This window comes from Lutjanus erythropterus, chromosome 18 (assembly GCF_056507025.1).
Source record: "Lutjanus erythropterus isolate fLutEry1 chromosome 18, fLutEry1.hap2, whole genome shotgun sequence".
Classification (NCBI taxonomy): Eukaryota; Metazoa; Chordata; class Actinopteri; order Lutjaniformes; family Lutjanidae; genus Lutjanus; species Lutjanus erythropterus.
Window position 1 is genome coordinate 21,947,257 of NC_139334.1, and position 144,179 is coordinate 22,091,435.

Genomic DNA, 144,179 nt, shown 5'->3' on the forward strand with positions numbered 1-144,179 from the left:
TCTATAGCCTCTGCATTGTCCATAGCCGCGGGAAGCAGGGATGCAGCGCCCTCTGGTGGTCGACTCAATAAGTGAATCAGAGTCCCAACCGAGTCAACCTCTGCAGGACCCTCTCTCCATTTGTTTTAGTATACAGAAAAAAACAAAAACATGATGCTTTATCTGAGTGGAAACCGTGTAAAACTGTACATCTATCTGATCAAAAAAAAAAAGCAAACAAAAACAACATGAGGTCTCGCTAATCGGAGCTCGCTCAGCTCTGCAGGGAGCGAGTCAATTGTAATCTTCCTGTGTGAAATCGTGAGCAATACAGTCACAGGGTGCAAAATTGTTGCCAGAAACATAAGTTCCTTCACTGCTGAATACATTCGTTCCGAATTTATAGCACTCGTTTACAGGCCAGAGCCACAATCCAAGCAGATATTCACCTGTTTTGAGCTGTTTGGTGATTTTGGTACTTTGAGATTGTAATTTTGTTCTATAAACACAATTATTGATATTACATTATTGATGGACACATTAAAGATTAAAGTAGCCCTGCAAGTTTCTGCCTGGTCCAAGTATGAAGTGTGTTTATTTGGCATCAAAGAACAAGTACTTTAAGAGTTTCAGAGATCCACAAAGGAAAAGTCTGTCACTTCAATAGCATCAGCAGTGGAATTAAGGGACCTGCTAAGTCCAAGAAACTGCTGTGAGGAAATGTCTCAATATGAAAATGGCCCCAAAGAATAAACGTCTTGCCACAGAAAGCCGACTGATGACTGAAAAGGGAGCATGGGGTCAAAAAAGTACGCCATAATAGTTACAGATGATGTTGCGACAGAAGATGTTCCCCTGGACAACGACTTGCATAAAACTGCATGTGAAGACACGGCCCGACAGCAGGTAATCGCCAATTTAAATGAATAAAATCGGCAAAATTATGCTATAATTCAAAGTGCAGAGACAAACAGAACAATGTCAACATAATTATGAAGTGTAATTTAGGATTTTCAAACTCAAAGTTGCCTCAAATAAATAAAATACGGTCATTAGTGGAAAAACCTTGGTTTGGATAACAGCAGACTAATTGCACATGACTCCCACGACACGTCTGGGCCACTTTTGTAAATTATGTTTGTACCTGAAAGAAAATTCAGAACATGAGAGAACTGGTGAATGCAACAAGTTCAGCAATCAACTATCTTTCTCCAGTCGCTTCCTCCACCTTTAATTGGTGTTTTTGAAAACATACCAATGTAGTCAAAAGAACCCAATTCCGCCTATGCAGTTTGAACAGACAGAACTATTTAATGAGTCTATATTTGCCTTGGGTCCTAATTTAAAGTATCACTCACTATCAGAGGGGGTAGGAGCGTGGATATGGAAGAAGTTAGCCTTCAGTGCTTTTTGCCAGAAGGCCCTTTCTATCACAAATCTTATTATTTTAACAAAACCATGTTTTTTTCCCCCGTTATACCTGACTGAGGAGGCAGAAAGCCTTGAAGGTTAAGTGTTCTCTGTCAACGGCCCTAATATATTTTCATGTTCCCCAATATGCAAATTAACTTTCCTGAAATAATAATCTTTTTTTTTTTTTCAGATGACATTAATTATATAATGAATGTTTTTAGAAGAAATAAGTAAACATTATGCAATAATTTTGTCTTACAATTTATTCTTAGGGTCCCCAGGGACACCAGTCGGTAGTCCTTGCATGTTAAATATGGTTTTAAAGCAGTACTGCAGATTTAGTATTCATAATAAAAAAGGGAGACTCACAAGAGACACATTGTAAAAAAAAAAAAAAAAAAAGGGAAGGTCAAAACTGAAGCAGCAGAGGCTGAAAGAACCTGACTTTTAGTCTTTAGTATGGGTCTAACACCTTCCCCAATAACATCTTTTTATTAGATGTGCTCAGCTTAATGAGGAGGAGGGTTAACCCAACTTAACTCAACCACCTTCATGCTTAAGAAAAGAGTTCTTAGAAAGTTGTGTAGTCTCCAAATGGTTATTTGTTATCAGGGGTTATTTCTCAGACTCTAAACTCATCTCAGGCATTATACTACTGTTTTTACAGGCTGACTGATATGCTGCTTTCATGTGGTCTCTTGGAAAATCCTGAGAAAATTCTAATGATCGCCCGCTCAAGTCGGAAAAACAACTTGAAAATTCAGGGAAACTTTTGGTACGTGACTTACCAAGTTGTCTGCTGATATATGTGCAGAAACATGGTGGACAAGAGTATTGGTTGATAACTTAAGGAGGCAATAATTCACATATTGCATATCAATTTTTGCTCACATTTAATCTCTAATATGGTATTAGGTTTTAACCAATAGCTGCTGTCCACTTAGAGTGACCTAGATTGGTTAAAAGTTATTTATTAGCATTAAAACTGATTAAAAAGTCAGGTAAACTGATATTTTTAGGGAATGTAGTGGTGCAGCACCCATGCTGTTTTAATCATTATGACTTAAAAACTCATGAACACACCAAAGTCGGACTTCCCAACTCAGGAAATGGGACCATCTGATGAGCAAATGAAGTGTAACGCTGCAGTTGCCATTTAAGAAATATGTGGAAATACATTCTCAATATCAGTGTGGACAAAACAAGTTAAATGGCATTGTGCCTTGAATTAATTAAACCTAGCAAGCATAAAATAGGCTGCAGGTGTGTATTTGGGTCCAAATGGCTGGAATGCATTCAACTGCAGACAGTATATCAAACATGCATGTGAATTTTCCAGGTTTAGCATCCTGCCTTGAATTCATATAATGAGAGGAAAATTACTATCTCAAAGCATCTGGTTGGGAATGGCTCAGTTCACGAGACACCTTTTTAATTTTGACACGTTTTACGAGGGTGGGAATATCCAAATTGCGTTTTTGACATGGTGCTACTAGAGTTGTAAGAATGGCGGGACAATACACACAAAGACACAGGTATCAACACACGAAAGGCTTTTCTAAAATTTCACGGGATCGTTAGGTAGAATTATCTACAGCTGTACCACTCTTCATTTTTTTTATTCAACATTCACATTTTTAGGAAATTATTACTAGAATTACTTAAAATAAGTGAATTTTTTTTTGCATCCTCGTCTCCTGCTGCTCTCTGATAACACGGATGTTGCATGTGCATTTTCAAATACACTCCTAAAAAAATAATCGCAACACTTCTGATTTTGCTCCCACTTTTTTCTATGGACACTAAAGGGTTATTTCTCTCGATTTATTTTCCCAGCTTTGCTAGGATCTGTGGTAGTGAGCACTTCTTTGCCAAGATAATCACTTCACCTGACCTGGCATTTAGAGATGCTGATTTAATAGCATCATTTTTGCCAAGGTGTGTCTTGAACTGATCACAACAAATGTGCATGACCTGCCCTACTCTGCCTCTGATTGGCTTACGCTTACATTCTTACCCCAGTCAATCATTCCTCAAGTCTAAACCTAACCAGCTGAACCAATGAAGGCAATGAGTACTGTAGCCAATCAGAGGCAGAGTCAGGCGGGCCATGACTTTGCCCTCCTGGGGAAAAAACTGGCATCTAATTCATTTCGGTTGTGTTTGTAGCGCCAAATAATAACAAAGTTATCTTAGAGCGCTTCTCATTTGGAGCACGTCTAGACCGTGCTCTTTATGAACCCAACTGTTCCCACCAAGAGCGAGCACTGAGGCGACTGCGGCGAGGAAAAACTTCTGAAGCCCTATATGAAAAAGGCATCGTTCAGCGTTGAATATCTGTCTTTTTGTCAAGATCAAACTGCACATTTTAGAGTGGTCTTCTTTTGTGATCAGTCCAAGGTACAAACGTCATTTAATCAGCATCTCTCTTTGCTGCACCCGTCAGGTGGATGGATTATCTCGGCAAAGGAGAAGTGCTCGCTAACACAGATATTAACAAACAGAAATAACCTTTTGTGTGCATAGAAGAAGTCTTTGATATTTACCTTCAAAGGAAAAAATGGGAGCAAAAACAAAAGTATTCTGTTTATATTTGAGTGTAGTTTTGTTTTTTTTCACATTGGGCTGACTTTGATTTTTCTGTGCTCTTGTCGCTGATGTCCCTATGTGCTTGTAGGCCTCTTCAACTAGCAGGCTGCACTTTTATTCAGCTAATTGTCAGACAGCTGCAGTTGTTGGTTCCTCATGGGAACCGCGGTTCTCCTCGTTTAGCTCAGTGATTGAACGTTGCCAGATGGCCCGATCTGGTTCCTCTGAAAATACATATTGAGTTTTTACTGAGGTTACGTTTCATTCAACAAGATTACGTTGCTTATTTATGATTTTATGGATAATGTCGACATTTTAATAGTTGAATTGCAGTTAAAGGTTTTTAGTTGTAATTTTAAGCGAGTGTGGAAATCATCGAGTGTGAAATTATTAGGTTGCAGTAAGTAATGGTGTGAGTTAACATATACTGTAATTTTTTTTCGGCAAGCATCCTCTAAACTTTACCCACTCCAACAAAGCCATCTTCCCACGGCTATGCAAGCACCACCTGCAGTCCTACACATCAGAAAGACAGTCAAGTCCCGCTGCTTACACTTGATTGGTTGGCTTTTGTCCTCTCCAAAGTGTTCAGAGTGCTCGATAGGTTAGCCTTCTGTCTGTCCAGGCTAGAAGTGTTCCGTGATTGGACAGTTATGTTCCCAGCACCTGGTTGGTTGACTCGACTTCGCTCCAAACTGGTGGAAGTGCGTGATTGGACAGTCCTTTCTCCCGTCAAAGGGTTGACAGGGCGTAATTGGTTGGCTCGCCCTCTGTCCAAACTGTTGACTGTGTTTAACTGGCTGCTCCGCCCATGCTCCAGAGTGGCAGGAGCGCCTGATTGGTTAGCCCTCCCTGTCTGCTGATTGTTCAGGGTTTGCAGTTGGCTTGTCCTGTCTCTGTCAGGGAGTTTGGGCTGAGCGGAGCTGCTTCTGTCTGTGTTAATAGTTTGTATCCTCTGTCTGTCCCGCTCCCGCTCCAGACTGGTATCTCTGCGCACAAGTCCGCTCCGCTCTCTCTCCAGGCTGCTCTGGATCTCCGCTCGCCTGGCCAGAGCCTCTCTCAGCTGGGTACGGAACGTCTCGATCTTCCCCTGCAGGTCCTGGAGCTCCCCCTCCCACATGCTGGTCTGAGCGGCCCTGCTTCCCAGCGGAGAGAGCACCAACCCGGTGGAGGCCAGCGTGGAGACGGGCCCCCCGTTGACGTGGAGGCTAATCTGCGGACGGGTGGTAAAACTCCCCAGGTTGCCCAGCCCCAGACCTCCTAAGCCGAGCCCCGGGCGGCCGACCATCCCGGGCCTGCCGCGCACTGAGGCGGTGTGCGTGCGCAGGCGGTAGCTGTGGAGGGTTTCCAGGTCGAAGTGCACACGTTTCTCCTTGGGCTCGTGGGATGGCGAGGAGCTGCCAGTGTCTCCAGCTGTGGTGGAAGCATTGGGGGAAATGGGAGGAGATGGTGGTGGAGGCTGATGCTGTTTCCTGTGTAGGGTGCAGTTCTCTGAGATACAAGAGGAGGGGCTAGTGAAAGAGAGGAAGATCACAGCAAAGGGCATATATCCAGTGAGATAGACTGCACAGCACAATGCATGGACACATTTTCCTATAAACAAACTGCAAATACATAATTTATAAACTGTGTACATATCAGAATAATTACATTTAAAAGCCATCTTTTTTCACCACTTTACCTTGACAGACAGCCTTTTCTGACTGAGAACCGCCGTTACATAAGTTAAATATCGCTCTCTCCAAAGCCACCAGACTCTGACTGCAAAATCAGTAATTTTACCTCTCAGAACATTGGAGTTGCTTCTCTCGATCTGTTAGTTTGTTTGTGTTATTGTGCGACTTTGGGGTCTTAATGAGTTAGGGTTTAGGTTAACAGGAGTCTGGTTGAGCGACAGAGTGATATTTGGCTTCTTTAAAAGCAGTTTCCTGTCGGAAAAGGCTGTGCAAGGCTAAAGTAAAGCAGTCAAAATATTCAGGTAACAGGTATTTTTTATGTGGGCCTCTTTTTTTAAGCAGCTAAAATCTGTTTTGCTGCTGACCCTGTCCGCAGCATTACACTGCTTAACTTTCTAGGTGGGTGCTCCTGCTGCTTCTCCACCAAATACTGTAGGTAATACACCGACTATGGATAAATACTTCATACAACCAAACTTCAAAATTTCAGACTATCCCTTTAAATCATATTCATGTCACTGGGTTTGTCTTGATTTTTTTTTTTTTTTTTTACAAAATACATGGTTGATGTCTGTTTAAGATCAACAGTAAGGTTACCACTGCAAAAAACAGAAATGTTAACAAGTTGTTTATCACGTCATAAAAGTGTGGTTGGCGTGGCTATTACAACCTGTTTCTGGTACAAATTGCCTCGTTTTAAAGAAACATTTGACATTTTGGGAAATATGCTTATTCGTTTTCATGCAGAGACTTAGATGAGAAAATCGATAACAGTCTGTACCTTAAATATTAAGCAGTCAGCAGCTGCTGAGAACAGATTAAACAAACAAGATATAATGTCTTAATTAGTGAGCTTTGGAGGTGCTGGTCGGCACATTTAGTTTCTTTATGCTGAGCTAAGGGAGCCGCCTGTTGGCTGTAGCTTCACACTTAGAATACAGACATGAGTGATTTCTGACTAAACTTTCAGCAAGACAGCGAGTAATTGTTTCCCAAAATGCCAAACTACTCTTTTAAGAATTGGCAACAGGAAAAAATGGCAATACTTTGTGACCTTATTCCAATTTGCTTTCCCTCAAGAACCAATAAAACTATGAAAAAGTAAACATAAACCTTAGTGAGAGATATATTGAGGTTTGCAGAGTTAAGGAACGAGACTGATGACACTATAAAAATGCCATTATCTGTCTGTTTTCAAATAGAGCCAAAGGCAGGAGTGACTATTAAAATATGTCATAGCTTAAATACCCTGAGCAACTGGGGACTTATGCTCTGCTGAGAAATTAGATTATCTCCACTTGTCATATGTCTCTATTATTGTATCTTAGCTATTTAACCCAAGGTTAGACTGATAGAAAATGCCTAGAACTAGCCTTAGGTGATTTGTAGCTCGTAAATTTTACAGTATAATACGTGTACTTTTTCAAATCTAAACAAAGTGTTGGTAAATATATCTTAATCATTATTTGCTCAGTGTCTGGGTCCCTGTTCTCAAGCTTCAGATAACTTGCACTTGTGTTTTGTTAACCTATTCTAGTTGTTTCAAATGGAAAAACTGTGGCTGCACAAATCAGTTAGTGACTTTATTACTTTTCTCCGAGGCCGGTCAGCTCCTTCCCAACGTCCTCGTACGTGGTGTGGAGGGCTCTGTGAATTTTCTGCAAGTTAAGAGAAGAAAAGAGAAACAAAAAAAAAACATCAGAGGACTATACTGATTAGTGATGCGAAATTTGTTATCAATTCATCAGCTCTGAAATAACTCAGGAGAGAATGAATTTGAATTTATTCCACCCAGTTGTACAGAACATCCGTGGTAACTCTTCCTCACAAATCCTGCTGTGGCGCTGCTTTGAATAATTTAATCAGACGGTTGTAATTCAGTCTTTTCTGCCGAAAACTGTGAGAGAGGTTAAAGTATCATTTGCTGAAGCCGTTTTTTGATTTAGGTACCCAAGCGCTTTGGAAAAAAAGAAAAAAATCCATCTCCAAACCAGCCTCTGAAGTTATAAGGTGACTGTGCTTGGATTTTTCCTGATATACGTCAGAAGCTGCCTGAGGGAAAGGGAGATGTTCACTCTAGATGGGGATTATCTTGGGGGACTAACTGAGATGCCGTCCTCTCAGATAGCTGAGCTGGTTTTGTGATGAATGCTGGAGGCTGCCCGGGAGTGCTTGCCCTTTTAGAGGGCTGTAGCAAACAAAATATGAGCAGTCTTGATATTCACACTGCAAGCTCCATTATTCACCCAACAATATTGCCACAGGCAGCTCATTTGGTAATGGCAAGAGTTTCATAAACAACAAAATATGACCTTTAAATCCCCAATTTGTGGTTCCTTTGGTGTAAAATTCCATAAACACACTAATTCTCCGACCGGCTAATTGCAAAAAAGCCTCCACAGATCTTATTTATTCACTTTCTTTGCTGCCTTATTTACAAAATAACAGATTTCATTTGCATGTTGAAAAAAAAATCTCAAAACTATTTGGCACCGACTGATGAAAAGCAGTAATTTGAATAAAAAGGTGCATTTCAGAATTCAAAATCTGAAAAGAAGACTGTGGAAGTCTTAGATCATGAGCTCGATCTAAAATCGGCACATTGCCCAACTCCTGCAAGCAGGTTTACACATCCGAGGGATTTATAACAATAAAAATAGCTGTCTGTCAATATGAAGCCTGTTACCCTGAAAACAAAAGCACACTGCTCTGAAAATACGCACTCTGGACTTTGAGTTCAATGACTGCTTGTCTCACTGCCTGCCAGACTCCATTAACATATTGCTCAATTTAAGCGTTATGAACATCTACTCCCTCTGAAAGATTATTAATGATTTCTTGTGACTCATAAACAGACTCTTACTCATTTGGCAAACATTCTGCATTAATTTGAACTCTAATTAAGATGAAACGGCCAAACTAAAGTCAGTAACTCATGCCTGAAATAGAAATTACAAACAGGACGCTGCAGCTATTGTGTTGTTTGAGTATTTCAACTCCGTATGTTTCCTTAATTTCTGATGATGTATCATGGTCATCTCATGACTTATTACAGTAAATATGTTACAGATCTCTCCTTTTACAATAAACTTTATTCAAAATTATTTAAAAAAAAAAAAGGTTTTCATATAGTTGCATATTGGACAACTTATATCAGTACCTATGCAGACCAGTGTAGCTGTGATAGGTCAGTATTGGCTTTAAATGAAAGAGCTGTACATTTTTATGCAGGAGTGTGCAAAGTATTGTTTAATGATCTGTGTAAGATGTTTATAAATCAACTGTCTGAGAACATAAAAAGCTAAACAAATGCACAAAGACATCAGTGGTCATGAAGCAAGTATTAAAGGCCTGCCAAAGACAACCATTTAAAAACTTTTTACTTAATTAACTAATTAATTTGAAATGTTTAAGTTAATTCATGGAAGCTAATCAAGGGTACTTAATTAGCATTAATACATTAAGCTTTAATTTAAATCTATTTAATTGAAACCCGTCCCATAAACATGATATAATTCATTTGGAAGGAAAATGTTACTCCTATTCTTGACTGTTGTTGTCAGTTTCCAACAGTAGAGGGCGCAGTTCACCTGCAAAATAAGAGTGAACTCCGGGGGGTAAGGATGTCTCAGCACCCTGACTGTGCTTGTGTGTGTGACTGTTCTCATATGTGTGTGTTTTGTGAGGATTACACTGCATCTTTTCTGTGCGTGTGTGTGTGCTTGAGTGCATGACGGCGTGTGTGAATCCGTCACGCCACCACGCATACCGTATACATTTACTCACCTGGCTGGTGTGCAGCCAGTACTGCAGTGTGTGCGTGCGCCGGAGGCGTGGGATGACCAGGTGATAGAAGGTGTGTTCACCTGCCAAGGTCAGCAAAGCTCCGCCCACCCCCATACAGAGCAGCACAAACAGGCCTGAAAAATGCTGGATCCCCATCTGTAGAGTCTGTGTGGGCGACGACAGGAAGGAAAGAGAGTGGTAGGGGGAGTGACACAGATTAGTTAAGACTTAAGCTGACAGAGAGGAAAATACACAGATTGATGATTTGTGTTTACATAATTACTATTTAGGCCACTTTTTGTGAGTGTGCAATTGATATTCCGCCGCTGTACGCCCAGTTTGGCGGCGTAAGCTCACAAGAATGGAAATGAAGAGGAGAGGGCAACAGCGTAAAAGACATGTTTGGAAAGAAAAGCGTGTGGAGAAGAGGAGAGAACAGGCGTAAAGAGCTGAGAGCAAAACTGAGAGTAATAGAAAGAAACAGCGGTTAGCAGGGAGATGGTAAAAAGAGACGACGGTTAATTGAAGAGCAGTTTGTTCCCATTTGGATCGCCCACATCCCCCCTCCTGACATAATGTCTATCTCTTATGAGGCTTTCATGGGCCTGGAGGAAGTGGGAGACACGGCGGTGGCGAGTTTTTCCATCGCTCTCTAATCATGTTTCCTTCACCCGGCTCATTTCTGCGCTGCCTCTGATGGCAATTAGCCCCATGCTGACTCGGCAAATTCATCAGCGACAACACTGACCTCCTTTTGCTCCCAATCCAGAGGGCACGATCGCACTAACGGCCACATTGTTTGAGAGCGTAGCCCACTCTCGAGGCTCCCAAACGAAATGAATAGTAATAACTTCCTGATGCAGGGTGAAGTTAAGGTTTGCATTTCATTGGAGGAACCTATGACTGTGTAATTGCGTTTGTTGCTATAATATGATTCAACTTTGAAGTGGGATTTAAAAAGGATGGCCAGAGGGAGTTGAGTGGTTTCTCTATTCACAAACAAGAGATATAGATACAGACGGAGCGCTCTGTCTAGAGATTCCCACTTCTTTAAAAAGAATGAAGAGGAAGAGGGAGGGCGAGGACTGAGAGTACTCTGCTGTAGCACACACGAGACACAAATAAGAATCGACACTCAGACAGTACGTGCCTGTAACTCTGGTTAAGGTCGGTAAATAGCTCTGAGTTTATGTGATTGTATGTCTTTGTCTGTGTGTGTGTTTCTCCGTGTGTATCTCTCGCTGTGTGTGCGAATGGTGCGGCCAGTGTGCGCCTCAGTTGGCAGGCAATCCTGTCCGTGTCCCAAAGGGAGACTCATTTATAGGAGAACGGCTACAGAAGGCCTTGCTTTACACACCAAACACGTCCACAATGCATGAACACACTCTTCCTGCCGACGACTTACCTCAGTGACTGCAAAGACCCGCTTCCCGCAGGGAACCACCTTATACCATTTGTCATGTAGCATGTCCATGAAGCCGTCGGACTTGTAGCGACTCACGAACTCTGACACATTACGGGTTAGCGGAGAGCCCTGGGGCAGGCCGATACCGTAGCCTGAAAAGACACAGATGAGACGCACACACATGTAAATACATATGCTACAAAGGTAAGCATATGAATCAGAGGGCAACAGCCATGCCCGAGGAACAGACCAGAAACAGGTGTTGAACTTTGTGTTTTTGTGCAGGAAACCACAGCCAGCTGCTGTTAGCCATGGGGCAGATGCCCCCTGGAAAAAAAAAAAGGAGATTTATAAGTTTACAAGCTTCAGTTGGAGTCAGAAGAAACAGTATTTCTGAAAAGTACAGCAAATACATTGGACTTTTTCTAGTTTAGTATGTGTGCGGTAGTGGTTCTCAAACTGTGGGGCGGGCCCCACTGGTGAAGCACAGAGTGGGGGGTCTGGATGACCAGGGATAAAATATGGAGTGAAACTGTGCTGAATGAATATGATTTATGTGGGAAAAGAAAACAAACAAGTGTTTGCTGGTGTTATCACGCCGACGTAGATCCTTTTGTTTCAGTTGCTTCCCATGATTGATTTAAATATTGTGGAGTGTCAGACATGGAATTTTTTCAGCTTCTGGAAGAGGGAATGCAATACTTGCTAACCCCTCCCGAATTTCCTGGGTTTTTCATGTCCCTCTCCTGGTTTTCTCCTGGGTTCAAAATTCTACTGCATTTCTCTCGATTTCTGATAGAATTCACGCTTATTTCCTTTTTCGTTATGACAACCTGTTTCTGACTCTGTACGGTGTGTATAAGCCCTATCGCTCTGAGTTTACTTTCTCCACCTGGACGACAATACGGCCACGCCAAATGTCTCTCGTCCTCCTCAGTGAGTGAGAGACAAAGTATTTAACATTAAAATGTTATTGCCATTATTCCCATTCTTTAGAAGTCACCAGAATACAGGAAACAAGGTACCTGAAAGTCAATTTTGGGGGGGGGGGGGACCATCAGAACCTCCCGCTTTGGTTTTGAAATGCTCCCTATTGTTTAGTTTTCAATGCTGGCAAGCAGTCTATGGGGCATGCCAGAAAAAGTTTGAGAACCGCTGGTGTAGGGAAACAAGTCATAAAACCACTAAAGCTGGTTGAGGCATGAATACAAAGTACATACAGCGGTGGATCAGATTCTGCCTGACCATCCTCACCATAAAGTCGCAGGCAAATCTAATGCCAAGTTAAGACTACAGGACCTTTATGATTTCAAGTACAGCTGCAACAATTAGTCGATTAATGCTTTGAAAGAAAACTTAATCATTTCAATTATTTTTGCACTTTCATACTGTCTGTAAACACATCAGGTATTAGCCAGTTGTGACACATCCACTTTGAATAGTTCTTATGTTGGTTTATTACTGCTGGGTGCACACTACAGGATTGACAACTGATGACTTTGAAAGTCATGTAGTGTGACCAAGGCGTTAGTCGCAGCAGCCTACCATGTCATTTTCAAGCCATGGCGATACTATGTGATTTTCAGCCCTGATTTCCAACTCACGGAGAGCTCACTTGATGCCTTGTCGACACCCGGACAGATATCAAGCAGGTGTAATATCTGGTCGTGTTGGGTACAACTAGAGGAGCCAATGCGACAGCTTCAGTCAGTGAGAGCAGACAGGGGCTGGGAGAGGAGAGGTGTAGACAGGGAGAGACGGGGAAGGAAAAACACCAGAGCAGCTGCCAGAAAACCTAAATTTAGGAAAAAATGAGCCAAAAGTAATTATAAAGTTGTAGCAGTGGCTTTAAAGTCGTTCAAACAAGCTCCACGTCCAGCAGAACTGATGCAGACAACACGTTCTGCACTCTGATGCTTCAGTTTTAATAATTAGCATGTCTTTTCATGACAAAACGTAGTTTCAATGTTTCCCATATATGCAACAAGGGGAGAAAAGGAAAGGAAAGCAAAGGGCTGAGTTTTATCACTTTAGAAACTAATGTTATTTTGAGCTATGGATGCTTCATATCCCTGTTAATTAGTAAAGTATATAAACGGAAAAGAAAGGGGCCCCGATGTCACTTTGCACTGCACTGTGTACACTTCAAATGAAGGTTATATAGGTCTGACTATGTGTGACAACAACAGTCACATGCTGCACTTGATGCTTCAGTATTAAAAATCTAATGTCACTTCTAGCGCGTGTTTTCGTGACAAAACGCAGTTTATAAAGCAGGCAGACTCTCCTCAGGAGAAAGATCTTGTAATGTGTGACCCCCTGATCTGTCATGTTGCGTGCAAACCACAATGACTCAAAGATTATCAATTGCTGATGACTTTGAAAGGCTACCAGATCAGATTTTAGTGCCCCAGTAATCCCTGGCCTCATGGTAAATAAAAATGATTTCAAGCGGTGAGGTTCACAAATTTTTAAAGCCAGGGAAAAAGAGAGCGCTAGTATCTGATCGGTAGCTTGGGTTGAGGTATTGGAATCGGTATCTAAAGAGAAAAAGACGGATTATTGCATCCCTAAGCCAGAGATAGACTTCAGGGATCAATGTCAAGATCTAATGCATCTGAAGCATCGTGGAGCACGCTGTAGACGCTGTCAAGCTGGTAGTCTTTTTGTCTGAGCCTTGTGAGTTGTCCCACACTTGTAGAAACACTTCACAAGATAAAATGACAAATTGTCGCGCCCAATGCTCATTCCCCATTCCCAGCAGCACCACACGTCTGTCAGATCGGACCAGTTTTTGGGCTGACATCCCGTTCTCTGATCCAGGATTGGAGTCGGATCAAGTTTGACTCAACCTCCCTTCTGTGGGTAAGATTCAAATATGCTCATATTTTACCTGACTGTGCTCCTTACACACAGTTACGTTCCCTTGGGTGCACTCACATGGCTGTGGTCGCCCTGCGGTGATTTATTAGTGTAATATAAATTACTTCTGCGTAAATGAAAACACTCTGTGAGAGGAATTGGTCCAGAACCACCATGTGTTATGAGAGGGGACTCAAAATTTGGGAAAAGAAATGTCATCATGTTTTATGTTTTGCACTTACAACAACCTTTTTTTGGAAATTACGTCCTTAAATTACTCTTTTCTCACCTGTGCAGGATATTTCATCCACCTTAATTAATGTTATTAGGATTTTTCTTTCCTGTGCGCTTTATTATTTATATTTTGTTTGACTTTGACTACATTTCCATTAGAGTGGTCCCCTGAGGGCTGCCTGATGAATACATGATACATCATACTAATCCAGACGTCAGCCTGTGATATACGTTTTACTCTATTTTTGCTGGCAGTTTTATGACAAACAACACATAAATATATTAAATTGTGAATATGCCAAGACAGAATACCATACTTCTCCAGCTGTGGGCTCCGTTTTGTCACCATACACCCAGAACTTCCCACTAACTCACCTATTTCACCTCATCGCCGGAAATGCCAGCTGCAAAACACTCATCGTGGTCTATGACGCAGATCATCCACTCCATGCTCACTTCACTCTCATCCCCTCCGGTTACAAATACAAAGGCCAATTTCGCACAAAGGCCAAACAAAGGCCAGTTCACTCCACTTGCACAGGAGCTTGATAACACGCTGACAACAGAGCTCTTTAGTGGGTCTTTTCCTTTTGGTTCTTCTGTATGTTTTTGTTTAATGTTGAGAGGATGTTGAAGCTAATATACCAAATTCAATAACACATTTGTGCTTATAGTAGTTAGGGTTCCAACCTTAAGGGGTAAAACTGATTGTGTGTGCCGGTTTATTATTATTTGTCTTAAGCTCAAATTGCCTTGAGCTGGATGAGCTAGAAACATGAAACTTGGCCCGATAAGTAAGTAGAAACGATGTGCAAATGCGTCTCCCTTGAAACATAAGTCCAAAAGTGTAATTTTGGAAAGGCCATACTCTCACACCGTAAGGGCTCTATTACACTTCTGAATGGATGCACATGGACGCCAATTAGCTCTGTTTATGCTGCCTTCTGGCGTCTGCTTTGAGGACAAGTTCCTCACATGAGCAGTGCATCGGCACCTGTAGTGGCCGCGACGAGTTCGCACAGTCATGACAGGCTGGGGGTATGTGGATGTTTGCATAGTTCCTACATGTATACCCTTTGAAGAGGACCCTCACACACTTGTGGATGCGTATAATAACATTTTACATCTGACTGACCTGAAACTGGACACATAAGTCCAGCTCTACAAGAAAGCATCTTGGACTGCAAAAGTTCTTTTGCTAATTTGCACAGTGTGAAAAACAGCAAAATATACAGAACTTCAGTCAGACAACTCAGATTTTAAACTGTTTATTAAAACAGTAGAACATAGTTGGAGTTTGGCGTCCAGGCTCCGACCTCATCACACAAGCTATGTTTACATAGAGATATTGAGGAGTGAAGAGCAATTATCTTAAACCCCCTGTTGGCGCCTGTAGGTGGATGCTGGAGTGGTGGTGAGGCTGAAAGAACAAGCAGCGATACTGGTGCAAGGCAGCTGACGGGCACGGGATGTTTTTGCAGTTTAACAGACTGCCAGATTTGGGGGTGTGCGTTTGGTATGTACTATGGAGAGTGAGGCATCTCATGTGTGTACAGAAGTGTGGCTCGAGTTGACTGCCTGAACTAGCTTGCAGGCGTTGCTAAGTTTTCTGGATTTTGACACTTTCAGTACCAAATTGGGTATACAGCCTTGGACTGAGATGCACATTTCTTCTGTAAATGAGCATGATCTGTCCTAAAACATGGTCGCCATCAGTCAAAATATCTACGCAAGGGGTGGGGTTTCACAGGAACTTGGCCAAAACTCATGAACTTTTTGTCCAATCATCATAAAACTCTGCAGATATCTTCAGGGTGTGTTTGGGAAAAGGTCTACCGAAGCAGTAATTTTGAGCCCGACCCATAGCAAGCACCAAAATGCCAAAAACATATTTCTGAAAACACAAAAAATGTCACCAATTTTGATATGCATTCTATGGGGGCAAGTATTAGCCAAAATTGGAGGAGCCATATTGTTTGGCACAAGTGGGCGTGGCCTATCACATATTTGCTCATAACTGAAGAAGTCTATGAGAAGTTAAGAAAAATCATCGCAATTATTTTGACAGATATTGCAATTGCGATATGATTGTCTCATTAAAATCATAAAGATGTGCCATTTGTTGGTCTGTATCAAACAAGCATGTTTTCTTACACCTGGAGAACAATATTTGTAGGCCAGGGAATTTCTGCAGCACTACAGTGCTTCATTATAATGCTGTTTTGTCACACGTTTCCTTTATCAAAAAATTGTAGCTTCATTTGAATATTGCACTTGGCCAATTTCAATAATATTCTGATTAAACGTGCAGCCCTACCTTTGAGCAATCCTTATTAAACTCACCAGAGACGTTCTGTGCTATCTCCTGAATATACAACCCGAGTTTCATTCAAATCCAATAAAGAGGGGACAAATTAGAGGACTGCAACGCTGAGTCCATTCAGGCCAGGCAAGGGCTGGAGTTGGGGTAATGGTGGAACTTGGAGTGTGCAATTATTGAAATTCTGAAGATAGAAGTTAATTATTGGTCTCATTCCTTCTAAAAACAGAATTAAACTAGCTGAAGGAGCTTTGCTTGGTTTTGGGAAGCCTGAAACCCACTTGTTGCTGCTCATGGCTTTAAATTTGGCTGTTTGAGCTGCTTCGTACTGTTGAAAAAAAAAAAAAAAAGGGTTGAACCTACAAATTGCAGCTTGGGGTTATATTTTAGTTAAAATTTATATAGATAACAGACAAGTTTTTGAGGTAAGTGCTATATTTGAATACAAATTCTAAATGCTGTCAAAGTTTCTTTTTGATATCAAAAGGGATGTTCCTGGTGACTGATTTACCTGTTGATTAAATGTAATTCTAATTAAGACTAGGTGACTAGTCTAGCAGTAAGAAAACACTCAGAAAGCAGGTAAAATTGAGCATGATTTATTAATACTGCGTATTAAGAGTAATTTGAGGCTGATAATCACATTCTTCAATTACCAAATCGTGTTATAAATGCCGCTGAAATGCGTGCCAATTCGTGTGATGCACCATGCACATTCCTAGTTATCCTTCAAAACATGACAACATCTCACTAAATGCTTCAACTTTTCAGACTGAGCAGGATAAATGTCTGTGGGCAAACAACCTGCTACAGAGTGTGGATAATGTTAGCAGCGCAGCAGCCTGCTCTGCTTGCAGGTTAATGTCCATGTCTGTACAGAACGTGGTTACGCATCGCTTCAGTCGAGTGGTTATATACCAGTTTATTCTGACACAGCATGCATTCAACAGTTTCATTTTCTACATTACAATACTGGCACATGCTGTATATGAGCTGTCATCTGTCGCTCTCTGCTGATAGCGGTGGGGCGTCGGGGACTGCCTTACAGCTTAGAGGAAACAGTCAGTTTACTGGCGTTGTACATGAATAAAATATTAATAAATACTTGATTTATTATAGTAGTTCAGGTGCTGACTAGCGAGGGTGGCTATGTTAAGTCGACTAATTGCACAAATCCCTACAAAGTATTATACCACTTGCACATGCGACTAACAGCTACAGTTGCTCGTGACTTTGCAGAGTGATGCAAAACTTGCAAAAAAAAACAAACATTTGAGCTGCTAATAAAATATTATGTGTAATTAGAGTTCAAAACTTGCTGCTGTCACAGATATGGATTTAATAACTTCCAAGATATTTTAATTATGCAAATCATTGTTAGAGTACATTAAGTGCTTGATTTGTAGACTTTATTTCATCATCACTTGATTAGTGTTGCCTTAGAGTTCCGTGTTTCCCTCCGGTTAAGGTAAAACAGCAGCAGTGTTTGGAGTAATGAGATCAGACGCGGCAATAAAATATACAGTAGTTACAGCAATAAAATTATATAACTGTAATATTTTTAATTAAGTAGCAGATTTAAGTACTTTTTACCCACTGCTTTAATTTCAAAAGCGCCACATTCATGTATCATTACACAACTTGAAAGCTAGAGAGAAAAATGCGGCTCTGCCGGGCCCAGACGTTTGAAAGTGCATCTGTTTTGCATTGCAGCTCACACTCCTGCAGGTACAAAAAACGAGAGAAATCTGTCCCTCAGCTCTGAATCAAAAGGCCCTCTCGGAGATTTATTGCTATACAAGATCTCCTGGGGTTGTTTGTTTCATTTCATCTGTACCGCAGTCAAAGACACAGTCATGCCAACAGCGCTTTTGTGTGTGTGTGTGTGTATGTGTGTGTGCGTGATTGACTCGGACCTAGCAGCTGTTTGCCAGTGTGCTTATGTGTGTGTGTGTGTGTGTGTGTGTGTGTGTGTGTTGGCTGTCAAGGTGTGTGAGCCTGATGGGGGTTGCGGACAGAAAGAGAGAATAGCTAAGGTTCACGTAACTGTCACACTCTGCTTCCTACATGACAAAGACTGTCTAAGCTCCCCTCCCTCCGCTCTTACCCTCCTTTACCTTGCCTCCCCTTCTCATCCTCTTCCTCCCCTCCTCTCATCCCTCCTCTTTTCCTGTCCGAGGTCATTTCTCTCCCACCATTGCCGCTAGTCTCTTCCTCCGTTAGACCGCTCCTTATCTCTGTCATCCCTTCAATTTCGTTCAATTTCTGCTTCACTCCATTCTTCACTTTATCTTTCTGCTGCTCTCCCGAGTCCGCTGCTTTGTCTCCGTACGTCTCCCTCCTCTTCCTTTTTTTTTTTTTTTTTCCAGCAGACCGACAGCATTTCTCTGTCATCAGCCTATCTCCATCCGCATGTCTTTACAGCGCTCAGTCAAATGGTGAAATACAAGTGGGCAGCCACTTGTCATTTGTTTTGATTCTTTCCCCCAGACATCCACATATTCCATCATAAGCCTCGAGTCCCAAAGCTGTCACTCACATCTCCCACACACCTACTCAGACTCACAGACACACCCGGGCACATCAAGTTTTATTCCAAAACACTTTATATATATCTGTTAGTAAAAATTTTACTACCTTTCTTTTAAAACGTGGAAGGAGAACTCTTTTACAAGCATTCATAACTTTAAAATTATAATCTTTTTTGCTTCGTTTTCTTTTGTGTTTTTGTGCTGCAATTCTCAAAGATTATTTCGTAATCAAACACCGTGGCGAGTATTATTAAGTCTTTTCCTTTGATTTCTCTTAATGAAGTTTGACTTTCTGTATGTAATGTTCCTTTGGTCTTTTATTAATTGCTGCCGAAAATGTAAAACACATAATTTCCTGTGTGCCAGAGGATTTACCCTCCACTTATTGAGTGTTTAAATGTAGAAAACCTCAAGGCTTCTGTGAATTACAATTGTTTGCAGTTATTCAATCAGTTATTAGAGCAGTTTTATGTTGTATGTATTAGGGTTGGAGGATAAAAGATGAATTTTCATATTTACAACTACAAATATAGTTATTGTTTATGTCTATGTGCATTTCTTTCTGATGTTTGTCCTCTTTAACATCAGTATAAACAGTTAAAGATAAAGAGCTGTTGGCTGATTGGTTGGTTGGACTTCTGCTGAGATGTTATTGGCTGCTGTGGCCATCAGTGGCTCTCAGTTTATACAGCAGACATTTATCAGAAATTTCAACATGAGTACATTTAGGTTGGTAAGAGATTAATGGCTGTGATTCAATAAATTATACAGTTACATTAAAGTAATATGGATGAATAATGGCCACAATTTTAGGGCTGCAACTAATGATTATTTTCATTATCAATTAATCTTTGGATTTAGCTTCAGAACCAGACAAATCTGCAAGCTCATGTTTCATTTATTCTGGCAGATACGTCTGGCCACCCTCCTGTTCACACAGTCGTGGCTCTTGTCAGGCCAATCACAACTGTTTATTTAATATGGGATGGATTCGATGAGTGACAGAGGAGCCTCACCGCTCCAGATCTGAAAAGTCACACGTTTTCAGCACAATACACCAGGCTCATGAAACTTGAATAAAACTGTCAAATGTGATCAAATATGAATCAAGATTATTTTAGTGTCTTGCTTCAAGTGTTTTCAGACACACGTTCTAGTGTTCTGTTGAGCTATGATCTGACAATGTTACTGACCAGGCTGCCATTTGATTCCTGCTTGAAAAGCAGACCAAGCATCGCCGCGGCGCTGCGCAGCACCACGGTCCATGTTTCATTGCTTTTATTGGTTGAAAGTCTATCCAACTGTATCCAGAGGTGTTGGTCTGCACCCCTAGGAAATGGAGCATGAACTGAGACTGGCCCGCCTCTACAAGGGTGCAAAAGGATGCACTGCACCCTCACTTTAATATTTTGCATGCTTGAATAATACATGCGCAAGGTGGTAGGTCACACATCTGTGGTGGCTGCAGCTATCTGTTTAGGAATAAATTCAGGGCACACGGGCTGTGCCTCCCCATGCACATGTTCTATTTTGGTCCATGTGTGTGCAGCAGCACAACATGCAAAAAGACTGGATGAAGGTAAACATAGATCAGCGGGTGTGGTGATTATTACACACTTTCTCAGCCACTCACATCACTGGTCTCATAGCTCTGAAACAGCTGTGCCAGTGATAATGAAAGCTTGGCAAATATAGAGAGCTCCAGCTTCAACTCCTGATTTGAAAAGTCACACATTTCAGTGCAACGCTGTAGGCTAACAAAACTCAAATAAAACTACAAAACCAGGCAGTGCCGATCTAATCAAGAATCTGTTCATTATATTGCACTGCATTACCAACCCTCAAATGTTTTCAAAAACATATTTTAGCGTAATGTTTGTCTATAATTTGACAACTGCACTGACCGGGCCGCCATTTATTTCCTGCATTAAGACAGACCAAGCACCACTGCAGTGTGTTGCACAGTGCTACGTCGCACATTTCATTGCTCTTATTGATTGTAGGTCTATTCTATTGTGTCCAGAGGCGATGATGAGAGTGACACTCTTTTAGCAATAATGCTAATATATCTCACCTTGCACTACTTTTGCCATGAGCCCTGGTAACCAGAGATGTTCTTCATACAAAAAGCAAAATTTGGAGCTATAACTAACCAGTCTGTGTGTACTGCTTTGTATGGTTATACTGCAGCAGCCGGGTGTTGTTTTCAGGTGATTTAATGAAGGCAAACACAGTGAGAGAGGCTGTGTGTAACAGCCCTGTGCTCTGGTGCAGCACTTCTCAGAGACTGCACAATTTATCAGCACATCATTGATGCATTTCTGACTCATAAAGCAAACTGCTGCTGGAAAGAAATGACACCTTGTATTCACTTAAGACTGTTTAAACCTTTTTTTTTTTCAAAGCATAATCTGTTCATCAGGGATGAAACTCATGTCTGCAACACCTACATTATTTTTCATTACTGTTGCCTGCTAATTTCAGATGCATCCCCAGTTATTTTGTCTTGGAACCGGGCCTGAACTGAGAGATTAATTCACATTTCTGAATTAGTCTGGTGATGCCTGGCTACTTCTGATTACTTTTTCAATATAAAACTTTCATTTAAGGTGACATCTTCATATATTTTGCTTGTTTGGTCCGACAAGCAATCCCAAACTGAAAGAGATGCAGTTTACTATTTCTTAAGAGAGAAAATGCACCAAATCCCAACAACTGGGAAGCTGAAAGTAGGGAATGTTTGGGATTTTGCTTGAAAATGGCTTTAATGATTAATTGCTTACCAAAATAGTTGCTAATTAAACTTTTTTTGCCAACAGACCGATCGATTCAGCTCAACATAATTTGATTCTGTCAGGCATATCTTTTAAATGGAGGCTGTATTACGTTAAGATTAAACTCTACTCCTATTTACACACACACACACACACACACACACACACACACACACACACACACACACACACACACACACACACACACAAGCACAAGCAGACAATGGCGTCTGTACGTCTCTACTGCGAGACGTGAGCTGCCCGACCAACAGTCTCACTCCGGCAACCAAATCTTCTGCCAGCCTCATTTTGATCTTCTGTCCTGCTTGACTGAGCTTGTGTAGACCACTTATGCACACAGGGACACACACGTACACATGCAGCGCACACACACACACAAACAAGCGAGCGGCTGCGTGTTCGGTGGCAATATTATTAATGGGGTGTGTCTGGGCTGTCGTAAACATCTCCCAACAGCACTCAGTGCAAACGGGCGCGCAGCGACACCCCCGCATCTCTCTCCACTTAAGTAGCCTGAAGATTTGAGCAGAGCACCTTGCCCGCAGCAACTCCACAGTCCCAATTCCTCCGTCTCCTTCGGTATCTCCTGACCACAAACCGCTCTATAAATCCTGCCTGCATCCTCCTATGGACTAAATAGCACTTCCCCTCTTTTTTTTTTCCCTCCATCCTTTTTTTTCTCTCTCTCTCTGTCCTTTCTCCCCCTCCCTCACTCCATCTGCTTGGGGTGAAGGTTTGTCTTGATTAGGGGACTCTGTTGGCTGCCTCTTTTATCACTCGCTGTGCAGAAAGGCGCAAACTGGCAGTGGGCAAATGAAAGCCCTCTATCTCCTTCTTGTGCTCAACTCCCACCTCGCTTTCCACCCCCTCACTGGCCCTCCCTTTCTTTACCTTTGTTGTTTTTTTGCCTTACTTACTTTTTCATCTCATATTCCATCCTCTTTTTTCCCCCCTAAGTCTACTCTCCTCCTCCTCCTGTCTTTTTTTTCCTCTCTCACATTTCCTGTCTGGGCCATTTCCTGCTCTTTCTTCCTCTGCCTCTACCAGACTTATTGAGTTATTCACTCCCATCCCTTTCTTCCTCGCGCAGGCTGTGAAGCGGGGAGTGACTAGCCACCAAAGGCAGTGTGGATTCCTCACCTGCCTTTTCATGTAGACAATGAATCAAGCAGTCATCAAACTGACCCACTCTCCATGCCAGTGAGACCTGCTTTCTCATCCTCACATTCGTGACTAATGCTACTGCAATGTCTCCTGGCTCATTTTATCTTATGCAGCAAAGAAAGCGGCGGTTAATCTCCGGTGAGCAGGAGTTGTACAGTGAGGAGGGAATGTGGGAGTGGGGTCTTTCTGAGGCTGCGCTTTGAATGACAGAGAAACGGTATCAAAGTTAGTGTTTGGACCCATGTGGCACCCTTACAAGTATCTATTTACTGTGTCTGCACCTGTGTGTGCCTGTCTCAGAGACGGGAGGAAAAAAAAGAAAGGGCTGAACTGAAACAAATACACATGGAAGTGCACATAAATGTACATCGGCGCCAGGCATGAGCGCGCACTAATTCTATACCTGTAAAAACACTCTAGTGCCTGAGCCGAGTCCGGGTTAGAGGTTAAATGCTTGATACATCCACTAAATGTGTTCTGCCAGCGGAAATTTCACGTCAAAGTCACCTTCAGCAGGCGTGTATGTGCTGATGACATGTGACTGGAATACAGTAAAACTTGCAATAATGGCTGGAACCTTTATTTACCTCAATGAAAGGCAGCACTAGGCTTTTACTGGAGCTAAGACATAATTTCTTCTGACAGGTTGCCAGCAGGCTTTATTTCTAAAAGTGACACAATTTACTCTTGTTCTGTAGAAAACCCACAGCTCCTATGCATTTATATAGTATGAGTTTATGGCATACATATATCACTTAAGGAAAATACCACTATTACTGTCATTACTGCTGTAACTAGTCATAATAATGTACATCTGGCTATAACAGTGGTGCAAAGCAATTGATCCATTCGCTAAGCCCCTCCTCTGAACAGCAACTGTCCAATCATAGACTAGCAACTGTAACTAAGCATCACAGGTCTGTCAAGGTTTCTCTTCATGTTGAAGGGGCTCTGAGAAGGCTGATACTCAGTGTCTCATGAGTTTAGAGGGTGGCATCTCTTTTGTAGTGTAACATAAAGGAGAAGAGCAAACCTGTGAGGAATAAATTAAAGTGTTAGCATGTCCAGCTACACTCTTAGAAATAAAGGCGCCTACTAGAACCACTATGGGTTCCCCATAACTTCTACCTAGAACCCATAAAGGGTTATACCTACAACCACTGGCGAAAGGTTTCACCCAGAACCCCCTGTTAGAGATTTTACAAAGAACCTTTCTGTGGTGTAATGGTTCCACCCAGAGCCCTGTCTGGGGGTTCTATCAAGAACCTTTCCACACTCTTAGGGTGCTAACAATCATTAGCTATTGGACACAGTGGCGATTAGTTCTGTAACCAAAGTATACACACCTTAAAACAGAATAAGACCTTATTGACTTACTTATTTACTCACTTTTTCACTAACAAGGCAATACTGTAGTGATGCAAGTTGCAGTTTGTTTTGCCTACTTAGTTTAGTAAAGAATTTCACATCAATGCATGCATGATATTATAACTGTACCCAGTACATTTAGGTCAGCATGTTCCACAACTGCTAGCATATTTTGGTAGTATCTTAGAACTTCTTTAATAGGCCAGGCTATTACTAATTTATGAAATTTAGACTTTCTTTCGAATAGTTTTTGTTTGGGTAGGACACGAGTTATAGGTGTAGGAGGAGGAGGATTAAGTGAGGGAAATTCAACGTTGTTAAGCATCACGGCTTGGCTCTATTTTGCTGCCTTTTTTTTCTCTCTCTTGCTTCGCTGTGGGTTCACATGCTGATTTTGAGATAGAAGAAGAAGCGAGGATGTTACAGAAAATGAAAACATGAAGAATGTCCTCCCTCTGAAAGGAAAACAATTTCCTTCAAGAGTAGAACCAGAACACACACACTCACACATTATACACACCACTCTGCACCCAACCATCAGTGCTCTCACTCAGGCACATGATGTGCATAAGTCCGCTCATTCAAAGCAGCAACGTACAAGAGCTTGAATATAATAAACCCCTGTGTGGATTATTAGCAGTTTTTTGACTGGGAGTGGATTTGTCTATATGCTTCATCACTGTGTTGCAGTTAGTTCGACCTGTAAGCGATAAGTCCGAAGTGCTCTGACTGGGCATCGTTGTGAATAATAGATGGTTCAGTACTTTTACCCTGAAGCGTTATAAGTTCATCCAGTGAATCACTGTGTTATTCTGTCAGTCATGGAGCTAACTACAGTATCTGATCTCCTTCCTGAATGTGTGTGTGTGAGTATGTGCATACTATGCTAGTTTATATAAGTGCGTATGTGTGTAGATGTGCATGCTTTAAAGTGTATATAGTGTGTGTGTTTTGTATGAAAGAGAAAGACGGCCTGTGGGTCTGATGCAGTATATGTCATGCAGGGTTTACGTTAGCTGGCATGTGCTGGCAAATTAGAGGAAAAGGGTGTCGGGGGGGATTTAATTCTGGCATGTTAAATTAGGATTTAACCTTTTGTTTTGTTATATATGATCACATCTCCCATGTGTCTGGGCGAAGACAGAACAAAGAAATTAACATCATAGGTTCACTGATGCCGGAGAACACAGAAATGATGCTAGAAAGATACATAATAGATAACAGATGCATCTAAATTAGTAAAAGAGCATTTTTGATCTGATGATCAAAATAAACAAAGTGTATGGCTCTGATCAGATAGAGCACAGTTTTTGCAGTGAGAGGTGTCTTTTTCTTGTTGTTTTCTACAGGCAGAAAGTGTTCTGCACACTGCTATGGTTTCACAATGTTTGCATGATCTCATGTTTGCACAGGCAGCTAACATTAAAGTACACTATTTAAGTGTGCGAGTGCATTCAAAGTGTGACTGTATATGTGTTTGAACTTGGCTTGCGTGTATGTGTGTGCGAGTCATTAATCGCATTATGGGGACGAGTCTTTTATGGGGACTCACCTGCCATCTGGAGACAAAATTAGCTATTACTGTGGTCTCCACAAGGTCACTTTATTTAAGGGTTATGAATACAACTGTTATTAGCTCAGGTTCATGTAAACGTTGGGGTCAGGCATATCGTGTTGAGGAAACCTGATGTATATACAGGGGTGGAAGTATCTAATTAAAACTACTCAAATCAATGTAGCGACGCCTGCGAGCTAGTCAACTCGAGCTGCACAGCTACTCCCATGTGACATGCCTCACTCTTCATAATATAGCTTTTCAATGTGGTGGTCTATGATTAGATTTAAACTGTAAAAACCTCCCATCTCTCCCTCTGTCTGTCAGTGCCATCGCTGCCTCGCATCCACCTGCTCCAACAAGGGGTGTAAGATTCTTCCTCATCACTCCTCAAAATCTCTATCTAAACATAATTTGCAGGGAGTGATGAGATCGGAGCCTAGATGCCAAACTCTATATCCCTATTTTAAAACGTGATTTGTCTGACTGAACTGTAATTAAGTCAATATTTGGGGTACTTGTACTTTTATGTGTAGTTTTTCAAGTCTGTAGTTTTACTTTACTATGTAATCTACGCAGTTATTTTTAAGATCATACAAGTACAATTTGAATTAATATCCAAACTCTCGATCTGCATTTTTGTGGCAAGTAAGACTATCCGATCACAATCACATATGATATATGGGTGAAAACACAAAAGCATAAACAAAAGAAAACGCTGCAGCAGGCACAGGTTCGGAGAGGTGACTGTGACCACTGAGCAGAACAGAGCAGGAGTAATTTAGACTGAAGATTTGGAAAAACAGAAACCCTTTTAGATTGAATGTCTGCTACTGATATTGCATTAAATATCAACGGTTAAAAGGTACCTAATACTCTGCACTTTTACTTAATTTTTTCAGTGAGGTAACAGTACTTGTTCTTGAGTGCAGATTTTCAGAAAAGAGACAGTCTGGACAAAAAAAAAAACAAGGCATAACAGCAGGTGCAAAATGTATCAGCAACAAAAATATGTTGTAAGATCAAGATTCTTTTTACAAAAAATGCCACCAGGCAATCACTGTAAGTCAAAAAAAGGTCCGCACAAGTCATCAAAAGAAGCGTGTCTTTGTGCTCACCTTCAATGGCGAAAGGCTTCCCCACAGTGAGGAGTTTGCAGTCGGCGTCGATGGAGACCTCAAAGTCCAACAGGGCTTTGTCCATGATGAAAGCATCCAGGGCAGGAGGATCTGTCCTTCACCACCGACACACACATCACAAGAGTGAAAGAGAAGCATTAATTGAAGGCGACTGACCTCAAGACTTTTGAAGATCTGTTAATCAGGTGTACCTGTCAAACTTTCTCACACCCTTCCCAGCACCCCACACTCCAGGAAAACCCTTCATTTGCGGACTGTCATCCCACTTTGTCATTTATATAGTGAATGAGATTAACTGCATTCTAATACACTGTGTAAACACATACATCATTACCTGAACCAACAGCCTCTGTGGCGGACTGATAAGGCATTCACTGCCGAAGACTCTCCTACTCCGGGAATATCGATCCAATTGACCATAATTGACCCCTAATTATAGACCGTTCCTGTGTGTGCAGCCTCTGCCGCCGGCAAAGGCTGGCGGGAGATAAATTTCAGGATACGAAGCATAACACACTAATTTGAATAATATACCAACGCACAAACACGCTGATAAAAAAGTAAAGATGCACATTTTCCAGAAACACACACCCAGACATACAAATAAACACACAAACTCGAGATATTTGCAAATACACATATATACACGTATGTCAAATTTGAGTGGCAAACAGACAAACAAGCATAAATTCATCTATTGGAAAAAGCACACACTGCACTACACACGCAGTCTAATGGAAAAAATAGAACAGTCTGATCAAATTACCTGAACCTTCTTGTTATTCAGGATGTTTACTACTAAACTAAAGGTTGACTTTAGAAAGTCTTTGCTGTGCTGGCAAAGCAGAAAAGTCTGTTTTCTCCCTGCGCAGACCTGTCAAACACGAGGCACAGGGAGAAGAGAGAGGATAGAGCCTTCTTTTGGGACTAAAGAGGGTCGGATGTTATCCGAAGCTTGGCCCCGGGAGTGTGTATGTGTGTGAGCGTGCATGTGTGCAGGCATTAAAGTGTGTAGTTATACGGCTGCAAGTTGTAAGCCTGTGTGGAGGTATGTGCTTGCATTATTTACCGTGCAGCCTATACATTTGTGTTCGTGTGCATGCGTAGCCCAGGGGTGTTCTGTCTCTCCAGGAGAAGGCTTGTGAGTTTTTTTTTTTTTTTTCTTCTCTAAGATTTGAGTGCAGTATTGGGGTCAGTAGTTCTGCCAACACAGTATTTTACTGCCTCACTCCGGTTCTCTGCACTGCTGTGACTTCCACTTCTGCTTCGCCTCGCACGCAAACAAACACCGCCTTCATCTTCCCCGTTCTCATCCTCTTTCTCTGAACAAGCGCTTTGTATCTTCCCACTTGTATCACAAAGTCAGCACACGCACTATCTCAGCATCTCTGCTGGTGTTCTCTGGAGCCGGCATTGTGTCTGGAAGGCGTATGTGGTTAGAGCTGTGAAAGTGTTTGCTGTGTGTGGTACATTTTGTCTGTGTGGCCTAATTGAACCTGGCTAAACCAGGTTAAATGTGTTTTTGTCATTCTGGCACGTCGAAATTTCAGTGGAGTTCCAGAAGTACATATTTACATACACACTGTGCTTGTAAATTTGTAAATAACGTATATTTGCTGTTACCATTTCCTATGTTATATATTTTCCCAGTTATATTTCCCTGTTTATATTGCTTGCTGCTATTTATTGTCTCTTTTTGCTGTTGATTTTACTATTTTTGCTATACACTTTGCTGCTGTAACACTGAAAATTTCCCCACTGTCGGACTAATAAAGGAATATATTATCTTTCTTATTTTATTTGAGTGTTATTCTACTCCACTACATTTTAGAGCAAAATAATACGACTTTTACGACTCTACATTTATTTGACAGCTTTGGTTAGTGATTACTTTGCAAAATAAGATTTAAAACATGATGTATTACTAAACTACCTCAGAAATATATTTTAAAAAACTTCATCTTGACCAGCAGTGAAAAGTTACTTACACAAATGAAAAAGTAATTGTTATCCAGTATTATAATGTACAACTAAATAAGATATAACTCAAGAATAATTTTAAAATGCATAATTTCAAGGATCGGTTATGTTTGAATGACAACATCTCATTAGGTAGGTGTTTTTCCACAGTCAGCTATTGTTCTCTTGTGACACAAAAAGGATTTTTGAAATGAAAATTTGATGAGGAACAGGAATGCTGCAGGAACACTGCAGGACTGCAAAACAAGTGCAGCATTGTAACAAGTGATGACAAGTCCTACACTGTAATTTGATCGGCTGTAAAACTGTAAACTAAGCTTGTTAACCTGAAAACAAAAGCCTGTTGCTCCAAAAATACCCACTTCAGTTCAGTTACCGCCTGCCAGATTCCATCAACATATCGCTCAATTTAAACGTTAAAAACATCCACTCCTTCTAAAAGATTGTTAATGATTTCTTACATCTCATAAACAGACACTTAGTCATTTGGCAAACATTCTGCATTAATTTAAACTCTTAATGTGAAATGGACAAACAAAAATACAAGCTACAGGCTGGAAAAGAAATTTCCGAGGAGGACCTGCTGGCTGTAACGTTGTCAGATAAGTGAGTTTCAATTTAGCATGATGATTTAGTTCAGCAGTTCATATATTACGTACTGTATTACTCCTTCATTACATTTTGCATAATACTGATGAGCTGAATACTTCCTCCACCAACACACTGCTAGACTCATGTATTCTGTGTATGCGTGTATCATAAGACCCCCATGTCTATTTAATTGAAGTTATTAAAGCTACAGTTATTGAAGTTAGAACAGAGGATATTAAACACAGTATTTCAATTTAAATGAAAAGGAAATGATAAAAATGAAATTGAAACAACTGCCCAATACTAAATTTTCTTTACCAGCCTGTTGGGAGGTCTGCCTAACCCCCTTTTTTCCTTCTCTGCAAAACCCACAGGGGTATAAGAGGAGCTTTGAGATGCCACCTAGGCCAACATTGAATACTGCATGCATATTCATAAATACACACAAGCATAGATCCAGATGCTGTCTGTGCCTTGCCAGAGTCTTGCAGCCAACACCAAGAAAATTAGCTGTGTTTTACCAGATCAATCTCTCAGGCAGTGGTAAATTTGTCCAGATGTGATATTATATCGTATGAGACCCGCAAGACCAATAGGGCATGTTGGCAGTACTGCAGAAAGGCAAGTTTCCTGGTCTTCAGCTGCATAAAACCGACTTAATAGTTGATGTAAACATCTATAGAGAGAGAGATTAAAAGGCTCTCTCTAGCCTCACACCCACCTTCCCAGAGGATACGAGTGGCAGACAGGATTGAAGCAAGGGCTCAGGTGTAATCATCAAGCAATCTGAAATTTCTCTCAAGGCTACCTGTATCGTTCTCTGTGCACTTTATGCATCTTAATAAACTTTGAAAAAAGAAATTAATAACAAAGTCTCTATTGCTGTTGAGGAGATGGACTTGAAAGCTAATCAAAACAGTTCAAATTAAATGCACGTTCTTCATGTTTGTGCTGTCTGCACCTTTTTTATGGTGCTGTTATTGTAGCAATATATATTGTAGCGCACCATATCATCTCTTCCTCAACTTGAGGTATGTGGCAGTAACTAAGTTAATAAAGTATGATAAAAAAAAAAAAGAAAAAAAGAAAAGTAACAATCCACATGTGCAAGTGAGAATGAAAGTCTGACATCAGTAATGGGAAGGATAAATGGATTATTGCGCTTGTCTTCTTTTACTGGTGATCAGATAAAGAGAATAAATCCAGCAAACCATTAAAGACAGCCACAGACCAAAGTGGATTCATCCTTAACTGCTGATAATAACTCTGTTAATAGAGAAATGAGTTTTACTGGATGTGGAGTTAAGAACATGTCTTTCCCAATGCCCAAAGAGTTGGGACGGTGCGTAAAACGTAAATAAAATCAGAATGCAATGATTTGCAAATCCTTTTTGACTTATATTCGACTGAATATGGTACACAATATGATATATTTAATGTTCAAGCTGATTAACTATATTGTTTTTCATGAATACATGCTAATTCTTAACTTGATGCCTTTGCATTTGGAAACTAAGGACACTAATTGTTGAAGGCTTGAAAGTGAAATTCTTTCCCATTCTTGCTTAATATAGAACTTCAGCTGCTCAACAGTCTGGGGTCTCTGTTGTTGTATTTTGTGCTTCATAATGCACCACACATTTTAAAAGAGAGAGAGAGAGAGAGAGACAGGTCTGGACTGCAGGCGGGTCAGTCTAGTACCTGAACTCTTTAACTACGAAGCCAGGCTGTTGGAACAAATGCAGAATGTGTCTTGCTGAAATAACCAGGGACGTCTCTGAGAAAGGATGGCAGCTTATACAGCTCTAAAACCTTTATAAGCCTTCACATGATGACGCCATGGCACTAACAAACCACCGTACCATCATAGATGCTGGCTTTCGAGGTCAGCGCTAACCACCAGTCAAAACTAAGCATTTAGTTACTATGCTCCACAGAGCGGGAACAGACTTCCAGAAGATATAAGACTTGCCCCAACTTGGCCTACTTTTACAACCAAATTAAAACCTTTAATTTCTCCACTGCCTTTGAATGAACCTTAACCGCTCTCTATCATCCTGAACTACTTGCCTTTTATTTCTGTTTTTATCTTTTTAATTTTGTATTGTTCCTGGTTTCTCTTTTGTTATATCTTGTATTCAGTGTTTTAATGCATTATGTAAAGTACTTTAAACTGCCTTAGTGAATTTAAACGTGTTATATAAATAAACTCGCCTTGCCTTCCTGCTTTCATCTGCTAACAGTCCCCATTCGATTCAACCAGTCATCCTCGGCCTTTATTACATCATTTCGTCCCTGACCCTCATTCATCTCCACATTCGAAACTTTTAATGATCTAAAACATTTTCCTTTAAATGTGGAAGACTTTGTTAATGAAATTTTATGTAATTTCATAGGCTTTCACCACGCTTACACTTTGTGCTGAAATATAACATCTCTGAATGAGGAACAGCTCATGTTAATGCAGGGTGTAAATATAGGCAGCTCACAAAATGATAAGTATTTGATCATATCTCTGACAGGCAAAAGCAAACAGTGTGTTCACTATAATAAGAAAACATCCAAAAATGGGTTAGACACAACATCACCGCAGGTGCAAGGGAATCAAAGGGAAGATCAACCCTTATGCACAACTTGAATCGAGCTATTCCATTGATTTTAGATAGAAAAGTCAGTAGATGCAAACATTAAAAGCAGCCTCACTAAGCTGGAAATCAAAGCATCCACAATTTGAATTGGTGATGTCACTGGGTGTCACATTTCAGGGATGGTACACACAAATCTGCCATGTTTGCTCTTGTTGTCAGTGGACAGGATTGTTATGCACAGTGCGCATGGAAAAATAAGTGCCCAGAATACAGACAACCACAGATAACAGACGCAAACGTGACTGGATTGTTTAGGTCTGGACTGCATTTGGGTGTAAATTGGGTCTATTTGCAAATGCAGAGGAGAGTCGCCACAATTTTTACTTTTATCTCGTTTACTTAAAATTGTTTTTTACTTGCACATGGAATATTTTCAGGCAAACAACCTACCATGTGTTTGCCGGCAGAAACTAAAAGTTTTCCAATAAAGAAAACAAGTTGTGAGGAAGTGGACACTGTCTGATGTCACAACTGAAGCACACGTGAGTCTGAGGGTGAGCTACAGTAACACGGCTAAAAAAAACAGCATTAAACAAACAATCAGTCAACAGTCATTTCAGTCAAGCAACTGTTTTTATGTTGATTTCATACCAAGGATGTGGTCAGATAATCTATAGAATTTATCATTAAAACTTATTGGATGTATCAGTTGATGCATTTGTGTCCCTCCCTGCTGGCAGTACATTGATTACACCTGTATATCAGTGCAGGAAACAGGAAAGCAGAAAGTTGGCTAACGTTCTAAAAGGGGCGGGACTTAGGAAGGGTCAATTGGCTGTGCCCATGCTTTGGCGTTCCTTACAGGAACGTCCAAGTCTTTTAAATTGCATCCATGCATCTCCCACTTGCGTCTTTTCCTTGTGTCTTAGTCCCACTGAGGATTCATGGAGAGACGCAAGGAAACCGTGCGAGGAGAGAGGACACTGCAGCGTCACGTGAAGGGACGTCTGTTTGTTTTGACAGTGCAGCTGATCACAGCTGGATCGGCTGTCAGTCAGCTTTAACAGCTGTACAGATATCTAATGGAGTTCGTGTCTGCACACATGTACACCGTGTTAATACTAATATAGGCTCAGTGTTTTCTCTCTGTATAAACCTCTTACCTTTATCACACACATGAACACCTGCAGTCTGAATTTATACTGTGGACTTTGTCCTGTTCAGAGGCAGAACACGTTTATATTATTTATTAATTATTTTCATCTATGCTTATTAATATTCTCATCATAAATCATTATTGAATAACACAGAATATGATCACAGTGTCTTTTTGAACATTACAAATTTATTAGGCTAAATATTTCAGAGAAAATTGAAATGATGTAACTCGTATCAAACCCGACGCTCAGGAATGATCAGCCTCATGTGACTGAAAGATATGATGGTAAATGATGTAAAAAATGTTTCTCACTGACACTCTCCTACTCTCTGACTGTAACTGTATTCATGACAATAATAATAATAATAATAATAATAATAATAATAATAATAATAATAATAATGATATTAATAATAAGAGAAATAAGTTGTAAAAAGAAAATTGTTCTAAAAAATAAAGAGGGTTGTTTTAGTGGTGAGAAGATTAGCTCTGATTTTATCTGAAGCTACATGTGTGCATAAATTATCCACACACAATGTTTCGCTGTGCGCAGTGTAACGTAACTGCAGCTCTGACGCGCACCACTTCCTTCCTGGTGGAGAGACACTCACCATATCAGCAGATCAACTGAAATATGAGTATGAGTGTATCACACATCTACAATTAACACAGATTTTTGACTGGATGGTGAATCAGGAAACAAATAAAATATGAGACTTTGAAATGATACACTTCAGTTTAATCTGTTATTTGTTTTCACTCCGGTATAAAATGATGCGGTGTCCATTCAATGAATGATGTCCAATAAGGGGGTGTGTCAGCTGCTCACGTGTCCCCTTGATCATCACTCCTCAGAGATCCCTCCTCGCTTCTCCAAGCTGAAATGAGAGACTTATAACAATCTGCAAGATGGCAGACGAGAAGAACTTCCGGTACAAGTGAGAATGGAGGAGCAAGGAGATGACAAATACAGACTTGAGATGTCCCCCTTGGATGCATGATGTTCTAACTGTGCTAACTGACAAATAACAGATAGACGCAGACGACCGTGGGGACTTTAGTTCACACCTTTATATTCAAAACACTTAATTTGTGCTAAACCAATTTTCCAGCTGCCATTCCTTGCAGAGTGGACGCTTGTTACAACTGTAACACGTTACATTTAGGGAGGCTCCCTCCCACATTGTGTGCACATGTGTGTTTGTGTCTTACTTTAACATATGTACGCCTTCTGGGGTGGTGGGCTGGTTGAAGCGTCTCATGTAGTCGTGCATCTCCGGGAAGCTCTTCTTCATGTAATCCTCAGCACTGCTCTCCCTCACCGTCCCAAAACGGAAGCCCATGGAGGGATGATGCAGCTGGGGAAGTGACACAGGAAGACATGGGTGGAGAAATTGTGGTGGAGGTGATAAAGACAAAGGGGAGGGGGGTATCATGATGGGGCTCATATTCAAGCCCTGAACTCCCCACAGGGTTTAGGGACACGGAAAGCGATAATCCTTCACAAATAATTCCGCTCTTTACTCATTAGCTCGTCCTTGTCAAAGATTAGTTTGCGTGTACGTGTGGCTGCGGGTCTGTATGTATGTGTGTGGTGAGCCGACATGCATGCAGCTGCAGTTTTTACGCCCTTGAATGCAGTCTAACCTTGTCGTCATGAATCCCTGAGACCTGCTCGAAGGTCTTCTCCCCGACCATGACTGCAGCGAGGTTGGCGGTGTAGCTGGACAGCACGAGTAAGCAGAAGATGGCCCAAAGGTTCATCAGGAAGCGCCCGGTCCAACACTTAGGAGTCTGCAGAGTGAGATGTGCAGTAATTCAATTAAGTGCATTCAAAACACATATTTAAATACTGTTGAGCATTTTATAGTTTGAATTTAGCAGAGCAGGAAAAAATAAGATGTAATATGTAGCAAAATACTTTTATTTGTGTGAAATTCTTAAAATACATTACTTGATAACATGTTTATCCCCAGATTTAAAGTGTGGAGAAAAACTGCACAACCGTTAACCTGGGATTCGACTGAATTCAAGTGAATCACATGACACCTCCTGTCGCGTCCAGCACTGGCAAATGTACATCCCAATAAAAACCACCCGGCATGCACCCTTCTATTCACAGCTTCTAACCTCCTAGATAATTACAACTCAGGTGATGCACAGAGGCCCAATTTCTTTTTCCTCATAGACCTACATTGTGAAAGAAAGTGGAAGATATATTTTTAAGGGTCACAACCCCCTGTGAAATGACTAATTTCACCATCAGCATTTGATCCATTAGGTCAGATAATATTCGGAAAGTCTGGGAAAACCACACAATTAAATAATGTTATCCCCTCTTAAGTTAGCAGAGGGCTGAACAGGAAGTTAGCCAGCTCGATTAGCATAAGTCTGCCACTGTGGCCCACCTGTATACATCCATGATGTAGGGGAGTGAAGGTCAGACCTACATTGAGGCCACTAAAGTGTGACTATAAGTTTGTATATAAAGTATTTTTGTATTTTCAAATTACAAATTACTTGTATTTTTATAAAATACATTTTCCATAGCAGTATTTGCGCTTTGATACATTTTGTGAGCGAGTACTTATCATTTGTAAGAAGATACAGTTTAATGTCTTTGTGCCCATCTCTGAGTGGAGATGAATTTGTCAGAATATAATTAAACAGACCAAAACAAGAAAAAAATAGATTGTTTTGATGAGTGTTTCTAAAGATATCTCCGCTTAAAACTGAAAAATGTCAGGGTGTCAAGACAAAAATGAAACCGACTGGCAACAAACAACATGGAGGAAAGTGAGATAACAGAAAATGTTTACATGAGAAATAAGGGCAGGGATTAAAACAATTAAAAATACAAATGTGTGAAGACAGATGCTTTCAGGTGTTGACATAAAAGCAGAGGCCCCCCTTGAGGCTCTTAACCTCCTCCACTCCTCCAAAATCACAGTTTAACCCCGGAGTGAAGGTAATCAACTTAATCAAAACAGACCAGGAGACGAGCTAATGCAGAAGAGAAAAATCTAACAAAGTGTGACTTGTTTGTGTGACACACCAGAAATATCTTTCCATGAAATTGCCTGCCTCGGGGAATGAATCCACCTGAACGCTGTGATCATTTATTCATTCCACCAATTAAAACCCACTTAACAGAAGAAAAGAGATGAATTTCTAGTGTTTTAAAAGCTTGAGATTAATGAGACATTAATTATACAAACAAGGTTGTAACCCATTGTTATGAAGGCGTTTGGGTTGTTTTGAACTCTTAGCATAATTAGATGGTGAATTGAAAGGGGAGAAGGAGGTTGGCACGCTTACTATAAGCACACATTCTTGAGTAATATTGTTTTTGGGAAGAAACATGAACTATAGGAAACTATAAATATCCTTTTTTTTGCCCTATGGTGCACAGTTGAAGATATAATGAGGTGCCTTTAGTCTTTAGTGCTTCTATGTATGTGTTCTCTCCACAAGGCATTTCATTTGACATTGTGCTTACAAGCTATCCTTTTTAAAATGCGGTAAATAACACATCTGCTAACAATAAGTGAAGCCCTGTCCCCATCAGTTACAGCTGTTGTCTGTCAAGCTTTCCGTTCCATACGCAGTTTAAATGATAACAGGGGCACGCGCCGCTTGAATTTGTAATAAGTCTTTGACACTGTATGTTTCAACTTAGAAATACAAGAGAAAAGGCTTTTGAGTACAAGACTAACTAATGTGGTTTGCAAACGCTAACACGGTTTCGGGTAATATTGGCCGAGGTTGCTGGAGTGTTAAACCAAATCTAATTCGGGGCAGGATGGAGCTGCTATATTCTGTGAGTAACCAGGAGCTCACAGTGAGGAAATACTACACAATGCTGCATGTGCGGGTCTTGAATGAATTTTTCCTTTTAATCTAACCTTTAATCCTGCTAAAAATGTATGTAGTTAGTTAATGACGTGCTCCTCGGCCTTGGAGGTAATGCTACAACTCTACAATAGAGATAGTAAGCTAGTAGAAAGACACGCTTACAATTGCAGTGTTGTTAGAGAGACACATTCATTACACTTTTGTGTTTGTGATTTATGAAAGAATGTTCTGCTTTGATGATCTGTTTATATTTTCAGTTCCCCTCTAGACATGCCTTAAACTCCGCTGTGATTAATATTTAATTTAACATGGTTTTCCCACACAAAAAGTTTAAAAAGCAAATCTACTCTTTCTCCCGCATAGAGAAATTCTGGATGTGGATTTGCGCCTGCGTTGGGTTGGGTACCCGACGAATGACCCGCACAAACATTGATGGTAGTCCTTCCCTGGTGGCCCTAACCCTGTGTTACGTGCTGCTACCCAGAACCGACTGCCCGTCCCTGTCCTCCAAGTCCTCATCAAGCACAGGTTCAGTCATTTATTCTACTTAGTGTCCGCAGTGTCCCCTCCCTGACCACAGTCACTCCGTTACAATAAAAACACACGACTTTACACCAAAACACCCCACAGAAGAACAAGGCAGATCTGACCACAGGTTCTCATTATTTTCATGTGTTGTTATATTTAAACAAACCATCTGGCGACAGGAAATGAAAGCCTCTTGTCATTGAGACTGGTTTCTTGAGTGAGCTCCAGCCAGCTCACAGCGGAGCTCCAGCCAGCTCACCGCGGGGGCCTGCGAGCGTGACTGGCCAGCTCTCGACACCGCCGTAGCCAGCTCAGAGTGGAGCTCCAGCCAGCTCGCAATGGGGTCTGTGAGCGTGACTGGCCGGCCGGCTAGCTAGCAGCCCCCACGGGCACTGGCTTGCTGTCGTGCCAGTTTATGGAGTGCTGCAGGCCGGCCAAAGTCGTGCGCTGCCGTAGTTGTTCTCCTGGGCCTGTCTAGTTCGTAGCGCTGGTTAGCATCACGGCTGGGCAAATGTTAGCCTGAAAGGTTATAGTCAATCAGACACTGAGCAGGGGTGGGGCTTCCCGCAAGGCATAATGGGTAAGCGTGCCCAGCGAGTGAGTTGAATCACTCCTGTATCAGAATGGTAGCAGCAGTTGGCATCTTTGGTTTGTTTATGTCGTCTGTGCTGGAGGTTTCAGGGCTCTTTGTCTGTGTATTAGACGGCAACTGGCTGTCAAATTTGTTAATCCAACTTGCTTGGGGTATATTTGGATCTGAGATTTTAGGGACAGGGACAGACATCTCCCCCTTTAGTAAAGGCAGTGTTGTGGAAGCTCACATTTAAAAAGAGCTGACTCAAAGTTCAGATCACACAGATTAAAATGAACTAGATCATGTTCTCAGTTCACAATTTTTAATTTTTAACTAAGTTCACAGTTCCAGAAGTGAACTAGTTCATGTTCATTTCTCCCGTTTTTTTTTTTTAAATCTAATTTTAAATAGAACCTCCTCCTACCAGCAGGGACACTGGACTCTTTATAATGATGTGATGGCGCATGATATTCATGTTTTAATTTGAAGCCTCAGGAATACTCTTATCCATACATATTAACAATAATTCACAACAACTTGGGAACATTTTACACTACTACAATCTTTGACATTTCTGTCCATATTTACACGCTCTGTCTCTCTTTCTCTCACACATTTTTTAATCAGCTGCTGATGTGAGTGCCATGATTTCTCTCAGGGGTGAATGCTGCTCGTGTTCGCTTTCTTCAGTTGCATTCACCGTTCACACACAAAAAAAGAGCACTTTCAACGCACAACACTGAGTAGAGGAATGTGGAAACACCTCCCTAGTGACAAAGCTGGCACAGATACAAGTCAGTATAGTCAAGGTCAGGGGACATAAACATAAGGAAAACATACATTTTTGAGTGGAGGCCATCTTTAAATTTATTTTGTTGGACCAGACACTAACTACCTCCAGGGAAACATGCTATTATTAGCAGTTCAGCAATCAATTTACTTCCCCTTAGTGTCTTTCCCATCGCCTAAACAAACATGACTCTTTGGCTCTGACGCAGCACACAGAGGTTCAGAGTTGCTCAAGGGCATTTTAACAGGTCACAGGGCTGCTGATGGACACAACCTGTTAATTGACACACTGCCAGTTACAGGATCAAACCTGTGACCTTTCAATTATGGAAAGGTCTCACTAATCACTTTGCCTCTAGTCATTTGTGCTCTTTCCTTTAGGGACAAAGTGTGACAATGCATTCACAGGAATATTGCGTACCCCGCATACCCACTGAGCCGACTACAATAGGCAGGAATAATTTAAGCAAATGATGTTTGAGATATTTATCTGCATGTGCTGCATGAATTTGAAGAGCAAGCCTAAGTTATCATAATGATGGATTCTGGCACAGTATGTCGCTGCTTAAAAAACAAAGAATGCAGAGGAGAGTTGTTTTTCATCTGCACCGTGGTTGGATATGTGCGGCAGTGTGACTGTGGGTGTGACATGATCCGTCAAATCTGACAGGTTAATACGTACGAAAAAAGGGATTTTTTTTTTTTAATCTTTGGAGGAAAAAAATATTGTTTTTCATCTTGCAACATATTCTTAAAGGATAGATTTGCCTAAGCCTAAGGATATGAAGGCCATTTGTCTTCGTTGATCTCTTGTCCCACACATTTCTCTCTTGTACTAACTATTAACCTTAGTTGCCTGCTCTCCAACTTTGCCCACCAACTTGCCCTCTCTCCCTTACATCACCCTCTGTCAGCCCACCGCCACGTCCCCCTCAATGTGTTGCTTTTCTCATCTCTGCTTACCCACTTACCCTTTCAACCCTTCCTCACCATCTCCCTGTCAACTCCCCTATTACTTTTTGAAGCCCATTTTCCCCGATTTGCACTCTCACCTTTCCACCCCCCCCGCCCCCGTTGCTCTTGCCCCCACTGCCTTCTTGTTTTCAACTTTGTATCTGACTACTTCAGGGAGTTGACCTCTACTCGCTCTCCACCTTCATCCATCCCCATCATCCTCACCATAACTCCTTCAATCTCTGTCGGCCCACTTACCCTTTCCCCTCTCCCTCCCTCTATGCGCATTATCCTCCCTGTACCTCTCTACTTCATCACTGCCTACCTTCTTAACCTCTCCCCTATCCATCTTCTCCCCTCCCTGGCCATCTCTATCATCTTTCTCCATGCCTCTCTTTCCCCTCTAACTTCATCTTTCGGCTTGCCCTCATTGTTTGTGTACTCTTTCCCATAATGAGCATCCCCCTCCTCCTCCTCCTCCTCCCTCCTTTCTTTGCAATTTCTATTCCCTGCCCCACCCCACATGATGCCTATTTATCACACAGAGGAGAGCTACTTTACCTTGGTGGCGACAGTGCGTCCAAACAGTATGGCGTAGCAGAGATTGAGGGCGGAGGAGTAGGAGAACACACGCAGCCTGTTCCTGCCATGCGGTGTCATGCCGAAGGGGCTGTTCCACTCGTACAAGGTGAGGAAGAGCGCGGTGAGATGCAGCGTGACGAAAATGCCCACCCACATGGACCAGTGGAGAGGCCACATGAAGGCTCCGATGGGGGCTGCAGTGTCCCGGCTACGAACCTGGTAGGTCAAAAACAAAGTCCAAGAAACTGGCTTGATCCAGTTGATTTCACTCTGTCGCATTTTGTGAAAAATATTGTGATTAAAATTTAACCTCTAGATTATAGGATGATGTCGAACACTTCTAAAGTCTTAGAAATAAAGGTGCTGACTAGAACCATGAAGAGTTCTTTGGCTTGTCCCCATAGAAGAACCCTTTTTGGTTCCATGTACAGTAGAACATTTTATGAAGGTTGCACTTAGATCCCTCTCAGAGTTCTACTTAGAACTCACCAAAAAAGGGTTATATTTAGAACCATCTTCGAAAGGTTTCACCTCAAACCCCCGATGAGAGACTCTAAAGGAGAACTCTTTTATGCTGCAATGGTTCCACCCAGAACCCTCTCTGGGGGTTCTATCCAGGATTTTTCACGTTCAAAGGGTGCTAAGAAGAACCCACCCAGGGGTTCTACCAAGAAAGCTTATAATATACTCCCAGGGTTTTAGCTAGAATTCAGCCATGAGGTCCTGCCAATAACCTTTTTATATACTAAGGGTTTCATCAGGAACCCACCCAGGGGGTTCTAACAAGAACCCTTTTATATCATGGTAAAAAGAACCCTTGACAAGGCCTTTAACAATCTGCAAAGAACACTGCCTTCCAAAAAGGGTTCTTAATGGAACCCTTAATCTCACAAAAAAAAAAAAAAAAAACTCTTGATGAACCCTTCCTTCAAAAAAAGGGTCCTTCAGAGGAAAACTGTTCTGGGTAGAACACATCATTTCTTCAGAAAGAACCCTTTTGGAACCTTCATTTATATAGAGTGTGTGGCTTGATGTTTTTTTCTTAACAAAGCTGCATACATTGTTTCTATTCTGTCATATTCATCATTTTGCAAGGGAGAGAAATCACTTTTTCGAATAATGGAGTTCTTATTTTCAGATCATATTGTCTGATCGTATTATGCATTGCAGTTTGTCAGGCACGGAGGGAGATGTTAAAAAATCAAAGTATAACTGCAGCGTGTTTTACTCTGCTAGGATGGCTTCTCAGAATGCCTCTCAGACTCATTACGCACTCTTAAACTGTCGTTCATTTTGAACTTTTTATAATTAAGATGTTCACTGAAAACTCAGGAAACTAATTATACACAACTAATGATCTCCCGTTCCTCGCCAGAAGACCGGGTGAGCGGAGCATGAGGGCGAAATTAAGTTTGTGCAGACCATATCGTCAAATCACAGTGAAAAAGCCACAGAGAGGGAGATTGACAAATCAAAGTAACATTTCGTACTGCGATGCTGCCACTGACTCAAAATGCTGAATATTTTCAGGACATGCCCTGTGTCTCCTACGATCATTAGAATACAAACTCCGGCGGATTAATTATGACTTGAAGCAACTGTACCAGAATGCCCAGGCTGGTGGAGTAGAAGGGCGAGGTGAAATCGATGACTCTGCTCCTGGCAGAGTTTATGGAAAAAGAGGTGACAGCCATGTCAGCGGTTCCGCTCAGCAGGTCCCCGACCAGCCCCGTCCAGCGTCCCGTCCCGCTCAGCGCTCCGTACTTGCCGTCTCCCACGATGTAGAGATCAAAGGTGAACCCCATGTCCTCTGCCAGCTTCTCCAACAGGTCGATGCAGTACCCGTAGCAGCACTTCCTCAGGTCTTCGGGTAGGTCTGACGGGAAAGAAGCGATGACAGTGTGAAATTTATCCATTCGGATATTTATATGCATGCTTTGGAAGTGCAGGGGTGGCACTTCTGGGAGTCTGCGAACAATTGTTGACCATGGTTCACAGAAAATGCCCATGGATCCTCACAGGACGCTTGTGTTAGAGTGTTTTTAATGACCCCTGTGCCTCAGCTTGGAATATGTTCAATCTAGGGTTGCACAGTATTGAATTTTTGCCAGTATCTTATATTTTCCAACAAATTTTGGCTGATTACGAATGCCAATGTATGCACATATTTTTCTCACCTAATTGCAGAGAACATTACGTCTCTTTTGTAGTGGAATTATATTATTATGCCTCCTCTTATTGTGATGGTCCACTGGCAGATGCAGACATAAAATGCAATGCTTTTCAAGATGTACACATTGGCACCAGAAGAAAAAAAAACCTGTCAGTGGCAGTTTTTTTATTTTGCACAGTCGGTTTGTCTTTGTTCTTCACAAATTCCTTGTAATGATCAGGATGACGGTTCTTTGATGGGCAATTAAATTTAAATTTGCAGTGCTGAAGGAGTGTGATTTGGCTCCTTGCATGACTTCCAATCATTGCAAATAACATTGCTTATCTGTTTTGGAAACGTATTTCTTAAACCTTGAGATCTAAAAAAAAATGGGGAGGAATTTGAAACCAAAGCAGGGGGTCAGAGTTTCATAGACCTCCATAATTACACTTTTTTTGGCAAACTGATGCCAGCAGATGAGCGATATAATATAACAATATAACAATATAACAACTGCATTTAGCCTTCCTAGTTCAATTTCAAACGTGATTACAATAACACAGAAAACACTTTTTTTTTTAAGGGGATAAGATATGTTCGTTAGGCTGGTTAAATGGCTAAAAAATGTGCCTTTTTCCTTTAAAACTTTCCATAAGAAAGGGGAAATCTTCTATCCAGGATGACTGATATTTGCTTGAGTATTTCTTTCTCTTTGAACCCTCTATTTCTCTCTCCATCTCTCAGTCAGAGGAGAAAGGCTTGTACATGCTGTACCGTGCCAAAGACAGGTTGTGATAATGAAAAGGAAAACAAGCTGTGAAAATGTGTCATAAATTGGGAGAAATACAGGATAAATGTGACCCCAGGAGGAAACCGGGTGAGGGCAATGAAAAACAGGAGTCCCCTGGAAACACTGGGAGGGTTGGCAAGTATGTTCAGACACTTAAAAAAATAAAAAATAAATAAAAAAACCCACAGACATACTCATCATGCTGTGTGCGTATAATTGAAGCGTCATCTTATTGGCCTGTCGTATTGGCAGAAATCTTCATTTCTGGTTTATATATTTCATTTTAAAGCCTTTACCAGCTGATTCCGAAGCCTTTCCTTTATCATCATGTATCCCCAGTTTAATCACATTAAACCTGGGCTGGAAACACAACCACTAAACTACGTAACAGAAAAAAGTATAGTTGGCAAGACTGACACACTATGATACAAATCTTTACACTCTCTGTTATTTTTGCCATTTCGATTTTTCTGGCAACCTTTTTTTTGCAAACTCAGTCAATCAAAATTTGGCGGTTTGCCCGCTGCTCTTGAAACTTGGCACAAATCCCTGCGCTCCTTCCGCTCATGCAGAATATGGAATTTTGTGATCAGATATCTTATAATAACTGTATATAAAAGGGGATACCACTGCCATAGATTCTACAATGAGGCGTATAGCTCTTGAAACACTAACACAGGAAGTGAGGAGAGTAAAATATTATTTTTATTGGGAAACCATCCACATGATGTCAGTTCTTATTAGTTGTCTTGTTTTGACCATCTGCTAACTGAAGTCAAAGAAAGTTTGGATGCCTTATTCTGTATTTTAGCACTCTACAGTACAGCACAGTCTCCTTGCTCAGAAATAGTACATGGTAGTCGTGAGCTCTTATCGATTTAACACCTTTAATCCTCCTCATTCATGAAGCGGAGGCGTAGGTGTGAAGCTGAGCCCTTGACACTGCACCAGGTATATTCTTGAACTGGACTGACCAGCCATGATCCCTTATTGATTTTCCTTCCAAAATCCACTTCAGACCTAAGGAAGAGCAACGAAGATGTGACCGTTGACTTAGCGATGAGATCTAAGCCAAGAGATCTGAGAGGTTACATGAGAGAAGCTTGAGTTTTCTGAAATTCGAGCTTATGCACGTCCTCCCACAAGTGTGGGAGTTCTACGCCTTTCCATAACAATGATGATACATGCAGATGCTAAGGCTGTAGCTACTGTAAATTTCACATTTTTTGTTTTAGTCTATATTTTAAGGGTTTATTGATGAAACACGCATCACCAGTGGCAGGGGTTTGGATTAAAGAGAAGCAGATCTTGAGACAATCAACATTGTACATGACACCTTCCAACCACCGAGCCAGAGATCAGTTGGACACACCACCGCAGACCATGTCAGGAGAAGTGGAGGACTGGGGATAAGAGCCACGCTAACACAGCTGCTGCTCCTGGCTAATGTTCGGTCAGGGAAATGAAACAGTCAAAATCACGCTCAGGCAGGCCAAGCAGCAGTAAATCAGAGACTGCTGTGCTGACATCTTACAGAGATGGATCAAGCTGTTGCACTTGACGGGTGGACTGTACTCCGAGCTGACGCAACACGTCAGATGTGTGTCAAATGTTGTATGAAACTTCAATAAAAACAGAATGCAATGATTTGCAAATCCTTTCCTCCTGTACAGAGACAAGATTTTTAATGTTCAAACTGATCAACTTTATAGTTTTCTGTAAACGTACACTCATTTTGAATTAGATGCTTGCAACATCTTTCAAAAAAGTTGGGATGGGGGCAACAAAGTATTGGGAAAGTTCTGGAATGCTCAAAAAACACCCCTGTGGAACATTCAACAGATAAATTGGTAACAGTATCATGATTGGGTATTAAAGGGGCTTTCTTGAAAGGCTCAGTGGTTCACAAACATGGATGGGTGAGGTTCACCACTTTGTCAAACTGTGTGGCCAAATAGTCAATTTAAAAACAATTTTTCTCAACACAAAACTACAATCTACAATTTATAGTATCATTAAAAGATCCAGGGAATCCTGAGAAATCGCTGCACGTAAAGGGGAAGGTTGGAGACCAACATTTAATGCCTGTCACCTTCGATGGGACTGCATTAAAAACCCATATAATTGTTTATATGATAACACATGGGCTCAGGAACTCTTTGGAAAAACTTTGGTAAGAACACAGTTGTCGCTGCATCTGCAAATGCAAGTTAGGACTCTACCATGGAAAGTGAAGCCGTATATCAATAACATCAAGAAATGCCAGCAACTTTTCTGGGGCGAAAAAAGTGTGCAGTGATCTGACGAGTCCACTTTTTGACTTTGGAGCTAAGGACTATCCAGATTGTTACCAGTGCTAACTTCAAAAGCCAGTGTCTGTGATGGTATGGGTTTGTGTTAGTGCCCATGGCATCATGGGTAACTGTCACATCTGTGAAGGCTCCATTAAAGCTAAATGGTACATAGAGGTTTTGGAGCAACTTATGCTTCCATCCAGACAACGTCTTTTTCAGGGACGTCCCTGCTTTTTTCAGCAAGATGATGCCAAGACACATTCTGCATGTGTTACAACTTAATGGCTTCATAGTAAAGGAGTTTGCGTACTAGATTGATCTGCTTGCAGTCCAGACCTGTCTCTCATTGAAAATGTGCATTACGAAGCACAAAGTACGACAACGGAAACCCCAGACTGTCGAGCACTTGAAGTTGTATATCAAGCAAGAACAGGAAAGAATTACACTTTCAAAACTTTAACCACTAGTGTTCTCAGTTCCCAAATGCTTACTGAGTGATATTAAAAGAAAAGGTGATGCAACACAGTGGCAAACATGTCCCTGTCCCAACGTTTTGGGTACATGTTACAGGCATCGAGTTCAGAATGAGTGTATATATAAAAAATACAATAGCGTTAATCAGTTTGGATGTTAAATATTTTGTCTTTGCGCTGTATTCAATTAAATATGGGTCAATATGTTTTGCAAATCATTGCATTCTGTTTCTAGTCTGATCTTTTTAGGAATTGGGGTTCTTTTCATTTTAATTATCTGTATGATAATGATAATATATTACCTTCATACCAGTATTCATTACTACAGTATTTCAAGGTCAAATATCAAAATAAAACTCACCAATACCCTCCCATTCTGTAGTTGTAGCGTTTGGGTTGTGCAGCTGGTTGAAGAGGCTGTGGATTATGTCAGTGCGGTTGGTTCGGGGATCCAGACAGAGCTGACCAGCTGGACACAAGCCGTCCTCATCCACCTCCCGTGTGAAGACAAACGGGTGTTCCACCAGTGTCACCACCCTCAGACGGTGTCCCTCAACAGAAAGTCCCGGCCTCCAGCGCCCTCCAATGTTACTGTCCCCTTGACCGTCCCCTCCCCTCACTCCAGCTCCGAGACCTTGTCCCTGACTGCTCCTGAACCCTCCAACCAGTCCCAGGATCCCGCCTTCTAATTCCAGCCTGCCTCGCGTCCACTGACCCACAGTCACCCAGGCCGGCTGGCCGAGAGCGCCCCTCTTCAGGCTCCACACGTGGAACAGCTGGGAGGACAAGACCCGAGAGAGACTGGGATCCACCTGGATCAGGCCTGTGGCCCCGGTGAAGGAAGTGTTGGAGAGAAACCTCAAGGGACAGAGAGAGACAGACAGACAATAAGCGAGAAACAGCAAAACTGAGAAAAATGCAAGACTCATGCTGGGTTATTGCAGTTCAGAAATATAGCCCGCAATAACACACAACACTAAAAAGCCAGACAAAAAAAAAAAAGAAATAGAAAAACTTGGAAAAAGGAAAAAGTTAAAAACGCTGGTGCAGACGGGCATGGTCTGGCTGTGGAGCTTTTGGAAGTCCAGTCTCAGATGGGTAATTGCATCTCCCAGAAAGTCATAATTAAAAGTTAATGCAGTGCAGTGAGGGTCTCCTCCTATCTGCCAGTCCATACAGACAGTCATTGCTATTCGTCTCACTGGCTTGGTGGCCCCACATTGGTCTTTACGGCAGAATACATTAAGGAGAGCAATCCCCGTCCGCACATAAATCTGCCCTGGCCTCTTGAACCGTGCTGGGATTGTTAGCTCATGTCTTAGCATTTGATCGTGCGGACGTCGTCAGGTGATGTCTCAATGTGAAGTCATACAAGTACTGTTTGATCATGTCTTGATTAGTGGGGGGTTGTCAGGAGGTCATTGGAAATCGTAGCGGTGGTTGTTTAAATGTTAAAGTATGCAGGGATCACTGCATTCGGTATTGGTGCTGAACCGTGCTGTGACTGTTGATTACGTCTGGGTCAAGGCTAGAAATGGCAAGTTTTCCTTCCTGTTAATGGAAAAGGTTGGCAAAGCTGTAGCCCTCCCTCAGAGCAGAAAAATAGCTTTTCCCTCTCGCTCTTTGTTTTATTCTTTTTCTCTCTCTCTCTCATCTCCAGGTTATATGTAGAATTGATGAGCGTAGGCCGTAATGTAACCGCTGCTGGAGAACTTTCTCTATTAAATATTGGATATGTGGTCTAAAATGAAAAGACTAAATTGATCATGAGGGTCATTAACCTCACCTCCAACCCTACACTCTTAGAAATAAAGGTGCCAAATAGAACCATATAGTGTTCTTCAGCTCGTCTCCATAGGAGAACCCTTTTTGGTTCCTGGTAGAACTCTTTAAAAAGGTTCCACCACAAGCCCATTCACAGGGATCTATGTAGAACCCAACATTAAGGGTTATATGAGAGGTTTGCAGTGAATGCCTCCGCTTCAGTTCTATCCAGAACCATTTCAACCTGCTAAGAGTGCTGACAAGAACCCGCCCAGGATGGTTCTACCCAGGTTTGGGATTCTAGCAAGAACCCTTTTATATTTGAAAGGTTTCATCTAGAATCCATCGAGGGGGATCTAACAAGAACCCTTTTATATCTGACAGGTTACATCTAGAACCCCCTACAGGGCATCTACGGAGAACCCTTTTGTAGAAGAAAGGTTTCATCCAGAACCCACCAAGGGGATCTGCAGAGAACCCTTTTATATTTGAAGGGTTTCATCTATAAGCCACCAAGGTGGTTTAACGAAGAACCCTGTACATTTGATGGGTTTCATGAGGAACCCACTTTAGGGGTTCTACCTAGACCCCATTTATATTCCAAGGATTTCATGTAGAACCCATCAAGGGAAATTTACCAAGAGCTGATTTATATTCCACAGGTTTTATCTAGAACCCATCAAGAGGGATCTAAAACTACCCTTTCTTAGGGTTTCACCTATGACCTTCTTGTCTCCTGAGGGTTCTACAAAGAGCCATAATGTATTCTATAGATGCGACAAAAACACAAGCACACCAGTAAAGTGAACTGATTTAAAAATACCATTTCAAACACTGGCAAACATTTGAATGTTTCAGGGTGAGGATCTTTAAACACCTACGCCTTCAACGACCCTTGAAGAACCAGAAAATATTCTTTGGATGAAAGAAAGGGTTCTTCAAAAGCAATTCGTTCTGGGTAAAACCCCAGACCCTCAAATATAAACCACATTTCTAAGAGTGCAGCCTGGACTAAAGCCTGCGAGTATGATACAACATGTGAATCTGTGCGAGGTTTTTGTGTATTCTGCTTACAGCCTTCTGTCTTCGCATTGTAATTTACTTCAACGGCACAATATCAATTTATAAACCCATTCCTGGCAGCATAATTCTCAAGAGCCTGATTAAAAATGCCTCTGATTTGAAAGTCGTTCCTATCCCATTGCACGTTAACTTATGTTTCCTCATCAGTAGCTCTCTCTGTCTCTGTGACCATAAAGCGGAAGTGCTAGCCTCGCCTTGAGCTGAAATCACTCATGGTAATAGCGCGGCTGAATCATCATATCCCACAGACAGCAGATTCATCAAGCCAGCCCACTCCAGACTCATATACTATTACTGTAGTGGCTGCGGCTGGCCACAAAAAAATTAACCATAGGCTTCACTTCACATCTCTTATCTGAGCACACGCTTAGAAATAAAGGTGCTAACTAGAACCATAAAAGGTTCTTTGGCGTGTCCTCATAGGAGTACCCTTTTTGGTTCCTGGTAGAACCTTTAATAAAGGGTCCACCTGAAACCCTTTCCATCATAGAGTTATATCATGAGCAATATGTACCAGAACCCTGTACAAGAGGTTCTAAATGAGAGCCCTGTGCTTTAACAGCTCCACCCAGAACCCTCTCTGGGGGTTCTATCCAGATTCGTTCCACCCTCTAAGGGTGCTGACAAGAACCCACCCACACTGTCCTACAGAGAACCCTTTTATATTCCAAGGGTTTGGGATTCTATCAAGAACCCTTCCATATTCCAAGGGATTTTTCTAACCCACGCAGGGGTTTTTAATAAAGAACTCTTTTATATTTCAAGGATTTTATGTAGAACCCATCCAGGGGATTCTACTGCAAACCTTTATATTCCAATGGTTTCATTTAGACCCAATCAAAGGTGTTCTACAAAGAATCCTTTTATATTTCAAGGGACTTATCTAGCTCTCCCAGGGGATTCTACAAAGAGCTCTTTGATATTCCAAGGACTTTATCTAGAACCCACCCAGGGTGTTCTACTGGGAAACTTTTCATGTTCCATGGGTTTCATCAAGAACTCACCAAGGGGGTTCCACCGAGAACCCATTTATATTCCAAGGGATTTGTCTAACCCACCCAGGTGGGTCTAAAAAGAACTCTTTTATATTCCAAGGGTATTTATCTAGAACCCATGCAGGGGATTCTACCAAAAACCCTTTTAAGTCATGGTAAAAAGAAGCCCTGGCAAGAAAGTTCTTCAAGCATTTCAATAATCCTTGAAGAATTCTTTGTTTCAAAAATGGTTCTTTGGATGAAAATGGGTTCGTAATGGAATCAAGAACGCTTGACAAAACGTTTCTTCAGAGAAGGGTTCTTTAGAAGCAAATAATTCTGGGTAGAACCTCAGTCCTTAGATGCCCTTATTTTGAAGAGTGCAGAGAAGTGCAAAACCCCCTTTTTGGCAATTTCTGTCACTTTTGGATCTGTGCCTGGAGATAAAAATGTGAGATAGGAGTGTGAGATTATACAGAGATAAAAGTAGGGTTTGTGAAAATTACGGCACACTTTCAAGTGGCATCACCTGGCTTTTAGTTATGGGTTTGTTGTGGGTTGTTGCATCAGGCCAGAGGCTGCATTTAAAGAATGACTGTGGACGTCAAAGCCGGTTGATAAGTCAGCCGGCGGTGTCAGAGAGGGATGGCTTCCTCTCACTAACACCTGGCCCCCGGTTTACGCGCTCAGAGAGTAAATGTCAGCCGAGTGGCCGGTAAATGATGACTCTATAAGAGAGTCCCAGGCATGTGTCTCACTCCCTTATCACTCCATCTCCTTTAGTTTGGAGGAAAGTTTACTCCCTCTGCCTTTGCCTGCCTGGGACGATACGAGGTTTGCTTGTTTCAGTGGTTTTAATCTCTTCGGAGGGAGATGGAATCAGCGTGGCAGCTGTGTCGAGTGAGATGGCACTGACTGGCAGATCTCACTCTGATAACAAACCCTCTATCAATTTCCCCTCTTCTTTTTTTTCTCCTCCCTTAAATCCTTTCCCATACGTCTTCCCTTTCTTTGACTTTATTTCTTTTTTTCCTTTAGCCATTTCCTACTTCCCCTCTCTTTCATCTGTCTGAGTACTTTCTCCTTTCTCTCTAATGTATTTTTGGGAATAAGGACCCAGGGATTTTTTTTTTTATTCTGGACATTCGGAAGAACTACATCAAAAGTGGCTAGTTTGTCATATCTTTACTCTGCTCCACTGCTTTGAATCAGAAAAGAGTAATATTGTGCAGTTTTTGCCCTCGTCCTCCGTCCTACCTTGCTCTGTTGCTTATATCTCCAGACATCCTCCCTCCCTCCCTGACTTCCTCGCTCTGTCCCGTGGGCATTGAGCTGTTAATTGCCTTTTCCATGTGGATGTCTCTCACTTCCCGCAGCTTTGTTAGGGCTCTCCAGAGCAGTGGCATGTCTGGCTGTGGCAGGGGAGGGATAAGAATCAGGGAGTACACTGGAGGGCATGAAGTCTACCTGGGCCGGTTTGAATAGTGTGATAGAACAACCTCTTTTATCAGTTGCTCCCAGGCCAGGAACAAAGGTCACTGACACTGTATTGTCGAGGACTCTATTATAAATACCCCATTCTGATCATCTAGACTTTGTCCTAATTGGTCCTTCGCTGGAAAGATTGTGACTTTCCCTTGTCCTGATGAAATTTTGGTTACATAACTTTGTTGTTCAAAGCGTAAGACTAACGCTGCATTCTAGTTGGAAGTGATTCAAAGAAACAAACATCACATTTTCTCAAAGAGGATGTCCAAACCTGCTTCATGCATCGGCGAACAGGCTAAGTGACATGTCGTTTGTTTGAAAAACCGCTCGCCTTGGTCCTATTTTTGCAAAGTTTCGCACACTTGATTCACCTCCAGCATATTTTCTTTGATCAAAATCGACACTGACAACCCCTGACGTTTCTGTTCCAGGGAGGATGAGAGACTTTATGAGGTTGAAAAGTAGCACATCTTATATGATCCTCAGCACCCTTTTTTATAGAGTGATACTTTAAAAAGTAGAGTTTTGTAAGGAAAACGGGGAGCTGCTGGGAGTTACGAGTAAGTGAGCTGTCCTCTCATTATATAGAAACTGATTTAGGAAAATTAAGTTAGTTATGTATAAATAAATTTAACATTTAAGAGGGAGAAATCACAACCGGTGCTGCTGCATCATTGCTTGGTGTGTGGACAATTTTTCACCCTCCACCTGCTTGAATTCCATCGGTTCTTGTATGTTAGGAAGCGGTGTAAGAGTTTACAACAACAGTCACACCTCTTTAACTCTAATTACCAAAGTTGGCAAACCAGCTAAGAGTTGACAAGGTGTTTCATTGTATTTGTTTCAATTGCTCTGGCAAATACGTCTAACCTTCCTCCCATTCAAAAACTTCCAGCCATCCTGGATCTGTTTGAGACCAATCACTGTTTACTAATACAGGGAGGGTTTGATTTGACAACTGTACAGTGAATTGTGGCCTTACTGGCTGTTGAGACATTCTCCTGAACAACTACAATGGCTGCTGCTGATGTGAAACTGTTGAATCTACTATTGTGTCAGTATTGAACAAATAGGATGGTATATTTTCTTTAAAAGAAGAATTAACAACTGCACTTAGACTTTTAAAAACTTTAATACCCTCTGAGAGACGATTTGTGGTACAGCAGAGCACTTAAAGATGTTTGGCATACTTCCGACAGTACTTGGTTTAAGTTTAATTTAGTAATTACTTTACGTCATGTGTTTTGTTTCTCTGATTAGTTATAGGTCCATCCAATTGACCCTTCCCAAATCCAGCCTTGGCCAACTCTTTCCTGTACTTAGATAATAAGCTAGGCTTATTGATGTTGAACAGAAACACATTTTTTAAAGATGGTTAAAAGATGTTGCTGGCAGACTTGTAATGCTTTTAGCCTAGTCACACCTTAAGTTGGCTAAAACACCGGCTAAATAGCTAGCTACATTACATCAAACAATATCTAACGAGTTGGCAAGTGTTTTTCTCTGTAGCAAAACACTAGCTAAACAACTAGCCAATCATTAGCTAGCTAGTTACATTTGATAGCCAATAATAGCAACATTCTAGCGAACTATTTAGCTAATTGAAATTAACTGTTAGCTAGTTGGTTAGCTAGGAGGAGTCAATTACATCCAGATGCATTTTGGACTGTGCCAGGAATGATGCCCCTTCACTGAGATGTTCCACACCGATTAGCATGAGCCAATTTGCCAACTGGACTGGCGATCCCAGGTTCTGTAACAGTACTACTCCAGGAAAAGTGAGTCAGTTACCAAACAGTAGGCTTCATCGTATGAGGACCAAAAATGTTTGTCCAAAATTTTAAATCAATAGTTGTCAAAATCAGGCTGGAACAAAGTGGTGGACCGACGAACAGAAAGACTTTATTCACCATGCCAGCCTGCTAGCATTGTTAAAAACGAGCAACATTAAACCTAATAAACTTGTTTAATCATGAATGTTCGATAATACTGCTTTGTAACAAAACTCCCACTCCACTTGTTTTAGCCTCTGGCCCTCCACGCCAAATTGTTCTGGCATCCCAAGGCTCAACTAAACTGCAGAAGGAGGGAACACTGTGAGAATCCAGCTTGTGATTATGTGGGTGGTGTTGATGATCACTCTCAGCTGGCAGGCACCCTGTGTGTTCAATATTTGCTGTGGGCCCAGCTCAAACCACAAATCCTTCTCTCACCAGTACCACATGACCACAGAAGTTGGATACATGCTGTTTTATCCGTTGCACCGATGAAAAATATTCATGTCAACTGGCAGAGCAGAGAAACGTAACTCTGGATTGAGTTTATGGCACGATGCTTCACTGCATCACTCAGTATCATCCACGTATGGCTTAAGAGGGGTTGTAACGTATGTGAGGTTTTTTTTTAGCCGCGTATAAACACGAGGATTTATTTTTTTTCTGCTTTAAGGGAAACGTTTACGGTTTCATGTGCGTTTCAGTATGCTGTTTTTTTCTGCGTGTGTGCATGTGTTATCTCAAGCCGCACCTTGACGGAGCCCGTGAGAGCTGTCAGAGACTCCTTTAAAAGCTGCAGGGATTGAAACGCCGGCAACAGCGAAGAGAAACAGACAAAACTCTCTGGTGTCAGTCTGAGAATCTGTATGCCATAAAGACCTCCTCCCAACCCCAGTATGACAGAGCTATTCAGGAGGAGCTGCCCCTGTGGTGCAGAGGACAGACAAGGGCAGCAACCGGAGCGTACAGTACAACAAGTGGAGCCAACAACTCCTCACAAAAATGCCAAAGTGCCACTCAGAAAGCTAACGAGCTGGGGTGACAAGCAGAATTTAATTGCAATTTGTCAGTGTCTTCCATATATCAACTGGTGATTTAAATGAGTACACTTTTAGGACCTTGGCTAAGAATTTCTAAGCGACCAGAGTCATTAAAACTTGCTGGCCTTCTGGCTTCAGGGGTTATTTGAGGTTCAGTCCGAGACTATTACTAATCCTATGTCGCCTGGAGCAACATATTTAATTTCTGGAAGAGGTATAACTTTCTCTGTCATCTGCTCTGCTGAAGTTTTCTTGAACAAATCTTTCCCGGCTGCAGGGTAATGCTCTGGAACTGACCTCTTGACCTTTGGCTAAGTGCCACAGAATTTATTCAGTTTCCATTTGTTGACTGGCTGGTTCACCTAACTTACACAAACACATTTAAAAAACCATGTTCTACCAAAGAAAAAGTCCACACTAAAAGTGTTGATAATAAGGTCTGCGGGTTATCCAGGGGTAACAGGGACACTACTCAAAAGAGATGTCACTGAGTTTCTTTAATGAAAATGTAAATGGTGGTAGAAGTCTCAAAGGCAGATATCTCAAGCTAGCTCAGTGATAGCAAGGTGGGCTAACTAACTTTCACTTTCTACCAACACCTGCTAGAAGTGTTAACGTGGTGCAAAAAGTGACTTTTCACAACCATGTCTTATGTTTAGCAGTAAGAAAATAATATAACATAATATTATTACATATATTATGTCGAGTTATCAATGGCACTGGATTCATTTAAGAAGTGGGAGGGCCAATAAGTGTGTGAGGCTATAGCTAATTGCAGCTGGTGTCAAGAAATATAACAGCCACCATACTAAAGTTTAAACGTATCAATCAGGGGTGGCCTGGTAGCTCATTTTGTAGAGCGCATGCCCCGTATACAGAGGCTAAGAGGTCCTCAGCATGTCTAAAGCTGTCCTCTCTTCACAGACTACTCAGTCCAGCACAGGCATGATGGGAAATGGGGGCTGTTGTTACAAAACCTGTATAATAAACTTTATCAGAGAGGCAGAGAGCAGCACACTCTGCTCTGCTGAGCAAAATCTAGATTTATTCAGCGCCTTCTTATTGGGTATAAACCTTGAGTTAACACATGTAAACGTATTGTCAAAAAAATAGACTTGAACCATAAATAAAATGCTTCAGGTCCTTGGAGCCTTTGTGGGGATATCAGTATGAAATGACCCTCTTCCGCTTTATAATGCCCAGACCTACATCTGTGGTTATTTTGTGGAAGTAATGCAAAAGTAGTGTCACACATTTCTCTACACAGACATTAATATTGTAAAGTAACTAACTACTTTCAAATTAAAGTAAAGTAAGAGGTAAAGTAACTTGACCAACACTGCTGCTGAGTCATTGGTCATCAGGCTCCTGTTCGCTCAGTGTTGTTCATCCTGCATTATACAAAGGACAGGGGTCGAACTAATGTCAGCCGTACCTTTAATCAGTTCAGAAGGAATTATGTCAATAACCAGCCTGTCAAAACTTTCACAGCAAGCAGGAAGACTTGTAACCTCAGCAGTTTGTACGTTACTCCATGCCATGATACACACAGTATGACATACAATGTCATGTCATAATATAGTTAGCTGTTGTTTAGCAATTTGTGATTTTTGCACTCTTAACTTAATTTTACTAATGCACAGGGCTGGGTACCGAAATTTGATACTTTTATGGCACCGACCAAATTGCTTCAATATTATTGAGTATCGATTATTGAATTTTGATACCTTAGGAGCAAATCTCAAGGTTGTGACTTGTTTTTTATGCTCTAAGACTTTTTTATGCTTTGACTAAAAAACACATAAAATGAAGAATGCATAAAAAGGAGCTGGAAAATGAAACTAAAGATTCATAGTGTAATGTAACTTTCATTTCGTTTAACTGATTTTATATGACTGATATTGAAAAAAGTATTGTTCACAGACTGGTATTGCTACCAGTGCTGGTATTGAAAATTTTTGAACAATGCCCAACCTGACTAACGGGGCATTGTGACGTCAGAAAAATACAGTTCAGTACTTCTTTATGCTAATTATAAGTTTGATTACATAAGTATGTATATAACACTAAGGATATATCTATATATTGATTATTTTTTTCAAAACTGAATTTTAATTTCACTGTAAAACGAAATTATCCTCATAGCTTGATACTGCTAGAAGTAAATGAGAACATATTTTTTTTGTCATCTTAGTGAATCGACCCTTTAAGTTAGTGTGTGTGTGTGTGTGTGTGTGTGTGTGCATATACCTGGCCAGATACTGTCCTGAGGAGGGCAGCTCATGTCTGTTTGGTTTGTCGTAACAATTCACCATGTTCTGAATCAGAGCCAAGTCCGGCCTCACCATGGTCGCCGCAGTGACCGCACGGCCGATCAGCTGCAAAGCATCCCGGATGTAGAAGCTGATTGGCTTTCGGCCGACCTCCCCGTAGGCCAGCAGTCCAAGGGGACCTCCCAGCGTGTGGAGCGAGTCTGGAGACAAGGGATATCCCATAATCCACTGCAGTGCTGGAAGCGATGGAGCGAGGCGCTGAGCGGCCCGCAGGACGGAGGAGACACACTCGGGGTCAGAGCCCAGGAGGAGAACAGAGGAGATGGGAGAGGAGGAGCGCAGAAAACGAGTGGAGAGGATCTTGAAAGCCTCTTCTTCCCTCTGATCCTCCCTCCTCTCCTCGCTGGCCTCCCCTCTCCTCTTCTCTTCCCCGCCTCCAGAGATCCGGGTCAGGTTGATGATGTCCCACAAATGCCAGGTAGAACCACTGTGAGTCTGCAGGTGAGACAGCAGCCCGTCACCTCCTTCCTCCCAGCCGGGGCAGATCACAGCTGCTCCTCCCCAGCTGCCTTCACCTCGGCTCCCCCTGTCCCTGTCTCCTTCTTTCCCCTGCAGGACTGCCAGCAGCAGGCTGCCCAGGGTCGACGGAGGCACGCGGGCCGACATCTGCAGGTGGAACCGGTTCTATTAGACATGACAGGAAGGAGAGGATGGAAAAAGCGCGTGCAAAGACAGACAAAAAGAAGTCACAAAATTAGGGGGTAAACACAAAAGTGAGATGACAGAGGAGCGAACAAAAAAGGAGAGACGAAAGGGAGGAGAGAAGAGAGAAAACACGATCAAAACAGAGATAAATAGATATAGCCAAACCCCAACACCTCAGGGCTGAATAACACACAATCACATTAAACGCAGCTTTTATGAGCGCCAGAGTGCTGCAAAACAATCCCTGTTGCTGCAGTAATTCACCACAACACTGATCAGAAACAATCAGTCACATTTGTTCATTATCTCTCACTCTGGATGAGAAGAGTCGCGCTGATACAAACAAGGAGTCAATGATTCGCATCTAATCTGCAACATCACAGTTGGCTTGGCAAGACAACAGTAGCATCCACAGTTCATCCAGAAGCCCGCATTTCCAAACCCCTCTGAAAACACTGGCTTGTTTCATACTGTTCCAAAATGGATAACACTGTTGTCCTTGAATGCAGCTCACAGATGGACCTTCCCCCTCCTTCCTTTGGGGCTTCTATCCATTTTTCATCCCATCAATGCTCCAGGCAAGGTTGAGGGGAGGGGGGGTGGACTGCTTTTGTATAGGGAGCTCAAAGTTTAGCTTAACATGACTTAAGATGTGCACCGCCTCATTGAACGGAGGTGATAGGTATGCATTACACATTACGCTTGTAAACACCCTCTGGCACTAATACAGCCACATTTTCTGCATCTTTATAACATATACAATTGTGCACGCACACACACACACACAAACACACACCAAAGATGTGCACATACAGCAGATGTGCGAAGTAACTAAGTACAAATACTACTAGATTCAGGTATCTTTTATCTGCTTCAGTCGTTATTTTTAGATCTTTTACCTTAATACCTTAGTGCCTACGTTTTAAGACAAATATCTCTTGTTCCTACTCCTAACATTTTCTAAACAGGCTCGTTACTTTAGTTTTGATCCATCTGAGGAAAATTATTAACTATTTTTTGCATCATTTTGCGCCGCCTTCAGAACATCAAGAGTGAATTCAATCTAAATGGATGGAAAAGTAACACGGAAAAAAGATTCTTTGGTGCATCCATCAGTGGATATCAAACACAACAGATGTAACAATATGTAAATACAAAAATGATGTAACAAAACAAAAATGCCACAAAAGACACAACAAGACAAAAAAGACATAAAAGGATAAAAACAACATAAAAGAGAGGTTTAGAGAAAAAAAGACGTAACATGACAAACAATACATAACAAAACAAAAATGACTTAAAAGACGTAACAAGACAAAAAAGACGCAACAAGACAAAAACGACGTGAAAGATGTAACAAGACAAAAACAACAAAAAAGACACGATTAAAGAAGAAAAACTAACAAGACAAAAACAATGTAATGAGACAGAAAAGATGTATGGCATATGTAAACAGACATAAAAAGACAAATGAGACATAAGAGACAAAAACAACATAACAGGACAAAAACAAATCGTATAAAATGAAAAGACATAACAAGAACAAAACAAAACACATAAGACAAAAAAAACAAAAACAATGTAAGAAGAGGTACATTTCCAGGGTGTTTTTCACTTCCACTTCTGTAAAAGTAGAGGTACTCATTCATCTAATTCTGACTCAAGTGTGTGTACTTATTTTGAATAAGGAATTTATGCGCTTTTGTCACCTCTGACATACAGTACTTCATTAAATCTGGACATATACTGTGAATCAATGCAGGTGCATACAATGTGCACACATTCACATACATATTTGTCTGAAGATGAGATATCTACACCTGAACTGCAACCCACACACTTTAATTCAAATGGAAATATCCCACGCGGGAGTACAAGGTAAACAGAGCAGCCCTCTGCTCAAAGTCCTTGAGTCTCAAAAGAGGGAAAGAAAAAAAAAAAGAATATTTGACTGAAGACTGCAAAGACATGGATGAATTAATGTGGAGTATGTATTTATCCTCCTGGGAAAGGCTACGAGTGTGTGTGCGTGTGTGAGGGTGAAGTGAAAATAGTCCTCTTCTTTTGAACTCAATGGGGGGCCAGAAAGATGGCGGTGGCGGGAAGGAGGGGGTTGATGGCGAGATGGCGGCGGGTGGCACTGAGGAAAAGGGAAAGGGAAAGGCGGCGCCTACTACAGGTGTGAGCATTATTCAGCACATTGCCGGCAGCAATGAAACAAACATCATGCGTATTTCGTCAAAAGGCACTCAAAAAGTGACGATAGAGGATCAAAACAGAGCCCGAAGGCAGCTGCAGGAATTAGTATGTAAATCTATATCTGCTCTCGTTCTAAGTTGCTCAGGGTGAGATCCATCTATGCCATCTATCCTTTAAATATTTATGTATGGCTAAATGTTAATGTATGTGTATGTTATCGAGTAAAGCACGCAGAGAATGGCAAAACCAAGCAGCTGATGAGTGTGCATTGTGCAGAAAAAGCCGCAAGTTATGGCTCCTAGTGATTCAGCTTGTTAGAAAACCAGAAGACGAATCTCTAAATATATCATTGTCAAATTAATTGTAATAATGATCATCTGCAGTTCATCCCACAGCTGTCTCAGCTGTTGGTGGACCAGCGTTTTTTAAAATTATTATTTTTCTTGGCTTTGCAATTATGGCTGACTTCTAATTTGCTTGACTTTTAGAGAGATTCTCTTACACTTTCATTTACATTTGAGGCGTTTAGCCGGCTCTCTTATCCAGAGTGACTCACAATGAGCACAACAGTAGAATTACTTCAAGAGTGAGGACGTGAGAATAATAATAAGAGCTAACCGGAGCATCATAGAAGTTGTATTTGTACTTGCTGCTGTTGGGAGAGAAAGCAAATGAGAGTGGATGGAGGAGGGAGGCAGATGTGGGAGCTGGGATGTGATAAGGTGATATGAGCCTTTTTGTGAATACGTGAGTTCCAGCCCATAAGATGGAGAAGCACTGTGCTGTTTCGAGAGACAGAGGATGTATTCAAAAAAAATTCTGAGGGCAATCACATGTGACAAGCACCAAAGTGGACCCAATGAAACTTTAAAAAAGCACATCACCAGAGTTATTGCCTATTACTACTTTAGTCGCCTCTTTGAATTTCAGTGTTTTGGCACAATTAATTCTAGTGATATATTAGAGCAATAACTCCCAACAGAGCATTTTCTGCTGTGTAGGTAGGTAATAGGCACAAGTGTGATGTATGGTACTTTATAAAAAAAAGTTTTGTTCCAAGTAATGTGCATTAATAATAACACAAAACAGCATCAAGTAAGAAATATCACTAAAAGATTTGAGGTAAACACAAACATAAAGCTTTATGTATTGGAAATACAACAGAATACGTTAGAGATGGGTTGGCTGTGTTTAGTGTTTGGCTCATATTAAGTGTGTCGTACACTGTGTGAAGAGCGGACTTTGTTGGACTGAGAGAGAGCCTACACCAGGGGTCACGTTAATCAGTGACAATATTTTTTTTAACAATGATGGTAACTAAATCTATCAAAAAAGATTCACAGTGTGGGCATCATCGTTGACCTTTACTCGTCTCACTATCTGACAGCATGATGAAGAGCTACAGACTCAAGCGCACTACTGGTCACAGAAGAAACGCATACTGTGCGATCTCCTCCCAGTGAAGCGAGTACTTGCAGGATTGGGAAATCCCCCTTTTGCAGAGTCAGTCACATTTACATTTTTGTCTGTTTAGGGCAGTGGTCAGTGTCTCTGTCCATCTTTTGTCTCCATGCATGTAGTGCCGACAGCTAGCTGCACAGTAACTTAGCTAACAGCACTATAGTTGGAAGCAGTTTACGGTTAACTAATTAAGCTTAACGTGAAACTATCTGTCCATCAGGAGACTTTATGAATGACCTCAGTACTGTTTTCCCTGTCAGTCTCAGAGTGGTGGACTTGGGGTGGTGCTGGACTAGGCCAAGCAAACTTGCTCTTGCAAAGTTGCAGTGAAAGATAAAATGATTGCTGCTAACCTTCCAGAGAAATAAAATTCTGTGTAAAAAACTGCAATACAGTGTTTAGGCATCTAATAAGTTTTATACAAACTGGACTTTCTGGAACTTGTTTTGGCATCTTACCAGTACCTTCACTAACACATCATGCAGGGCTGTTTTTGGTGTGAACCTCTGCTCAAGTCGACTTTCTCCAGATTGTTTCATGATGGATGAATCAAAAACAACTGAACTTGAATAGGACATCTTTCAGTGAGTGCTGTTTGGGCTCAGTGGGCCACTTCCTGAGCTGGCCACTGACGCCAGCTCTTAAACCCCAAACAGCCTACTGCCAGCCAGCCCTTTTTCTTTCCATTAATCGCGTCTCTTTCCTTTAATACACGCTGCGTGTTCTTCATGGACACTAATAAAGAGACGTTTGCCGTTCACTCTCAAGACAGGCAGAAACAATCTGCAAACAATGACAAAATCCTACATGTAGCATCTTGAAGTATTTCAGTGCATTTCGGGGGAACAAAGAAATCCGTGCCAGTCATCACTCGAGCTTAATCCAGCATGTCTTAAAAACAAGCTGGAAGCATCAGCGTTCATCCCTGTGACATGCCAGATATAATGCACTGTATGCGTGTGTGCAATGTGTGCGTATATGTCTCCGTACTTGCGTGGACGCTTACGACAGATCCTCAAGTCTGTTGGGGCTCTCAGCATGGGCTTCTGTTTGTTTTTGACATCCTCTGCTTTTGCCTCTGGGCCAACTTTGTTGTTGCATTTATCAGACATTTGAATTTAAAATGTCATTTTTAAAGCAGACCTTAGGGAACCTGAGTGGAGTTTTCGAGCTCTTGAGGAACGCTGGCAGTATCTTTTTTTTATGATGTCACAGTCTAGACAAGATAAAAGGTGGCTGTGCTGTCTGGCACCAGAAAGTTTTCAGACTATTACCACACAGATGCGTGGCTATGTGTGCAGTGTGCAAGGGCCTGCTAGACATAGACTGGCTCGATCCTGTGAGCCATTGTGCTGTCAGACTGCTCAGGTCAATCCAGACTCAGGTTGATGTTTTTCTGAAGTACACGGGTCTTTTTTCAGGCTTGGTTAGGAATGAAATGGATGTTTTCTCTAAGCAGCTACACATTTCAAACCTGCAAGGACCTCGAGGGTACACACTTGTGTGTGTATTTTTGTGCGTATGCTCTTATCTTTTTTTCTCTTCTCAGGTAAAAGCACAATCCACAAGCGCCAGGTTATAAAGACTCTGAACTAAGGATGCATGATAAGCACAGCTAAGAGGAATGTCAGCATTATTCCAGCATAAAATATAAAATCCATACCCCTTCTCACACATCTGCAAATTACAAGCCTTGAACTGAACCTCTGCCTCTACAAAACAAATCCAGAGTGCTGTTTGATGAGTTGGCCTGGAGATTTTCAGGTTTTGAAATATACTGCATGTGCACAAATTCATGCAACTAAACCCCCCACACAGTGACAGCAGATAGGCACACATGCAGCAGGCACAAAGAATGAAGCACACACACGGGCACAGGTGTAAGAACACACAGGTATCGATGCTAAAAATGGTGAAGAACCCAAATATCAACGCCAAAAATCATAGAAGAACCCAGATAAGACACAGACATCAGCATTCAAAATCAAAAGGACCCAGATATCAAACCTAAAAAATGGTTAAGCACCCAGATATTAATGATAAAAATCATCAAGAACCCTGACGTTAATGCTGAAAATCTTAAAACAACCCAGATATTATTGCTAAAGATAGTAAAGAACATAGATATTGATGTTCAAAATCAAAAAGACGAAGATGTCAAAGCCACAGATGGTTAAGAAACCCAGGTATCAATGCTAAAAAATCATCAAGAACCCAGAAAAACTAAAGATGCAAGATAAGTACAGCCAAAAAGAGTGTCAGCATTATTCATGTATGAAATATAAAAGCTGTACCCCTTCTCGAACATCTGAAAATGAAGAGCCTTGAACTGAACCTCTGCCTCTACCAAACAAATTCAGAGCGCTGTTTGATAGGTTGACCTGAAGATTTTCAAGTTTTGAAACACACTGAATGCGCACACCGCATAGGCAGGTACAAACAAACAAGAGGACACACAGAGGCACCAGTGCAAGAATACACATATACACTTCATACAAACAGACATCAAGGCTTAAAATGGTTAAGAACCCAGATATCAACACTAAAAATGGTCAAGAACGCAGATTTTCATGTAAAAAATTGTAAAGAATCCTAATATCAATGCTGACGATCTTCAAGAACCCAGATATCAATGCTAAAAATCATCGAGAATGCAGATGTCACTGCTAAAAATGGTTCAAAACTCAGATATCAATGCTGAAAATTGTCAAGAACCCACATGTCAGCACTAAAAATAGTTAAAAACCCAGTTATCAATGCTAAAAATAGTAAAGAACACAGATAAGGATGCAAGCTAACAGGAATGCCAGCATTATTCCAGTATAAAATATAAAATCCATACTTTTTCTCACATCTCTGCAAATTACAAGCCTGGAACTGAACTTCTGCCTCCACCAAAACAAATTCAGAGTACTGTTTGATGAGATTTTCAGGTTTGGAAACACATGTGCACAAATACATGCAGCGAAAGCCCCATACACTGACAGCAGAGAGGCACACATGCAGCAGGCACAAACAAACAAGCACACACTCACATGGGCACCAGCGCAAGAACACACAGACACAGTACAAACACACCGTGGTGTGAATACTCGAGCATAAACCCAGAGGGATCTTTGGGCAATGTGGAGTAAGCAAACCGACAGGAGTGCGTTGAATCAGAACAGGAGGGAGCAGCTCCCAGTTATAAGCTCATTCCTTATTTAGGCCCCTATAAGAAAAGGAGCAACACTTGGAAAGTGTGCAACCGAACGCACAATGCCAAAAAACGAAAAAAAAAAAAGGAGCACAGAAGAAACAGCAGCACCTGCAGTTTCAGAGCTTATTAGATGCAAGTTGGAGCGAAAAGCAAGGAGGTGGGACTTGGGAGCGTGTGTGTTTGTGTGTGTGTGTGCTGAAGGGTTTTGGTGGTTGAGAAAGGCTAAAGAGGCCTAAGACCTAAGCTGAAGCTCTGAAAAAAAAAGGTATCTCCTCCACAGCTTCAGGCCAGGGATCTCTTTAACTCGCTGCAGCTTGACTTATTGCAAAAGCTCACTGTAGGCCCGCTCGGGCTTAACATTGCACTCATGAATTGTTTGCATTGAGCAAAACGCTTGTGGAAAAAGCGAGTTGTTCTCGCTGTTAACATCCAACGGCGTGGACCTCTGCCTGAGCCTCTGAATGGCTGCTTAGCTTCCTATTCAGTCCAGAAACAAAGCTCGTGGTCAGGGCAGCACTCCAAACAACAACACTTCACTGAGCACATTCATATTTTACCAGCGCTGTCACCAGGTGAGTTGGCTGTATGGAGGGGAGGATGGAAGATTGGAGGAGAGACGGACCGAGGGAGATCGGTGTGTGGATGTGAATATATGTCTGAGATGAAAGACGGAAAAGAAATTGATAGGTGGTTTAATATCCGTATTTGTGAAAGGAGGTAAAAGGCGACGGTTTGCATTTGAATGCGTGCGTGTGTAGCGGAAAAGAGCGTGAGAGACAGGGACGGTGGTGTGCATGTGTCTCGAAGAAGACAGAGGAAGATTTACTCAGCAGGGGGGCGAGTCTTTTATTTCCAACACCTGAGATGAAAACTGAGCGTCTCGTAACCTGAATGTCAGACAAAAATGTCACAGCAGATGTGGGCTCACACACACACAGAAAATAATCTAAATCCAACCTGAGCAATTTGATTTAACCTGCGGTGCAGAACCGTTTTCCTGTCAAAGGAGCAAAACAGGAGCAACAAGCATCATTGAATCGCTCTACGTGAGCTCAAACTGAAAAACCATCATTCAGGAATTTAGTGGAATCAACAAATCCTTTCACATAAATATACAAGTTTTATTTATTCAAGTTAATTCAACTTAAAATTTTTAGCATTTATTTTGGTGTCATTACACTGTAATAACATGCCACGACACCTGACAACTGTCATTTGTTTAATTATGTCATTTTTAATGCAAAGTTGACATTGTTTGAGATGTCTCTGTCATGACAACTTGATAGCGATTATGACAAAAACGTCTTTCTTATGACAACTTGACATTAATCAAGCCAATAATGTCTTTGTTATGACAACTTGTCATTAAACAAGGCTAAAATGTCTTTGTTATGACAGCTTCACATGAACCAAGACAATATAATCTGTCAGTGTCTTTGTCATGACAGCTTGACATTACCAAACTTAAAGAAAGTGTTTAGCTTTTGTTTTAACATGACATTACACTCTTATGTGTGGTTGGTTTTGGCACCGGCTGTCATGAGATCATAAATGTGTCATGACAGTCAAGGAAAATCCTTGACCTCCGGCAAAGTTGTACCTTTTGGACTTGTCATAAAGATGTCATTTAGTTTTATGACACTGTCAAACGCTTTTGTAATAGTGTCATGAATATTTTCCTTGACCTCAAGTTAAATGGCACATTTTGGACCTGTCTTAAGGATGTTATTAAATGTTATAAGGCCAGTTTGATGACAGAGTACAGTACCAAGGTGACTTAGCTGACAGAGATGGCTGATGAACAGATTGGATTAGACTGGTTAGCTACTTTACTTGTTGCTAAAGTAGGTGTCTACCGTTATGTGTACAGCAGCTGGCTTGATTCTTGATTCTCTGTCAAACTGGCCACCGTTTGTCTCGGAGGCAGTGTTCGGTCCCGGTCTGGCCCGGATATTCAGCCAGCTAGATGCTGATGATGCTAACCTGGCAGGGGAAAGTGCTGATCAGTACTCCCCATGTCAGAGTCCTGCAGGGGTCCAGTTCATAGACATATTAGTGTTTGCAAAGATGGTGCCCACTGAGTCCAGTGAGAGTTGCTCGCCTCGCACCAAAGCCAAAAAAGTTTTCTGACTTCTGGGTTAACTTCCTGGTTGTACAACCCACTGAATATGCTAAGTTGTGTTTCCCCCCCTTACCTTTGCTTGTGAGATCTTGCTCCGCCTATAGACTTTACATTCTGATGATATCACAACTTTTTAAAATAGCTTTTTTCAGCTTGAGGAGAGTTGCACAAACAGAGAAACACCATGGCATGAAGATCGAAAGCGGAGATCCAGAACTGACCCGTTTACCCACAATTACCTCTCAGTCAAATCCGGAGCAGTGAATATAAACCCTACCACCCGACCCGTGATTAAACACAAATAAACAATCACTCACTCGTGTCGATGAGCAAAGCTTGTGGCTGTCAAGAGCTAACTTTTTGAAACTTTTCACAAGTAAGCAGTTTCACCACCAATTTTCATTCATTTCTCAGCAGAGATGAGAAGCAAGATCATTCATTCCTTAGTTATTTCCATCATCAGCTCCAAAAAAAATACTATGTATGACAGGTGTCATAACATGGTTATGACAGTGTACACCTCTTGAAATAAAGGTCTCACCATTTAACCTGTGGTGCTGAACCGATTTCCTGTCAAAAGAGTTAAACAGGAGCAACTAGCTTCATTGCACCGCTTGCGTGAGCTCATACATATTGAATAAAGAAAAAGTTGAACATGAGTAATTTTTTCTGACTTTCTCTCACAGTCCAAATAAACAGCCATGATTGAATACGGCCAGTCAAAGCTGTTTGCATAGTTAATGATGCAACGTTGAGCAGCGCTCTTTAGGTGACCAGACGGTGGCTAACCAAGCTGTTTACCGTGCTGTTGTGTAATTGTATGCAAATAGCATTGTTTAATTTTCTCCTAATTTCCTTACGTCTCCCGGCGCTAAGTGTAATACGGGTGACTTTAATCTTACTCAGCCATGCTGCCGGCGACTGCTTGGTGAGGGAAAGAGGCTGGCGCTGTTAGACACATATGCACACACACACACACACACACACCCAAACACACCGAACTGCTAGAAACACACAGGCAGGGGCAGCAAATTACACTGATGCGCTTACACATGCGTGAAAGTACGCCACACTCACACATGCACGCAAAATCACAACTGTGAAGCAATCAGCCACTTAACGCAGCAAATGACTATGGTTATCTAAGCATAACAGCCTGTTGGCTTGGAGAAACGGAGTGATAAGCAGTAAGATACACACTATTAGGCACCACCACAGGACTGACCACAGATTGAAAGAGGGGCTAAATCTTGTTTCACAGTTAACAGTTGATGGAGATGGAGCCGCGTCTCTCTGATTGTCACTGCTAAATTACATATGCAAATACCTTGACTCTATCCAAGTCCACCCACCATCTCCCATACTGTGATTGAGCGGAAGAGTGTGCAGGAGACTGTAGCCAATGGGGGAGCGCGATAAAACAGCAGGCGAAAAGTGTAAAGCACACTTCGAATTATGTTTGATTATAGGGAAATGGCTGCCCGTCGCTCAGGCTCCTCATAGCTGCAACAATTTGGTGACTGCTGGAGGTATGAGTGTGTTGAGTCCATTAAACATAAGGACCTTGTTAGTTTCCTTGGTGGTGTGGTGGGTCGAGAGAGGGGGGGGTTATACAGTAACATCATAAAAACACCATTGTAGTCCTGAGTGATTGTGGGAAAAGCCATAAAAGTCTTGACGGGCCATGTCTCCTCTTTTCCTGCAGGCTCAGAGTTTATGAGGATCATTTTGAATGGGGGAGAAAGCTGAGGGAAAGTGGGATTCGGCCATTTTGCACATCTGCGTCAAACCAACCGTGGCGAGATGGATGTGTTTGTGCAGTTGTGAGTAAAAAGGTGTATATACAAAGTGAAGGTGGACAATCTCTAGCTACATGTTTCTGCAGTGGGTGTGGTTTATTACAGAAGTCATGTTAAATCTTGCAATTATTTATATATTCAATATATATTTTAATTCATTATTTTTATTAACTCTTATCATACTGGCATATAATTTTTATTAAATGCCACCTACACAGGGTTTCCCTCTAGCTCAGTTGGTAGAGCGTGTGCCCCATTTACTGAGGTTATTAGTCCTCTGCAGCTGCTGCCACTTCGACTCCTGTCTGTGGCCCTTTTGCTGCGTGTCATCCCCTCTCTCTACCCCCTTTCTTGTCATCTCTTCAGCCGTCCCTAAATGCCACCCACACCTCGATGCAAGCATAAAAGTTACGACATCTAAAAATCGATATTTATTCATCATTCTGATTTTGATGCCTGCAACATGTTCCAAAAAATACAGCAGAAGAAGAGGGGTGGGGTAGAAAAAATGTTTCCATCACATTATTTGTGCTTTCCTGAATAACATATTGAGATTCGGGTGCATCCCTAATACAAAGTATTTGCCTGTCCATGAGTGTGAGAGTCTCTGTGTGTATACGCATGTGTAATTGTGAATGTCTGTGATTTACAAATCGTTTAATGGAATATTGTTCTCAGCACGGCTCCAAATTAATTTGAGTGATCAAGACACAGAGCACACCAGCATTTTCTCCCCTCAAGCATTACAAGAACTGAGAACTGCCAGTCCTGTACACACACACACACACACACACACACACACACACACACACATGTACCCAGACAGACTGATCACACTCTCAAACCATCCAAGTGCTTTGGGCTTTTGTACATTACCCATGAAGAAGTTTTCTGCTCCATTCTTTCTAGTCACACAGTTCAATCAAATGGCAATCCAGCGGGAGTTGATAAAATGCAAGTGCATATCAAAGTATGCAAATGTTTCCCTGCTAGTCTGTAGTATTGAGTAAATGAAGTAATCCAGTGCAGAGTGTTCACTTTCATTATCAGTTGACTTCTGATTTAATGAGCCTCCTCGGGGCCTGCGAATGTCCTGATGTCATCAATAATAATCAGATAGAGGAAACAGCAGGGGGACTGAATGTGCTGTTCTGGACTGGTTAGTCAGGTCTCCAGTCAGCCAATGTTAGTGCTGAGTGCACTGCTAGCATTGGTGAAGGCTGTCATCTCAGCACGCTGCATCGGCGCCTCTTTTGTCAGGAGCTCCTTTGATCCCCTCAGTTGCAGAGATACAAGCCCACAGCAGAAATATGCTGAATGGATTCATGTATCATCCTCCCCCCTACAAACAGCCTCTGGCCCCCTCACTATTTATGATCATAATAGCTGCCGTTATTTATTAAAGAGAGCGATTGTTGTCCTTGCTCTATAGACAATGTTGTTTTCTCCGCCGGAGAGAATAATATTTGTCCTTTCGGTGCGGCCCTGTGTGTGATATGAGGCGGTGTACTGAATGTGATGGTGATTGATTCCTGTGTTGAACAGCGCAGAGAGGTACAGAGGAAGGCTAATCTGAGTTATGATTGCCACTGTAATCGCATTTTCTCCCCTGACTCATCCATCCGCTCCACGGTAGCGCATACACGCCGTATTCTGATTACGCCGCACATCTGTCAATAACGAACCCTGCACGATGGAGCGCAGACGTGCGCCCGTTCTTCTTGATCACTTTCCGCCAGTTTCCCATCACCACGATTTTCTAGATCATAACTCTCCCTCCCTTCCTCCACAGCCCAGTTTTATCTTCCGCTCTCGCTGACTCGCTAACCTGCTGGAGGTGGCGTCAAGCATTTGCGGTAATCATGCCATCATGTTGGGGGTAAAATAAGCTGTTCTGGGTGTTCCGGGGCCTGGCGCGGAGGCTGTCAGGGTGGAAAATAGCCTCTCACTGGGTTGTAATTCGACCAGCAGGCAGCTGCACCAATGAGACGGCGACATTATTTAGTTACCGGGAGAATGATACCAACAGTCTCCCAAGTACAGATGCAGAGTGGTGTGATGTCATTAACAGTCAGCCCACGGGGAGTGTAGCCGCAAACAGCAACAACTTCAGGGGGGACACATTTATTCACAACACCCCAGCGGTGAAACCACGCCATGCCAGTAATGAGGTGTCTAGAGCTTTGGGCACCGGGTGCGTGTCTGAATACGTGTGATATTTCTTTGTCTTTGGGTGTGTGTTTGGTTTTATGTGCGCAGATGTGTGACCGAACAAGCTCCTAATGGAAAAGATCCCTTTGCTGCAATCGCGTTGAATACTCAACCTCCGACCAGACTTCCCAGGAGTGAAATAATACACCTAGAGAGATGGAAGTCATTTAGGGGCAGTGTGTTTGTGCGACAGTGTGTGCTGAGTCAAGAATGTGTGTGTGTGTGTGTGTGTGTGTTCCAGGATGGATGGGCTTGCGGTGAGTAAATGACCTGCCTTGATTCAGCCTATCAGCTGAGCTCTCCACCCAGACTCTCCGATATCCCCTTTCATCCATCTCTATAAGAGAGAGATGACGGAGAGATGGAGAGGCAGCGGCAGAGAGACGGAGGAGATGAATATGCACAGAACAGAGTCAACGATTTCAAGTGCAAGAGCGAAGCATAAAGGGGCTAATTAGAGAAGAGGGAAAAATTTGGGAGCGAGTGCGGCAGAGACAGAAGAAGTGAACAAAAGGACTATTAGACTCCAATCTGGATCTGGGGTAATATGTATGACAAACGGCACCCTGTTCATGCCAGAAGTGCCTCTCTAATGCGACTGTGAGTTGCGGTCGATCGAGGGGCCGTTTCGGGTGAGCTGATTTGGGGCACAGATGATCATGTTTTTCGGAGCTACGTGATCAAATATGCAGTGCCGAACCTGCGGAAGCAGTCACTGCAGAAATGAGCAGAATATGTAGAAATGAGTTTTCAAAAGAACAGACCCTCTGAAAACAATGGTCTCACTTTATTCTGCAGTACAATATCAAGAAGCAGTTACTTTGCACTACTTTGTATTAATACTCCTTGTAATACTTTATATTAAATTAGACAAAAACTTGAAACTTTATTAATCAGTAAACACACACATCTACAGCCTAATTTGACACCATACATGTAACGGTACACTAATAAGACATAACAAGCCATACTCTTTTTTTTTTTTATCAAATTAGACAAAAACTAGAGATATGTTATTAGACAGAATTAGACATTTTATTATACTATTATTAGACCAATATTAGACTTTATTAGAGGGTAACTGAGGACACATTACAACAGAACTGCACTGTAAACTAAAATGCATTGTTTCTTCCTGTCAAATCATTATTGGACTTGATTAGAGGGTAACATTTCATTTTAATTTCCAGTAAAGTTCTGTTGTAATGTGTCCAATAAGGGTCTAACAGACTTTAGTTTACAGTACAGCATCGTTGTCATGTGTTCCAATTTACCCTCTGAGAAAGTCTAATAAAAGGTCTAATGTTGCATATTATTTTTAGTTTTCTAATTTGATATAAACCATCACTCGTTATGTCTTATTATTGTACTGTAAAGAGCAACCAACATGATCTAGGCATCAACATGAGGCACATTTTAGATTAGTATCATTATAAACATGAGCCACTTGAAAAGTAAATTGTTTTGCTCGATGAATATACAGTATATCGTTCTACAGGAAATGAAATCCATCAGAAAATGTCCTTGTTGTGTGCCGTTGCCGTACCAACTCAATCCGCAGTCCCCATTACCCCACCCAGCCTCAGGGGAATCGCTTTGAGATTTCTGATTTGTTCTCGGCATCAACTTTGGTTTTCGGTAAAAAGCTCGAGAAAATGGCTCGGAGAAAGTAATTTCAAAGGACATGAGCTCTGTATTAGAAAACTGGGGACAAGGACACAGATATAGATGCAGATAGAAACAGACGCAACAGTATTGCTGCATTGAAACCTCTGCTACGACGAGCACTGCGGGAGGAAAATTTATGGGAAACTTCCAGTCGGTGACAACTTGTTTTGTCCTTTTGGCCACTTATGATTAAGAGTGCCTCGACTGATCAGTCACAGACTGTTATTGGCCGATATTCATTCTAAATAGTGGCATTGGTGGGCTGTGTAAAGGCCCATCAGATGAGCCGATCAGATGATGAAACAGCAGGGTTTGTAGTTAGCTCTCACCAAGCATCAAGTAAAAATAGATTTTCCATTTGGTGAATAAATCTCAGAAGTCTGTCCACCACACTGGCAGGTAAATGTTCGCACCAAAATAGTCATGTCATGAAAGAACTACGCTTAGAGTCTCTACTGTGTTTGGATGTTATTTATTCTGTCGTCAGCTGTCTGTGTTAGAGCTTGACACACAAGGTCATGATGTTGCAGTGCACCTCATAAACTCTGAAATTTACACTGCTTAGTATGGAAAAGCACATGGGTACTGATATGACTTCATGCTGCATTCAAGTGCACCTCATAAACTCAGAAATCTACACTGAAATGGCTATGAAAGATGTTTAAAATGGAAGTTTCTTTTCTTCTTTTTTGCTTTGTTGAAATACAAAGGCCCACATCTGTCATTACTTTCTTTTTCTTTCACTACAGAATGTTTAAATAACTAGATGCCTAAATCATAACAACATTCATTTCCACAAAGGAAGGTTTTGAAAATTCTATTAAAAAACTCGTCCATATTCTTGTGCAACAGGTCACTCTGTGATCATTTTCAAGTTGTTTTTTTACTCAGGGTTATGGAGTAAGAGAAAATAAGTAACTGAATTTAGTATTTGAAACACAAAATATGTGCACCAAGCATGCCACACAAGAGGAGACACACAGCCGGGAACGCGGCGTGGAATTATGAGGAACATTTTACCGATACACATGGTCAAGAAGGTCACGACATTACAAGGCAGTGCAAGTTCTGCCGTCAACCGAACTGCTTTCAGCATCAGAAGACTCCGCGTGTAATTAGGAGAAGCACCTTGAGGTAACTTTAAGTTCTATTTTGTCATGCCAGTGTCCTCTGTCATGCTAATGAGGGTCTAAGGTCTAAGGACAGAAGGTGTCATCCGCCAAACAGACAGTGAAGTCCACTTGAGGCAAACTGTGATTTGTGATTTTGAGTTATGTATGCGGTAGATTTTGACTCGACCTGCTTGTTAGTTTGGCTAATTAGCTCAAATGAATTGCTGATATGTATCGCTAATTAGCAATACATATCAGCAATGTCACAAATCACAAACCACAAATATGATTTAGTCAACACACGAGTCACATTATATTCTCTGAACGTGTCTGGCATGCATGAGCTGCGTAAGATGTGACCCGGTGAGAACAGTAAAGGGGTCTCACTCCCAAAAACCAAGAAATTGCATCCAGAGTGACCCAGACAGATGGGCTCAGTGAAGTGCTCCGAAAGTAATCCAAAGTACAAGTATTTAGAAACGATACTTTACTTGAGTAATCTATTGCAGTGGTTCTCAACCCTCAAAATAATCAGGTTGGTGTTCTTGACCATCCAGCCCTGTTGTCCCGGAGACTGTGTTCGGAGTGCTTTTCCTTTATGTTGAATGTCCTTTAGGGGCTGACATCGCCAGGAACTGTTTCCCAGCTCTCATTCTGTGCTGCTTGCCACAATAAATTATTTTATTTTACACTCAACACCCATCTAGCGACCCTCAGAAATGATCTTGCAACCTCCTTGTGGGTCTCGACCCCCAGGCTGAAAACCACTTACATTACAAATTATATTTCAGGACACATATTCAATAATCTGTGGTGTGAAATATTTAAAAAGTCACTCTTTCATCAATGTTTATACATACACTGATATACAGTGTTCTTAATAATACTTCTTAATATGTTTTAGGGCTTTTTTTAATGTCTTTATTTGAATTAGAGTGGCCGAAGAGTAGACAGGAAAGAGGTAGAAAGAGGATGACTTGCAGCAAAGGGCCACAGGCTGGATTGAACAGGCAGACAGCCTCAGTACATGGGGCAATATCTCTACCAACTGAGCTACAGGGTGTTGTTAAGAGCAGTTAAATGAATAAATAATGCTACACGTTTAGTAGCAGGCTTCAAATACACCCCATGATCAGTGATCGCTGGTATCAGCTGACAGCTTCCAGCAATTGGTAATAGACCCCTAAACTTGTGATTGGAGCACCCTTAGTGATGAGTATCGGTCTGATACTGTCCTCACTCTCGTACTCATACTCATAAAACTACTCAGATACCCCACACCCGATACCACGTCACGAAAAGTAGCTGCTCGACACAAGTAAACGTCTGAAGAACCGCCTTCTTTTTTTGGACACATCGTCATCATGAGCGAGGGACTCGCTGTTCTTAACATCATCCATTAATGACCGAAGAGACTTTGGAAACTGTCCGTAAAATTCCTTGTAAGTCCATGTAAAATTGAGTCCACCTGTAGACCGCAGCCAGCCGCTGTCCTATATGTCCTGGCGGGTGTAAACTTGTTGAATGTCTCCGCAAATTAATCCGAAGACGAAGAAAAAACACCGTCGCCAGTCTGTCACCCTCTTTTCTTCGTAATAAACCACTTCAACTTCTCTTTGTGGACTTATTCTTCACCAAAACGGCCTGACAGCTCAGGACACAATTTCACTCTTTGAGGTTCACAGCAGGGTCAACAAAACTGTTGCACACATGACACCACACTCATACCTGTCCCCCCCTAAACAACGAAAGGTAGGAACTAATTAGCTCTTAGACAAGAGGGACATGAAGAAGAAACTTAAATACTACACATGTAAATGTTAAATTAAAATACTAGATAAAATGCTGTAAATGATAATGAAATAATTATCATATATAACACCATTTAAAATAGTAAACTTAATTCTGCCAGTTCATAAAAATGTTGTGAAATACTGATATATATCATGTACACAGTAAATTGCACAGTTTAATAAGGAACAAAATCAGTAAAATAACTTACTACAAATAACACTTGTAGCAGGAAACAGCAACAATGATTTGTTACATTTAGAAAGTGACCATCTGGTGAAAATAAAACACGTTTAAAAGTTATTGTAAGAACTTTAATGGCACTTTAAGTACTCATATCGTGGTAGTTATGATACTGTTGTCTACTAAGATCTGAGAAGTGCGGACATTGCTACTACAAAGTCGGATGGCTGGAGGTTAGAAAGTGAGGGTACTTGAAACGTCTATAATAGTCCCTGATATTGTTGGGCTGCATAACACTGGCAAGAACAATAGGTCAAAATAAACCAATGACGTCAGACTGTAAACTGTTGATGGATAGTTTAGACACTTTGGGTAATAATTTTCCCATCTGCCTTTGTTTTCTCTTGTTTAAAGGCTGTATGATCATCTGACCGCTTGTGTTTAATGCCCCGTCTCATTTCTTTTCAGTGACCACGCTCCCAGATCTCAGCAACTAACATGAAGACAGTACTACTAGTACTATTATCGATACCGATGACGGCCAAAACTATGAAAAGGCACAGGTTTCCCTTTAAGAACAGGCTTTACTTCACTGGCTTTCCCATCCAGACACATGGGCAAACATAAGGTGCATGCCCACAAAAAACCTGGTGCATCTGGACCTGTCATTAACTCAGTCTGCCAATAAACTGTGAATAAACTGGGCTAATGTCGTTCAAATGAATAACTTTCAAGAGAGGATTACTCAACGGCTGCTGCAGCGTCAATTCAAGATACATGTAGAGACTTTTCTACATGAGCTACCATCTAAATTTAAACCATTATTTTTTCCTGGGATGATTTGCTGAGCATGCATGTTCTTTTACAGCAACGCACTGGTTGACACTTGTATACATTTATGCACAGTCATGTTCAGAGAGCAGAAAGTACGTTGCTTTAAGTGCCTTGCTCAGGGACACTCAGGAAAGTGTGCATTCACTCACATTCTTCCATTTACACCAGCATATTGTGGGATTCAAACCGGTGACCTTGGCTGCCAGCTGTTTGCCCTGTAAGCTGCGACGTTCTGATTATGTATCCAGCGCACTATGCTTTTCATCAGAGCCTAAACTACAAAGCATAAACAACAGCACTGCAGCTGTCAAGTGCAGATTTCAAAATGCAGTAAATATCTCTCAGGAGGAAAATATTTTGTCCCATTTCCCTTCCTTGGATAATCGTAAACAGTCATATTTTTGCAGGTTGCCTCATTATTCATCCGAACGGAGGGAGGAGCGCGGTTCACTCACGGCTTATGTTGATCTCAGGGTCAAACCTCCGTTGAATAAAGTTCACCCGTGTGCAGAATGCCGTTGTAAACCTCGTGTTAAGAAACAAGCATTGCACATTCTGTTGCTGTAATATAAAGTTTGGATGCCCCAGCAGTTACAGATCCTATCAGATAACTAAAACACAGAATATCAGGTTTTTGCATCCTCAGTTTTATGTGAGTTCATCCTCCTTCCTCCAAAGAGCAAAGCGGTGAATCCCAATCCGCTCATTCACAGTTTTCGCAGTAAGTCACACCAGATTTTGTGCACCATCTAAATGCATAAAGGGTGAATGTAGCTGATGTGTTCAACAGGATAATATGCTGTCACCCGGCTCACTTAAGGAATCCATTAAATAAACAAAGACATTTTTTCAGGGCTTAAGTGGTGTACTTAACATACTCTGGGGGGGATGATACAAATTGAAAAAAATCTCACGTAATATTGCAAGAACTCTGCACTTAACATGGCCCCTGAGCCCTTTTTTCTTTGTAAATATGCCATTAGTCATTTTGATGACTCATCCGACATACAGAGGTCTAATTGTTTGCAGAACTCTCTCCCCTCAGATGTAACCTTTAAGCAACCTTAAAGAGGAGGCGCGTACATGGCTTTATTTGCAAGACAAAAACGTACTATTGTTTCATTTCTATTCATCACACACACACATAAAGCTGCCTGTATGTGAAGGCATATAAGAAAATGTCAATACTGCCTTTTCAATTTTGACCTGTTATTACATCCAATCCTGTTTATTGGCACTTTGGTAACTGATGCACACTCTGTATCACGGACAGAGCCAATTACCCCTCTAACATACTACCTTCTGGGCAAAAATGAGCTGTGGGCTCTTTTTATCCGCAGCTACGCAGCACATGGCAGAGAGAGACTGCCCTCCCAGGAAAAATGACAGCATCAGTCGTGTCAGTAAATGCCCCAAAACGAAATATGTTTACATTGACGTGATAAGACCTCTACTGACCGCAGAGGGAGGTTGTTAGATGGGTCAACAAAACATCAGACTGACGCTGCAGACCACTGTCTCTTCCCGTTTAAGGTCAGTTTCTTTTAGCCATAACTACATTTGTTATTATTTAATTCCAACTCCTGCTGTGCGAATAAATTATGCGTGATGTGAAGCAAAAGCTCTTGATTTATGTGCTCACATTATACTGTCTGATCATCAAGACGCAATCTGAGTTCTCACAGTGTACATGTACAATATAAAAAACGCTCTGGATGACAATTGTCAATAAAGATTTGCTTGCTGTGCTAATGCTATGATTATCCATGCCATCCTGTGTGCCGAAAAAGAGAGACACCGATGGCAGGTGAATAGGAAGGCGTGTCCATTTTTCTGATAGAATCTGAGGTAAGTGAGCCACAAACACCATCTATATTTTCCACCAAAATTTCTGACATTCATCAAAATGTCCAAGGGCCTTTCAAGAGCAGTTGATCAGTCCTCGCTCCCCCCTGTGTACTGCACAACAAATGATACCTGACAAAACTCAAATTTGGTCCGACTCAGCTTCACCTTAAAGGTGCACTGTTGAGTTTTAATGTACACAAACAAAGGTCATTTTTACATTTAGAACTAACCTGTTAACCTGCTTTGTTTATATCAAGTTTATGTTTTGCATTCTTCTTCCTCCTTCTGCTGCCACCTGTTGAAACCATTGGCAGGACTGTGTATCGCATATCATATAAAAAAAAAAAGAAAAAAGGGGGGACCCATTCTTAAAAACATTCAAAAGACTAAAAGTCCACAGGGCTAATAGAGATCAAAAGCACCGAAAAAACATTACTTTAACCCGAACCACAATATTTGCCCAACCTCAGCCCCCGTTAATTGAACCCAACAGTGAGCTTTCCCTGGCAGAAATAAAAATAAACTTTTCTTTTTGCCTAAACCTCACCAAACCAAGGCGTAAGTTTTTGCAATGGAACTGCAGTGATTTGAGAGCTGTTTTTTAATCATTGTCAAATGAGTGCAAGTGGCAGACTACACATAGCAGCTTCATTATATTTTAGCCTCGAGCCCCAGAAACCAACTGGTACTCCTAATACAACCTTGTGCTGTTGCTGTTTGCTGTGTTTCAAATTGTTTTGGTAATTTATCTAAACACAAACAGAAATATGAATCATGCATGCATAATATCAGCTTAATTAATAAAGGTGTTAAAACCAGTTTCTTCTTTCAGTCTGGACTGAGGTCCAAATGTGGACCGAATGCTGAGTCAATTCAGACCCAGCCCATATGTCCTGTTCTGAATACAATGCAATATGAAGTGCAACATTTTATATTGTGAAATAAATTTTCTATTGATCAATAAAATGTTAAATTGAGTGTCGCTGGAGAGCATTCACAGAGATCCTGTCCCATGATGAATGTAGTTTTAATGTGGCTTATTTCCCATCGTTTGCTATCAGCTCCTACCACAATTACCTTTTGTCCCACTAGACTCTAATCTATTTTGACTATCTTGAGAGCTTTGAACTTGAATGTATGCTGCTGAATGGTTTTATTGTCACCCCTAATCGTTCTGGCCCCTCTGATCGTGAATAAAAAACCAGGGGCTTTATTCAAAAACATTTTAAGGAAACTCTCAGAGCAACTCTTAGCAAGGAAGGAACAGAATATTTTATCTCGGCGAGAAGGTTTGGTTTGGTCGGACCCTGTTGTTAGGTATGACTCATTCTGTTAGAGAATGTGATTGGTTGATCCAAAAAAGAAAGAAAATGCACTTTTAGTGATAGTGGGCATAGAGTGGAAAGTAAAAATGATAGAATTTAGTCTTATTAAGACATGGATTAATTATGAATAATATTTAAACACATCTCTTGAATACGTATATGTTTATTTACCATGCTGGTAATTTTAGTACTTAATATATTTGATATTAATGGAGGAAGCCCGCTGTGTCCGTGAATGGTGTTTTGTGAGCCTGCAGGGAGTGGACATTCAGTGGAAATGAAATGAAGTGCATCACAATATGAGTCTGTGAAAGCGCTGTAACTATTAATGCGATCCCTCTGCTGATGAAAGTTGTGAAAGACCCACTTCATCACCGCTGCACTGTTGCAAATATCCTAGTGTTATGATCACTTTCATTTCTGGCATTAAAGCGTTATTGCCTTCGGTGGGAAATTTATCTGCCTTGTCTGCTTTTATTTTCTTTCGTAAAACACTGTGTAACATTGTTAGGAAAAGATATACATGTATAAATAAGGTTTAAACATTTTTTATTATTAATGAAACTCTTATGAAATCAACCACAAGCATTATCTCTGCACGATCTAATCTGTAGTTTTTCATTAACTCACTGTCATTCAGCATTTGGAAAATGTTTCTCCTACCTCTTTGTTTTTCTGCAGTTTTTTCCTCTGCTGTTGAAAGTCCTCCTTCCTTCTCCCAACAGTTTTTCACCTTAGGAGCTCCTTTAAAAGCTAAGACGCTTTGTGAGTGACTTTCGTCTTTACCGGGATCAATTATTAATTTTAAGGGGAAAGCTTCTTAGAGAAAATCACAATTTTAAAACTTTTCTTAGATACTTTATGACTAGGAGCAGCTCTTTGTACTGGGAAGCTTTGTGACTACGGCCCCAGATACAGACCTTTGAGTAATAAGTTTGAGAACTCCTGGTGTTCTTTAGCAGTGCATGCCAAACACGTTGGCCATCAGTCAAATTGCTGCACAGTATGTAATCTCCAATCACAATTACCTGACTGGGGCATTTGGAGACCCTGAAGGTCTGGTGGCTCCTGATTCAAAGCCTTGATCATGGACTAAATTCTAGTCTTTACTCAAATAATGATTCATAATTGATATTACAGCCAACAAGCATATTTTCTGATTAGATTTTGTACAAGGAGACTCTAGATGTCTTTGCAGTCGGTACGATTTTGGCTTAGGTGCGTTGGATGCAAGGTCTAGAAAACAGACAAAAGGATGTTCTGGCAGAATCCATGTGAGTCAAAGCCAGCAGGACTTTAAGAGTGATGGGAGTTTGTCCTTTTCCCTTTGAGCTACAGTAAAATCAAGTCACTAATCTGTCTCTCTGTTACCTCGGTTTCAGTATTAATTGTTGCATCAAATAAATGGGGCAAATCTCTGCACTAGGTCCTAATCACTTATCTGCCATTAGTGCTTCTAGCCGGGGGGTGTAATTGGAGCGGCTCACAGTTGTGGAAAATAACTTGGCGTTATCATCAACAAAGGCGCCAGGGTGGCCCACTTAGAGAGAAGCAACTATTGTCAGTTCAGAGCAAAATGAAGGGATTAGATGGCAGCTGAATGTTGAATGTTCACATGTGCCTGGGTGTCCACGCATGTGTGATGAAAACGCAGGTCTTTGATGTTTGCGCAAGTGTATAAAAGGCTATCAGCACTCGATGTGAAGGAGTGTGTCTTTCTGAACTGGTGTGTGCGCTAAAAGGCAACAGACATATCCAGAAACAAAGTCAGCCTGGTGATAAGACCCAGACTCGCCTCGGAGCCCGAGATGTAGTCCCTCTCTTGACAAAACCCGGCGATAACTGCGGCTCTGCTGCTCAAAGCTGAAGAGCAGAAGAAGAAAAGGGGGGAAAAAGAGAAGGCAATAATCTTTCTGTAAATGCCAGCTCAGAGTTTAATGCTCTACAAAGTCACCTCCAATTTAGATTCATAAAAAAGATTGCATGCGTCAGATCTTCCTAAGTACTGGGACTTTTAGGAGCCAAACTTAATTTCCTAAGTTGGCAAACACCTCCACAATGTGTGATCTTTCAATTAGAGGGAGCAGCTGGGAGTCTGTATGATTTGTGCGAGTGTGCGTGCGAGCGTGTGCATAGGTCAGCGAAGTTACTGTGGTCTTCCATGACATCTGACCCTATTATGTTCTAACTGAAGGGAAAGCAATATCCACTGATCTGTGAAAGTCCTCCCCTCCTCCCCGCTCCCTCTGCAGCTGCATTCTTCAGTCTCAATTAATATGAAGAGCTGCATTCCCGCCGTTGATTGATGTTGATTGAAACATGTAAAGGGCATCAAAGAGCAATGAGAGCGGGCTTATCGGCCCACACATACATACGCACACGCACACATACGCGCGCTATGCAAATTGTCTTCACTGTGTAGACGTCTGTCAACTCGCGTGCGTCCGCTTCCACTCGGTATGCCCGAGGAGGAACACACAATTTACAAAATATCACAGATAATCGTGTCGAGATTAACGATCTCATTTTGATTAATGCTTAATGTTTAATTAACTCAACTTTAGGTCTCAGGCTTGTCAGAGGTTCTCCTGCATAGCAAATAGGCTCCTTGCTCGGTGTCAGGTACGCCATGTGCAGGAGCATGCACGCCGGTGTAGAAGTAGGACAGATAAATTTTATATTAATCTCCTGGGATGATATTTGTGGGCTGCCAGACGCAATGAATAATTAATATTACCCATATAAAATGAAGAATAACAAAATAATAAATAGCACATACACGCTTAGCAATAAAAGGGTAGATTAGAACCGTAAAAGGTTCTTCAGCTTGTCCCCACAAGAGAACTTGGTTTTTGGCTCCAGGTAAAACCATTCACAAAGGTTCCGCTTGGAACCCGTTCAGAAAGTTCTACCGAGAAGCAAAGGTTTTATCTAGAAAACAGTCAGGCAATTCTACCCAAGTGTTTTATCTAGAACTTACCAAGGGGGTTCTACCAAGAGCCTTTTTATATTCCAAGGGTTTATTTAGAAAACAGTCAGGGTATTCTAATGAGAACCTTTTTATATTCCAATTGTTTTATCTGGAACCCACTGGGTTATACTGAAAACATGTTAATGGTATAAAGAACCCTTGATGAAAGGATTGCTTGAAGACCAAAACTTTTTCAAAAGGGTTGGATAAAAAGGGTTCCCTTAGTCTTACAAAGAACCCCTGACAAACCCTTTCTTTAAAAAATGGTTCTTCAGATGGTAGGTGAGCAAAACCTCAGCCCTTTAGGAAGCAGACTTAGAACATATGGAACCCGTATTCCTCAGAGTGTAGCAGAATGTGTGTGCATGCTCCTTCTCAAACGCATACATCTCTGCTATCCATACATGTTCAAGTGCTTAAATGCTGTGTCTAATATGATGCATATACTATAAAAGTGAGAGCACTTCTGAGTGTGCATCCACATGCCAAAGCAGAGAGATTATGCCAACACTGTGTATAGTATGCATGAGCATGTGTGAGCGCATATTATGTCGGCGATTATACGCTTCTCTTTCTATCTAAGACATTTCTTTGAAGCTTAGGTTGGTGTACAAGACAAAGTAACCATGAAATTGACACCCAATCCTGTTGGCCGGACCACTTCCACATCCAAATGAACCACTTAAACAGTCCCGGGCGCAGGATGTGAGCCTTTCTAGTAATAATTCATCAATATAGAATCTCAGCTCTTCAATATGTATAATATTTCGTTGCCAGGATATGAAAGCATACGGTGTCTAGAACATTTCTTCCCCTCCTGTCTCTCAGCCCCTCCTCCTCCTGCTGCTGCTGCTGCTGCTGCTTCCCTCTCCCCGGCTGGCAAACCCCTGTGCCTGTCTGATAACGTGATTTCACGCAAAAGTGAAATCCTCCTCGTGTCTGATGTATGCATCTCTCTCAATCCCTCATCCACCCCCAATACCCACCCTTCACCCCCCACTACCCCACCTGACATTTGTAGGGAGGCAGCTCAAAGGGAAAAGGTGCTTTGTGGCATTGGCAGGTCGGTGTGTGTGTGTGTGTGTGTGTGTGTGTGTGTGTGTGTGAGAGAGAGAGAGAGAGAGAAGATGGGGAAGAAATCGATGCCTGTGGCAGGTGTGTCCCCGTATTTGAGAGAGACTGAGAGTAAGTACACTCTTAGATGTAGAGGTGCTCACTAGAACTGCAAAGGGTTTTTGTCTTACCATAGGAAAACCATCTTTGGTTCCTCTTAGAACCTTTTATAAAGGTTTCACCTGGAACCTTCTCAGAGAGTTACCTAGAATCCAACATAAAGTGTAATATCTAGAACCATCCGTGAAAGGTTTCACCCACAACCCCTGTGAGTCACTTAAAAGGAGAACCCTTCTATGGTGCAAGAGTGCAAGGGTTCCACGCAGAACCTATCCAGAATCTTTCCACCCTCTGATGTGTTAAAAAGAAAACACCCAGGGGGTTCTACCGAGAACCCTTTTATATTCCAAGGCTTTGATGTGAAACCCATTCAAGGGGTTCTACCACAGACCTTTTTATTTTCTAATAGCTTTTTCTAGAATTCAATGAAGGGGTTCTGCTGAGAACCTTTTTTATATTCAAAGGGTTTCATCTACAACCCACCCAGGAGGTTTTATCACAAACATGTTTATATTTCAATGGTTTTATGTAGAACCCACCTGGGGTATTCTACCAACAACCCTTTTATATTACAACAGTTTTATCTAGAACCCACCCACGAGTTCCTACCGAGAACCCTTTTATATTATGGTACAAAGGACCCTTGTTGAAAGACTTCTTCAAGGAAGAACACTTTCTTCTAGACAGGGTTCTTAATAGAAACCTTAGTCTAACAAAGAACACTTGAGCCCTTTCTTTCAAAAGGGGCTCCTCAGTAGCAAATGGTTCTGGGTAGAACCTCAGCTCTTCAGGAAGAACCCTTTTGGAACCCTTATTTCTAAGAGTGTAGCGAGAAAGAGAGGGGAGGGAGTGTCATTGGCAGGTACGGTGTGTCTCAGAAGTAAATGGGAGCTCTGAAGGGTAGTGTAGCATTTTGGGAGTACGTTTAATATCAGATTAAGCATCTCACAGATGAGGGAGAAAGTAAGTGTGTGTGTGTGTGTGTGTGTGTGTGTGTGTGTGTGTGTGTGTGTAAAACTACACCCTTAAGAGAGATAGAGAGCGAATGAGTTTTTGAAAGATAGCCAAGAGATAAAATGACATTTACGGATCAGAACTTCACACGTCTTCCATTCTTGAACATCAGGCAGCCTGTCCTTTCCCTGGGACCGATCTGTCACCTCAGCTGGGCCCCCGAGCTCGGAAAAAAACACAAAAAAAAACATGCAGATGGAAATGGTGTGCACTGAAGAAAAAAAAAAACTTCTACAGAATACCAGATTTTCTGATTTTTTTAGAAAACCAGGAGGATTTTTGTTCTCGTTTCTTTGAAATGATGATTCATTTTTCTCCAGCTGTGAATTTTTCCAGGGAATATCACCCAACCATGCAGAAGCTTTTTGTTATATTCACCCTGCTTCACATTCAGAGCTTGTGGCACTTTCACACAAGTCCCCTTCCATCCTTCATCACTTTGCTTAAAAAGCACCTTACACTGTACTTTCCCCACATTTCCCCAGCAGCAACCGTCCAATCCGAACCTGCTTCTCCATCCTCTAGGCTACTACACCCTCTTCTTTACGGAAGCGTGAGCAAATCGATCCACATACTGTAGGAGTTTTATGGGACCGGGGCCGGTATGGGATCCTTTCAGAGGATGTGAAATGTTTTGAATGAAATATGACGGCTCTGGAATCTGCACCACTGCTTCATTTTCTCTTTGGGCACAAAGCAGGGAGTTATGGGAGAGCTATAGGGGGCATAATCCACCATCTTCTGTCCTCCAACTTGCCTGTTACACATACAAACTGTGTGTATCACACTGAGAATTAAGAATCAGCAGAAGAAGCAAAAGCATTACAGACAAATGTCCTTTGGCTACGCCCACTAAATCCCCCCCTACTGGTTGATCTGTAACCACATTGGGCACATCTTAAATGGATCAACAGCTAAACTTCCTTTAATTTAAGTATAACTCTGTGAATGCAGTACAAACAAGTTCCCACAAAGTTTCTTCTTTCCTCCTGGGCAGCTGTTTGGCTTGGATTTGTGAGATTATTTGTTAGTTTGTGTCATCTTTTCCGACATAAAACTTAAAGTCTAATTTTCAGCAAGCGTGTCCCTTCATTTGCCATTTTGTCTGCAAGAGTAGCTTCTCAAACCCTTAAGAACAAAAGATGAATTCTCTGTGCTAATGAACAACACTAAGGGGCTGTGTCCACCAAAGCGTTTTTTCCCAGCTGAAAACTCCAGGCGCTCTCCGGAAAGCGCCCAGCTGGGAGTTCTTGAGGAGCTGTGGAGGCACAGTGTTTTTTCATCTGAGATGCTTTGGTTGCTGTGATATGAAATATCTGCAGAAGTTAATTTATGTGTTGCAAGTCCATAATTTGGCAGAGAGTTTGTGTTGTCAAAAAAATACTGAACGTAAAAATGTCGGAACGAGGTAAAGTAGCTGCTCTGGTCTTTGCTCTGGATGAAGCACGTGGGGAAAGAGGATGGACCCATCGGTCTATGTGGGTTCATGAGATTTTGTTGGATGGAGCCTGATTCAAAGATTAGCCTTTATTAGCCTACTTTTATGTCCAGGACACAGTTTGTGGTATTTTTTCCACCCTCTTCCACTGCGATTGGATGGTTGGATAAAAAGTGACCATGATGAGCACAACAAGTTTCCAAAAGTTGAAGATTTTTGAACTCTGCAACCACAAAAAAAGCCAAATGCGCAGTGCTCAGTGCAGAATAGATGCCAGGCATCACATCACATCACACTGCCGTCGTCTTTATTGTAAATATGCAGCACTCCCATTGCAACCAATTCAAAAAATGCTTCAATACTAACAGCTCCATAGACAGGGTGATGCCTCCTCCATCTCCACCTCCATCTCCGTTTAGGGGATTTAAACACATAAAAACGCTCTCTGCTCCCAGCGAGACTGACAGACTCTTAAACCAAACTCCATTCTAAAAGCAAATGTTTTATAGCGGGGTCATATTTTTCCACAGTAAAAACTTTAGCTACACCATCACTATGACTCTTTTCTGCTTTAATTCAATCTACAGGCACATATGTCATTTACTAACGTCATTAACTAACCTATGATGAACACTCCAGCACTTGTTTTCACCTCACTACAAGAAAGTGGCATATGTAGTTCAGACCGCTGAGCAGGATATATGGGGGGGGGGGGCATACATAATCTATGTAGAGGTGGACTCAACTCATCCCCTCTGCCCCCGCCCCCCTCAGATCTGGTCGATTGCGGTGCAAGGAGAAAATCCCGGGAATCACATCCTGAGGGGGCGCGAATGTTTGGACCACATTTCAGGGCAATCCATCCGATATTTGTTGAGATATTTCAGTCTGGGCCAAAGTCAGCACTGGCAGACACATGAAGAGTGCCATCCCTCGCCCCAAGCTGCTAACACGGCTAAAAACATAATGTTAACGTACAGTAGTCGGGTAAACACAGCTGTTACTAATGATGCAAATTAGTAGCAGAGCCATTCCAGTGAGCCAACATGTGTGATAGCAGCACCCTGACTCTGTTTGACCTGAATAAAATGGAGCCTTAATTGGTACTATTTGAAACACCTGTGTTCGTTCAACTATTTGATGTCAGAATGGCTTCTGTGAAAAAGATATATTGATCAATTTATCATCCGTCAGTTATCAGCCAAAAGCAGGCGGTTTCCTTAGATTTAATAAAGTTTCAAGTCCTTCTCCAAAGTAGTTATAAAAATGGACACGCAGGAGAAAGAGAGAGAGGTGTTTTTCTATTCATGCCAAAACACATCTGCAGATAACAATATCATTCATCAATCCCTGCAATCATGATAGAGAATTTCTGCCTAAGTGAACGTCTGGCGGTCGGCTTTTACAAGCCAGTGAGAAGGTGGCAGCCGACTAAAAATAGCCCTGCAGCAGGGTCTCATAAATGGGAAGGAGAAACAGTAAAGGGGAACGAAAAGAAAAACACACACACGGCCAAGTGGTGATTTCATTTCCCTACCTGTCATAGCGCGGCTAAATAACTCTGGTCAGGGTATTACAAGCTCCGGGCTCGATGGCTCCGAACAGCAATCCCATACAGGTGGGAAATGAGAAGGAGGGGGAAAAAAAAGGGGGGAGAAGGAAAGCGATAAGAGGGTGAGAGCGAGGTAAAAAAAAAACAAAAATGGAGAGCGGGGGTGGATGGATGGTGGATAGACCAAGAAGTCGAGGTGGAGAGCGGGGAGAAGAAGTGAATGGCACAAGGAAATGGAGAGGAACAGGAGAGAGATGGTGAAACAGAGAAGTCTTAATAGGAAAAAAGAAGGATGGAAATGGGACGAGGAATTGGACTGGCTGAGGGAACAGGAGGCGCACGCACACACATACACAAAACATACACACACACACACACACACAGTGCATCCCAGTGAGGTAGACTCCGACAGATGGAATTACACACTCCTATAACTCTGTAACTGTCCTGGAACACACACAAAGGCGACAGTTGACTTTCTGAAGTGAGAGTTCTCTGGGCAAGGTTACTTCCTCAGCAAGTTTACACTCCCACACACACACACACACACACACACACACACAGAGAGAAAGAGATAGAAACAGAGAGATAGAAACAGATAGAAATAGAATACTCTTTTAGTGATTCCAACCTGTACCATATTGCACAGTATGTGACAAACTGCAGTGGTCTCCTGCCAGGGAAAAGATAGAGACTGTGTGTGCAAGTGGAAAAAAGAGAGGGGTGGAGGTGGTAAATAAAAAGGTTTGGGAGGGGATACAAAGGAGAGACAGACTGCATAGCGAGGGACAGTGACCAAGAGAGAAATAAAAGAGTAAATGTGGTGCGTTTTTGTATTTGTGCCAAAGCAGTGCAGGGACAGGAGGACACTGTTTGCTAATAAATGACATTATTGGAGTGACTGTCATTAAAATCTGTGCACACAAAGAACAGCTTAGGTATTACTGTACACTTAAAGGTATCCCAGTCTTCCAGCCAGGATAAAAGTGCATGATCTGAGTATATTTAGGCTTCAAGGACACTTGATTGAAGTCATAAAAATGAAAGATGACTTGTTGGAACGGAGTCACTGCGGAATCTCTCCCTCAACTTCTCATCCCTCCCTCCCTCTCCCATCCTTCTCTTTTTCCCCTCCTCTCCCTCTCTCCTCTGCGGACGCTTTATCCTGCCAAAACAGTGCCTGCGCCCCTAACCCTCAGAGGTGGAGGCAGGGATAATTGAAAAAGTTCTCACACTGGGAGTTAAGTAAGGCAGATAAGGGGAGAAGTTGGAGGGTAGCGGAAGATGTTAGCAGCACAACAAATATACAGGATGAATGTGTTTGGTCAGAGGAGGACTGTTTGCAGGGAGACAGAGTAGGGAACAGGGTAATGGAGGGGGAATCTCTCCTGAGTGTAGAGAGAAAAGTAGGATTACCCCCTCACACTTGTATGCCTCCACCAACCAGTCAAGCTACAGTTTACATATACATATGAAATGTCATCATTTTGTCCTATTAGATATTTGTGTGAAACGCTGTCATAATTTTGGTATGAATTCTTGATTTATGGCCAAAAACGTGTTTTGTGAAGTCACAGTGACCTTGACCTTTAATGACCAAAATCTAATCAGTTCATCCTTGAGTCCAAGTGGACATTTGACCAAGTTTGAGGAAACAGCATCAAGGTGTTCTTGAGATGTTGTGTTCAAGACAATAGGAAAAACTTGAGGTAAACAATTACCTTAATCTTTGACCTTTCACCAGTTTAATCTAAGAAGTTCATTCTTGAGTCCATGTGGTCATTTATGCCATGATAGAAGAAATTCCCTCAAGGTGTTTTTGAGATATTGCATTCAGGAGAACAGGACGGACCTGAGGTGACAATGACCATGATCTTTGACCTTTGACCACCAAAATCCAAAGTCCAACTGGACATTCGTACCAAGTTTGAATAAATGACCTTCCTGAGATACCAGATTTACAAGAAGGGGATGGACTTGAGGTCATAGTGACCTTGAACTTCAACATGTGACCACCAAAATCTAATCGGTTCATCTTTGAGTCCAAGTGGACATTTGTGCCAAGTTTGAAGAAATTCCCTCAAGATGTTCTTGAGATATCGCATGTCAAGGAAATAGGACACACCTGAGGTGACAATGACCGTGATCTCTGACCTTTTACCACCAAAATCTGATCAGTTCATCCTTGAGAAGAAGTGGACATTTGTGCCAAGTTTGAAGAAATTACTTCAACCCGTTCCTGAAATACAAGATTCACAAGAATGGGATGGACTTGAGGTCATAGTGACCTTGAACTTCAATGTTTGACCACCAAAATTTAATCAGTTCATTCTCACGTCCAAGTGCACATTTGTGCCACGGTTGAAGAAACTCATCATAGCATAGTCCAAGCCTTTTGAGTGCCTATCGCACTCACAAGGCTTGGACAGACATCCTGAAAACATATTGCCTCTGGCCATGGATGTTGCTGGCACAGACACATAAAATAGGAGTAAGCAATAAATGGAGAGTTTGTGTGGGGTAACAGGGTAAAGGAGGGAGGGAAAGGAAGAACGAAAGCTTTATTTTATCTAGTTTACCCATCGCTACTGTCCACTGGATCAGAGTATAATACCCACTTATGCAAATGCATCCACATCTCTGCTCCCCTGATACTGTGGAAGCTCTAACAATACTGTAGCAAAGTGTGTTTTGGTGTGGGCTTGTGTGTTTCCTTGTGTGTATGTGCTTAGCTCAATGCACCTCAGTGCGTGTGTGCGTGCAGGAAAATGCTGTGCCAGGAAAGACACCAGCATCCCCACCCCGCTCTCTGCCCATCCCTCCAGCCATCCATCCACGTCTTGCTCCCCTTCATCCCTCATTCCCTCTCCCTGCCTTCGTACTTCCCTCCCCGCTGACATCCCACTCCCCGTCCCCTTCTTTTTCCTTCCATCTTTCTTCCCTCCATCCCCCCCCCCCCCGCCCACCCCTTCTCCACCCCCCCCCCCCTCCCTCCTTCTGTCGCTGCCTTTGTCTTTTCACGGCCACCTCAAATGGCTTCAGATCAATCAAAGGCACTCAACGGAGTTTGTTAGCGAGCCACTGTTGTGGGAGAATGAAGCCATGCACCCAGGGGTCTGCCGCCCTCATAATTAAATAGCTGGAGGACTGAATGCTTTCCTCCTGAGGACCTCGTGCTCTCTCCGCTGACAATCTACCTCCAAGCGATCTGTGCCGCTGCAAAACTAATCACTTAGGCTTGTGCAATCTCAGGGATGCTATTGAGAGAAAACCAGCTATATTATTAGGTTTTGAAAAATATCCACTGTTAATAAATGCACTCGGAGACACAGCTGATGCTGATTTGAAAGCACAGTCAACCCAGAGGTTGCCCAGAGAATGGAGGTAGGTCCGCTGATGGAATCAGCAGTCGATGGGATGGACAGTCCTGGGTCCGGGACCTGTCAATCACAAACTGATTTACGTAAAGCAGGAAAATAAGTTGTCTGTGGGACAATCAATATCTCATCCTTTAAGTGCCAGCGAAGAATTACAACTGACCAGCACTCCTTATGCTGTATGACCTATATACAGTACACTCATAGGCACATGTTAACACGCAGCAGGATCAGGTCTGACAGCATTTGATCAGATCCGACCTTTGGAATCCCCAGTGACAAACCCACAGAGAATCATCACTTAAGTCTGCAAAATTTTGTTTTTTCTGTACCGCAGACTCTTTGTCGATCAACCTCGTTTCCAGCCACTGAAAAGTCTGAAAAGTAGCACTGCACAATATAGCAGAAAAATCATATTGTGATTATTTTGACAGACGTTACGATTGCAATATGATTCACAATTAGTGGGAATAATCGTTTTTGTGTGGCTTTTGTTGGTGTCTGTATGAAACTAACATGTTTTCTTAGTTGCACCAACTGGACTTATGCAAGCTAGGTCGGTCATAACATCACTGTAAGTCCACCCTAACAGTTACACCATCTATGCTTATGCCATCCTCTCACTAAGGCCAGGTGTAAATGTTACACCTGGTCATGAGCAGCCATAAAGTAAAAAAAAATCTACGCTGACTAATACAGTTCTACAGCCTCTAGTCACAGATATCTTCTATTCGGTGCCATAAATACTGAAAGAGATGTGTTATGAAGCAGAATTGTGTGGAAAATTGATGTAATACAGCTGAAAAATGAATAACTGTGACAGTGTGCGCTGCACTGATGTGTCAAGCTGACTTTTATGTGACATTAACAAAGCATGTCATTTATTGAGACAGAGTAGCCAACACACTGGGACATGATGACTACATTTTTTACACAAAGAATTTAAAAACCTAACTCAGTAAATAGATTTTTTAAGAGAGTCAGGGAAAAGGAGGATATTGAGGTTACTAGTTCAATGTTGAAATCAAACTAAATAAAGTAAAATTAAATAAAAACCATTAATGTCCTACATTATTTCTCTCCAAGTTGATTGATTCTTTTCTGAACTGCTCGGCAGTCACTATTTTCTGGCTGTACGGCTCTGGTAATTTTCTTACCTCAATGGTTATCTTTGATCTTCCAATGACATTGTTGCACATTAAGAAACTTTAGTTACAAATCAGCCAGACAGCAGAAGATTGTTAACAATGTATCCTAGAAACAGTGGGCATTCACATGAACCTGCGTTCCTGAGACTGTCTGTAGTAAAGACTAGGCTTAAATTTGGTTGGGGCAACCGACGTAAAGTCTAGTCTTAAGACTGGTCTTAACAAAGACTGACTGAGAAGTTAGGACCAGGCTTAGTTGGGGCACTAAGGAGAGCAAGATTTATAGGCCAGGGCATCTCAGCAGCACTACGGCACTTCATTATGATGCTAATATGTTGCACATTTTTTCTTTATCAAAAATTGCAGCTTCTGTGATTTGGATATCGCACTTAGGCATGCAGCGATTTTGAGAACATTTCGATTGTTTGTGCAGCTCTACAGCACAGTCAACTGTTTTTCAGCAAGAAAATGTCTGATGATTTGATTCCACTGGGTTCTATGACATCCCATCCTCCACACCACTTCATAACCCACCAAGAGTGTTTCAAAAGCGGAGCAATTTGCCTGCAAGCTTACTCAGATTTTGTTGATTTGGTCATTTTTCCTTGTTTTTCATGCTTCTGCCACGGGTAATTAGACTACGTAGCTAAATGGTTTCTTTTTTCGTCAGTCTGATTGAGACTGACACATAATGGACTGTGGGGATTCTCTATGCTGTTCCTGTGTCTGACTATCTGCCAGGTCGATCTGCACTGTGCAGCTTCCATCAAAAATAGACTCAGTGCCTATTCTCCGTGGAACAAAGAGGAGAGCTGCTTCTGGGATGCTTTTGAAACACTCTCTGGCACTTTTGGAGATATCACAAGCATTGTCTCAAATGGACATGCTCTGATCTGTCAGGCGGGTTGCAGCCTAATGCAGCGCAGCCTCGCCTGGTGGAATCAGCCAATAATAAACCACTTTACGCTATTTGACTGACAAAGTTAGCAACTAGCTGGTGAACACAGTGGAGCATCTACTGCAGCTAACATAACATAAGACATTTTTCTCAGGCAGAAAACGATTTAGTATGTCCCATTGCAAAGTAGTAGTAGTAACTGCTATTCTGACCCACAATCCTCTGCGCAGCGGAAAACACGTCACACTGACAGAGCCACCGAGAGACAGAGAGAGACAGATGACAGCTCAGTGACAGGTGACAGAAGCAGCAATGACAGATGACATCACATTCAAGTAAAGCTGCCACGGATGTATGAGCAAGACGGTCAAAGTTCAAGGTGCAACGCCATGATAAACCAGTACTTCCCAATTGTATATATACTGTATGCAGCAGTGCAAACTGAACGTTTTTGTTTAAATATGAAATTTGTTACGCAGCATAAATTTGCAGGTTTTGTCAGAACTGATACAAAATTTGTTACACTCAGTTCTTGACTCAAAGTATTTTACCAACTGGGAATCAGATCAACATTTTGCACAACAAACAGAGGACAGGACTGGCATACCAAGGCACACAAGAGGAGCCACCAAATGCACACGCTTCTACACGCACACACGCCACACAAAACATTTTTCACATCCAACATTGTGACAAAAGACACACATGCAGACGAACAATAATGCTGGCAGAGCACCACCACTGCTGGGAAAGCCTTGGCAGTCGACCTGTGGCCCAGCACTGCTCCAGTCATGATTGAGGCTGACACAGAATGAACGACCGGGCAGGTCCTGGTCAATCAGGCATCTTTTAACCACGGCTGACACAGCTGCCAATGAATGCTTCAACTGTAATACAGTGCCATTTTGAAAATTAGCACTGTTAAACAAAGTCTGGGAGTGACTGCAGCTGGAATGTGAAAAACAATGATTGCATTGCTGAGTCATAAGCTTTGCTTTGTTTCTCCCAAATAACAAACAAACAACCCCCCCCCCTCCTCCCCCACAAAAAAAATCACACCATAACTGGACAACCATGGACACCAGTGGCCGGATGAGTTGAAGTCCCGAGTTTCCCAGTTGACTTACATGGAAAGCCCAACTATTTATTTAGCTGGAGCATAAAAGTAACAAAAATTCAAAGCATGAAATTATAATATTTATGCTTCGTCTCTCATGGAAACTGTATCCCATTTTCTTTTCACTGCCAGCAGGAGAATTGTAGGATGAGTATTCAACATTTAAGCTAGCTCGTCCCAGAGTAATAAATTTACAATGCGTTATATAACCTTGGCACAACAACTCCGTTTCATAATGAGTCAAGTATTCTTGGCAACTTTAAGCCTGCGATTGATTTATATTTATTGATAGCTAATGATATGCCAGCATGGTGGCCTGGTGGCCCTTTTGGACAATGCACAGAGGTGTGAATTTTATTCCCTTGTAAGGGACATCCAAAAAGTGCAAAAAGACATCAGTTGAAGGCTGAAAAACTTTAGTTTTATGCTTTCTTCAGTTCAGCATTGAAAAGAGTGGAAAAATATTTTTAGACACTGTTGCTGAATGCTTTTTCTTGATGTAGACAGCTGGGTGAAGACAAGAAAAGCAAAAGTGCTTCTCCCCATCACCATGTGGGTGAGACTCCAGTGCAGCAGTTTCTTTCTACGCCTCTAATATCTTTTACATTATCGCATGCTGTATGGAAACCATCTTACATAAGAATTTCTATCTGTAAAGTAGAGATTTTAATCCACTCTTCTGTGGCCCCTCAACCAAAATTGAGACATCTCTTTCCTAGTCCAATTTTATACCTGACAAATCTCTCTCAGCAGTCCTCAGCAGCGAGCAGCACAAAAAATAAAGATATCTTCATCCAACCATTCTGCCCAGCTGTCCTGCCTGAAAAGGATCTTTCTACCAAACCATTCCACCTGAATGCCTCAAGGCCAGTTCACTCTGACAGTGTGTCATGACTGAAGGAAAAATAAACAGCCTTCTTCTAGCAAAAACTCAACCTTACGTGCCCTGGTGTTAGTCCACTCTGCTGCTCATGAACAGAGGAAAAAAACAACAAACACCGCCACTCAGCTGTTTTACCTAAAATATTCTATGCTTGTCCATTCCCTCTTCCTCAATTAAAACATCTACTCTGTTTCCTCGCCCGAGGTAGTTCAGCTTATTGATTCTGCTCAATTTTGTAGTTTTTCCCATTGCAACTACTTTTTTTTCCCAACACCAGAAACACAACATTCGTGTTTTGCATTCAATATTGTATCAACAACCCAAGCAACAACCCAAGAGTTTAACTAAGAACCAGTGAATTGGCTTAAGTGGTGAGCTTGTGGATTGCAAACACCTTGCATCACCTTCTTCTTACAAGCATATAAGAGAACCCGTGGTGGCTGCAAGACTTGCAACAACAACAACAACAAAAAAAAGCACAGGCCATAGCTAGAGCCTGTGTTTGGTTTGTCTGTTCTGGGCTACTGTAGAAAGCAGGGCTGTAGTCAACCAAAAAGTTACTGGCATTTGCTTCAAATGAGGCTTAATGTTCACACAGTTTCTCTTGACTGTCCCTTAGTACTACAACATTAGTCCAACATCACCCCGGCCTGTGAATACAGCCACGGTAGCAACACGCTAGCACCAAATTGTAAAGGTTAGCCTACAAATTAAACACTAAAACAACATAAAACATGGCAAAACTGAACCATTAACAGCCCTCGTTAAAGCAGTCCGACAAAGTAAAATCCACTCACATGTTGTCATCAAAAGTAAACTTCTGCTATCTGACACCGGGGGCCAATGCAGTGATTTGTGCTTATACTTTTACATGGTGTCAGTTAGTTTGGAGTAGAGCCCCACTGATATATCCGTCATCCAGTATTATTCGCCCGATATTGACCTATCACAGCTATTGGTCTATATTGGTATTGGCATATAGATTATCTAATATGCACTTTTATGAAAACTTTTCTTAACATGAAGTAACTACTGAGAATTTAGGTGGATAAGAGCATGTTGACCAAACAATCGACCAACTGATCAGAAGATAAACATATATATATATATTTATATCAGATATAAATGTCTCATTATAAGACCTTTAAGTTAGGTCCAAGCCTACACCTGTTGGAACCCAGCCGTGAAAGTATTATCCTCTCTGTTTTGTTGCATGCTTTGTCATTTTTTCTTCAATAGTCCAGATGTTGGTCCCCAAATAAATCTCCAAAAGTGTTATAAATAGTTGCAATTTTACGGCGTTCTTCAATTCTCCTTTTAAAAAAGGAAGAGTGAATGGGGGATAGATGCAAGATATATGCATGCTACTGACCTGAATTAGAGTGAAATATTGCTCCGCTCTCTTGCGTGACTTGGCATGAGATAAGTGCGACAGGGAAGCTGCTTTAGCGCTATCTGGAGGACGGTCTGTCCTCTGCTTGAAGGGCAATGAGGAAGGGAAATTGATCACATCCCGATTCTCTTCCCTCTATCACACTTTCCTACCCTTTATTTCTCTGTCTCTTCTTTTCTTTTTCATGTCACCCCACCCCTTAAGCTCCCATTTATTGTCTCATGCCTAATTCACTCATCCATTGCCTTCAAGGCTCTCCATTTCAAATCTCTTTTTTCCCTGCAACCCTGTGTCTCGTGGTGACTCTACCTTGTCCGCATGTCTCCTTCCGGCTCATAAATAGTGTTTATGTGTTAGATGTTGTGCATATGAATATCAGATCGTCTTGATGTTTCCCCTGCACCAGCAGCCAGGCTGGGATATCACTCAGGATTTATCAGTCGTTCCGCTCCGCTCTGCTTTATGGAGGCGGCTCGAACACAGAGGTCAATACAGAGAGAGACTGGGAGAAAGAGAGAACAGACACAAGACTTCCCAACAAATGACAACTGCTTGTGTGTATGATGGATGCTCCCAGATACAATCGGACTGACTGTGCGTATCCATGCATGTGTGGGCAAGAGCTGTGGCTGTCATGTCTGAGTGTGTGTAAGTGTGTATTTCACTGTGTTTGCACACAGTGAGTGTTTATCATTGCATCTACAACAATATGTCTACGTGGGAGAGATCACAGGTGTGATGCCGGATGAGCCTGTGTTTCTGCATTGTGCAGTGTGAATTTATTTGTGTGGGAAAGCGTGTAAAGTATTTCAATAAAGTCAGGAAGCAGGGAGTGATATTTTTTGTGGTGTTGTTGGGTCTGTATTCCAGCACATTGGATTTGAAATGAAACAATAAAGTTTAAGTGCTCACCCTCAGCTCTAAAGGTGTTTCACGTCAGATAAACAGTTAAGGTATTGCAGCCCCCCAGTTTTAGGGGGCAGAAAGTACTTAGTCTTTTAGACAAGCTCCCCTCCAGACACATTTTGAAGTATGTAAACAATACTTTGCAAAGGTTAATATTTTAACACAGTTTTCCCACACAAACATCATTTTTTAAAAACTCTGAAAAGTGCGCTGGAAGAATATCTACCTTTTTCTCCCTCATCCCTCAATTGAATCTGGCGTCATGCCCCGCCCACCACCGCTGATGTCTCCATCAAGGTGGCTAGCGTTAGCATTACCGTTACACACTCAGTCAGACCCAGGCTGCATTCATTTGTTGTTCAACACGCCCTCGTTCACTTCCCTTCAACACTTCCTCTGGGGAGACGGGGGGGGGGACCCTGCCGCCATCATAAGTGTTTTTCCATTTGCCTGAAAAACTTATGCAGTCATACATTTGGTGCAAAACACACACACACACACACACACACACATAATGCAAAGTTATCATAAACTTGTAGCAACAATGGTTATGATAATGATGATAAAGATCACAAACTGGCATTTCTAAATCACTGAAGCAAACTGATGCAGCTCATTAACAAGTGCAGAGGACGCTTTGCCTCATTGAACAAGTCTGCAGGTATTTCTGATGATTTGTAAAGAGCAGTATAGTGCGAAGCTTCAACTGTTGGTCGATCCACGATAGTCTGGACTCCAAGTGTAATTGGAGATGTAATTTCATCAAAATCCCTCGCTCCTCTCCCACGCTCGGCTCTTCGAGTGGCCTTCAAACAACATATGCTGTTACATCATACCAAAGACTGAGGGTAAGTGAATGAGGGGAAATGGAACCACTAATGAAACACAGTGTCAGACTCAGGTGAGGAGTTTGTTGCACACCAACAACTAGAACTAGCAGCATGTAGGCCTATCTTAATGGTAAGTTAGGATCCTATATTTGTTTATGTTGTTTGTTAGCTTATTAGGTTGTAACTGGCAACGGCAAACGCTGCTAATGCTATGTCTCGCTCACTCGTATTGACAAGTCAATAGATTTCAGGGGGTTTCCCATTAGAATTGCATAGTAGACAGTGATTGGACGTACTAAATGTAGCTTGTACAGGCAAGTGCATAGTTATTCCCCCTTTCAATGTGGAAACATCTCTAATGAAAAATCTGCACTGATAAAAGTCAGTATAGTCAAGGTCAGACGTTTTAGAGGACATAAACATTTCTGAGTGGAGGTGAACTGATATGAAAACATGTAAACATCTGTATATGTTTACTTAGATTTCACTTGTTACCACAATTAAAGGATCAAAATTATCATTGCACCCAAAAGAAAAAAAACATTAATTTCTTTCATTTTTCTGCAATAATATCACCCTCTATGTTGTTGTGTTTTTCAGGGGTTGTGATTTTTTGGTGCCTGTAATCGTCTGTTATATCACTTTAATTCCAACAGCTATCTATTTGTGTGTCCTGCACTGTTATTTGTTGCTGCCCTGTCACACCCCCTTGGTACTCTGTGACCCCGTAATCTTACACCACGTTGTGATTCAAATCATGGAGTAATTTACGGGCCACTATTGTCACAGGACTTAACCTTCGCTGTCAGTTCTGACAGCCTGGTCATTTGCCATCACCACATCTGGACCCATGAAAGGGATTTCTGCATTTCTATAATGTAGGACAAACACGGCACTGAATGTGTGAGCATTGCCAATGACTCAGCAAGTGTTGAAATAACATGAAAGGAAAGTGTGTCATGGGACTCGGTGCCAAAGGTAGCGGGCTAAGCTAACATGCTTTTGCTTCCTGGGCTGAATACAAAATTAACAGTACAATGTTGAATGCTGTAAAGCAGAGGTTTTTACGCTGTGAGGAGAGTAGGTGGTGGGGGGGTGGAAGGAGAGACACGAGAGACGTGAGGCAAAGATCCGGCTACTCATTATCTCTCATGTCCACTGTGAATAAATGTTCATAAATCTGCTTCTAAATCATAGAAAAGGGTAAAGGTCGGTGTTCTAGTTATACACAGTACAACGTACACTGAGTTTCAGTCTCTTTATCTAACCCATCCTAGTTTTAGGAGCAGTGGGCAGCTGCTGTGCAGCGCCTGAGGACCAATTCCTGTCTGAGCCAGTGCCTTGGTTCACGGTCCTGACTGGAGAACTGCCCTTGCATACATGTGTTGACGTTATAGGTCAACATGAACAGAGGGTATAAGGAGGCTCAATTTTGGCTGAGCGGGGGCCAACACCGTCAAACTTAGAACACCCCTACTTTGTAGGGACAGACAGATTGTGTTCCTGATGGCTGATAGCAAACACTATGCACAAGAAAACAAAGACCGTGTGTTGGCTGCACAATATAAAGATCATCAGTCAGGAGCGCAGTACACAAGTTGGCACTGTGTCTAGTTGCAAAGACAGCTCTCAAAAGTCATTTGAAACGCCCACCTAGAAGCTCAAGGCTGAGATACTGTTTTCACAAATAAATAAAAGAAAATGGTTCCTTCCTCTACTAAAAAAATGGGAAACTCAAAAGCTTTAATTCTAGTTTATGCTTCCTCACACAAACACTGATAATCAAATAGAGGGTACACATGTGATGTCAGAGTTGGAGGAGTCACTGCAGCAGCGTTAGCTTTCAGCTTGAGTGCCACAAAAACACAAAAATCACATCTGAAATTATAAAGAGCTGTTTTGCGATGGACTGTTCAAACAGATTCAACTAGAAACCAGAGCAATCTTTTCATGACTGCTGAAAACAAAAAAAAAGAGCAAATGGATTGCTGTAATTTGCAGAAGCAGGCACTGAAACATGAATTAGTGGTTACCATTTTGTGTCAGGTATGTTGGATTTTTGGGTAAAATCATGCCCTAAATTTTTAGCATCTTTCATTTGCAACAATCGTGCATAATCAACACTTCTGCATCTCAACATGTCTCTTCGATAATGTCATCAAATAAAAATATCTGTGCAGGACTTTTCAAATACAACCAGAACATCCTTTGTTGCCCTTTTCCTTTAATTTCACCAACAAATCCCCTGAAGTAGTGTTACAATCACTTTTGTATGGCGTCTTTGCTTTGTATTTCCCCGGTGTCAAAATCATGCAAATATAAATGTCAGGAGACCTGATTCCTGGACAAATGTCAATGTCCATGAAGCACTGTGTCTTTTGTAAGTTAGTAGGGTCACTGTCAAGTCCAGCTGCCTTTAATTTAGATAATCGACTGTTTCACTAATCAGCTGTTTCGCAGCGTCCCCGACTAAAGTCAGCCACAGCAAAAGCCCGTGCAGCAGCCTTCTGCACTTCACTTTGTTTGGGGGCATGTTCTTCTGTTTTTCAGCATGTGAAACATACTCAACCAGATGATTCCACTGTTTGGCCTTGAAAAACCCCTCAGGGTCCTGGTCTGTATGTTTAGGATCATTGCCCCAGTGCATTGTCCTATAAACCAACAGAATGCATATTGTTTAGTTTCAAATCCGACGAGCTGGAGTCGAGCCAAACAGGCAAAACGGCTGCATTTCTACACATGTAACTGATGTAAACGATGTAACGATGTGTTTGTTGTGCGTACGTGAGTGCCACCGGTGCACCGTTGTGCGTCTCCTTTCAGACAGCTTTTCCTCTGTGGGCAGGTGGTGTTGAAGCCCATCCAGATGGGCTCTAAATCATCCCTGTTTTCTTGCCAACTCCCAACATAAATATCCCAGAAGGAACACAGAAGTTACCTTGGGGTCTACCATCTTTCAATCCCCCCGTCTGCACCTCGCCCGCCTCTCAAATAACTTCATCTCTGACAGCTTTTTGCTCCGTCACATTTTCCCTGTCACTCTCCGTTCCCCCTTTTTCCCTTCTTTTATCTCTTACTAGCTTGTTCGCTTTTACTTTGTCTGTTCCTCAGCTTTTTAATCTGTCTTCTTTCCCGTCTCAACTCGTCTGAATCACTCACCCTGTCTGTCTGAGCCTGTTTCATTCTGTGTCTCTTTCTCCTGCTTACTCTTTGTCCTTTGTTTTAATTTTGCCTTCCGCCGTTCTGGACGTTTTTACCCTGCTTTCGCGTCTTCACCCCCGGGTGTTTGGCTAACCTGTCGCCTTGGCACTCGCTCAGCCGTGTCCCACAGCCATCTGTCAGCATCTGTTTAATCTCACATCAGCACATGTCTCTCTCACCTTCTCTCACCTGTCTTGCCTCCTGTCTGCCTCTCCCGTCTGCTTGTCTTTCACCTGTGACCTATGGGAGCTTCTATAGGGCCCCGTGTGTGTGTTGTCTCCAAGTCTGCCCTTATCACTGAAGCCCACCTGGCCCAGATTCCTGGTGTTGTGCCTCAGTTACCACCTACTCTAACACAATAATGCACATTTTCTTATGTGTTTACACACACGCGCACAGTCAATAACATTAGTGCTATAAAAGTGAGTGATGGAAATAACTTGGGAAGGACATGGAAAGTTTGAAAGTAAATGTCAACATGTGTCTTTTTTTATCTTTTATATGTGTTGTGAATAAGTTTTCATGAGCCTAATCTATATGTGCACAAGCATCAGACAGACTGTGTGTGTGTGTGTGTGCATTTACTTATCTGTTTGGGTGGCGCACATGTAGGTGTGAGGGTGTTTTTCAATCACAGATAGCTCGAAGTTATCACTCACTAATCCTCTAATGAACCGGCACAGTTTAGATAAAACTGCCTCCATCAAACTCCTCTTTGGAAGAGAAAGCAGACGGCCCAGGCCTCCTGTCATCCCTCCCTGCATTCCCTCAATACCTTCATCCCTTCTCATCCTCCATCATCCCCTCTTCCATTCCTGCAAACTTCGATCCGTCTCTTCCTCCGCTGGTCCCTTCTTTACTTACTCCACACTTTATTTGTAACTTTATTTCTGGATGATTTCCCCCTACTTTGTCCCCTCCTTTCCTTCTTCCCTATTGTCAAAATGACCCTTTCTTCATTTGTCTGTCTTTCCCTTGACTTATTCCTTCCTTTCTTTATGGTCTTTCTTCCCCTCATCGCATACCATCTAATTGTTTCCTTTCAACCTTGATGGGGAAAAAAATCAATTCTTAGATGCATCTCAAGTCTCTCTTAGAGGATTATGAATCAATGCAGAAAAGTCAATAATCTGAAATTTAAACCCAGTTCTCTACATTATGATCGCCTGTAACAATTTTGTTAGACCAGACTGAATGTTGCTTTTCTAAACCAACTGGATAGCGATCTAATCTGTGCTACTTCCTTTTGTTAGGATGGCGAGGATGCTGAGCAGTTGCAGATGGATAGAACTCGACCGGTGCCTCCTGTCTTAAAATCTATTGTGCCTCTATTAAGTTGAAGAGAAAAGGACCTGGACAAGAGCCACATTATACACAACCTGTGTCTAACTAAAAGGATTATGGATCATTAAAAATATGCTATGTTTGAAAAGTGGCAAGTGGTCACACCGTGGCATCGTAGCACTCGAATCCTGAGGTGCCAAGAGAGTCCAACCCCTACCTTGTTCCCCATCTGATTTCTCTTTTCTTATTTGATCACTCAGGTCTGAACAATAAGGATTGCCCACATACCCAAGACAAGTGTAATGCCATGTCGGGCAAGTAAATCTGGCAACTCTACACACTTCCCAACCAGGCAAGCACATCGTTAAAGTAATTTTTTCATGCAAAAATTGCAGAAAATGTTGTTTTCAGCCTCTTAAATATGGAGATTTCCTGTTTTTATTTGTTTATTACCATATTAAACTGAATTTCTTTTGGTTTTAGACTGACAAAATGAGACATCACCTCAGACTTTGCACAACTTTTCAGTGTTTTCTGACATTTTATAGACATTTCATCTCTAAATTAAACATGACCATTAACTTTAGTCTTTGTTGTTATTTGATAACTGCTAATAAACAAAACTATTTGCACGGGGGCAAATAAAAAGATTGGGCAAGTACATTTCTGTCCCACTTTCCCAGACCAGGCCTGACTGGGCAAGTGAAAAAAACCTGTTGGACCCTCTCACTTCACACATTCCCTACCTAATTCATCCCATTATTCCTTCCTTTCCACGTTCCATAGTGGATCCTTTTCAGCAGAATCTGTATGGTATATTTGTAGTCTGTTTACAGTCCAAATAGTACCGACCAATCACGTTTCAGCAGGCCTTGATTGCCTGCAGATAAACAGTCCGTGTAAAGAGCAAAAGAGGCGGAACTAATTGGACAAAATGCAATCTAGGAGCCCATCAGCTATTGTCTGACAACAATTTAGCTTTTTAAAAAAGTATATGCATTCATATACAGATATCTGTTTATAGAAATTAGCTCCCAGCTCCATTCTCACATCTTAAATTGCTAATCGGACTGTAAAGTATGACCAACACACGGAAGAGGAAGTCTTCTTCCAACAGACATGTTGTCAGGCCTAACGGGTGGGGAGTTAATGAATTTTTCCTTCGAGGAGTTTGCTACTTGTACAGCATGTTTTAGTTTAAATCTCAGATGCTTAGGCCTGCCTGCTGGTCGACTCAGGCCTGGCGGGCAGCCGAGCTTGCGATACACTGGTGGAAACTGCGTTATTTGGATATCCACTCATCATGCCGAAAGCCCCAAAACATCGCCCGTTCCAAGATTGCCTCCTTCCCCACTATCTTATCTCCTATTTCTCTTTTAGATTCCTGACCTTCTCCACCTTCCTCCTTTCTTTCGTGATTCCTTACCTTGTTTTTTACCACCCAATTCCTCTGTTTTGTCCTTGATTCCTTCTTCTTTCTAATGGAATCCTTCCCTCTTCCCCTTCCCTTATTTCCCTCTTTCTTCCTTTTCCCATTCTTTGCTCCCTCCCTTTATTTCTCCATCTCTTGGTCCCACTTTTGCAACTTCCCATCTTTCCTTGATACCTCATTCCTAACTACAGTATTCTTCTTGATATTTTTCCTCGATTCCTCCTTTCATTATTCCCTACCAACTGATTCTGTCTTCCTTCATTGAGCCTTCATTCCCTTGTTTCTTGTCTAATTTCTAACTTGATCGCTCCATCGCTCATCCTTGGGCCCTCTTTCCCTACTATCTGATCAGCTGTTTCTCACATTCAAGACCTGCTCCATCTTCCTCCCTTTCTTCCTCGATCCCTTCCTTCCTATAGTTTCTACCACCCAAGTCCTCTGTTTTGTCCATGATTGCGTCGTACCACTACTGGATTCCTCTGTTTCTTTCTGGATCCCTCTTTCCCTTGTTTCATATTACATAATTCCTTAATTTCCTCCTTCATTCTTCCTTCACTCGTTCTCCAGGAAAGGATCCTTTGTTAACAGGGGTCCTACACTACTGGCTTTCCAAATCCCTCCTTCGTACTGCTCCTACTGCTGTATATAATTCCCCGTTTCTTTCTCTATCCCTCCTTTGCTCCCGACTCTGCAACTGATTTTTTCCTGTCTGTCCTTGATGTGTCATTCCCAACAATCAAATTCCTTCCTTTTTTCCCTTGATCCTACCTTTCAGCGTACCTTACCAGCTGATTTCTTGTTTCTGTCTTGATCCCTTATTCCCTTGTTCCCCACCTGATTTCTTATTTGATCACTGCGTCACTCATTCTCTACCTAATTCATCATGTAAGTCTTTCTTTCCTCTGTTCCATAGCTAATTTGTTTCCTTCTTTCTTGTGCCCTCCTTCACTACTAACTAATCACCTGATTCTTTTTCACATTCCCAGTCTTTCCACCATTTTTCTTTTAGCCCTGCCTCCCTATAATGCAGCACTACTGGATCCCTCTTTCTTCCTTGATCAGTCTTTCACTCTGTCACTTCTGCTGGATTCCAGTCTTTCTTTCTTGACCTCTCCTTTTCTTGTTGGTTACCACCCAATTCCTCTGTTTTGTCCTTGATTTCTTCTTCCCTATGTCTTCTTCCCACTCCCTTAGTTTTCCGTCTTCCTCGTCCCACCCCTCCATCATTCTGTACTGTATTTGATTTCTTTCTCTATCCATCCTTCCCTCATTCCACAACAGAACTCTTCCTGTCTTTCCTTGAAACTTCATTTCAACTCTCTCCTTCGCTATTTCCTCTTCTCCTTTACCCACTGATTCCTTCTTTCCTCCTTGATCCCTCATTCCTTGATCCCTACTTTCCTCCCCCAATCTGTCAGTTAATTCTCTACAACCACATCTCCCAGTCTCCCATATGCAGCCTATCTTTTCCATTCTGTCTCCATCCATCACGAGTCTGCTTATTTATTCAGGTCTGTAGAGAAATATGGTACTGGTGTGGAGTTACTGGAAACATTTGTTTCACCAGAGGCAAAAACAGGAGCCAAACACAAGCAAAACATTACAACCCTAACTCAAATGCCACACTGAGCAGCTCAAACAGGCCCACAGTCCTTTTGGTAATACATACTCCGCTGTTTCTGCTCTGCTCAATTAATCTGGCTCAGTCAAGACTGCGCTGAACTGTCATCATAACACTAATAAAGAAAAAGCTTTGAGCTGTTTGCATTAAGTGGCCTGCTTGTCTCAAACTGTCAGTTTGCCTGAGGCTCTGGCTCAGCACAAGTTTTGTCCCTCTCTTTCCAGTCGTTTATTCCACTGTGGTCGGGGCACAAATCCCCTCATCATCGCAAAGAAAACACTAAAGGCAGCATGGCCTTGCAAAGCCTCATTAGGCTTAATAACCTTTAGTGAGCACAGAACAGACACTGAATGTGTGAGTGTGGACGCGTGAATCGCATATATGCAGGTGTACATTTGTGTGGGGTGTGTGCATGTGCCTCTTTGCATATGTGCATGAATGGATGTGTGTGTGCATGTCTGTGTGTGCGTGAATGTGTGTGTCCTCTGAGAGCGGGGCTAGCTCAGAGCCACAATGCGTCTTATTCAGCAGGGTCCCTGGATTAAAATGTAATTTCATTCAAAGTCGCAAATTGGGTTTTTTACTGTACTAATCTTCATTTTACTAAGCAGAATGAGGTATGTCATTAAAAAAAAGAAGTGACTTAATGAAAGAATGCAGGATGGATAGATTGCAGAGGGGAAAGTAGTTCCCCACCAGAACGATAAAGGTTATTCCAAATTATAAACAATAAAAACTTCATGAATAATGCATCATATGACTGCCATTTGAGTGTGCATTGTAGTGATTATGTTTTACGGAAAGGGATAATGACAATAACATCAACATCTGCAGTTTAGACATTCAGCTAATGCCATGATTCAGAGGGACAGGAGTGTAGTATAGCACAGAAACAAGTGCAATAAGCCTTCGTGCAATAATGTGCACACAAATGATCAAGGTCTGGGGCTGTATTACAGAAACTTTGTATCTTAAGACTTAAGTTAAGAAAGAAAGAGTCTAAGATCAGATTTTTCCTGATTTGGTATTAAAGAAGCAAATCCTATAGGCCTACTAACTTTAAGAATCCTATCTTATCTTCTTTCATCCTGCTTTAGCTCAGGTTAGGAAATCCTAAATACTCAATCCATCATCACTTATCAAGTTTTAAGGCTGTTACGCAGCAACTGACACTGCATTTCTCATCTCGACAGTTAAACAACTTTGTAAGCGTTGTTTTTTTTTTTTTCTTCAAATATACTGAAACATCAAAAAGAAAAGAAAAAGCTAAAACAATGATGGGCATTTAACTTCAAGACAGATGAGTTACAGGTTTTGGTAACAGCTTTACCTCTCCACAGCGCTCCACACATAATCATTCTGCTGTAGAGGAAAAAACAGCTCTGCCTGGCTTGTAATTCTTTCAACCAATTGTCTTGGGTGGCGTGAAGCCCAGGATGCAGTAATGGCGCCCCTGCAAAACAGCATCGGGGGAGTCTTGTTTTGGTGACATTTGCATCTGCAAAGGTGAGCCCTGGCATTAAAATGGCTAAATCCGGAGCTGCAATGATTAATCGAATAACTGATTTGTTGTCAACTATTAAATTACTTACCAACTGTTTAGATTTTTTCAGCTTCTGACTTGCAAATATTTTCTGTTTCTTTGGTCTTCTATGATGGTAAAGTGAATATTTTTGGGATTTGGACAAAGAAGAAAGAATCATTTTCTAACACTGGACATGGACCAAGTACCAAATTGATTAATCGAGAAAATAACTGACAGGGAATGAGCTCTTACCCCAAATGAAGGAGTTCTAGTATCTTGGGGTCTTGTTTTCGAGTGAAGGGACAATGGAGTGTGAGATGGGCCGGAGAATTGGAGCAGTGGGAGTGGTATTCTGTATTATTGCACTGTTGTGACAAAAAGAGCCAGGAGGCTTTCAATCTACTGGTCTGTCTTCATTCCTACTCTCACCGATGATCATGAAGGGTGGGTCATGACCGAAAGAACAAGATTGCAGATACAAGCAGCGGAAATGGATTTTCCAGGAGGGTGGCTGGCAACTTCCTTAGGAATAGGATGAGAAGCTCAGTCATCTGTGAGGAACTCTGAGCTGAGCAGCTGCTCCTTTGCTTAGAAAGGAGCCAGTTGAGGTGGTTCAGGCATCTCGTAAAAATGCCACCTGGTCGCCTCCCTAGGGAGGTCTTCCAGGTACCTCCAGCTGGGAGGAGGCTACAGGGCAGGCCGAGGACTAGGTGGAAGGATTATATCTCCACCCTGGCCTGGGAACGCCTCGGGATCTGGGGGCCGGGGAAAGGGACGTCTGGGGTCCCCTGCTGGAACTGTTACCCCCGCAACCCGATTTCAGATAAGCAGTTGAAGATGGATGGATAACTGACATTCATCAACAACAGAAATAATCATCAGGCCAAGCTAAATCACATTAATAGCTGCTAGGTTTTTTTTTTACCTTTGTAATGTGAGCAGGTGGTAGCTTGCCATTTTCAGCATGTAGGCTGGTAGCTCATAGGTTGTTGTTGTTTCCCCCTGAAACAGACTGTGGCTTATAGCCGCAGTTCTACATCTGGTGAGTCAGACAATATCTATAGAGAAAATCGGAGATGTTCTTTTTGGGAAATTCACAGCAATGCTAACTTGGGAGATAAAAGAATGAGTGTGGGCTGAGATAGCAGACACAGTCTCCATTTTATCTGTCATCCATTGTATAAAAGCAATCAAAGAGCAGCAATGCATATTAAAGAAGTTAGCTAACACCACTGTTAGTGAACACTACAGTTAGCTAGTAAGTAAGTTAGCTGCTGTTAGAGGTGGAAAAGTGAGAGTTAGGTAAGCTTAATAGTTATCCTAAAGTTTTTGGGAAGTTTGGATACTTGTGTAACACACATTGACTATCTTAAGTTAAGATAAGAACACTGACATAGCAGCTGTTCATCTGTAATAGCTTTTTTCCAGGTCCTAACCCTAATTATCATGGTTACCAAACAGTTAAGAAATGGTGTGCAAGTTAGGAGGTTTGTGTAAGACAGCCTCTTGATAAGAAAATAAGTAGAAACTTGGAAACTAGACTCTGTGAAATATGAACAAAATGCTTTTCTCCTTTGTAGGGATTATTATAATAAAACTTTTTAATGTGGAAATAATTGAGCAGACTGAGCCACAAAGAGAAAGAAAATATAAATTCAGAATTAGACTCTGTGAAATATAGTCCTGTACGTTGTGCTTTATGGAAGAATTTCAGGGTGTATTTCAATAATATTAAATGCAGCTGGGGCTAAAGTGACAGTAACTGAGCTGCAGGAACACAGCTTCCACTGTGAAGTATGACAAATAATGAATTCACACCATACCACCCCTCTCACCTAATCACATTCAGGAATCAGCAAAACCATTTCCTTCAGCTCTCCCTGCTAATACATTTCTGGAATAGAAATCATGATCCACAAAATAATTCCTGTGATATTATCAGTAAATCTAGACTTGTTTGGTAAGACCGCGCTTTAAAAAGGCCGGCTGTATTAAATGGACTGAGATTGCAGAGATGTTCTTTTTCAATTAAATCTGTAGGCAATTGTGCAACCAAATTATTTCATCCAATAATGACTATGTTACTATTACCAACACACCCTATCATACTGGCAGAATACCAATTCTATAACCCAGCTCATCTCATTCATTTTTTGGGTTAATTAAGGTTATTTTTTATATTTCTTCACTTAAACATCAAATATTCTCAATTTCATGTCTTACTCTAATTCCACGATGGACGAATCACCTGCCCAAATGCCCATTATGGCCCTGATGGGAATTAGAAGCCCATTTCCTTTTTCTTTCCGTTCCTCCCTCCGTCCCCTCTTCCTCTCTCCTCCCCTCATCCTCCCTGCCATAGATGGACGGCAGAGATTTACAGTTAGGGGTCACACAGTGGTTCTAATTAGCTTAAGTAGGTTGGGAGGAATAAGCACTTCCTTTGCAGAGAGACGCATCACCAAGTCCCACAGCTCTGTCTGACTAAGCAGAGAGGAGAGGAGAACGCAGACGGACAACAGACCTCCGTCTCTCTGTGCCTTTTCTGTCCCTCTGTCTGTGTCCTTTTGTGTCTTCACTGGTGCTGAAATTTTCCCAGCGTTGCAGCACAGAATTAATGGGAGAAATTTACCTCATGTTTGAAGAAATGCAGCAAAAGTAAGATAGGTAAAACATGATAAAGTGCCCTCTGGAGTGCCCTTGCAATGGAGAAAATGTGATAAAATGCCTCCTAGGGTGGTCTTGCAGTGGAAAAAATGTGAAGTACCCACTAGATTGCCCTTCCAACGGACATAAAAATGATTATGTGCACTCTAGAGTGCCCTTTAAGTGATGAAAAACACAATGAAATGTCCTCTAAGGTGTCCTTCCAGAGGACAAAACGTGATAAAGTCCCCTCTAGGCTGCCCTTGCCGTGGAGAAAACATGACCCATTTGTCCAAGACAACATGATAAAGTGACCTCTAGGGTGCCATTCCACTGGACAAAACATGATAAAGTCCATCATGACTTTTGGTGCGTTGGTGTCCTGCCACGGACAGCTTGAGCTTTCATTATTTTTTTTTTCACCCCTGCCCCTCAGACAACCTCAGTCCCCAACTGACCGAGAGGTAGTCTGGAAAATATCCATCATCACAACCTCCTACGATTATCACACATGCTGTACGACGCCCCCACTGTGACTGTGCTGAGCTGTTTCTTTGTTTTTATCTTCAGATTAAATATTAAATTATCTGACAATAGAAGAAAAATAATACCATGCCAATACTAATTAATTCTTCAAAGACTCTTTGTTTTTTTCTCTTGGACATGTTCTTCGACCTTGAAGAGGTCTATTTAGCCTGTAATGGGGACATAATCATTCAGTCACCTTTTATTTTTTTTAGTGTTATAAAATTTGTGTAAATTCTACTTGACAGTTGGGAGGAAGCATAACAAGTGTCTCCTCCTGCATCTGCAAGTGTCTCTCTTTCTCTCTCTGTATGTGTGTGTGTGTGTGTTTGTGTCTCTCTGTGATGTCCAGGGACGGGATCTGTTCACCAGAAAAACATGGGCTCAATTCCCAATACCCTGCAGAAAATTCTCCACAATTTCACAAACTCAGGGGAGAGGACTCTCCTTCCAAAAGCAGACAAATAAAACCCTCCTCTTTTTTGGATCAATCTGTGACGGATCCGGCAAATTTTTTGGCAGAGGCGTTTGTTTTGTGTCTGCATTTCTCCAGCCCTCCTTCCCCCCGTCTCAGGAGTCCTCCTCCCTCCCCCACTGATACTAAAATGTAAATAGCATTTTTAATTAGAATTATATCTTCTGTTTGTGTATTTTGCTATCAGAAGAGAAACCATTGTATGATTCCCTGTTTGCACAGGGTAACAATTTGCCTCTCTGTTGACCCGGTTCACTCGTCACTGCCCTCTATGTGTATTTAAGAACCTGGCCCACCTCCTAAACATGCCTTCTTTTATCTTATTTCTCACATTCCTACCTGTAGAGGTGCACTCTGGTGTGTTTGAGAAAGAGAGGCCATTACAAGCAATCACTGGCCATGCACTGAAAATCACCCTGCTACCGCTAACCAATTTTATCATTTTTTATGAAGCAATTGTCTGTTTTTTAATGATATACTGATCAGTTGTTGACTGTGTAAAATGTCTTCCCAAGAAAATGTCTTCAAATTGCTTCAAATCAAAAAAAGAAATTAATCTTTCAATGATAAGAAAATAGAGAAAAGCAGCAAATCCTTAAATATGATGAAATGAAAAGACAAAGGTTTCCACTAGAATTGCAACCATTAGTCAATTGATTAATCAGTTTATTAAAAGAAAATTATTTGCCAACTCTTTTATCATTGATAACTAACTGATTTCAGACAGTTTTCAAGCAAAAAATGTAAAACATTTCCTGGTTCAAGCTCATTAAAGCTAGAACATTCAAATTTGGCCTCTCCTGCCCAGCTCAGTCAATCCTCAGTCTGCTCTGCCTGTGTGTGTCTGTGTGTAAAACTCTGTCTGCAGCTCTCACAGACAGAGAGCAGAGAGAGGAAAGAGACGGAAAATGTGATGTAACCATTGGTCGCTATGATTTTTTAGGGCTGAAACTAAGGATTATTTTCATTATCGATTATTTTCTCAATTAATCGATTACGTGTTTGGTTAATAAAATGTCAGAAAATGGTAAAAAAAAAAATTGTTGTTCACCTTTTCCCAAAGCCAAAGGTCCTCTTGTACTCAAAGATAGTAATTCATAGAGTCATAGAGTAGAGAGTCACTGTCATAAAGGAGTAAATAAATACAAAGAATATTCACATTTGGGAAGCTAAAATCAGAGAATACTGACATTTTTTTCTTCAAGAAATTACTCAAACTGATTAACTGATAGCTAAAATATTTGGCAATTGCTTTAATAGTTGATTAATAATCGATTCATAGATTCAGCTGTAATGTTTTCATAGAGTTCCGAACTCAAAACGTGTGCTGTATTGGCTGACGGCTACACACCGCTGTCAAAACTGGCTAAGGCCCATGAGCACCCCGGATGGCAGATGGTTTGATGATGATGACGATGATGATGATGAAGATGATGATGATGATGATGATGCAGATACAGCCACCACCACACACTTCTAGTGGGTTATAAGTGCTTATTTAGAGGAGTATGTCGACATTAATGCATAGATTGTTTTCTTTAAGGAAAATATTGCATACGATGGCTTTAAATGTAATGATTTTCTGCTTTTCTGTGTGATATGTGATAGTAAATGAGTCTTCAGATTTTTTATTGTTGGTTGGACCAAAGAAGCAATTTGAGGACATCAATTCTGGCCTTGGAGAATTGTGATGAGACTAAATGATTGATGATGAAAATTAAAATAATTGTTTGTCGCGAGGCCGTTTGTCACTTTTGCTCAATAAATAATCTTAAAATGTTTAGCAATTAATTTTCTGTTAAATGATTGAGTCATTCACTGAGTAATTGTTTCAGCACGATGCTGTTCACCTAAGCAGCAACATAGTTGCATTTATTAATAACTTATGAATCGGTTATCAAACTAATTGCCTACTATTTTGATAATCAATTGATAAGTTTGAGTCATTTTTTAAGAAAAAAGTGAAAATTCTCTGATTGCAGCTTCTCGTTGTTGTTTAAAGACATCAACATCGTTTTAACCATTTTCTGATTTCACAGACCAAACAACTAATCTATTAATCCATAAAATAATCAATAATAATTAATCGCCTATGAAAATAATTGTTTGTTGCTGCCCTGGTTCACTGTTACGGGAGGTAGCATTCTTTATATTTCATATTATGCAAGGTTCTATGCAAGTTTCTTATTATTTTTGTTATATTTCATCATATTTTTGGTTCCAAATGGCTGAAGTCACTGCACTTCATTCTTCTAAAGGTCACTCCTTCTTGGTCACACACTGCACTCACTACACTGTCACATCTTTAACCATACATTTCAGTTGATTAAATCTGAGCTCCCACTGTCCCTCGGCTTTTATCTATCTGTTAGATATTACTCCTCACTGTAGCCGGCCTGTTTTTTTTTTCCTTCTGCTGCTTACAAACAAACAGATGTTGCTGCTGCCAGGTATCTCGAACACAACAACACCTTCTGTGAACCCAGAAAGACCAGCCTGACACTGAGAGGAAGATGATTCCACGGATTTAATAGAAAACAGGCATCCGTTTATGTGAAAATGCTGCTTGACATTACTGCTAAAAATACTGAAAAGCTGAGAGGAAAAGGAGTGATCGTTGCTTCTCTTTTTGCCCACTGACTGCTTGGCACAGTTCTGTGGAACTGAAAGGCCTCCCACAGCTCAAAAAAACCCCCTCTCCTTCTTCCCTTCCCCGGCCCACCCCCTTCTTCTTCTCCTCTTCCTCCCCTCGTCTTTCCTCCCTGCTCTCCCCTGCTTATCTCCTCGCGTTGCCGACACATCCGTCAAGTGGTGCGACTTCTCATTCATGCAAGCTTTATTGAAATCGAATAAGCAATCCATTGTTGACAAAGAGACGCGACAGGACAAAGATTTCAGACTTAAACTATAGATCTCTCCCTCCAACACTCCTCCCTCCATCTCTGCCTAACGCCGCCTCTGAGTTCAGCCTGTGTGTGAGTGTGTGTGAACCTGTGTGAAAGTTGAAAGTCCTCTTTATGTGCCCTTTCTGTGTGTAAATGTGTGTGTGACGGAGATGCAGTTGGCTGCTCCGCTGGATAGAGGCGGATATGACTGGAGCTGGATTGACTGACTGGCAAGCAGCTCGACTGCTGCTGGGAATACTAACATGACACACACTCGCACACACACACACGTTGATTGCCTACCTGCAAATTGGAGCAACACGCACAGAAATAACCACACATTTTTGATCGCACACACACAAATAGCTCAACCTGCAGACAGCACGGCTCTCCACAGCATCCCTCTATCAGTATCTCAACTGTTTGAATGATTCACTCTGAAAGGTGCCAAACACAGCTGTCTTCAATCATACATGCACACGCACCCATTCAGCCACACGCACGCATGCGCACACACACACTCTGACTCTGTTAACACACACCAGAAGAGAGCTTAAAGAGAAAAAAAAAAAAGCAGCATTTCACTTTAAACCTCTGCAGCTGGAGGGCTGGAGGTTTCAGTCCGATACCAAGGCAGAGCTACCACATATTAAACATGCATGTGAAGGGCCTGCAGGTTCACCAGCAAAAGCTCAGCGGAGATCAATCTGAACAGCAGACTCTGCTGGAAGAAAACATTTAAGAATCTGAGAACCTAAATGGTCTTTTAATCTACAATTCCAATTATCCGTGTAATATTTTTTTTTGCTATTTCTGCTTCTCCTAATAGCATTATTCTCCAGATTTGGTTTTAAGAATAATTGCTCTCATTATCCCAGTTAGAATTACCTTTCCTTACACTATTCCTTTTGCCTTTAGACAGGCTTAAAACTGGCAGGTGAGAGGAGTTTTTTTTTGCTCCAGCTCAGACATCAAAATCCTTGCCACAGGCTAATGGGTCAGTCAACGGTTCATCCGTAAGAGTCAACTCTCTGATAGAGGTCCAAATGAAAATATGTGCGGCCACAGGCTGCTGTGTATTGAAGTGCAAGGTGCGGAAAGTGTAAAAACAATGAAATACCTTCAGTGTTTGATGTTTTTGTGGTCCTTTAAAGGCAAAGTTTTCCCAACAAAAACAATGTATATCGTGCTCTCCAAATCAACCAAACTCCATTGATGAAATCAGTAATTTTATCGCAAAACACAGGCCACCCACTGCCTTGATCTGTGGGTTTGTTTGTATTTTTGTGTGACTTTGGTGTTTTAAAATGATAGTTCATATTCAACAAAGTCACACAATAACGCAAACTAAATATCTGATCAAGGCAGCAGTGGACCAGCAACTCCTGTGTTCTGCAAGGTAAAATTGCAGATTTTGCCTATGGAGTTTGGTTGACTGGTTTTCTGTCAGAAAAGGATGTCTGACAGCAAAGGGATGAAAATACTCTAAATGTAAACATTTCCTGAGAAAATATGTAGACTTATAAAAATAATCAATTTGAATCATCTCATAAGACCCAGTAGAACTGTGTGGTGGCTATATCTGCAGAGACACTGCCCTCTGGCTTTTATTTTCTCCATTATTTGTATTTGGGACGCTTTAGCAACCCAAAACGTTTCCTGAACGATCTCAACTAACGGCAAGTGACAAATCCTGCACATGCCACCTTTAAAGATGACTGCTACAGGTGCATACAGGGACACAGACGCATAAACACACACACACCACCCTTACCTTAGTCACTAGAGGTTCTGTGTCCTCCAGGATGGAGATGAAGGGGAGTTCCAGGAAAGATGATAGGAACTCCACCTGGATGAGCTCCTCCCTGGAGCGGGGGAAGGCGAGCACGGCGGACACCCCCCTGACCACCAGGTCCTGGCAGGCGCTGCGGGACAGCGACTCCGGGTCCCCTCCCGCGGGCGATCGAGCCACCACCTCCAGGCTCAGGTTGTAGGGCAGCAGCGGAGGTGTCTGGGAGGTGGTGGTGGTGGTGGAGGAGTCTGCCCCACCGCTCTGGTGCCGGAGGCTAGCCAGGGCGCGGTTGAGCGCGTTTTGTATCCGTGCCGGCTGGCGGGTGGGCAGCAGCGCGCCGAGGCGCACGGTGTGTCCTATCCGGGCGAGGATGTGGCAGGGCTGCGGGTGCGGGAAGCAGGGCTCCGGGGAGCAGAACACGGTTAATAAAAGGAGCAGCAGGAGCGGTCGGGCGGAGAGGAAGAGGAGATGAGGTCTCCCGGGGGCGAGGCAGTAGGTCCAGAGTCCAGCGAGAGACAGCATGCTGCAGCTCCGACACACAACAGAGGAGGACTGGGCTCAGCTCAACGGGAGATGGCATAGCTCCCTCTTTCTCCCGGCTCCACCGCTGTTTCTCGGACTTGATGCTTCTTTTTCTTTTTCCCCCCTTTTTTCTTCTTTGTTGACGCGCTGCTGTCGACGGTGATTTGTCGGCGTTTTGACGTCTCGCCTCTCACCTCTTCAAAGTTTTTTCTGTCAACAGTAAAAGACGCGCCGGTGGAGGAGAGGAGAGATGAGCGCTCACAGCTTAGAGCGGTCGCCCCGCTTCTGTCAGTCTCTGCTGGAGGAAGGCACACCAGCTGTGAAGTGTGTGTGTGTGCGTGTGTGTGTGTGTCTCAGTGTGTGTGTGTGTGTGTGTGTCCATGCGCCTGCCGGCCAATAATCTAACCTCTCACGGAGGCTGCCTCTTGTTGAATTTTAATGAAAACTCGTCGGGTAACATTTCCTTCCGCTTCTTCGGGTCCCAGAGAGAATTCACACCTAATGTTTTCATTCAGGACTGAAAGTAAAAGCAATCAAAGACGTTTTCCGTGTGATTGTTTTATGAATCTTGTAATAAGATTGAGAATCCAATATAGAAATCCCATTGACCATTTTTGACCACAGTTGACTCTTTCTTTTCTGCAATTAAGGCAAACTCACTTACCTACACTGCAAAAAAACAAATCTGTAATTTTATTCATTTTATTTTACAGATATTTCCTGTATTTCCAAAATAGGCCTACATGAAAATGTCAATAAAATTCCAAAATAGACAAAATAGATTCAATTGTCTACAGTAAAATAACAGCAAAAATCTGTGAACAATTATAAATGTTCCCTTTTTTTAAAGAAATGTTAGTGTTTTTTAGAACAAAAGAACGCTTTGCACCTCTATTTGATAAAACAGGTGTGTAGGAGAGGGGCCAGTACACCAAAAAGTTTGGAAAAGGACTCCAGCACACTGTCTAACTTATAATATAAGATTTATTTGCAACGTGTCAGTACTATACCATCATCAGGCAAGTTGCAAACGTTGCAGACAATGTTATACTGCATGTTAGACAGTGTACAGGAGTTGTTTTTGCAATGTTTTCACATTAAAAGAAATATTCAACTGATGGATTAATCTCTGATTGTTTGGGGGGACTTTAAAACTTCTGATACAGAATAGATATCTTTTTAAAGAAGAATTTGAAAATGTAAATGACAGTTTTCAGGGCATAAAACCAAGAGTCAACAGTCGACTTAAAATCAGAAGTCAAGTTGAATTGTGGAGTTTTGTGGCATTAACTAACCACAGTTCAGTGTTTAAGGCAGATTAAATGAGGTTGATGTGAAAAGATGTGTTTAATCGATTACTGTCAACTCATTTTCTTGGGCAATCAAAGACTTCGATGCTTTTCTGAAACTGAATCCTGTTATAAATAGTGGTCATCTGTTTTGTGAGGTAACACTCCACTTTTTAGCACCTTTACAGCCTTGACCACGATGTCCCTGCCAGGCTGACAAACACGAAGCTAATAGCCTGTTACCTGCAGGCTGCAGGGACATTAAACCTGGACAAGCATTTTTTTTTTCATTTTACATCTTTTACATTTACATTTCAAGCAGAAAAAACAACTATAAAGGACAATCACTAAAAAAAACTCATTTTCTCTTGATCAACTAATTGATTAATAAACTAATTGTTGCCGCTCTACTGAAAACACTCATTCAGAGCATAGCAAGTATTAAACTGCTGTAAGATTTTTATTAAACGACAGAGTTTGAGGTTTTTCTGAAAATGAATCCTGCTATAAATTATGGTAACAGTCCACTTTTTAGCACCTTTGCAGCTCTGACCGCAATGTCCCTGCCAGGTTTTGGCCAACACAAAGCTAATAGCTTGCTGAAATCTCAATTTTCCTCTGAGATTTATTCCCATTTCCTCCCCGCCGTCCAAGTAGAACATTATCCGTTGTGTAACCACATCTTTTCAGCACCACGGACAGCGCCAATGCCATAAAAGAGATCTACTGTGCATGCTAATTTGGCTTCATGCAAGGGACAGCACTCAGTCCTCCCTTCATCCATTCTGCACCCACTTCTCTTTCCCCTGATCTAATTTGTCATCGTTAGAGCAGAACATTCAGTAAATCTCTATGTCAACCAAGTGAAATTTGGGCAGCGGTGTGTGGTTCTTGGGCCCTGCACCCTCTCTTTTTTTCTGATAATTCTTTGTGTGTGAGACACCTCTGATGCTTCAAAATGTCTCGTCTCCTTCTGTTTTTCTGCCTCCTCCTCACTCTCTGCGGCTTTGGCATGGGGTGATGCTGCAGGGCCATTTCAGTGCGAGGGTCTGACATGAAAAGGTTTCCCAGACGTACCCGCAGATAGAGGTATCACTCCCTCTCACACACATACACACATTCCCGGGGATCAACAAGTCATTTCACAGCCTGCTGGGTGACCTGGTGTGATATCAGTGCACTTTACTGACAAATCTGATACAGCTGGGCAAAAAAAAGTGTTTTCTTACCTGTCCTCCTTCTTCTCATGCTCTACTTGCTCCATATAGGGAAAAAGATGAAACCCAACACTGTGGGCTTTGTTCTGCTGCAGAAACCAGCAGCATTAAAGTTGCATGGAGCTTCACACGCTCTCCCTCAGGTACCTGTTGAAGCTGGGCAGGATTCAGTACAAACTAAGCGTTTCAGAATGTGTTTCTCTCTGTTTATGTGTCATAAAATGTGATGATTATTGGGTCAAGTCTGGTTCATCACAAGGTGCCTTACAGCAAATGTACAAGTGTCTGACTGCACCAGATATAAATTTCTATAATCAAGATGTGAAATTTAATTCTCAAAAAACAGAAAGTAACAAAATAACCAAATGCTAACAGAAGAGTTTTATAAAGTTATGTTCATATTTGGTGTCACATGCGTTTGACAAAGAGAGAGCACAACAGCATTACAAGATCTTTCAGAGCAGTAACACACGTGATAGTACCATGGAAAATGTCAAAACATTGGGTAAGATGCGAAATGATACCAGCCTACATGTAACTGAGTAAACACCAGCAAGCTAAAGTGTTACCTCCGTATAGGGCGGCCATTTGTAAATGCTTCGTCTTACTTGTTTCTGTTTTGGGAATCTTTAAACTGATGTTGAGGGAACCTGATCTAGTTTTTCATACTTGTTTTTTAATCATGTGTGTTTTGACAAACTCCGTAAAACATTTTAATCCACCTAGAAGATTCATGAGAGGAACCATTCATCGGTTTTGGGAAAAATATGATACAAAATGTGAATTTAAAAAATCACAACTCCAACAGGATGTCCCTAGTGACTCGGGGTAAAATGCCTACTGGGACATCCTACACCCTTATCTTTATATGTCTGATTATTGCTGATCTGTCGAATAAATAAAAGACATAAATACTATGGTACCTATGGTAAATAAATCAAAATATCATCTATGAAAGGACCAGAAACACTCAAACTGTGATAATGCTACTATCTTGTTTTCTCAGAGGAAAACCTACCTAACATCACATGCCTTGTGTCATATGACTTCCATACTATAAGATTACTTATTATATGCCCACCCACTTGTTTATTTTTGTCGCAATGACAACAAAGGCCATCTTACTGTAGATGTGCTTTCCTCAGAAGTTAATGGGAAGGATTGGTGTATGCATCAAGTTCTGAGTATTGAGTGGCAGGAAAGCCTGTGAACTTGTCAGGGGGATTTGCGATTGTTCTCATGATGGTTGTTAGCGTTAAAATCCTTGAGCACCGCACCTGTCTGCAGTTATCTGTCCCCCCGAGGTCCAGCAAGGCAGGAGTTGATCTATTTTTCCTTAAACCTCCTTTTCTCCTCGGTCATACAGTGTTTTGGTGGCGTTTCCATCTCACATCCGCATTAAACTGTCAAGTTGTCCACCAAAACGTCTAACTTTAGTTCACAGCACCAGCACTGATGACAGAACGTAATTGCCATGCAACAAGTGGCTTTCTAGAAGTTGCTGTTCCTGACCTGACAGATGCTTGCCAAGGGGACATGTTTGACACAGTAGCTAAGCATCATATTATGCAGCCTATCGATGGAGAGTGGGTGAATAAAATACACCACTGGTACGCGGGATATGGTTATGACACTGTAAATACTAAAATCGCACGCACCACCTCGTATTTATTTCAGTAAATACATCATTTTCTTAAGGGTGGTATCTTGCTTTGCCAGAAAAAAAAACGTGCACACCACTCTAAAAACATCAATAAAATCACTCCAAAGAGTAAAGCTTTCAGTATAGATTAAGCCTTCCAAATGAAATCCACCACAAGAGCGAAAAATATCGACTGTGAAATGAATTATATGCATTGTTAGGTATAGACACAACTCTAGAGGCGGGTAAGTGGCTGCATGAAGCATTGGGAGCACTGGGAATAGATATTTCTCAGCAGTAGGCATAAACAGAAAACAGCAAAAAAAAAAAAAAAAAGTTGCACTGAGATGTAATTTTATTTTTAGACAAGGTGACTTGCTCCCACTTGTTGCTCTCTTGCATGGATATCAAGCTGTATTCAAGAATAGAATGATTGCCCAATTACATTTCAGCTGCACAATACATTCCAGGAGGAGGATGCTTATTAAGGGTCTCAAGTGTGGTTGCGAACCACTGTTGGCGCCCAGGGAGAGCGATGACAGGGACATGTCCTTAGTTTGTCCCTGAAGGTTGTATACAGGTGTCCCTATATACACTTTATCTGTATTGCTGTTTCCTATTAACAGCTTCTCCCCCATGGGCGTATTTGTTTTGATTATGTACATTGTAAGGGATTAATATGGAGAATAGGATTAAGCAGGCATCAGAAACCCAATTAAAGTAGCCCTTCATCTTTGTTAGCAGGGGCTGTGTATCTCTTTCACTGTGTCAGATCCCCCCTCCTGTCCACTCATCACCTCCTGCCCTCTGTTTTCTCCGCGCCACCTTCTTCGTGCCCTCCGTCCTTGCATTTTAAATGCGTCCCTTCCTCGTCTGTTTCCTTTTCCTTCCGCTCATTTTCATCCAGCCTTCACCTTCATGTTCCTCTGATCTTTTCCAACCTGGACCCATTAGTTACTAATTGCTTAAACATTACTTACTCTTTCTCTGTCCCCCTACAGTAAAGTGATGGATAATACTGGGTTGTTACTCAGTAGTCCCTTAATATTTTATGATTACTTTCTTTTTCGTGCCCCCTAAAGTAAAATGATACATAACAGTGAGTAGTTACTAAATAGTCCCTCATTACCTCATGATTACTCTTTTTGTGCCTCCTGACATATAATATATATAACACTGAATAGTTACTGAGTAGTTCCTCATTAACTTATGATTACTTACTCTTTCTGCTCCCTGCAGTAAAATGAAACATAATACTGATTAGTTACTTAGTAATCAATCATTACCTCATGATTACTTACTTTTTTTTGTGTCCCCTCTAGTAAAGTGATACATAATACTGAGTAGTTACTGAGTAATCACTCATTGCCTTGTGATTACTTATCATTTTGTGTTCCTTCAGGTAAAATGATACATAATACTGAGTAGTTAATAAGTAGTCACTCATTACCTTATAATTACTGTTATTTTGTGTCCCCTCCAGTAAAATCCATCCATCCCTTTTCTGTAACCGCTTATTCACGAAGGGTCGCGGGGGGCTGGAGCCTATCCCAGCTGACACTGGGCAAACCCCTCCAGTAAAATGATACGTAATACCTTATGATTACTTACTATTTTTGTGTCCCTGAAGTAAAGTGATACATAACACTGAGTAGTTTCTGAGTAGTCTCTCACTGCCTTACGATTACTTGTCGTTTTTGTGTCCCTTCAAGTAAAGTGATACATAATACTGAGTAACATTTAATGTTCCCACATCCCCCTTTCATCTGTTTCATTTTCATTTATCCGTCCAGCTCCACCCATTTCGTCCTGCCTTCACCTTCATCTCCTTTTTCCTCTGATCTTTTCCTCCCTCCCCCTTTCAGATTTTGTGTCTCTTTGAGGCAGACAGCAAATTTCCTATTTGCCCCCAAACATGCAACCCACACCATTAAACCACATCAATGATTCATTCCTGAACCAAAACTGTAATTACACTGGTAAAAGACTGCTGGAGAACATAGTGGTTCAGCTGAGGGGTGAGCCAAGAACAACTGCCAATTTGAGTAAGGGTGAGTGCGCTTCTGTGAGGGGGAAAAGTCTGTCTTTGCATGTGTGCCTCTCATTGTGTGTGTGTGGGTGTGAGTGTGTGTGTGTGTGTGTAAATGTAATCCTAAGTAATCTGGCTGTACAAACCCAGGTAGCACAGAGGCTGTTGAAATGCCAGGGAGCTGTGAGTTAGTATTCCTGGCACAGCGCTAAAGGCACTAATATCACCTTTTAGCACAATGCTCGCTAACAAGGAGCAAGACGGAGAGACGGGACCGAGAGGGAGGAGGGGAATAAAAGAAGAAAGACAAATAATCAAGTGGAGCAAAGCTGGAAAGGGTTGTGGGGAGCAGGAAAAGGTACACAACTGAGGAGAAGTGGGAATGTTTAGGGAAGATTTGGAGTTGGCGTGCACAGTGTCTTTAGAGTTGAAACAAATTAACGACATGAGTTCATTCCTCTCGGTTCCTTTCACCCTCCGCTCCCCCTGATGTACAAAGACACTGGTCTATGGAGAGAGACTTATCTGGAAGCAACAGCAGCACCCTGCACGAGTGTGTGTGTGTGTTTGTGCGCGAGTGTGTGTGTGTGTGTGTCTCTGTTTTTCAAGATGTGCGTTTATTTTGTGTGTATCCGAGCATACACATTTACCATTTATGGTAACGTACTGTACGTGTGTGGCAGTGCGCACATTGTGAGGGCTTCTGCGTGTGTTTTCAATTTCGTGCCAAGATTTTGTTTGCTTTGTTTCACAGTCACTGCTCATGTAGCACTCAGCCGGCACAAATTAGGGCTGTCACAATATCAGATTTTGAGTACACAGTGGCGCTTAGGCCAAAAGAAGTCACAATAAAGTTGTAGCTATAGAAAAAGTTCACGTCAACATGTTAACATCTTAGGTGGCGCCAAGTCCAGGATGTGGCGTTAAAATGGATTAGTTGCAGCACAGGAAAAGTTAACAGCAGCTAGCTTGTTCACATATTACATAACTTTTTATGTAATTTGTCTGGGGATGTCTGTCTGTTGGTAGCTTGTGCCACCACATTGGTCTACACTGAAATATTTCACCTCCTGTCATGAAACTTTGCACAGGAGGATGAAGCCCACTTCTTTGTCTTTGACTTCACCAGCAAAGCCACCGGCAGGTCAAGGGTTTCAATTTTGCAAAAAATTATCTCGACATATAATAGATAGGAAGACATAAAACTATAAAAACACTCATGGTTCCCAGATGATGTAACCCCATGATTTTGCTCACCTTTTTCTGGTGCCACCATGAGGTTAATATTTGTGTTTTACTGTGAAATGTCTGAACCACCAACAACTGTTGGTATAGATGTTGTGGATTTGATATATATATTAATGTCCCCCTCAGGAACAATTTTAATAACTTTGATGATCCTTTAACCTTTCGTATTGCGCCGCCATCGGGACAAATTTTAATTCATCCAATAATTTGCTTTATGACTAAATATAGTATCTCTAAAACTAATGACATACCCCTCAGCCTTAAGCTTTAATCACATATTTGTGTGCGTGTAGCATTAATTTTTGAGGATGTGCACAACCATCACTCCAAATGGACGCAGGATACATGAAGAAGCCATAATGTGTACTGATGTATATGCAAACCTGTAGTAACAAGCAGTGTACAGTACAGTATCTCCAGCCTTAAGTACACTTTGTGTTTAGTGCTAATTGGCAAATATTACCATGCTAACACTAAAATGGTAAATCTTCAGCTAAACATCAGCCTGGTAGTTTTGTCATTGTGAGCATGTTAGCATGCTGACATTAATGTGCACATATTAAACAACATATGTCAAAAACTCAATTATGACATATGTTCAGATACGATTGAACAAGCCAGTTTCATCCAATGATGAAGCTCAGCGTAAGTTAAATCAGGAAGACCTTCTGTTACGCTGCCTTCATTCACAACTTTCCTTTACTCCGCCTCTCTCCTCCTATTCCCTCTAATCAGCTGTTTGTGGGCGTTCACCTTCCTCTTTACTATCCAATCAGATTTTGCCACGGTCGCGGTAGCCAGTCAATTTGCTGCAGCCGAACTTTAAATCCCCTCTCTCTTTGCTCCATCAGTTGTCATTCAGTCAGTGGCGCGACCCTCCTCCACCCCTTTCTCCTCCAGTCATTGGACCCAAGCATTCAGAAGATGTTCACCTCGATCCTCCCCAATGCTCTCCTCCAGTCTTCAGGTCCAGGCAGCAGAAGCCACTTCACCTCACCAGTCTCTGCTTTGCACCTCTTCACCACCACCACCAGTGTCTAGACCGTGGGGGGTTCTCTTCACTACAGCTTCATCACCCCCATTTATATACATGCATATTGTTTCACCTCGATGGGGTCTAACCACCAAAGACTTTTCATGTTTCATATCTCATGCACGTGTCAATAAACCATTTTCTTTTACTCTTAGTCTCTCCTGACTGAAATATCATGACATCCACTCATCAATCATTCTTCAACTTTTAGCTGTCCAGAGCTAAGATTCATTAGGTAGCTAGCTAACAACAGCATACCCCATGGTACACCGGGGTATGACACGCCCACTTATCAATGTCAAAATCCTTTCAACGTTTTTTGTCTTGGTCTCCTGTCCTGCTTCACTCAGAAATATTGCACGATACAGAATCTGGCTGCTCTTGCGCTGCTGTTTCACTTTAACATTTAGCTCAAGCTACAGCATCACAGAGTGACCGGCGTAACTGACTCGTTCAGTCTTTTGAATTTTATTTTTGTCACAGACGTGCTGTGCATTCATTCCTGTGAGATGTCCTCCAACCCCAACCAAAACCAAGGCTTATAAAACAAAAATGGTAACCTTGCGGGGACATTAAAGGGAGGGTGAAGAAATGTTTGTCCCCACAATGTGACGATTTATCATTTGGTGTAGCCCATGTAATTTCATATAAATTAGAAGCTGACAGCAAATCTACAATCACTGTTGAGAGAGATTAAGTTAAACCTGCAGTATCACATTGAACTTTTATTCATATCGCCCCAAAACACAAATTTGCCTCAGAGCGCTTTAAAAATCTGTGCACAGCATCCTCCATTCTTAAATCTGATCAGTGTTTCTGGTGTATAAGCTTACTTTTCTTGATTGTTGGATAGATAAAAATGTTACAGATCAACTGAGGTCTCGTGTGATTAAGATGCATACAAGCATTTGAAGCGTTTGCTTAATTAGATGTTTTCAACACACTGACAAGATAGAAAAGCTTTTGAAACGCGGGTTTTGACCGTGAAACGTTAACACTCCACAGACAAATATACAAAGAAATGCTCTTAAGCGGTAAATAATTTCACACAAAGGGCTTTTAAACAATTGAACACGATGAAATATTCAGAGCAGAGTTGCCCAGTGTTGTATTTTAGCATTTATGTATTTTTAAAATATATTTCACTTGTGTCATTTTCTTGTGTTGCTGGAGAGAGCTGTGGCTGATCAGCAAATCAAGTTAAGTTGGTGTCCTTAAAAAAACCTTGGACCTTCAGAAACAAAACAAACAACTCTCGGCTCTATGAAAAAACAAAGAAATTCCGTTGCACAATTTAACACTCAATGGAAAAGATAAGCAGTAGGTTTGAGGTTTTCATGTCCTCACTATCGCCTGCAAAAATATCACTCAACCCCGAGCCAGCCTGCTATATCGTCATCCAATTTCTCCTAACAAAAGCATCATCAACCACACGTCTCATTAGCATCTCACCTGCAGTACGAAAATCATATTGAGCACTCCCAAGTCTGTGACCACGCAAGTGGTTCCGTTTTCATGACTGAATTCACAAACCCATTAAAACCCAAACTGTCAAGGTAAGTTTTTGGGATGAATAAATTGCGTTGTTGCCTGAATAAAGAAGAAGGCGAGATGACTAATGGCAGGAGAGCAGCAGATTCAGTCAAGGACCATCTGCGGTGAAGAGCTGCATCGATTTGCCCAAATAGTCTCTAAACGTGCCGAAGGCAAAACCAACTCCCAGAATCACGCCCCGAGGAGCCAATGTGTGTCTTTAGCATGTATGTGTGTGTGTTTAAACACAGCTAAACACACTTGCACAAATCCAAACTGAGCGTCTGTGTTTGCAAGAGAAAGGAGATGGATAGGAGGTGTTTTTTTGTTTTTGTTTTTTTGTGTGTGTGTGTGTGTGTGTGTGTGTGTGTGTGTGTGTGTGTGTGTGAATGCATACAAAAAGTGGGTCCTTGTGTTCGCTCAGTCACCTCCCTATGAGACGTTGTGCGGCTGTGCAGGTGACTCAGGTGAAGTGTTAATCAGGTCCTCTGGCAATAAAAATATATGTTGCATGCTGCTTAGACATGACTAATTAATATGTGCATATGATGTGCCCTTAAAGTTAAAGGAATAGTAATGGAGAAGGATGAAGGAAGACATGCAGCTCTCACCTTCACTTGTCTGTATTAAATCATGTAGCAATGCAAACGCTTATCTTTTTAACTACCTTATTTTTATTATCTTTTTTCTTATCAAGTTGTCCATGTTGTCTTTTTAACCACACTAGTTTACATGGTATTTGAGCAGTTCAGTTCAAAAACACAGTTTTTCCTCTGTAAAAAAATCACTGTGAAAGCTCTTGCAAACATGTGTTAATAAGGTCAAAGTATTCGGTGTATGGTAATTACCTTAAATTAAGGGGAACAGTTGGGGAGATGGATGAAGGCAGACAGCCACACGCAGCTCTTGCATTCACTCATTTTTATTGAGTACTTTTGCCTTTTTAACCTTTTTAACTTATTCTTATGGTCGAGTGAACTACTAGGGTTTTACAGTGTTAAGAGAACAGCTTAAACTCTACAACACAAACAGCATGAAAGCACACAACAGCATGCGGCTTAAATGTAAACAATGGCGAGACCGCGGGGTGTCCCACTGATGGCTTGCACGGCGTCTCAGCCAGGCAAAAACCCTTTCAAAAACAGTACAGAAACACTATTTTTCAGCACAGTGAAAACTCTTACAAATGTTTTAATAAGTTCAAAGTGCTTGGTGTACGGTAATAACCTTAAATAAAGGGGAATGGTAAGGGTGAAGGAAGACAACCATATGCAGCTCTCGCCTTCACTCGTCTGTATTGAGTTAGGGAGAGGAGCGCAGTCCCCCTACAGGAGCCCCGAGGCGCTACCAACAGATTGACAAATAATCAACCCATATGCAAGGATCTGCATCAGGTATCTGTGTTCATCTCTTGTATTACTGGCTGCCTAAAAAGTGTTTTAGCAGTGACCAATATCAATATACACAACGCTAATACTAATAATAACAAATATGAACATTTTCTGAACATAGAATACCATAACTCTAATAAGAAAAGAATGAAAATAGCTTTTCAAGTGTATTACTTTTGTCAGAAAATGAATGACTCTATCACAAACATGTTATGCTGTACTGTACACAACGTCCGCTGAGATTTTGTGTGTGCATTTGTGTCAGTACACACTTGTTGTTTCTGAGGCTCTGCACTGTAAATTACACTGATCTTGTTGAGTAAAAACAACTGTTTCCTTCCAGAGGATTAGAAAGGCCTCATTTGCCTGCACTTTTGTTTCCTCCAAGGGTCTCAATTGACATTCAGAGAGGAGGGACTCAGCCCTAATTAGGTTGGCTCACACATTCCAAGATTCAACCAATCAATGGTCCGCTAATGGGCTGTCAGTCAAACGACAAGGCCTGGGACAGGTCAGGGTCGCTAGAGGAATGCCTTAATTTCTCAGCAGAATGGGACAAAATAGGCCAGATAGGAGTCCGGCCAATGGGGGCAATTATAGAAAATGATGAGGTCCAATAGTGGGACAGGATGGATAATGAGCAGCAGGAGCTTTTTAATCATTTAAACTTTCCCAAAGGTAGGAGTTTCAGCTTGCCTGGAGCTCTTTTTGCTGCGTTCTTTCCTCTGTATTCTTCTTCGTCTTTGAATATCACAGCATGTTCAGAACGACACCTCAGACGTGTTACAAGCTTTTACTAATCATAAGCAACAATGAAAAGACGCACGTGCATCGAGTGGCATCTGCAGATGTTCTGTGTCTTTTATCTTCGTCGACGCATGCACAAAACACCTGTTGCTGATGTACACAAAAACCGAAAAACAAGCAGATGCTGTTTGTGGTAAATTTGTTCTTGAACAGCTTGTTGTGGTTTGTTCTGTAATTTTAACACAAGAAACACATTATGCAGACCGGAAAAAATTGATGGATATGCAGAACAACTAAGCCATGGATGAAAGAATTGGACAGAATGATTGTATAATCTGCAGAGAAAGCGATATGTCATTTTGCTTAAAAACTAAGCTTCTTGTCAAAGCAGGGACACAGTTTTTTGTCATCACGAATATGACACAGAGATTGTTTGGGCGCAAAACTGACATCAAGACTCTTGACATTTATTGTATTCCTCCTTACTCTGTCACAAACTCGATTTTGCGTTGAAAATCCATCCCATGGTGACTGCAGTCTTTGACAATTGCACACCACTGCATTATGAAAAGACTCAGTTAGAATTAAATGTTTTATTTAATCGTGACATTGCTGGTGGGGATTGTATGACAGCAACTGCATAATTCACCCACATATGACAAATGTAACAATTACATTACAAATGGAGCTGTGACAATAGTGATTTCACATTTTTTATTCATATGATCAAATAAGGACACTTACTTTTACAAGACTTTAAAGCTTTTATAATCAATATTTTTTTTTTAAATATGAGTAATACATCAAATGGCAGCTGGTTCTCACTGCTAAGTATCAAACACGGCAGCTTTGTCAGTGCTCATATGCAAAATTCAATTACACTACATAGTTGTGTTACTTATATGCACCTGGAGGAGGTTGGGTGGGTGGATGCATGGTTACATTATGCTGCATTGTGTCTTGTCGGTTTGTAAATGAGCAATTAAGTAAGTAATGAGTAAGTTCCCATGATCTTTTCCTAAACCCACTTAAGTACGTTTGTTTCTTAAATCCAACAAACCTGTCTAAACCTGTCTCAGTAATTTTTCCTCCTATAATTTAAAAGTCAAGCTGTTTGTTGTATATTTATTATTGCTAACTAACCACAGAGTCCCGGAAATGCACTTTTTTAGCCCTTTTTTGCTTATTGTTTTGTGTGATTCAGGCTACGATTTTAATGGTTTGATTCAGTCTCACTGCTTTTATCAACCTCGAGTTGCAGGCAATGGTTTTCAGTGAAAATAATCATATGTCTTTATTGACTTTATTTCCTGTCTTCGTTATTTTTCCCACCTGTTTTCTGTGTCACATGTGTTTTATTTGTTAATTAGCTCCCTGTGTATTTAGTCAGTGTTTTCCCCCATATTTTCTTGCCAGTTTGTCTTTTAGTCAAGCATTCCAGCATTTTCCCCAGTGTTTCCCAGTGTTTACTGGACATCTGTTTTGTTTGTGGACTTTCTGCCGGATTTACTGGACTTTGGATTTCCTGCCTGCCTCTTTGGATTTGTTTGTTGGATTATTTATGTGGTTGTGACCTGCACCTGCCTGTCTACCCGCAAGCCTTTTCGTATATTTCCCTTTGCCATTAATTGAACCGCACCGGCTCTGCCTTCGGTATCTGTGTTTGGGTCCATTCTCTTGTGTTTCTGCTTCACATACTGTGACAGCAACTAGCTGCTAGTGTTGCCTGTTAACAATTAACTGGTGGTTGTGGTTCACAAGCTATATTTCTATCCTTATGAGTTGGTTAGGGTTAGCCACCTCCAGGTGGCCAAAAAACAAAAAGACTGCTGCTTTTAACTGTTGCTGATAAGACCATCAGACATCCTTCACTAAACTTAAGCTGTGTTTCCACCTGAAGTAACCAGACCTTCTAGTCCCAGGAACATTTTTTCAAAGCAAATATTATGTGGCAAAAACTGGACTCCATTCTCGGTCTAGCTGTTGTCTGCTTTCCTCTGTAACTTCGCAATGATTCCACAATGAACAAAAACGAACGGCTTATGGATGTAGATTTATAACTTAGATTAATACTTAACCAATCAAAAGTGCTGCAAGCCCCGCCCCCAAAGTTCCTCATCCCTGTGGTGGAGACGTGAACATCCAAAGGTCCCTGGTACCTGGGGAAAGTTCCTGTGGTGGAAACATGGCTTAGGAGCAGCAAATTCAAGACATTTTAGAAATTAGACTAATTATCATGAAAATTAAGACCAAGCGCACATACGTTGTAAGTTTGCCTTTGGGTCAGATTGACAGAGACCTTTAGATGATTTTGCAGCACATTAATGCAAGAGGCTGAAGCTTAATTAAAGCCTTCAGAGTTTCATGTGATGGCAGATGGCAGAATGAAAGAAATGCTTAAGAATCACTTCCGACATAGTTATCCTCTTAAGTAAAACATTAATAAAGATGTGCATGGAGCAATGCTGGGGAGCAGGAGTGACAAGTTGCAATGCCGCTTTACTGCTGTAAGTAATGAGGTTGACGGGAAATGTGATCTTAATTTAGCGAAGCACAAGCAGTACGGTAACAAGACCGGCAGCATGAGATGGAGTCTATACCAATCCTCTCAAGCATGGTTTCATTTGTGTGGGGGTAATTACAGCAGGGGTTCAGAATTAATTCCACAATGATAAACGATGTTTAACATTTGTTGCTCAATTTGTATAGGATCCAGTCTGAAAACGTTAACGTGTCGTTTTATGAGATGCTCACCCTTTACATCATATATTTTTAGATATTACTTTGTGCTTTTGTTCATTTTCTGAGGGTCCATTTGGTCTAAAATTCCTGAAGTTTTTCTTTGAGAAAAGTTTGGCTGACTTGAGTTCTTGCATTATATTTCTCAAGAAGCTTAATTTCTTCATTTCACCATCATGCTCTTCGTTTCATCATCGCATTCATGCCTTTGATCCACAATATTGCCCATTTCCATACAATCTTTGTAGATTGATTGAGCTAGTTAAAGTTAAGCTTTAGGACTACTTCAGTAAAGGGAATTAGTATCTGCAAGATCTAAACAAAATAGAGCAAATTGTCCTTGATCAACCTGATATGTGTAAAGTAAGTGTGTGTGTTCGTGTGTGTGTTTCATTTCATGCCTGAGGGATGTGTGGGTTAATTACATTTTTTGTTAATTTACAGGGTAAAAAGATTAGCTCTACCTTGCAACTGTTTTTTAGCTGCAATTTTCTGTGGAGAAATAAATGTACCCAGTGCTTTCTCTCTCAGATAGAGAATCCCTGGGAACAGCAGTATAGATGCAGCCTACATTAAACATTTCTAGATCGGTTTCTTCACGCTGTGATGGGGGTAAAAATCAGGCTGCAGCAGACTGTCATGGTGGGGAAGATGTACATGTTGAGTTCCACGGGTTAATGTCCCCTTGGCTAACAGCGAGCAGCGATAATACGAGCCGTGCCCATTACTCCCATTGTCGTAACGGAGGCTGTGCTGTGCTGAGCTGGCAGTGCTAGGTGCAGGGGATTACATTAATATAGGCCACTATGCCTCTCCCCAAGCGTTCACAGCACTTTGCAATGTGCAGAGCAGGAGAGAGGAGGAGGAGGAGGAGGAGGATGGGTGGGGAGTCTAAGCTCACCTCAGAGTAGGAGCACAGGCCAGCTGGGTAATAATGAGAGGTCCTGTATGAGGCTAATATGAGCTAATCTGTGTCTTCTATGATCTATTCCGATCTAATCAGCCTCGTTCCCGTGTAGGCCATTTGTCATGTATTAACATGGGACCTGCTAATGAAGTTGACGACAGACAGGCTGCCTTCCTGGCCGGGACGAGTCCGATGTAATTACACATTCACAGAAGCACAGTCGCTCTGTCCAACACATCCTTGACAGCCCTGAACTGCTCTCTCCCTTCGCAGACACACTTGAGTTGTGCATTTCTTCCACGTCCAGACCGCCGACTTGTTTACAATCGTATGGCTTTGGCTCGGGCGAAAGCGACAAAAGCCTGTGTCACTGGCGAGTAAGAGCAGGCCTAGCCTTGAACAGGATACAGTACAGTCTTTGGCTATTTTTGATACTGAAAGTAAACATAAATTACCAACAGAAAGTCAAGACATATCACTTCTGACGTTATGTCAAAGAGTAATAAATAATGCAGAGATATCCACTGAAGTAACCATGCTAACAGCTAGCCCCAGCCTGTCCTGTCTCAGCTTTTGTTGTTTTGTTTTTTTAATTTGTATTTTTTGTAAATTATTTAACATGCATATCAGAAAAAAAGGTTAAAAAAACAAAAACAAACAAGAAAGCAACAGCAACAACACCAGAAAATGAATAATTATAGAAATAGCTAATTACTTATTAATTATTTTATAGGATATATATATATAAATAAACTGATACATTTAAAACAACTGGGTACCAAATAAATATACAAACAGCATACATATGTTGTGTGAGTGTGTGTGTACTTGAACACATAATCAACACATTCACACATTCATGAATGAAAATATCAATATTGTCAATATCTAATTGTTTTAGCTATCACCTCATCAAGGGTCATTACAAATATTGTGTGTTATATATCTCAACCATTTCCCATCTTTCTTCAAAGACATGTACTTGATTTCTAATTCTCACGATTATTTTTTTTCCATTCTGTGTATCTAATTTGCAAGATCCTTCCCATAATACTATTTTGTACCTTACCTCAGGCGATAGTCAGATAGTAGTTTCAGCTGAGAGATGTTTGCGAGCAGAGAGTTTGCTAAGTTCCACAAGCTCCCATAGCTTATTTAGCTTGAATAAATAAACAAGATAAAATGTCAAAGAAGGAAACATTCTTACCCCCATTTTCCTTATTAAACAGAAAAATAAGACGTAACACTTTCTGAATTCAAGTTTTGAACCAAGACTAGCTTAATTGCCTTTTGTCACAGTCTGGCCAGGAGGCTGCTGAGCCAGCTTTCTCCACCGGGCCCCCCTCCACCTCCACCACCGCAGGCCTGAAAACTTTCTCCTCCACGGTTTTCCAAAAGCTCCCGTGCTTACGGTATAAAAAACCCACAACCTCTGCTGCTTTGAGCTCCCAGTGCAGGCAGAGTCGAGTCAGCTAATGGGACTGCTAACTACACAAGCTAACTAGCCAGTGGTAGCTACAGTTAGCAGCACTTACCTGTTACTCTGATGATTTGCTGCCCCATATTTGTTTGGAGTATGAATTCGACAGGTGGCCTGTTCTTATCGTTTTGCACCATTGGCGTTCTTTAAAATCTAGTGTTTGCTTCACTTCAGTAGTTTAACATCACCTTGCGACAGTGATGTACAGGTGCACTCCAGCAGCCAGTGAATCACTGTAGGGTGAGCGCACTTCTGACCACACCCAGTAAAGGTGAAGCAGGCTTGAAACTTTAAACCAGCGAGGGCAGTGAAACATGGCTTTTCGGCCTGGTGTTACATTACTCTTTAATGCAGCATTAATAAAAAGGTGTAAAAGCAGCAGTGGCATGTTATCACCTTGTACAGCAGATAAGGCACACATGGTGGGATAAAGGTTTTTATTTGGACACCCAGCAGACAAAGAGCAACATTAACATTAATGTGGAATCAAATCCCTGGTCATCCCTGGTTAACAACTTTTTCCTCTATATAGTCTTAGTCAACTCCAAAGAAAAATATGACTCTTAAGTTACTTTTCTCTGTTTCGTTTTCAACTGCAGATAGTGCCCCCTCAATATAGATGGGATTGTTTGTTGATTGTCATAGCAACACCACACGAAACTGCCGTTAAATCGTCCTCAGCACCACACAAACGTGCAAACATGGGAGCAACAGAGGTTATCGAAGGGATGACGTTCTTGCTTTTTCTATAGTCCTGAAGGCTGACTTCTCCAGTATGCATGGCAGTTTGTCACAGCAAGGAGCCAGCTTTGTTTCAGAAAAGGCTGCAGGCAGCGAGACAAAACGCTGCTCAAAAATCCAGGAGTTTGGGAAATCCTACATTATGGAGCACAGCTGAGGAGACGACTCTAGCTGCTTCGTGACGGGCATGTGGTGGTTCTCTCTGACCAGTCAGTGGCCTGCAGTGTTTTCGCTTCACCTCTTAGAAATCTGTAATGTATTTACTGCACTAAATCATAAAATGACCTTGAGATTAAGCAAACTGCTAAATTGAAAAAAACGGTTTATCCGACAACAACGTTAACGCATGTTTTCCTTTGAAATCTCCGCTCTAGGCCGGAACAAATGGCCAACGGAAAACCAAAATTGAGCGGTTCCAAGCAAGTTGAGTCCAGATGTACCATGCAGTAGAACTGAGGCATAGCTTCATCTGTTGTTTGGCTGGGCATGTTTTTTCAGCTGTATTGCTACAGCCTGTAAAACCAAAACAATGAGCTGAAAGATGCTAAAATGCCAGAGCTGATGAGAGGTGCATGTCGAGTGATAATTCTGAGGCTTTGAGGGTTTGATGCATTGTTAATATAATAACACTGACAAGCGCAGCTTTAAAAATTAACAATACTGCAAGAAGCTGAATGTTTCATGGATAAAGCTACAAACAAATGCCCAACTTTGTAGCTGTGCTTTAATTTCAACTTCATTTATCACCGCTCAAGCAGAAACTTCCGCTCTGATCAGCCATGTTGACAAGAGCAAGCACATCAGACATAATAAAGTACCATTCATGTACAGCATACCATAAATCCGACAAAACCTGATTGCAGGGTCACTCTTTGCCTTGCTTAATCACTGGCTCATTAAACTCTTAATCACTTTTTCTTTTCTACTATCTTCCCTTCATTCCATCTTCACATCCTCTCCCTCCCCTCCTCATCATTCACTCTGACTCAGGCAGTCTACCATTATCCTTAACTTCTTCCTTTTACTTCCTTTTACATTTTATTCTCTTTTATACTGAATCGCAGACTGATTCAGTGCTCTTCCAAGCTTCCTCCTTACCTCCCTCTTTTTTTTCTTTCACTCACTTCGTGCTCACATGCGTTGCTCAGTCACTCATCCCTTTTCTCCCTCCTTCTCCATCTGTTCCACTTTCACTCCCTTCCTTCATCCATCCTTGTCACTTCGTCTTTAGCTTCCTTTTGTACTCCTTTGCTCAAACACTGTTGCCAGCTCTTTATTCCACTCCTCCTCTCATCCCCTCTGTGATGCTCTCCTACTTTCACTCCCTCTAATGATGCACTATTTTACTCACTTTACTGATTTTTCTCTGTCTTGCTGCTCCTCTTCCTCCCTCCCATCCCCTCCCCTGCCTGAGATCTATTATTCTCCCTCTCCCCCATCTTTCTGCACCCCCCTCCCAATATATTTCTCAATGTCTCTCTGTCTCTGTCTTCTTTCCATTCACTCTGAGCGATGGCTCTATTGATTCTCTCTGTGATGATATTGCCCAAGGACAACCACAGGGCAGAAAACCTCTTTTACTTACCCGAGTGTGTACAGAATTTTGTTAGCGTGTGTATATGTGTGTGTGCAACCACAGGCCAGTTTAACTTTTAGGAGTTATCGCTACTCACATGTTAGAAAAAGCCTCTGGCTTATGTGCGTATGTGTGTGTATTTCTATGTAGGTGATTGGGTTTTAAGCCCTGCTCAGTGTCTGCAGGTGTTGCTGTGTTCATGTGAAGCTAGCAGGTATCTGTGTATGTTTTCATCCGGTCGGGACGAAGTTAAAAGAGGCTAAAAGTTTTGTCCTCTACTTTTGCTAATCTCATGTTGGGGTGTGGCCACAGATATCCAACTGGCTCCATGGCCAGACATCAGAAGCTATCAGTCTGTGTTTGTGATAATTCCTCCCTTCGCTCCAAGCTCTTGGAAAGCCTTCTGTACTGTTGGCTTGCACAACAGGTGGACGACTGCCGTCAGACATGCAGATGCTTCTCAAGTAGCCAGATTGCTAGCGCGAGCTTCCTGCAATCTGCATAACACACCCCAAATCACATGCACGCACACACACAAGCGCCAAAGCATGATACTTAATCAGATCCCCACACGTGTGCACATACGCAGACTCAGATCAGAAAAAAGATACCAGAGAGGGGATAAACAATAAAAAAGCAGAGTCTGCAAACTGACTTTTTTGCTCCTTTGGTGTACATTTATTTAAGTTCCCTGACATTTTGAGCTGCACAGCAGATATTTATTCAATTCACTGGAAATGAACCTGCAGTGGTGGCTATTGTCGAGATTCCGCCTTGCGTGCAGCTATCCCGCATTAGTACTGCAGGATAGCTACAAGGAAGCAATTTGTTTTGGTTACAGTATTCCCCGTAAGTACGGCAGTGGTGCGGAAAGCATCTAAAATATGTCTCTCCCACTTCATCTGCATTCATCCCCCATGGGCTGCATTTAATTCTGTTATGTAATGTTGAGTTGTAAAGTAACTCTCCATAAACCTCAAAACTCATTGAAAACACTCAGCAAATAAGCTGAATAAGCTGGAAAATATTCATATCATTTCACTCTACAAATTAAGAACATAAAACGAAAAAAATGTTGCACACTTTAAAACACAGAAAAAATAAGTGTTTATCACATAACCAATTGTGCGTGTTTAATGCCCAGATATAATGTGTATATTTTTTTGTGGTTTCACTTCACTTGTGATGTGTCTGTTCACTGATAAGCTTTCACAACAAGTGAACAACTTGTTTATGGAGGGAAAACCATTCTTTCTGTAACACACCAGCCTTAAAGGACCAGTGTGTAGTGGGATTCCAGACTGCAAACGCCTTGCCTCACCCTACCCTTCCCAGTGTGCGGGAGAACCCAGGCCTGCCATTAGGAACAACATTTTTCAAACTGAGCCTCACATCCACAACCACTCCAGCACCACTACCACCCATCCTCAGCTGTGAGCTCTTGACTATTAGCCTTATAGTGAAACAGATCGTGGGTGAACAAATAAATTTCTATTTATCAAATTCAATCTTGAGGGCTACATTAATTAAAGTACTGGTAAAACTGTACAGAAATACTGTATAGAGCAAAAGTCATCAACTATATTTGTCCAGTTTTTCTAAGCAGACACTTTGCGGCCAGGATTTCAAATAATAAAAAAAATATTAGGGCTAATTAGCCAACTATTGATTAATATTTTCACTTTGGTACCAAATTAATGTTTTATTTATTAGTATATCAGTGTGAACAGACATGAGAAATCCATAACTTGGAGTTTGTTACTTGGCTGAGAAGTTGTGCAGCCTGAGGCGTTTTTCTTGAACAACAGCAGGAAAGCTAAGCATTGTATTTCCTGTTGCTATTTCAAAATAAAACCATCTTGTTTTGCCTGTTAAATGCTTTTAATGTGAAGCTGCAGCAGTTTGTTTTGACCCCCAGTGCAGGCAGGTCTGGGAGAACCTACGATGGCCACAACAGTCCTCGTGGAAGAGGACCCATGTCCACTGTAGACAAGGAGTTCATTCTAAGGTCACAAAAACAAAGCTTCTTATTTTCAGGCACTGCATGCTGCAAGTTAGCCGAGGGATGATGGAAAAAGAGGGATGATCCCACAACAAGGTTAAATATTCATTAAAGCCCATGTTGTTCGTCCTATTTGCAGCCTGGACTCAAGTGTAAAAACTAAGGAGTCTACTAAAATTACTAGATCTGCAACCAAGAGTGGGTATAGGTCCTGGTGTAAAAAAAAGACTTCCCACTGTTCTTTAAAAGGAAGTTGAAGTTGCACTCAGACTCCCGACAGGTTATGTCATTTGTCCCCGCATGAACTACAGTTCTTTTATTAGAGCTTGGGAGTCAGGGCAGGAGACACAGGAGTTTATCCAGGACAGTCGGAGACAGTGCCTCAAGGGAAACGGTGTCTGATTGTGTGACAGGTGTGCGGTGATGAGGAAGCCTGAGGAAGACCTCCCGAGTGCCTGATTACAGCCTCCTTTACCATCCTAAAGCAGTCCTTCCCCGTGGTGGAGTGATGAGCCACCTGACCAGCACTGGCCACAGCCAGAGTGGTGTCCGAGACTGCGAGGGCATTGATGGGATGGACCAGAGCCTCAAGCAGGAGTGTGTAATGGCTGGAGAGACTTCAAGGAGTGATATGTTTAGTGCACTAAATCATAAAATGACCATGCTATGTCATCAAAGATTAGGGAAACATGCTCAGTTGAAATACTGGCTTCTCCAGCAACAATGCTACAGCCAACATGTTCTCCTTTTAAATTTTCATCCCGGTCCAGAACATTTGTTCTTGTTTGCCCGTTTGTCACATTTATTAAAGCTAAAAGCATTGCTGAATGTTTGCAAAGTGATTAAGTGTTTGTTTTATGAGTTGTGAGAAATCATTAATAGTGTTTTAGAAGGTTTAGGTGTTTATAATGGCTAAATTGAGCAATATTTTAATGGACTCTGGCAGGCAGTAAGACAGACAGTCACTGAACTCAAACTCCAGAGTGTGTATTTGTAACAGGGTCAATATTACAGCAGTGATACGTGCAACAAAATCAACTGTACATTTGTAATATTTAGTATTATAATTAAACAAAAATTGTTTCAGTTGTTATAAGCTGACATGCTTAGGCCTCCTATAGTCATGTGGAACATTTGAGATTTAGTTTCTGTACCCCTATGTTCACTTTTGGGGCTTCGCCCCACCTATGTCTCCCACTTTACCTCTCCCCTTTTGCTGTTCTCCATGTTTTAGCGCTACAATTATAAGTCTATTTTTCAGCATAAACATATTGTATGATATGCTAACATGTTCCTGTGTCACTTAAATCAGGGGCTCAAGTTATATGGTCGTAATTGAAGGAGGATTTTGCTTTTACTTCTTGCTGTCAGGTATATTTTCTGTGTTTTATTGTACTGTATTGAATGTAACATGGCCCTCTGCCCCTTTTGCTGTTGCACTCCATTGGAGAGCGGCTCGAGTTATATGGTCGTAATTGATGGGGGATTTTGTTTTTACCTCTTGCTGCCAGCTGTCACAAATAAACGGCGATCGCCTCCAGAGATGTCCATGGTTTCGGCCTCTTCATCACAAGACAACACAGACAACTGAGTCCACCGATTACATATTTTCGTACAGGCTTAACTCTACATTGACAGACAAACAGCTGATCAGGTTACAGTGTAGGACTCATTGTTGCTTGTTATTGTCAAAGTATAATGTTGCACTTGTCTTGCACTTGTATAGCTTCAATATCCCTGCAGCCTGCACACAACCTACCTGGGCTTCAGTCTGGGGAGGAGGTGGCAGGAGCAAACGACTCAATTCAACCATAGATTGTATATTAAATAGGATTCCAGCCTATTTAACATACCATCCATGGCTCCAACTTGCTATTTGGACTGCAGTAGTCAATTTTTGAATGCGAGGTCGTTATATATTTCACTCTTTGATGTGGCACACCACCTCTGTCCAGAACGGCTGACACCATGGATATTTATGAGTATTATATTCCATTTCTGCCATATAAATAAAGCCCCTTAAATCTTTCACACTGGAACTTTAATTTTTACCCAGAAATACGGTGATGTGCTTCATTTATTTTTATCCCTGGGACGTCAAAATCACGGTTTCGACCACTGAGAGGATTACTGAGCGGCTGAAAGCTGAAAGTCCACCTTGGTTTTAATCACGAAGAGAAGTGAGATAGATACAAGAACACAATTAATTCAGCTAATTACCCTTCAGACAAACTTCTTGGACAAAATTTCTATAATTTTTCTCCTGTCCATCTCAGGAGGTTTTAAGTAAGACAGTATTTTTCACATGCTAGCATTTTCCTGAGGCCACCAACGCTTCATACGTTCCCTCTTGTTTGTATTTAACAGCATCCCTCGTTCGTGATAAATCATAATTGGGTTTTTGTAAGTCCATCAACGTTATAAGATGACCGTTTCTTATATTCTACACCTCCACTGCTGCCAATGTCTAACTTGCACAGCAAATTAAAACATTTCTAAGAAGTGTGCGCGACCGTTGGGATAGGACGCTTATCGTTGCATGTAATACAGTAGGATGGTACAGTAAGAACATGCTGTTGCTTACAGCTAAAACGTGTATGACCCAAGCCATGTTTAATTTGTAACACCTCCTGAGATATGGTGTACAATAATTGCTCTGAACCACAGGCGGTTTGGCTATTTTTCCAGGATAAGATAACATAGCGCGGGGTCTAATGGAGTTCCCGCGGAGAGCTGAGAGAGATGGGGCTGCAGAGAGAGGAGGAGAAGGACGGAGGATGTGTGATTGGGGGGGGAGCCCTCAATCTTTACCTTATTCACGCTGGGGCTGGTGCACGCATGCACGCATGGCTGTGCACACGTATATGTACTCTCACTGTACAGAGCCAATAATACAAAGTGAGAGCATGCATAAATTCTCGTCAGTGGTAGCAGCTTGTCCTGTGAAGGTCAGAGCACTGTTTCTCAGCGAGCCTGCCGTTTGACAGATTCCTGCTTCCACCATCTACATCTGTGCACAGCGCGCCTCTTCCTCTTCCTTCATCTTTCGTACTTTCATTTCTCGCCTCTGGTTTTCATTCATTCTCCCGGCCCCCTTTTCCTTTCATTCATTCATCTCCTCATTTCAGCCAGTTTAAGTTCTCTTCCATCTCCTTCCTCTGTGCCATTCTTCCGTCTTTTTTGGTTTCTTTGAACTGAAACTCCCTTTTTCCGTTTTTTCCACTTTTCCCTTTTTGGCTCTTTGACTGCCTCCTCTCTTCTTTCTTTGCAGTTTCTCTTTGATCCATGCCCAACTTCTACTCACTGTCTCATCCCTCTCGTTGTTGATAGGGTCTGTGATTCTCTGTCACTTTCTCAGTCTCTGCCACACTCCTTTCCTTTCTTGCCAACACGCTGCAACAAAGTCAAGGTTTACCTCTAATGATGAGACGGAGACATTCACAAACATGTTTGAGTAGCGAATTCAAACAGAACTTACCACTAATCCTATCATCACTGCCCCCCCCCCTTTACTCCACTATATCCCAGTATTTGCTAGTGTATGCATGTGTGTGTGATCTAAGGCTGCACTGTGTGTGTCTATCAGACGCAGAGCTAATTGAGGTCATTGGTGGTGCACATGCTGAAGCAGAGAGACAGTGAAAAAAAGCCCACAGCTTTGAACCTTCTCTCTGCTCAGCACACTGCCAAAAAAATCTCCCTCGCTCTCCCATCATACACTACACTTAGAAATACACGTGCTAACTGGAACCACAAAGGGTTCTTTGGTTTGTCTTTATAAAAGTTTCTACCAGGAACTTGGAATCCTTTCAGAGGTTTCTACCTAAAACCCAACAAAACGGGTTACACCTAGGTTTCACCAAGAACTCCCTATGAGAGGTTCCACAGAGAACCTCTCTGTGGTGTAATGATTCCACCCAGAGCTCTCTCTATACAGAACCTTTGCATCTTTTTAGGGAGATAACAAGAACCTACCCAGACGGTTATACCAAGAACCCTTGTGTTTTCTCAAGAGCCTACTCAGAGACTACAGCGAACTTTTTTTTAATGCTAGGGTTTTTATCTAGAACCTCCCCAGGTGTTTCACCTGAGCACCCTTTAATATTTCGGTGTCTTATCTTGAGCCCACCCAGGGGTTTTATACTCCCAGGAGGTTCTACCAAGACCCATTTTATACTTCAGGTTTTTATTGAGAGTCCCCCCAGGTCGTTCTACTGAGAACCCTTTTGTATTTCAGGGTTATATCTTGAGCCCACTCAGTGGGGTTCTACTGAGAGCTCTTTACCTTTTAATATTCCAGTGGTTTTGTCTAGAACCCACCCAGGAGGTTCACTCAAGAACCGTTTTATATTCCAAGGGTTGTAAGAAGAGCCCACTCAAGGGAACCCTGAGAACCCTTTTATAATTCAGAGTTTTATTTATTTTGTCCCCCCCCCCAGGTGGTTCTACCAAGAGCACTTTTCTATTCAGTGGGTTTTATCTAGAACCCACTCTGAGGTTTCTACTGCAAACTCTTTTATATTCCAAGGGTTTATCTAGAACCCACCCAGGGCGGTCTACCATGAACCTTTTTATATTATCTTACAAAGACACCTTTCTTCAAATAAACAGTTCTTCAGAAGCAAATGGTCCTTGGTGGAACCTCAGTCCTCCAGGAAGAACCCCTTTTGAACTCTTATTCCAAAGAGTGTGATAACACACACTAAAACACACACGTAGAAACCCACACACATGCTTAATTTGCGACCAAACAGAAGCTTTTAATCCTCGGATTTCGGTGAGGTTGTGAATATGTGTTTACAGAGCAGTGTGTGTGTGTGTGTGTGTGTGTGTGTGTGTGTGTGTATGTGTGTGGGGGGGTCTCTGTAAATGAACATGAGCGTTTGTAAAGTACTCCTATGAGGTATGGTCTAGAAATGAAAATAAATCAGAGAATGCTACATCCTCTTTTAACCTGGGGGTGTTTCTGTCCTTCTGTTGGTGTCAATAACCCCCCCCCCCACACACACACACACACTCACACACACACACACACACACACACACACACACACACACACACACACACACACACACACACACGCACATATCCAATAAAACCTCTCCACCTCACAGTGCTCTAGGTGCAGCTGATGGTGACTGATAAGTCACAGAGACGGAGGAATAAACCGAACTGTCAGTGTCTCATCTGAAAACTGGAGCTCCCATTCTATCTGAGGAAGTTCACAAACCTCCAGAGACGATCCTAAATGAGGCTCCATGTGGAGAACACACACCGAGACGAACAAAAAATAGGATTTCCGGACCGTCTCTGTGCTGGAGCCACAGGAAATTTGAATGAAATGATAAAGCAGCGGGATGAGAAGAAGGCACGACATACCTGAATTGAACCGACACCCCTGGGCGCTGGTCCCATGCCACCCCATTAACTTGTTTACCTGTCACAAATTTACAGCCTGCCTTCCAAACACTTGGAGAAGAGACACATCCAGAGGAGATAAATGTTTTGTTTTCCTTTCAACACTTGTTGAAACAGAAACTGAAGTGGGATGAATATCAAGCCAGAAATGTTTCCCCCTGTGTCTCCCAGTGCTCCCGTCTGTCTTTCTGTCTCGTGCATGGTCCTATTGTGTTACAAGACTGATATGTAGAGATTGCATGTGCAAAAATGACTACGGCAGTGCAAATAGAGTCAGAGGCAGATTATATATTAAATAGGTTGCAGTCCTATTTAGGTGAAGCGAGTTGTTTTCCCCCCTCTTGAGGAAGCTCAGGAGCGCAAGACAAGTTCAACATCATAAATTGAAAATAACAAACGAGGACGAGTCCTACACTGTATGTTGATCAGCTCTTTATAACTATCATGATAAAGTTAAGCCCATTATTCTAAAAACAAAAGCCTGCACTCTGGAGTTCAGTAGCTACCTGTCTTCTCCCTGCCGGACTCCAATAACATAACCATTTTAAACATTCCTTCTAAAAGATTAGAAATGATTTCTTACAACTCATAAACAGACACTTACTCATTCGGCGATCATTCAGCCTTCATTTTAACTCTAATTAATGTGAAACAGGCAAAATGTAGCATTCCAGCTTAACTTTTTATTACATTTATTGCAGTAAATGTATCACAGATTTCTCCTTCAATGACCTTTTACGTCATATGTGGAAAAAACATGGTTGTTACTAGAGTCGTAGAGTTTTGATAGCTGCAGGCCTGACACGTTATCGTTGAGGAAGAACATCACAAGCTGTCGGAGGACAGGACAGACAACTGAGGTGGAGATAATTGTGGGCAGCAGTTCAATTCTGGTTCTCAGCTTTGCCGGTTCAGGAAGGTGCGAAACCAGACCCAAGATTGCAAGATTTTGGACAGTAATGAGCCCAAAGATGGAACATATTATATGCTAAACGTGTTCCATGTAGAGGATTATAGTGAGCTCACTATTATAATGAAGACAAAAAAATCTTTGACACTTCTCTCTGTACTGTTAATTACATCATTGCCTTATTTTTCTTTCTGCACAGTGCATGGTGCTATGTAGTGGTTGGTTATTGACTATCAGTTGTTACACTACTTTCAAAATGCACTGTGGGATACTGTGTAATCGTCTCCTTCGCTTGCTCTTTTCCTTGCCTCTTAGCTCCTCCCAACGATAATATAAGAGAGATGTGAGGACGAAGCTGCCAAATGAGAAATCCTTGACTCCACCATGTCAGTCTGAATCAAAATCAGTTACTTATGAGGTTCTGCACAGCTGTATCATCTGTCAAACTGATTAATACAAATGTCCACAGAACAATTAAAGAATTTAAGAACAAGTTCAAAATCTTACAGTATTAATTCTGTAAACATAGCCGATTAATTAACAGTATTCTTACTGCTGTTGGTTTCAATCATCCTTTAATATTGCTTTTAAATCTTCTATTGTATGAAGGATCAGAAGGCTATGATTTGTTATGGTTGCTTAGGCGATTTATTTACTTGCGTTATTGGTATCTACACAAAAATGCACACA

General features: G+C 41.7%; 1 protein-coding gene across 1 annotated transcript; it reads right to left on the reverse strand.

Annotated features, from left to right (window-relative positions):
* Positions 1 to 3,810: 3,810 nt before the first annotated feature.
* grin3ba (glutamate receptor, ionotropic, N-methyl-D-aspartate 3Ba) lies at positions 3,811 to 116,066 on the reverse strand. Its single transcript, XM_084742786.1, has 13 exons — positions 115,048 to 116,066; positions 56,500 to 57,206; positions 46,483 to 46,983; positions 44,787 to 44,794; positions 42,021 to 42,292; positions 40,396 to 40,632; positions 34,782 to 34,928; positions 34,347 to 34,492; positions 26,796 to 26,911; positions 10,849 to 11,000; positions 9,444 to 9,608; positions 7,248 to 7,315; positions 3,811 to 5,492 (listed from the first exon to the last, which is right to left on the reverse strand). Exons 1-13 carry the CDS (start codon positions 115,585 to 115,587, stop codon positions 4,517 to 4,519), a joined length of 4,035 nt encoding a protein of 1,344 aa, XP_084598912.1. The 5' UTR covers positions 115,588 to 116,066; the 3' UTR covers positions 3,811 to 4,516.
* Positions 116,067 to 144,179: the final 28,113 nt, after the last annotated feature.

Coding starts and splice junctions, on each gene's coding strand:
- grin3ba (XM_084742786.1), bottom strand. CDS start 115,587: ATGCTGTCTCTCGCTGGACTCTGGACCTACTGCCTCGCCCCCGGGAGA. Junction 34,493..34,781: donor CAGGGATTCATGACGACAAG/GTTAGACTGCAT, acceptor TCACTTCCCCAG/CTGCATCATCCCTCCATGGG. Junction 5,493..7,247: donor CTGACCGGCCTCGGAGAAAA/GTAATAAAGTCA, acceptor CTCTTTCACTAG/CCCCTCCTCTTGTATCTCAG.